The sequence below is a fragment of the Pristiophorus japonicus genome, chromosome 10 (assembly GCF_044704955.1).
Source record: "Pristiophorus japonicus isolate sPriJap1 chromosome 10, sPriJap1.hap1, whole genome shotgun sequence".
NCBI classification, from domain to species: domain Eukaryota; kingdom Metazoa; phylum Chordata; class Chondrichthyes; family Pristiophoridae; genus Pristiophorus; species Pristiophorus japonicus.
The window spans coordinates 131,774,000-131,895,928 of NC_091986.1; the positions used below are offsets into that span (position 1 = coordinate 131,774,000).

The 121,929-nt window shown below is 45.2% G+C and overlaps 1 protein-coding gene across 1 annotated transcript; it reads left to right on the forward strand.

Annotated features, from left to right (window-relative positions):
• Positions 1-20,416: 20,416 nt before the first annotated feature.
• LOC139274627 (interleukin-18 receptor accessory protein-like) lies at positions 20,417-105,155 on the forward strand. The gene is made up of 11 exons (XM_070891305.1): positions 20,417-20,439; positions 22,398-22,498; positions 25,014-25,269; positions 57,393-57,570; positions 60,847-61,021; positions 63,575-63,643; positions 67,969-68,095; positions 82,054-82,199; positions 82,898-83,047; positions 89,684-89,863; positions 104,797-105,155. The coding sequence occupies exons 1-11, from the start codon at positions 20,417-20,419 to the stop codon at positions 105,153-105,155; spliced, it is 1,764 nt and encodes a 587-aa protein (XP_070747406.1).
• Positions 105,156-121,929: the final 16,774 nt, after the last annotated feature.

Below are 121,929 nucleotides of genomic sequence, written 5' to 3' on the forward strand. Positions count from 1 at the left end.
CTTCACTTTTATTCCATTGGCTTCAACATTGCTTGCAGGCAGATTATGTGGCACTTTATCAAACGCACTTTGAAAATCCATGTACACCACATCAACCCTCTCTGTTAATTCATCAAAAAACTCAATCAAGTTAGTTAAACACAATTTGCCTTTAACAAATCAGTGCTGGCTTTCCTTAATTAATCCACACTTGTCCAAGTGACTGTTAATTTTTTCCTGGATTATTGTTTTCAAAGTTTCCCCAACATCGAGGTTAAACTGACTGGCCTGTAGGTGCTGGGTTTATCCTTGCATCCTTTTTTGAACACTGGTATAACATTTGCAATTTTCCAGTCCTCTGGCGCCACCCCCGGATCCTTACGCTCTCACTATAAATTGTTAAGGAAAGCTCAAGATCTTTATAGGCCACTTCTCACGCACACTGTCCTAGCTGAATTTTAATGACATGAAAAGTGTTATTGTGAACAAGACCCCGAGAAATTAGATATTTCCTTAACAACACCAGATGCCAGTTTGTTTACCATCCCATCTAGCAATTAACTAATGATCCTGAGCCCCATTGTCCCACTTCCCATCTCAAGTCTGTCTTGGCTATCTCGTTTCACAATTTGGCCACAAAAATAAGTCAACAGGCAGGAATAACACATCTTATACTCAGAATCTAAACAGCACAGTCAACTAAATTGTACTCTGACAAATTAAACCCTGGGAATGAACAACTTTAACTATTTCATCATTTCTAGCTACAGTACAAATCCACAGGCCATTTATGAGTAAAAATAAAGCAAAAACCTTAAACATATGAGATTATACCAAATCCTAACCCTCCATTTAAATGTATAGGCTATCTTACAGCCCTCTGGTGAGCCATCTCCTGGTCTGCCTTTCCACTAGTCCCTGCTCACTTCTGCTGGGGGCTTCACTGTGTGCAGACCCCTCTAGCTCACTATCTAACCTACCTGCTGTGCCAATCTCTGTGTTGGTGCTTAGGAAGAATGAAGCACATGACAGGGCATCGTCTGGAGGATTGTCTTCCTACAAGTCCTGCTCAAGAGTATCCAAATGCTGAGAAGGACTTAGAGAAAGGAGAAAGGGACATGAGTTAGCTTCGCACTGACAGGCTAGACAGTAGCAAATGATAGACATCACCATGCAGCATGATGTTGTCAAACTGGTTAAATGTGTGATTGATTGAGCTAAATTAAAGGGTACAAGTAATAGGCAGACACCCTGTTCAATTAAGACCCCAGCCTCGCCAACTCTGATAGCTGGTACTGTTGCTAAGCCAATGATGTTCAGGTCTACTTGCTCTATTTTGCCCAGGACCGAGATGTTCGGAGGTTTCCTGTGGTCTTGCTCCTCTCCCGACTGTTGTGAGCAGTTTTCTCCTGCAGACAGAGAGTGAGCCCCACTGATGCATCCCCTAAAATTCAAACTGGGGGGTCCTAACTATGACATTAGGACCTCGATTTGGATTGGAAAGAGGCCTAAAACTATTTTGAGTTGTATCTGTAAAACATAATCATTAAATCAAGTGACCCTTTGTTTTTTGGGGGATTTTCTTTTTTTTTAGGGCACCAGAAACACAAGTTATACAAGTGGCCCCTAGCTAAAAGGGTTGGGGGGGGGGGGAGGGGGGGTGGAGACACTAAACCCGACACAATAAACAAATTAAACTTTGGCAGTAACTTAAATCAAATCAAAATTTGGTTGCCGGGGGTGATGATGCACTCCATTCCCTCCGGCGCCCACCTCTCGTGGAAGGCCGCGAGCGTACCGGTAGACACTGCGTGCTCCATCTCCAGGGACACCCTGGCTCAGATGTAACTGCAAAAGAGAGGCAGGCAGTCGGGCTGAATGACCCCCTCGACCGTCCGCTGCCTGGACCGGTTAATGGCCACCTTGGCCATGCCCAGGAGCAGTCCTACGAGGAGGCCTTCCGACCTGCCCGCTCCCCTCTGCACTGGGTCCCCAAAGATCAGGAGTGTGGGACTGAAGTGCAACCAGAATTTGAGGAGCAGCCCCTTCAGATATTGGAAGAGGGGCTGCAACCTTGCACACTCAACATACACATGGAACACGGACTCCTCTAGACCGCAGAAATTACAGGCGGCCTGGGACCCCATGAACCGACTTAAAAATTTATTGCATGGGACTGCTCCGTGCAACACCCTCCAGGCCAAGTCCCCAATAAATAGAGCGAGGACTCCCACATAGAGAACACTCCATTGGGGACCCCCGCCTCCTCCGGACGCTACACACCTACATAACCACTTACCTCAGATAATGGAAATCTCTGCTCCAGTTACCCTGGACAACCACTTTGATGAAGCCCTTACATTAAGGAGATCAGGAACCCTCACTCTCTCGATTAGATTGGCCGAAGTGGAAATGAGGAAAACAGCTAAGATGTAAACAGGTAGGATTGTGAGAGGAGAGGGGTGGGGTAACTCTTAACGTAGAGAAAAAAATGAGTTATCACTGGCATTACTATTACACTGATCGGAAAACCTAGGTGTGAGAAAGACTGGGAGTGGAGATTTCATGAGGTGATTGTGGGTGGGTAAGGGAATTTCTCAGGCAGGTAGAGTTTGAGTAATCTGATCAGGCATTTTAAACAAATAAAGATGGTACTAATACCCGACTTCCTGTGAGAAAACAAACTTACAGCATGCATTGATGGCAGGTGCTGCAGGTACAAAATCCAAAATAACCATTAATAATTACAAAGCTATTTTCAGAGTAGTTTACTAAAGTTCTTTTTAAGGATAATAAATGGAAAACATCAACAAGATAAACAATGCAAAATTGGATCAGTAGCACTCATTGTATGGGTGCTACAGGTGCCAGTCGAAGTCCATAATGGTGTCCAAGATGCGTGCGCACACTTCTGGGGAGAGTTGTGCTGGACGCCATATTGGTAAGGGCGATAGCGCATGTGCAGTGAACAGCCGCGGGAATTATACAGAGTAGGGAGATCATGACGTTACGTTGATTTAACACCAGTGCTGTCATGTTGAAGCACAACGCTCCAGCTAATATTTTCTCTTAAGCACGCATGGCTGAACACACGTTTAGCAGCACGAAGGAGCCCCCCCAATGCTATTTAAAAGGGTCATCAAATACCGACATGTTAGTTGCTGTTGACTTCTTCTGGTTGTTGCTATGATTCTACAAATGTTTGGTACTTTCTATAGTTGTTTCAAATTGCAAAAGTCTACAGGGAGTTGTGTGGCAGGTGCTGCAGGTCTTTTTGCTGAATTCAGGCTTCTGCACAAACAAGTTGCTCTCAGACATGGGTGTATTAGTAAGCATTCCACTTGGAATACAGCATGACTTGAAGAATGAGAAGAGGGTATGCAGAGCAGGACAAGCTGCAGTAACAGGGAGGAGGAGGAGGGAGAGATGGGCTCTCAGCAGCAGGCCATATCTGCCCAGGGTGTTCAGGGAGCAATTCGCCTAACTTGAATCTCAGTGAGGAACAGTGTGTGAGACGTCTGCGCTTCCATAAGGGCATACTCACTGAGGGCTCAGGTAGAATAATGGTTATGTTACTGGATTAGTAATCCAGAGACCTGGACTAATGATTTGTAAACCTGAGTTCAAATCCCACTGTGGCAGCTGGGGAATTTAAAATTCAGTTAATTAAATAAATCTGGAATAAAAAACTAGCCATGGATTGTTTTAACAACCCTTTGGGTTCACTAATGTCCTTCAGGGAAGGAAATCTGCTGTCCTTACGCGGTCTGGCCTATATGTGATTCCAGAAACACAGTGATGTGGTTGACTCTTAACTGCCCTCTGAAATGGCCTAACAAGCCACTCAGTTGTATTCAAAAAGGCGGCTCACCACCACGTTTTTGAGGGCAGTTAGGGATGGGCAATAAATGCTGGCCTTGCCAGCGACATCCACATCTTGTAAATTATTTTTTTTTAAATTGCCACCTGCTACAACTGCAACTTCCAAGCAGGACAAGGACCACATTGGCAGTTGCTGTGAAAGTGACTCTGGCGATGAACTTTTATGTGTCTGGCTCCTTCCAGGCTGGGGCTGGAGATATTTAGAATATCTCGCAGTTTGCCATCCACTGTTGTGTAAGGGAGGTCAATGGCGCTCTCTATTTATTGAAACATAGAAACATAGAAAATAGGTGCAGGAGAAGGCCATTCGGCCCTTCGAGCCTGCACCGCCATTCAATAAGATCATGGCTGATCATTGCCTCAGTATCCCTTTCCTGCTTTCACTCCATACCCCTTGATCCCTGTAGCCGTAACGGCCATATCCAACTCCCTCTTGAATAAATCTAACGAACTGGCATCTCTGCAGAAGAGAATTCCACAGGTTAACAACTCTCTGAGTGAAGAAATTTCTCCTCATCTCGGTCCTAAATGGCTTATCCCTTATCCTTAGACTATGTCCCCTGGTTCTGGACTTTCCCAACATCGGGAACATTATTTCTGCATCTAACCTGTCCAATCCTGTCAGAATTTTATATGTTTCTATGAGATCCCCTCTCATTCGTCTAAACTCCAGTGAATACAGGCCCAGTCGATCCAGTCTCTCCTCATATGACAGTCCAGCCATCCCGGGAATCAGTCTGGTGAACCTTCGCTGCACTCCCTCAATAGCAAGAACGACCTTCCTCAGATTAGGACACCAAAACTGAACACAATATTCCAGGTGAGGCCTCAACAAGGCCTTGCACAACGGCAGTAAGACCTCCCTGCTCCTATACTCAAAACCCCTAGCTATGAAGGCAAACATACCATTTGCCTTCTTCACCGCCTGCTGTACCTGCATGCCAACTTTCAATGAATGATGTACCATGACCCCCAGGTCTCGTTGCACCTCCCTGTTTCCTAATCTGCCGCCATTCAGATAATATACTGCCTTCATGTTTTTGCCACCAAAATGGATAACCTCATATTTCTCCACATTATACTGCATCTGCCATGCATTTGCCCACTCACCTAACCTGTCCAAGTCACCCTGCAGCCTCTTAGCATCCTCCTCACAGCTCACACCACCACCCAGCTTACTGTCATCTGCAAACTTGGAGATATTGCACTCAATTCCTTCATCTAAATCGTTGATGTATATTGTAAATAGCTGGGGTCCCAGCACTGAACCCTGTGGCACCCCACTAGTCACTGCCTGCCATTCTGAGAAGGACCCGCTTATCCCTACTCTCTGCTTCCTGTCTGCCAACCAGTTTTCTATCCACGTCAATACATTACCCCCAATACCATGTGCTTTAATTTTGCACATTAATCTCTTGTGTGGAACCTTGTCAAAAGCCTTTTGAAAGTCCAAATACACCACATCCACTGGTTCTCCCTTGTCCACTCTACTAGTTACATCTTCAAAAAATTCTAGAAGATTTGTCAAGCATGATTTCCCTTTCATAAATCCAAGCTGGCTTGGACCGATCCTGTCACTGCTTTCCAAATGCGCTGCTATTTCATCCTTAATAATTGATTCCAACATTTTCCCCACTACCGATGTCAGGCTAACTGATCTATAATTCCCCGTTTTCTCTCTCCCTCCTTTTTTAAAAAGTGGTGTTACATTAGCTACCCTCCAGTCCATAGGAACTGATCCAGATTCGATAGACTGTTGGAAAATGATCACCAATGCATCCACTATTTCTCAGGCCACTTCCTTAAGTACTCTAGGATTCAGACTATCAGGCCCTGGGAATTTATCGGCCTTCAATCCCATCAATTTCCCTAACACAATTTCCTGACTAATAAGGAATTCCTTCAGTTACTCCTTCTCGCTAGACCCCCGGTCCCCTACTATTTCCGGAAGGTTATATGTGTCTTCCTTCGTGAAGGCAGAACCAAAGTATTTGTTCAATTGGTCTGCCATTTCTTTGTTCCCCATTATAAATTCACCTGATTCTGACTGCAAGGGACCTACGTTTGTCTTCACTAATCTTTTTCTCTTCACATATTTATAGAAGCGTTTGCAGTCAGTTTTTATGTTCCCTGCAAGCTTCCTCTCATACTCTATTTTCTCCCTCCTAATTAAACCCTTTGTCCTCCTCTGCTGAAGTCTAAATTTCTCCAATCCTCAGGTTTGCTGCTTTTTCTGGCCAATTTATATGCCTCTTCCTAGAAACATATGTTCGTGAAAATAAATTCACATAGACTCTAGTAAAGTAAGAGAGACAACTTTATTGCTAACAGAGCTCTGGGAGAAGAGTTGAGATCCCGCGATCTGCGAACACCTTCTCCCCGAGTGCCTTGTGCCGCGGGGTTATAAGCAGTTTACAGGGGCAGAATACAATCATTTAAATTCATTTACATACAACCAATCAATCCATATGGCAACGCAATTCATTTACATACAACTTTTTAGTCCTAGTGAAACCTGATAGCATGGCGCGAGTTTGGGGGCCCTTCCTCTGTATCTTCTTTTGTGGTTAGTTATTCTGTTGCAAAGCTTTCTATGAAACAGTGGCCTGCACCTGGCCAGGAGTCACTTGTTGCTGCAGAGTTCATATCAGGGACAGCAGATAGACTTCTTGGTACAAAGTTCATTTAGTGGTGGCTTACCCCATCCTGCTTTGCTATGTCCGAAAATCCACTCCAACACATAGAAACAAAGAAACATAGAAAATAGGTGCAGGAGTAGACCATTCAGCTCTTCGAGCCTGCACCGCCATTCAATGAGTTCATGGCTGAACATGCAATTTCAGTACCCCATTCCTGCTTTCTCGCCATAACCCTTGATCCCCCTAGTAGTAAGGACTACATCTAACTCCTTTTTGAATATATTTAGTGAATTGGCCTCAACAACTTTCTGTGGTAGAGAATTCCACAGGTTCACCACTCTCTGGGTGAAGAAGTTCCTCCTCAGCTCGGTCCTAAATAGCTTACCCCTTATCCTTAGACTGTGACCCCTGGTTCTGGACTTCCCAACATTGGGAACATTCTTCCTGCATCTAACCTGTCTAAACCCATCAGAATTTTAAACGTTTCTATGAGATCCCCTCGCATTCTTCTGAACTCCAGTGAATACAAGCCCAGTTGATCCAATCTTTCTTGATATGTCAGTCCTGCCATCCCGGGAATCAGTCTGGTGAACCTTCGCTGCACTCTCTCAATAGCAAGAATGTCCTTCCTCAAGTTAGGAGACCAAAACTGTACACAATACTCCAGGTGTGGCCTCACCAAGGCCCTGTACAACTGTAGCAACACCTCCCTGCCCCTGTACTCAAATCCCCTCGCTATGAAGGCCAACATGCCATTTGCTTTCTTAACTGCCTGCTGTACCTGCATGCCAACCTTCAATGACTGATGGACCATGACACCCAGGTCTCGTTGCACCTCCCCTTTTCCTAATCTGTCACCATTCAGATAATTGTCTGTCTCTCTGTTTTTACCACTAAAGTGGATAACCTCACATTTATCCACATTATACTTCATCTGCCATGCATTTGCCCACTCACCTAACCTATCCAAGTCACTCTGCAGCCTCATAGCATCCTCCTCGCAACTCACACTGCCACCCAACTTAGTGTCATCCGCAAATTTGGAGATACTACATTTAATCCCCTCGTCTAAATCATTAATTTAACTCTATCCCTAATTTCCCTTGTTAGCCACGGTTGAGCCACCTTCCCCGGTTTATTTTTACTTCATACAGGATGTACAATTGTTGAAGTTCATCCATGTGATCTTTAAATATTTGCCATTGCCTATGCACCATGAACCCTTTAAGTATCATTCGCCAGTCTATTCTAACCAATTCACGTCTCATACCATCGAAGTTACCTTTCCTTAAGTTCAGGACCCTTGTCTCTGAATTAACTGTGTCACTCTCCATCTTAATAAAGAATTCTACCATATTAAAGTCACTCTACCCCAAGAGGCCTCGCACAACAAGATTGCTAATTAGTCCTTTCTCATTACACATCACCCGGCCTAGGATGGCCAGCCCTCTAGTTGGTTCCATGAAATCTGACTACATTTCATTCTCTCTTGCCAGAAAGAAGCAGGCAGAGCAAGCTTACAGCTTTGCTACAATTGTAGGCTTCCCCATGGTGAAGGGTGCCATTGTCAGCCGTACATCACTTTGCAGATGCCTATGTCAGCTTTGCCCTATAGCACAACCGAAAGGGATTCCACTGCCTTAACGTCCAGCTGGTGTGCAACCAGTGTAGCAAATCATGCTCGTATCCTGGCAACAGTCACGATGCCTTCATTCTGTGGTGGTCCGCTGTACCAGCTGCATTTGAGCCACCACGGCAAACCAAATGGTGGCTATCTGCTGACCACATGGCTGATGACTCCGGTGTGCAAACCATACACACGTGGGCAGCATGCATACAATGAAAGCCATGCTGCCACACAAAATGCGACAGAGCAGACCATTGGCATGCTGAAGCAATGCTTCTGCTGGCTGGAAAGTTCTGGAGGAGCCCTGCAGTACTCGGCAGAGTGGGTATCAAGATTCATGGTGATCTGCTGCATGCTGCACAACCTCACCATCATGAGGGGACAGTCCTTGCCACCAGCTATATGGTGAGCATCTCTGGTGCAGGACGAGGTGCAGGAGGAGGAGAAGGAAGAGAGGGGGCAAATTAGACAGCTCCTTTCTGGCTGGGCTGTCCGTGAAAAACTCATCCGAGTGCGATACCAGTAACCGCAACCCCAACCCCAATCCCCCATTCATTAACAGTCCCACACCTTACCTTTCCACTGTCACTGACCATCACAGTGTCCACTTGGCCACAATGCAAAAATAAAAGCTAGCACAAAATAAACATTCGAGACTAAATTTATAAATCAAATCATTCGATATTACATACAAAATTCAAATGCTGCTTGACATTGATCACACGCTATCTGGCAGGCCTGCCAATGCACCAAGTATTTTGTTGTATATCCATCAGTGATCTTCTATTGGCTACACCCTCGATGTGCTCCTGTGAGTCCTCTGCTGCGGAACCCATGTGCGACCTCGCCCTCCACAGAGTTGGCATCTGAGCAATCCTTGCCCCTTGCCCTGGCTTCAACCCACTCGTGTCTCACCACATGCAAATCCCGCCTCTAATCTGTCCACTAAGAATTAGTGCCCGTCTCCCATGTGCCTTTGCCTGTCCTCGAGCTCCCACGAAGAGCTATCCCAGCGGCTGCAGCATGGCTGATGGAAGGCTGCTGATTTTCAGCGGGGGAGACTGCAGATGGCTTTGCCGGGTGACCTTGAGCAGCTCTAGGCTTAGAAGGCCCAGCTGCAGGATGACTTTAGCAGCTCTAGGCTAGAAGACCCATCTTGGCGTGGGCAGCAGCAGCCTTGGCTGGCTGGCTGACAGGCAACAGCAAGGGCATTGGCGGAGTGGCAGGGGTTAGGGAGGATAAACCCTGTTTTCATGAGAGAGGACAGCAGGTTCGTGCTCCATGGAGCCACTGCCACTACCCCGGGTGGTGCCTCAACAAACTTAGTAATTTGTTGGAGGGCAGCTTACTGGACTGCTGTGACACCCTGTAATGAATCGCCATGATAGCAGCAGTCTGAGCTTGCATGGCAGTAAGCTGAGCTTGTATGACATCAGTCTAAACTTCCACTGTAGCACTCACACCTTGAGTGGCTGCTGCTTATGCTGCAAAGAAAGCTGTGACATTGGCCATCAGATGCTGCATCATGATTGGGTCTACAAGGGTGTGAAGGGAGTTGGGCACCTATTCCTTGCTGGAAAAGGTGGGCTCCAAGCTTTACGCAAAGCCCTGTGCCAGGCTGGTGGTGGACTCCTCCATGCTCCTTGACATTGCTCACAGGCTATCTGGCAGGCCTGCCAATGCACCAAACATTTTGTTATATATCCATCAGTGATGTTCTGTAGGCTACACGCTTGATTATGCTCATCTGAGTCCACTCCTGCAAACCCCTGTGCCAACTCGTCCTCCGCGGAGCATCTGAGCGATCCTTGCCCCCTGCCCTGGCTTCAACCCAGATATTCAGTGTCTCACCACGTGCAAATCCCGTCTCTAATCTGTCCACTAAGATATGCGCAGTGTCAGTATCTGAGCTGCTGGTTGCAAGTGTTAAATCCAGTGATGGTGTTATGTATTCATCAGCACTGTCTTTTTCGTGTTCCTCCACTGCCTGGCCAGGTTGCATCGCTTAACAACCTGAAAGGAAAAAGGCACAAGGGTAAGGTTGCAGTGCGGGGAGGGAGGCAAGTAATTGGTGTATGCTTACAGCATTTGAAGCTTGTAGCTCAAAAGAGATTGTGGGATGAGGGGGAAGTGGGAGGTGAGGAGAATTAGGTATGAGGATACCGGCATTTTCGATAATTTCAACCCCGCCACTGGCCACGGGCTCAGCAATGGGCGTTCCAATAATGGCCAGCACCATCTTCTCCATAGGGGTTAAGACGTGTAGTCATACCTGTCCCTCTCCAGTTATTCCTGCTGTCAATGGTTGTGTACCACCTTGTCCTGCAAGAGAGAGGGAAGTATGTCAGTGAGTGTCGTGCAATCTGTTTGGGTGATGTGGTTGTCATGGTTGAATAGCTGGTAGCGTGCACAAGCTGTGAAATGTGGGTGTGAGGCTTTCAGCAGGGCTAGTTTCGATCGTCTGGATGGGTTAGAGAGGAATTTTCCCAGATTTTCTTTCTCCCTAAATTAGCTTGAGTTTTTAAATGATTTTTGCCTCTCCCAGGAGATAACATGGCTCCGGTTGGAGTGGAGTGTAGAATGTTTCAATATAAGTGGTGTCCCAGTTGTGGTGAGGCAGACTGGTTGGGCTGATTGCTCTTTGCTTTTCTGTCATAGTTCATAGGTTTGTATGTAACCTTCAGGGCTGCTGACCAAGAATAGTGAGGCTCTTTGTCAGCCGGCGTGGACACGATGGGCCGAAATGGCCTCCTTCTGCGCTGTAAATTTCTATATTTCTATGTTTCTAAGTGTGTGAGGTGAAGTTTATGAATGTTAGGTATGAGTCCTGATTGATAGAGATTGTTGGTCGGTGAGTGATATGGGGTACGATGATTTAAGCAGTGTCTAAGGCTAGTTGTGCATTTCGTGCGATATGGCATTTGAAGATGCATTCATTGACCTTGACCACTCATGTGAGCTCATTGAACTTCTTGCAGAACTGCATCCAGATTCTTGCGGTTTGACTCCTGGCATTAACGTCCACGGCTATCTGCTCCCACTGCCTTTTCAGCATGTGTCTGGAGGGCCTCCTGCCCCTCTGCAGATATATGGCATCTCTCCTACTTTCCATCTCCTCCACCAAGGCCTCCAGTGCAGCATCTAAAAACCTTTGGTGCCCACTCTCTCCCATGTTGTGCCATTTGCGTCACACAAGTGCCAGGCAATGACCATATCCAACAAGAGAGAGTCTAACCACCTCCCCTTATCATTCAACTGCATTGCCATCATCAAATGCTCCACCATCAAAATCCTGGGGGTCACCATTGACTAGAAACTTAACTGCACAGCCACATAAATACTGTGGCTACAAGAGCAGGTCAGAGGCTGGGTATTCTGCGGCGAGTGTCTCACCTCCTGACTCCCCAAAGCCTTTCCACCATCTACAAGGCACAAGTCAGGAGTGTGATGAAATACTCTTGCCTGGATGAGTGCAGCTCCAATATCACTCAAGAAGCTAGACACCATCCAAGACAAAGCAACCCGCTTGATTGGCACCCCATCACCACCTTAAACATTCACTCCCTCCACCACCGGTGCACTGTGGTTGCAGTGTGTAACATCTACAAGATGCACGGCAACAACTCAAATAGGCTTCTTTGACAGCACTTCCCATACCTACGACCTCTACCACCTAGAAGGACAAGGGGAGCAGGCACATGGGGGAATACCACCACATCCAAGTTCTGTTCCAAATCATATACCGTCTTGACTTGGAAATATATCGCCGTTCCTTCATCGTCGCTGGGTCAAAATCCTGGAACTCCCTACCTAACAGCACTGTGGGAGTACCTTCACGTCACAAGCTGCAGCATTTTAAGGCGGCAGCTCACCGCCACCTCTTCAAGGGCAATTAGTGGTTGCCAGTAATGTCCACATACCACGAATTAATTTAAAAAATATATTCACTGTTTTCCAGGTCAGATTCACTTCCTGCATGACTGCCAGCTCCTGTTCCAACCACAATGCATCTCCCTTTCAGAGGTGCAGGCTAGCTTTAAGCAATGTAGGTTAGCTTTAACTGATGCTAGCAAGTTAAGATTTTGGGCCCACTGCTGATGCGAACTGCCAATGAACAGTACGGTTAACACTCTCTGCATGGAGGGATCATGCAAATGAGCAGGCAGCAAAAAGTTGGTGGCTGCCTTCATTAGATTTAACGGTCGTGGGTTAATCTTGATTCAGTGAGCAGCACAGCGCATGTGCGGCCATCTTGGTACAGGAACAAAGTGAATGATGTCAGTGTCTGGAACTGAACCCAGCTAGCATCATCACCTTCAGGGGAGGGGAACCAGTGAATGTAGAACTGGACCCGGCTGGGGTCAGTACCTTCAGGGGAGGGGAACCAGTGGGTGTGGAGCTGGGCCCAGCCGGAGTCGGCGCCTTCGGGGGGGGGTGGGGGGAGCCAGTGGCCAGTGGGAGTGGGGCTGGGCCCGGCCAGAGTCGGTGCCTTCGGGGGGGGCACCAGTGGGTGTGGAGCTGGGCCTAGCCAGAGTTGGCGCCTTCGGCGGGGGGAACCAGTGGGTGTGGAGCTGGGCCTGACCGGAGTCGGCACCTTCAGGGGAGGGGAACCAGTGAGTGTGGAGCTGGACCCAGCCAGAGTCAGTGCCTTTGGGGAGAGAGGGAGGGGATAAAAGTTCACAAAGTTGGGCGTAGTATATTGGTATGGATGGAGGATTGGCTGGCAGACAGGGGGCGGAGGGTTGGGATGGGTGGTTCGTTCTCGGGTTGGCGGTCGGTGGCTGGTGGAGTGCCACGGGGATCAGTGCTGGGGCCCCAACTATTTGCGATCTATATTGATGACTTGGAATAGGGGACCAAGTGTAGCATAGCGGAGTTTGCTGATGATGCAGTGATGGGAGGAAAAGCAATGTGTGAGGACGTGGGGGGTCTGCAGGGGGACGTGGACGGACTAGGTGACTGGGTGGGGGTTTGGCAGATGGAGTATAATGTTGGAGAGTGTGAGGTCATGCACTTCGGCTGAAAAAAATCAACAGCGGGTTATTATTTAAATGTTGAAAGATTGCGGGGTGCTGCGGTGTGGTGGGACCTGGGGGTACTTGTGCATGAATCATGGTGGGTTAGTATGCAGGTGCAGCAGGTGATCGGGAGGGCCAATGGAATCTTGGCCTTTGTTGCAGGGGGGATGGAGTGTGGAGGCGGGGAGGTCTTGCTACAATTGTGCAGGGTATTGGTGAGGCCACACCTGGAATACTGCGTGAAGTTTTGGTTTCCATATTTACGAAAGGATATACTTGCTTTGGAGGCCATTCAGAGAAGGTTCACTCGGTTGATTCCAGAGATGAGGGGGTTGACTTATGAGAAAAGGTTCAGTAGGTTGGGCCTCTACTCATTGGAATTCAGAAGAATGAGAGGTGATCTTATCGAAACGTATAAGATTATGAGGGGGCTTGACAAGGTGGATGCAGAGAGGATGTTTCCACTGATGGGGGAGACTAGAACTAGAGGGCATAATCTTAGAATAAGGGGCTGCCCATTTAAAACTGAGATGAGCACAAATTTCTTCTCTCAGAGGGTTGTAAACCTGTGGAATTCGCTGCCTCACAGAGCTGTGGAAGCTGGGACATTGAATAAATTTAAGACAGAAATAGACAGATTCTTAAACGATAAGGGAATAAGGGATTATGGGGAGTGGGGGAGGGAAGTGGACCTGAGTCCATGATCGAATCAGCCATGATCGTATTAAATGGCGGAGCAGGCTCGAGGGACCGTATGGCCTACTCCTGCTCCTATTTCTTACGTTCTTACATAATCACGCATCGTGATCCCCATGCCCATTTTCCGGGCCTATCCAATTTAGCCCCCAAAGTGTCCTTAATAGACTTTTACTGCTATCACTGTAAACTTATTATTTTTCAGCTGAATTTTAATGGAAAGTTAAATGCAGAACGAGAGGTGACTGAGAGGTGAATAGGAAGAGAAAGATATATATCTACAGCTGTTATCAGCTTGACTTGTTATCTGATGTGATTTTCTCTTCTTTTTTCCTCATTCACTAAGCATGACTTATTGAAGAGTTACTGTCTCTAACTTCTTCAATTTTTCTTCCTTCTAAAATCTTCAGACTTTTAGAATTCAAGCTTTGTGTCATCTAATCACTACTTCTGGCCCAGAAGAGCCGAGGGTCCAGGGGCAGCACAGACCTGCCCACACTGTGATATGTGCGCGCACTAGGTCCATGCAGTAGAGCAGGTCTCCAGTCGTCCTGGTTAACCCTTGCCACTGGATAAAGGCCTAGCCCTGTGTGGTGGCTGATGTGCAACGGTCACCACACGTTAAAAAAAATTAGTGCACAGGCAGCTTCCACCCCTTCAATTGGAGTTCAGGACTGGAACATCGGGTCCTTCATCGAAACACCTGTGAACTCGTGGAAGCAAGTCATCTTCAATCGAGGGACCACCTATGATGATGATGATAATGACTTCTGGATTTATTTTGTATTTTCTTCCACTCTTTTCAACCTTAGTGGTTTCCTGCACAATATCCTTCACCTATGGCCTTCCAAGTAATAAAATATACGTGTGGCCTGTCCTCCATTTGAATAAATGACTGTTTTGTGGATGCGGTATGTAAATTCTGGTATGCCCCAGTGATAGACTCACATGCTGGAAATTTCCTCCGGGGTTCTCCCAATTGGCTGACATGAATTTGGTGGAAGATAAGTGGAAACCACAGACAGATTTGTAAATGAGCAAAAGCAACAGCAGTACAGCTAAACCTTTATAATGCACTCTGATTAAGAATATGTAAAGCTAACACAGGAAATCCTGCAAAAGGTTACTCGCTATTCAAACTCTCCACACTTTTAAGGCTCGCAAATTCCTCACTTCTGCCTGTCTCAGCGGATCCTGGCAACAGCTGCATCTTATAATTGTTATTTTAACTTATTCCCGAGTAATAGCAGGAAGCTTGGCACTGCAGCCACACTGGGTCGAACTGAAAACCAAAAAAGGGGCGATCACACTGCTGGGAGTGTACTACAGACTCCCAAACATAGAAACATAGAAACATAGAGAAACATAGAAAATAGGTGCAGGAGTGGGCCATTCAGCCCTTCGAGCCTGCACCGCCATTCAATGAGTTCATGACTGAACATGCAACTTCAGTACCCCATTCCTGCTTTCTCGCCATACCCCTTGATCCCCCTAGTAGTAAGGACTACATCTAACTCCTTTTTGAATATATTTACTGAATTGGCCTCAACAACAGTGAGAGGGAGATAGAAGAGCAAGTATGTAGGCAAAAACTATAGTAATAGTAGGGGATTTCAACTATTCTAATATTAACTGGGACAAAATTAATGTGAAGGGTATAGAGGGTACGGAATTCTTAAAATGCATTGAAGAGGAACTTTTTTAGCCAGTATGTAACAAGCCCAACACGAGAAAGGGCGGTTCTGGATTTAGTTTTAGGAAATGAAGCTGGGCAGGTGGAAGTGTAAGATTTCTGAATCTCTCTGGGCTTACATTTGACAGCGAGACGATTCTTTCAGAACAATTGGCACAGTTTATTAAAAACACAAACGTGCATTTAACAGCAGTCGTCAAATATCCTATAGATCTACCTTAGTTACAACAGAGATACAATGAGGTTATAATAAAAAACAATATACGTTACGCCCCTTTTTGTGGCTGGTTTGAACACACAGCATGCTGATTTGGCTGGTCTTCAACAGGAGGTCTTTTGCAGTGTGTCCAGCAGGGAGAGAAGAGAAAGAAAAGTTCCTGGCTTGCGTTTTTTATATTTCCCAAGGCCATTGTCCTCAGAAAAGCCTCCCGATTGGACTTTGGTTCCAGGACAGCTTCTTATTGGCTCCCCTCGCACATGGAGCTGTCTGGACTGGCTCAGCCATCTCTGATTAGTTTAAATGGCTTTCCAATACACAAAACCCATGCGGCAGCTCTGGGGACTTTCATTTTGTTTCTTACAAAACTTAGCCCATGCTGGCAATCTGTGGGCTTCCATTTTATCTCAACACAAACAGGCCTTTCCGTTAATCTACACTTTTAACATTTATACATACACATAATCAATTTTAATCATTAATAAACACTTTTATTCTTACAGAAGGGGTATCAGTGGGGAGCATTTAGGTGCTAGTGACCATAATTCAGTTAGATTTAAGGTAGTTATGGAAAAGGACAAGAATAGACCAGGAATAAAAGTTTTAAATTGGGGAAAAGCCAACTTTGCTAAGCTGAGGGTTGATTTGGCCATAGTGGATTGGAAAAAGCTACTTGAAGGTAAATCAGTGTCCAAGCAGTGGGAGGCATTCAAGGAGGAGATCTGTAGGGTTCAGGCCAAATATGTGCCCTTAAAGAAAAAGGGTGGGACTAATAAATCTAGAGCCCCCTGGATGTCGAGGGACATACAGGGTAGGATAAAGAAAAAAAGGGAATCTTATGACAGGTACCGAGGGTTAAATGCTGCAGAATCTCTAGAGGAGGAGAGAAAGTCCAGAGGTGAAATTAAAAAGGATATTAGGAAAGCAAAGAGAGAGAGCATGGAAAATTCTTGGCAAGTAAAATCAAGGAAAACCCAAAGATGTTTTATAAATATATTAAGAGCAAGAGGTTAACTAAAGAAAGGGTAGGGCCTATTAGAGCCTATGAGGATAATCTGTGTGTGGAGATGGAAGATATGAGTATGATTCTTCATGAATACTTTGCATCTATTTTCACAAAAGAGAGGGCGATGCGGACACTACTAGCGAGAAGGAGGGGTGTGAAATATTAGATGAAATAAACATAGTGAGAGAGGAGGTATTAAGGGATTTAGCAGCTTTGAAATTGGTGAGGTCCCCAGGCCCGGATGAAATGTATCCCAGGCTACTAAGCGAAGCAAAAGAGGAAATAGCAGAGGCTTTGACCATCTTTTTCCAATCCTCTCTGGCTTCAGGTGTGGTGCCGGAGAACTGGAGGACTGTTAATGTGGTACCTTTGTTTAAGAAGGGAGAAAGGGATAGGCCGAGTAATTACAGGTCAGTCAGCCTAACCTCAATGGTGGGAAAATTATTGGAAAAATTCCTGAAGGACATGATAAATCTTCACTTAAAAAATCACGGATTAATCAAGGACAGTCAGCATGGATTTGTTAAGGGAAGGTCGTGTCTGACTAACTTGATTGCATTTTTTGAGGAGGTAACCAGGAGGGTCAATAAGGGCAAAGCATATGATGTAGTGTATATGAATTTTAGCAAGACTTTTGATAAGGTCCCATATGGCAGACTGGTGACAAAAGTAAAAGCCCATGAGATCCAGGGCAAAGTGTCAAGTTGAATCCAAAATTGGCTCAGAGACAGGAAGCAAAGGGTAATGACTAACGGGTATTTTTGTGACTGGAAGGATGTTTCCAGGGTTCTGCAGGGCTCAGTACTGGGTCCCTTGCTTTTTGTGATATTCATCAATGATCTAGACTTGAATATAGGGGGTATGATTAAGAAGTTTGCAGATGATACAAAAATAGGCTGTGTGGTTGATAATGAATAAGAAAGCTGCGGACTGCAGGAAGATATCAATCAACTTGTCAGGTGGGCAGAACAGTGGCAAATGGAAATTAATCCAGAAAAGTGTGAGGTAATGCATTTTGGGAGGGCTAACAAGGAAAGGGAATACACATTAAGTGGTAGGATACTGAGAAGCGTAGAGGAACAAAGGGACCTTGGAGTGCATGTCCACCTATCCCTGAAAGTAGCAGGCCAGGTAGATAAGGTGATTAAGAAGGCATACGAAATGCTTGCCTTTATTAGCCGAGGATAGAATACAAGACCGGGGTGTTATGCTTGAACTGTATAAAACACTGGTTAGGCCACAGCTAGAGTACTGCGTGCAGTTCTGGTCACCGCATTACAGAAAGGATGTGATTACACTGGAGAGGGTACAGAGGAGATTTACGAGGATGTTGTTGGGAGTGGAGAATCATAGCTATGAGGACAGATTGGATAGGCTGGGTTTGTTTTTTATTGGAACAGAGGAGACTGAGGGGAGACCTCATTGAAGTGTATAAAATTATGAGGGGCCTAGATATAGTGGATAGAAAGGGCCTATTTCCCTTAGCAAAAGGGTCAACAACCACTGGGCATAAATTTAAAGTAATTGGTAGAAGGTTTAGAGGGGATTTGAGGGGAAATTGTTTCACACAGAGGGTTGTAGGGGCCTGGAACTCACTACCTGAAAAGGTGGTTGAGGCAGAAACCCTCACCACATTTAAAAAGTACTTGGATGTGCATCTGAAATGCTGTAGCCTGCGGGGTTGTGGACCTAGAACTGGAAAGTGGGATTAGGCTGGATAGCCTCTTGTTGGCCGGAATGGACACGATGGGCCGAAATGGCCTCCTTCCGTACTGTAAACTTCTATGATTCTATGATTCACTCAGGAATCCGTGGGGGAGTCGTGGGAAGGGCCAAAATGCATGAGGAAATTTGGGGGAACTTTGCTGCTGATTATATACTGAAGTTACACCAAAAATGGTGTGGACTTTCTGGGTCTCCAGCCCAACTGTACTGTGTCAGTCTCGATTATGTTACTCAAATCCTTGGATGGGAGACAAAAATAGAAAATGCTGGAGACACCCAGCAGGTCAGGCAGCATCCATCAAGAAAACATGAGTCAGTTGGCTTCTCAGGTATAAACCCTTCCTCAGAACTGGAAGATATTACAGAGGAATAGCTTTAAAGAAAGAATAGAACAAGGGAAAGGGAGAAGGAGAAAAACTCCCACACACAATGAAAGACCGAATGTCCTCTAAAGTGCTAAGATGGGAATCAGAAAGGGCAGAAGTGGTATGCACACAAAACAAAAGGAGGCATAATGAGAAAAATCAAATACACAAAAGACATTGTCTGAGTCACTGGGAGTGTATGAAGAGTTAAAGGGAGATAGATAAGTGGAATGGAAAGCATGAAAAACTGACAAAGTGGAGCAAGCTCCAAAGGCTTAGGAGCATGGTAGAAGAAGAAAATAGGTTAACACCACGGGTGCACACTACCCTATCAGCACAATGTTTTGATGGGGGTGGGGAAAATTCCAATACCTTGCACCAACTCGCTCACCTCCCCCGTCCTTGGAAACGATGATACACCTACCTGGAGTGGGACTTGGAGCCTTAACTTTTTGATTCAAAAACAAGGGTGCTCTCAAATTAGCTAAATTAGCACAGTTTATTGGGAGGCAATTGCGCTGCAGGATCTTGCCACGTCATTATGTTTTAAACTGTTCACTTGTAGCACAGTAGACATTTGGAAATTATGCTATTTAATTGAGCCCCTTAATCGTTTGTGGGAAACACTGCTTATTGGTCCAGATCAAATCTTTGATGCTGAAAGACAGACACCTTATGTTGCATGTTTGGTAACTGTTGCTAATTATCTGGCAAAGGGGACCTGCCCACATGCTAAACAGTGGCATTTACTCCTTAATATCAGTCACCTATTTGTCATTCTCAGCATCCTCTTCAGTCTAATTTGCAGTTAGAACATTCCAACCCGCCACCCCCCCCCAAATAGAATAGAAACTAAATCAAGAATATGTAAAGATAACAGAAAACATGGAGTTCCAAATTCTTCAAAAATAAAAGAGGATAAGTGATTTTCTACTTCTAAAACTTATGTTCACTTGGCTAACAGAGGAACAAAAGATAAATTAGGCTGCTGTCTGCCTGCTTCCTTTTCTTTTTTTTTTGTTGTTGTTAAAACTAAAGCTATAAAAAATGTTTTTTTAGAATGTGTAAAGTTACCACAGGAAACCATAAATATAAGGTTATAACTGTTGTTTTTTCCCTTTAGGAGTTATTTTGCTAAAAAAATGTCACACCTCACAGGTTATGTTATCTCAGGTCAGTGACTAGTTTCTCTGAAAAGGCAAGAAAATGACATACAGAAAATGTTTTACTTGTATTATTACTGATAGAAAAGAAAAACAAGCTGATAAATGTACATGATAAACTATGTTTATTTTTCATCCATTTTTCTTTTGATACTTTCTGACATTTCACTTGTTTGGAATAAATTTATAGTGTCACTATTGAGAGCAGGGATGATGCTTCTAATGCAGTGAAGCTTTTGTAGAAACCTTGGTTGCTTCTTGAAACCCGACTGTACTGATAAACTAGATAAAACAAACACAGCTATTTTAAAATGTTGTGGGCTAGAGGGTGGTTGTGCAGATCAAGATAAGTGTTCATGTGAAGGAAAAAGTCTTAGATGAACCTTTGAAAGTGTCAGTGCTTTTGATGGAAAAACAACAGAAAGGTAAGTAGTCTCCGTAATTTGAACATGCTTAAGATCTGTCGATATCTGCTTATTGATGATTGTTTCAATACAGGATGATCGATTGATTCTATATAAAAACCACAAGGCCTACAGATATTTTTCATAGGTCATATTTCGTTGTCAGTTGGATCAAGAAATAAACTGACCAGTATTGCTGTTGAATTTAGAAATATGCTTAGTTCAATATGCTTACTGTTACTTTTCTTGTTCGCAGAGCCATTTTAATAAAAGTCACACTTAAGTTAAAGATTTAAAGGGGTACTATCTTTCTGGGTAAAATTATTTGATGGATTTAATTTTGTTTAAATTAGCTTTTGGAAATAGCATTTGAATGCATTGTTGTGTTATTTATATATGAAAGCATTGTACAAAAATGGTACATGCTCTTCCAGCTCCCCTCTCTTCCCACAAAAGAGGTTGCCAGATATATTTTATTGTGATGACAATATCCCTTGAAATTAAAAGTTGCCATGAAAGTGATAATATTGCCATGGCCCAGTGTCGCTGGCTAAGCCTGCACCCCACAGAGGTGACCGTGTCTGAAAATGTGAGTTGAGTTAACTGTGCCATAGGTTACTGTGCCTGGGAGCACCTTGGAAATTATGGCTGGAACATCAGGCACCAGCACTATGGGGGGGGGAGCTGCAGGCTCCCCATAAAACACCATAGTTTTATTTTTAAGAGAACCTCCTTTGAAAAATTATCAATCAAACAGATGAAGCGGCATAAATGCCAAATGGTCCTGTTTCAAGGACAGTGCCACCCAGGTAAAAGTGTCATTTTGACATATGGGGGATGAAATTGTCTTCGGTGATTGTGCAAAACGAACAATATCGAAATGGCAGCCAGTTTTATACCCCGCCCGATTCTCTTTTCCACTGAAGAAAACAGTGAAGTGAAATTCCTGTCTTTGCTAACTTTAGTGAAGAAGTAAATTCAAAGAAAAAAAGCCAGAAACATATAATCAGATTTTAACTGAAAGCAACCTCATGGACAAGTGTCTCTAACCTCAAAGGATTCATTGTCACACATCCTTTAAGAGATGCATCTGCAGGTGCCTCAGTATCATTTTAAAAAGATTCTGGCGTGGGGTTTACTTTCTTATGACATATTTGATGAATCACACAAAATTTGGAGAGATTTCTAAAATTTCCAGTCGTTTGTTTATTACTGCAATTAACAGTTCATTGCAAGGTTTGAATTGTTTTGCAATCCTTAATTGGGAATATGTTTTACAGTTTACATTAACTGTGAGTGTATCTTAACCTTGATGAAATCTGCCTCAACATTTGTTGACAGTTGATTGTTCTGACTGTTTTTATGGAAGCAGTAATCAAATAAAAAAGATATTGAGATGTGATACTGATGTTTGATTCAGTGTCACTTGTTTCCACTTGCGGGTGAGTGCAAAACTAAAGGTCATAAATATAAGATAGTCACAAATAAATCCAATGGGGAATTTAGGAGAAACTTATTTACTCAGAGAGTGGTTAGAATGTGGAACTCGCTGGCACAAAGAGGCAACTAGCATAGATGCATTTAAGGGGCAGCTGCATAAGTACATGAGGGAGAAAGAGTTGGAAGGATTTGCTGAGATGGCTCGATAAAGATGGGTGGGAGGAGGCTTGTGTGGAGCATAAACACCAGCATAGGCTAATAGGGCTGAATAACCTGTTTATGTGCTGTCGATTCAATGTAACTTGATGTCACCTCGATGTATATACTGCATGCTGTAATCTGGTAGATTGTAGAAAGTTGAAATCCGTAATAGGCTGTAATTTAAATGGAGGAAAATGCACCACATTTTCTAGCATCTGAAGCATACAGTAAATATTTATGTGTGCTAAGTATTCTGTGTAATATATGATACATGTACAGGTACCAGTCTGACCGTTTACAATTGGTACCTGAGCTGCTGTTGTATTTTTATCTGAAATACAGGATGATTAGGAACTTTTGGATATTCTTTTTTACATTCACCATATCAGAATCGATGGGTGGAAACATCTTTTCATATCCTCTGGATTCTTCAAATTCTCCAGGTTAGATATCATTATTATTTCTTAACTATTCAAACACTCTTGAATTTAAGATAGAATTTATGAATTTGCACTCTTGGTTTGAAGCTTTGCTCATCGGGAGTATGTTCAAGCACAAAAGTCAGAACTGCTGAGAAAAAAGTCAACCAGGGCTCCTTCTCCAGATTACTAACCAATGACCTCATCTGAAAGTGCATACATGTAGATCTCAGGTGAGGACAGGATTGAAGCAGTCGTGATGCCTTTAATAGTCAAGTAGCTGGCTGATACTCACTGTGTGGACTCATATGTGAGGAATATTTGGTACTGGAGGATGGTTGACACTTATGGAACCATACTCCAGTGTCAGTCAATGTCTATGGAGCAGGATTTTAACCGACTGGTGTGGTTTTTCATCTGGCCAAATCAGTGCTACAGGGTGGTAACAGACTCAAAATGAGGTTAGTAGACTTATTGTCCTGGTAACACCAGTGCTCCGGCAACTACCACTTTTAAAAGGACCTTCCCTTGAGCGGGCGGAGCACCCATCTGTTACAGGTGGAAGTCCTCTTTATTATCCCTCCATGGCCTCGCCACTCCCTGTCTCTGTAACCTCCTCCAGCCCTACAAACCTCCACGATCTCTATGCTCCACCAATTCTGGCCTCTTGTGCATCCACGATTTTAATCGCTCCACCATTGGCGGCCGTGCCTTCAGCTGCCGAAGCCCTAAGCTCTGGAATTCTCTCCCTAAACTTCTCCATCTCTTTACCTCTCTCTACCTCCTGTAAGAGGCTCCTTGAAACCTACCTCTTTGACCAAGTCTGCCCTACTATCATCTTATGTGGTCAGTGTTAAATTTTGTTTGATAATGCTCCTGTAAAGTGCCTTGGGACGTTTTACCACGTTAAAGGCACTATATAAATACAAGTTGTTGTTGTTATGATGCAATTACAACTTTCCTTGATTTCCATATATGTCCTATGGTACTACTTCACAATAATATACTGGAGCTACATTGTGCAACAATGTGCAGACATCCTCCAGATAGTCAGAATAGTAGCCAGCAATGAATTCACATGCTGTGTAAGGGATTGCTTTGTTTGTTGTTTCTAGAGTATGTTTGGACCGAAGAGGTAATTTTTTTCTCCAGAATGTAGCTGAGAAGGAACTGCAGAGCCCAGTCAGTGAAACGGAATTAATGAATTTGCCGCTGAGCCATTATGCAGAAATATCGCATGATCCACAGCTGGACTCACAAACTTAAAAAAAATAATTTCTAATGATTTAAGTGGTTCATTAGCTGTTTAAAATGAAGGGTCATTGACTCGGGTGCATCATGATTGGACGTTTCTATTGTTTCCATTCATTAAATTGTTATTCACAAAGATTGCTCATTTAAAAACCACACAAACTCACAGGGTGTAAAATGCAACTTTGGCAGGGCAGTAAAAAGGCAGTGGTGGATCAACCGGCTGTTATACACCCGTCTGATTTTCCTTTCCTTGACGTCAATGTCCATTGTGCACCAGTTGAAATATTACCCCCAAAGAGTGAAGTTTAGCCCTTATGGCGTTGGATAGAAAAATTCTTGGGCCAATAGCCTTTTCCTATAACTAGAAATTATCACTGGAGATTCTGGGAAACACCGTGGAAATTCTACCTCCCGCCCGCCCTTCATTGGCAGCAACAAAAGGTGCATTGACCATGTTTTATTTAAGCAGAACAAATGAGCATTGACATTTCGATACAAGGTCCGAACAAAATAAAAGTTACATTTTCTGCATAGAATCAGAAAATCATAGAAATTTACAGCACTGAAGAAGGCCATTCGGCCCATTATGTCCGTGCCGGCCAACAAAGAGCCGTCCGGCCTGATCCCATTTTCCAGCTCTTAGTCCCTAGCCCTGTAGGTTACAGATCTTCAAGTGCACATCCAAGTATTTTTTAAATGTGGCAAAGGTTTCTGCCTCTACCACCCTTTCAGGCAGTGAATTCCAGATGCCCACCACCCTCTGGGTGAAAACATTTCCCCTCAAATCCCCTCTAACCCTCCTATTAATTACTTTAAACCTCCTACTAATTACTTTCTTGTATGGAAACAAAAAAAACAACAGTACGTGGTGACAGTGCCCCTCTTTCATGTGATTTATAAAACTGGGGGAGTTACTTTCCAGTAATATATATGAAATTGGTTAGAGTGATTCTTTGATACAATATATGTAAAGGTAGTTGGAGTGACTCTGCCGAAAATGCCAAAGGGTTTCAGTAACATTTCCAAAAGCTAGCTTGTGCTTAATAAATGTTAATCATTCTGCATAATTACATCCAATGGTTGTTATAAATGTATTAAGATTAGGGATCAAGGGGTATGGCGAGAAAGCAGGAATGGGTACTGAAGTTGCATGTTCAGCCATGAACTCATTGAATGGCGGTGCAGGCTCGAAGGGCCGAATAGCTTACTCCTGCACCTATTTTCTATGTTTCTCTATGTTTCTATTTATCTGAACAGTAAATCTTCAACATTATTTTCCATGCAGATTGTTTTGCAAAAGCACCAGAGCGGTACTACTATGCATTTGCAGGAGATTCTTTTGAATTGACATGTGAGCCAGATAATCTCAGAGATAATAATTCCATGAACTATGCGAATGAATCATTATGGTACAGACAAGACAAGGAAGAAAATTCCCCACAAGTTAATGGCTGGAATGAAGTTATCAGTCAGAGAGGAAAAAACTTCTTATTTCCATCGATCAGCATTGCTGATTCTGGCACTTACCTCTGTTTTCTCAGGTATGGGAAATAATCTTAAAGTTCTGATATCCAACTCACCAATAATCACCAATGGGTTTATTACTTTTGGTTCTAAATCATATTTTCTGAGGATTTCAAGACTATTGTAATTCATACAATACCAAGTGTGGCTTAAATATATATGTCAGGGGAATGAAATAAAATTAGTGAACTTTGCTGATTTTATCTGTAAGTGGTCAAGTAAGATAGTCAATCATAGGAACATAGCAACAGGAACAGGAGTAGGACATTCAGTCTCCCGAATCTGTTGTGTCATTTAATTAGATTATGGCTGATCTGTACCTTAACTCCATTTACCCGCCTTTTAACCATATCCCTTGACCCAGCATCCGCAGCTTTTAGCCACACAGCACTGCCCCCCAGTCATCAAGATCCACGGCCTGGCCCTGGACAATGTGGACAATTTCCCATACCTCGGGAGCCTCTTATCAACAAGAGCAGACATTGACAACGAGATTCAACACCGCCTCCAGTGCGCCAGTGCAGCCTTCGGCCGCCTGAGGAAAAGAGTATTCGAAGACCAGGACCTCAAATCTGCCACCAAGCTCATGGTCTACAGGGCTGTAGTAAGACCCACCCTCCTGTATGGCTCAGAGACATGGACCATATACAGTAAACACCTCAAGTCGCTGGAGAAATACCACCAATGATGTCTCCGCAAGATCCTACAAATCCCCTGGGAGGACAGACGCAACAACATTAGCATCCTTGACCAGGCCAACATCCCCAGCATTGAAGCACTGACTACACTTGATCAGCTCCACTGGGCAGGCCATATTGTCCGCATGCCAGACCAGAGACTCCCAAAGCAAGCGCTCTACTCGGAACTCCTTCACGGCAAAGGAGCCAAAGGTGGGCAGAGGAAACGTTACAACGACACCCTCAAAGCCTCCCTGATAAAATGCAACATCCCCACTGACACCTGGGAGTCCCTGGCCAAAGACCGCCCTAAGTGGAAGAAGTGCATCCGAGAGGGCGCTGAGCACCTCAAGTCTCATCACCGAGAGCATGCAGAAATCAGCTCAGGCAGCGAAAGGAGCGTGTGGCAAACCTGTCCCACCCTCCCTTACCCTCAACGACTATCTGTCCCACCTGTGACAGGGACTGTGGTTCTCGTATTGGACTGTTCAGCCACCCAAGGACTCATTTTAAGAGTGGAAACAAGTCTTCCTCGATTCCAAGGGACTGCCTATGATGATGATGACCCAGCATCCACAGTTTTTAGGGGGAGCGAGTTCCAGATTTCCACTACCTTTTGTGTGGAAAAAGTGCTTCCTGATTTCACTCTTGAATGGCCTAGCTCTAATTTTAAGATCGTTCTGGATTCCTCCGCCAGCAAATATAATTTATTTGTATCTAGCCTATTGAATCCTTTTATCATTTTAAACATCGCACTTAGATCACTCCTCAATCTTCTGTGTTCAAGGCAATACAAGCCACGTTTATACAACCCGTCCTCATAATTTAACCTTCTAAGCTGAGAATTGTTGGCTCACTATATCTGTATGCATTGTAATGGGTGGGGGAATTTTTGGTGAAATTCCCTTGCGTTTGGGCCAGCTTCACCCACAAATTTTATGTGCAAGTGGGGTGTGAACAGACAGCAGGCATTGAATTTCCTGTAAGAGAAAAGAAAGGCATAACCATGAGGCAATTCCTCTTCAAGCTGCACTGTTGTAAATTGTAAAACTTCTGTTGTCCTAGCTTGGTTCTGGCAGACATGTCAAACATCTACTCTTCACACACAAGTCAGCATTCCGAGGCCATTGTCTGCTTGCTTGTGTTACTGCTCCCCACTCCACCCCTTCTAACTGCAATCCTGACTCCAGTTTTCCACGCTGTCCCAGCTCCTACCAGATGCTGCTCCTGCTTCAGAGATGGAATGCTCTATAAATGGCAAACCTTGCAACAGTTCTGTTAACCCCTGAACTCTTCCCAGGAACAGTGATGATTTCGCAGGTGTGTTCCTGATTGCAGTCGACAAGAATCACTAAGTATAGGCAAAACATTCCCCAGACAGATGGGCATATGAAAGGAGAGAAAAAAGTCAATCATTACTCAGTAGTGAGCTAATGGGGAGTTTGAGATGAAAGGAGAGGCTGGAGGAATGTAAAAAGTTGAGCCAAGGACAGCTGGATTGGCAATAGAGGAGAAGGAATTTTGTTTCATCTGAATGAGGGTAGAGGTAGAATCATAGAGGGAGAAATTCGCATGACTTGCAAGGCGCTAATGGGACACAAACCATTTCTCACCCAGGGGGCACAGTGGGGGGGGGCAGTTGTGGGGCAGGGCACCCTCCTGCGCGGGAGTTAGCAGAGGTGCAAAACCGATAGTGCCCCGGGCCGCTGCACCTCCTGCAATGACCTCATTGCCGTGCGCAATGATTCATTTTCGCCTTGCGGCACAAATTGGCCAGTGCTCCATGAGGCCGCCGCAAGTGGAGTCATCACAGGATTGGGAGGAGTGGAGATGTCATGGTGTTGGGATAAACGGGGATGTCTTGGAATTTGTGGAGTGGAGATATCTTGGAGTTGGTGGAGTGGAGATATCTTGGAGTTGGGGGAGTGGAGATATCTTGGAGTTGGGGGAGTGGAGATATCTTGGAGTTGGGGGAGTGGAGATATCTTGGAGTTGGGGAAGTGGCGATATCTTGGAGTTGGGGGAGTGGCGATATCTTGGAGTTGGGGGAAGCAGAGACATTGCGGGGCTGGGAGGAGCGGAGACATCATTGAGTTAGGGGAGTTAATGCATTGTGGAGTTAGGCTGAGCAATGACATTGCTGGAGAGAGGTAGGGGTCAGATCGATTGGGGGTTGGGGGTGTTACAGGGTTTGCTTGTTGGGACTGAAAGTAATGAAACGTCCCAAAGCGCTTCACAGGAGTATTATGAGACAAAACATTTGAAATCAGGACACATAAGGAGCGTCTTGAAGGAGGAAAGAGAGGCAGAGAGGCGGAAAGGTTTAGACAGGGAATTACAGATCTTAGGGCGCTTAAGCAACAGAAGGCAAGGCCACCAATGGTTAAGTGATTATAATCAGGGATGCTCAAGAGGGCAGAATTAGAGGAGCGCAGACATCTCGGGGGGTTATGCAGCTGGAAAAGATTACAGAGGTAGGGAGGGGCGAGGCTATGGGGGGATTTGAAAACAATGATGAGAATTTTGAAATCGAGGAGTTGCTTAACTGGGAGCCTATGTAGGTCAGTGAGCACAGGGAGATGGGTGAGCGGGAATTGGTGCGAATTAGGACACGGGCAGCCAAGTTTTGGATCACCTCTAGTTTACATAGGGTAAAATGTGAGAGGCCAGCCAGGAGTGTGTTGGAATAGTCAAGTCTAGAGGTAACAAAGGCATGGATGAGGGCTTCAGCAGCGGATGAAGGGTTATAGGGGCGTGCAGGGAAGTGGACCTGAGTCCATGATCGGATCAGCCATGATCATATTAAATGGTGGAGCAGGCTCGAGGGGTCTTGTGGCCTATTCCTGCTCCTATTTTTTATGTTCTTATAAGTTTGGCCCAGTGGGCTCGGGGAAGGAAGGGAAGAGGCAGAGGTGGCCGAATGGATGGTCTCAATCTTAGAGACAAAAAAGTCCACGAGCTCCTCACACTTATTGTCGGAGGTGAGGGTGGAGACTGAACTGCCCTGCCTCTAGTTATTTGACCATGAACTAAACGATGAACTATTTGACTATGAAATAAACTTAAAAATAGAAGACAAAAACATTCACTGGCTACTCACCAATCAGCTGTTTCCCTTGAGCCAACGTCACACTTTTGATTTTTGCCTCTGTTGTAATACAAAGCACTACAAATAGTGTGGACAAAAAGTTGTAACTCCTTCCCCTCTTCTCCGAATTCCCACTCTTTCCAAATTCCCAAATAAACCACACTGTTTAAGTCCACTCCCTTTAAGACTGCTCTGTGCAGACTGGGTTTCGGAGCTTGAACGGCGGCTGGAGTCACTGTGGTGCAAGCGCGAGGCTGAGAATTTCGTGGATAGCATGTTTCTAGAGGTGGTCACCCTGCAGCTAAAGAGTGTGCAGGCGGAGAGGAAGTGGGTGACCACCAGACAAAAGAGGGGCACAAGGCAGGTAGGACAGGAATCCCCTGAGTGCATCTCGCTCTCCAAACAGTATTCTGTTCTGAGTACTGGTGAGGGCTATGGTGCCTCTGGGGAGTGCAACCAGAGCCAAGTCCCAGGTGGCTCAGCTGCACAGGGGAGTAGGAAGAAGAATCGAAGAGCAAGAATGGTAGGGGATTCGATAGTCAGGGGAGCAGACAGGTGTTTCTCCGGCTGCACACGTGACTCCAGGATGGGATGTTGCCTCCCTGGTGCCAGGGTCAACGATATCACCGAGCAGCTGCAAGACATTCTGGGGGGAGAGGGTGAACAGCCAAAGGTCGTGGTCCATATCGGTACCAATAACATAGGTAGAAAGAGGGATGAGGTCCTGCAGGCAGAGTTTAGGGAGCTAGGAGAGAGATTAAAAAGCAGGACTTCAAAGGTAATCTCATCTTTGGGTTACTGCAGGTGCCACGTGCTAGTGAGTACAGAAATATGAGGATAGAGAAGATGAATGCATGGCTGGAGAGATGGTGCAGACGGGAGGACTTTAAATTCCTGAGGCATTGGGAACGTTTCTGGGGGAGGTGGGACCTGTACAAGGTTACAACATTAGCAGTTCTCCAGTCTTCTGGCACCACACCACAGACAGAGAGAACTGAAAAATGATGGTCAGAGCCTCTGCTATTTCCTCTTTTGCTTCTCTTAACAGCATGGGAGACATTTCATCCAGGCTTGGGGATATATCTACTTTCATAGCTGCTAAGCCCCTTAATACTTCCTCTTTCACTATCTAATATTTCGCACTCCTCCTCCTTCATTGCAAAGTCTGCATCGCCACTCTCTTTTGTGCAAACAGATGCAAAGTATTCATTAAGAATCATACCCACATCTTCTGCCTCCATACACAGATTTCCTTTATGGTCTCTAATAGTTCCCACTCTTTCTCTAGTTATCCTCTTGCTCTTAATGTATTTATAAAACATCTTTGAGTTTTCCCTGATTTTACTCACCAACATTCTTTCATGCTCTCTCGTTGCTTTCCTGATATCTTTTTTAATTGCCCCCCTGCACTTTTTATACTCCGAAAGTCTGCAGTATTGAGTTCTCAGAATATGTCATAAACTCCCTTTGTTTTCTTTATCTTGCCCTATATGTTCCTTGACATCCAGGGGGCTCTAGCTTTATTAGCCCCACCCTTTTTTTTTAAGGGAACATACTTGCTCTGAACCCTCAGGATCTCCCACTGCTCTGACACTGATTTACCATGAAGTAGCCATATCTAGTCCACTTTGGCCAAATCCCATCTTAGCTCAGCAAAATTGGCTTTACCCCAATTGAGAACTTTTTTTTCCTGGTCCACCTTTGTCCTTTTCCATAGCTACCCTAAATCTTACTGAATTATGAGGCAAATACATTCTTCCTTTGATAAGAAGACCAAAACTGTGCACAGTACTCCAGGTGTGGTCTCACCAACACTTGTACAAGACTTCATACTCTTATAATCCAACCCCTTGTCATAAAGGCCAACATGCCATTTGCCTTCCTTATTCCTTGCTGTACCTGCATGCTAGCTTTCTGTGTTTCTTGCATGAGGACATCCAAATCTCTCTGAAAACCAACATTTAAAAGTTTCTCATCATTTAAAAAATATTCTGTTTTTCTATTCTTCCTACCAAAGTGAATAACCTCATATTTCTCCACATTATACTCGACCTGGCAGCTTACTGCCCACTCACTTAATCTATCTGTATCCCTTAGCAAACTCTTTATATTCTCTTCACAGCTTACTGTTCCACCTAGTTTTGTATCATCAGCAAACTTGGATACATTACAATCAAACCCTTCATCTAGGTCATTAATATAAATTGTAAATAGCTGAGGCCCCAGTACTGATCCTTATGGCACACCACAAGTTACAGCCTGCCAACTTGAATAAAAACCGTTTATCCCCACTCTCTTTTTTCTGTCCATTAACCAATCCTCTATCCATGCTACTATGTTACCCTCCAACCCCATGAGCCCTTATCTTGCGTAATAACCTTTTATGTGGCACCTAATCGAATACCTTTTGGAAATTCAAATATACTACATCCACTGGTTCCCCTTTATCTACCCTACTAGTTACATCCTCAAAAAACTCTAATAAGTTTGCCAAACACAATTTCCCTTTCATAAAACCATGCTGACTCTGCCTAATCATGTAATGATTTTCTAAGTGTCTTGACACCACTTTCTTAACAATGGATTCCAGCATTTTCCCGATGACTGATGTCAGGCAAACCGACCTGTAATTTCCTATTTTTTCTCTCTCTCCTTTCTTGAATAGCGGTGTTAGATTTGCTACCTTCCAATCTGCTGGGACCATTCTAGAATCTAGAGAATTTTGGAAGATCAAAACCACTATCCCCGCAACCACCTATTTTAGAACCCTACGATGTAGGCCATCAGATCTAGGGGATTTGTCCGCTTTTAGTCCCTTTAGTTTCTCTAGTACTTTTTCTCTACTTATATTAATTACGCAATATTCCTCACCCTCATTAGACCCTTGGTTCCTCGCCATTTTTGGTATGCTTTTTGTGTCTTCTACTGAGAAGACAGATACAAAATATTTGTGTAACGTTTCTGCCATTTCCTTATTGCCCATAAAAATTTCTCCTGTCTCAGCCTCTACGTGACTAACATTTACTTTTGCTACTCTCTTCCTTTTTACATACTTTTATAAGCTCTTACAATCTGTTTTTATATTTCTTGCTAGTTTTCTCTCAAATTCTATTTTTTCCCTTTTATCAATTGTTTGGTCATCCTTTGCAAGTTTCTGAAACTCTCCCAATCCTCAGGCTTATTACTATTCTTCGGAACATCATAAGCTTCTTCTTTCAATCGAATGCTATCCTTAACTTCTTTAGTTAACCATAGATGGATCACTTTTCCCATGAAGTTTTTATTTCTCAATGGAATGTATTTTTAAGAACATAAGAAATAGGAGCAGGAGTAGGCCCTACGGCCCTTAGAGCCTGCTCCGCCATTCAATAAGATCATGATTGATCGTCTCAAGGAGAAAGTTGAGCAACAACTCAAAAGGCTAGAGACTGAGAACATTATTTCTAAGGTAGATCTATTGTAATTGAGCTACACCCATTGTTGTTGTACCTAAGTCCGATGGTAAGATAAGATTGTGTGGTGATTATAAAGTAACCGTAAACCGGGTTCTAGAGGGTAATCTCCCCAATACATTGCCAAATGTAGAAGATTTGTTCACAACACTGACAGGTGGTCAGATCTTCTCAAAGTTGGATCTTACAAATGTATACTTGCAACTTGAACTAAATGAAGGGTCCAAGTCATGCTTCACGATAAATACTTATCTAGGCCTATATCGGTTTAAGTGGAGCCCGTCCCGATGGAACAGCTCCCTCTTTCCCCATATTGATGCCACATGAATTGAAACCCCTTCTTCCCACACAACTCTTTGAACCATGCATTTCGCCTCCTTTTACCTGCCAGCTTTCCCGAGTCCTGGGAAACCCAACCGACATGTGTTATCAATAGAAACATTGTTAAAATGGAGCCACACAGCTTCCTTAAATGGTTTCAATGACCCATCGCCCCTCGTCCTCCTTCTGTTAAAATCGGAAGTGGGTGGATACAAGGTGGCTTGGGTTTGGACTTGAAATGTTTGACATGTTAACTTCCCATCCAAACCAAACTCACCTATTTTTAGGGGTTAAAAATTATGCCCATAAATGAATACAGCACAGAAGGAGGCCATTCAATCCATCATGCCTGTGCTGGGTCTTTAATAGAGTTATTCAATTAGTCCCACTCCTCTGCCCTTTCCCCATAGCCCTGCAAATTTTTTCACTTCAAGTATTTATTTAACACCCTTTTGAAAGTTATTATTGAATCTGCTTGCACCGCCCTTTCAGACAGTGCGTTCCAGATCATAATAACTCGCTGTGTAAAAAATATTCTCCTCATCTCACGTCTGGTTCTTTTGCCAATCATCGTAAATCTGTGCCCTCTGGTTGGCAAACTTGCTGCCACTGAAAATAGTTTCTCCATACACTATCAAAACCCTTCATCATTTTGAACATCTCTATTAAATCTCTCAAAGCTTGCGGGAGTGTGGGGGGAGTCAAAGATAGGGGCAATCGGGCAGGGTGTATAACGAGGTTAACTTGTTGGGCCTGGAGGAAACACTCCTGCTCCTCCTGGTCCAAAAACAATGATGGAAATGTACTTACCTCATGCATCCGCCCCTTCCTGCCTCCTTTTGCCTGTCAGGTTTGCTGAGTGCTAGGAAACCCGACCTTCATGTGTTAAAAATTAAAAATCCAGTTTAAATGGAGGTAAACAGCTTCCTCAAAAGCTTTAACTGACCAACCCGCCTCCTGAGAGTAGATTGGTTGCCGCCCCCCAACCCCATCCAGCAAAACCGGAAGTATGCGGATTGGAGTCTGATTTGAGATTTAAATTTGAAGGTTAAAATTTCTTCCCACAGAGTACAAAAGAAGTTATGATAAACCTTTCTAAATCATTGGTTAGACCACAGCTAGAGTATTGTATCCAATTCTTGGGACTACACTTTAGAAAGGATGTCAAGACCATGAGACAATGCAGAAGAGATTTACTAGGAATTGTACCAGGGAAGTGGGAATTTAGTTATCAGGAGAGATTAGTGAAGCGAGGATTATTCTCCTTAGACCAAAGAAGGTTGTGGGGAGATTTAATAGCGGTGTTAAAAATTATGAAGGGTTTCAATAGAATAAATAAGGAGAAACTATTTGAACTGGCAGGAGGGTCAATAACCAGGGGACACAAATGTAAAATAATTGGCAAAAAAGCCAGGGGGATGCGGAGAAATCTACTTATGCAGTAAGTTGTTGTGATCTGAAAAGCACTGCCTGAAAGGGTAGTGGAAGCAGATTCAATAGTAACTTTCAAAAGGGAATTGGATATACACTTAAAAAAGAAAAAAATTCAGTGTTATGGAGAAAGAGCAGGGGAGTGGGACTTGTTAAATAGCTCTTTCAGAGAGCGGGCACAGCCATGATGGGCCGAATGACCTCCTTCTGTGATGTATGATTCTATGGGGGGAAATTTGGTACGGGGGCAGTAACACTCAGGCGCAGAAGCCTCGTCTCTCACAAGAAATTGGAGTTACCACCCCCGAAAGGAAGTGGAGCGCTCGGCGGACATGTCAGTAGCAGGCCACAGCGCTATGCACTGAGCTGTATAGTGCTGCCACGTAGGAGGGACTCTTCCCTTAATGAAAGGGAAGGGCCCAATCTGCAAACACTGCATTACAAAAAGTCATCGCTGGTGCAGCGGAAAGAGCGCTACGGGTTATCACCGCCACTAAACTCCCAACAAATTTAGCAGGAATCTTTAACGGCGCCGCACTCGTTTACAAAGTCGTTTGTGCCCCCCTAGAATTTCTAGGTTTATGATTCTAAAATAAAAAGTCTAGCATATGAAATGCAAAAGGTAAGGCTGAAACCAGAAGAGCCGAGTGAACAATCTATCTCGGCCTCTTCCTGAGATTCCCACCATCACAGAAGCTAATCTTCAGCCAATTCGATTCACTCTATGTGATATCAAGAAAAGACTGAGCGCACTGGACACAGCAAAGGCTATGGGCCCCGACAACATCCCAGTTGTCGTGCTGAAGACTTGTGCTCCAGAACTAACCGTGCCTCTAATCAAACTGTTCCAGTACAGCTGCAACACTGGCATCTACCCGACAAAGTGGAAAATTGCCCAGGTTGGTCCTGTTCACAAAAGCAGGACAAATCTAATCTAGCCAATTACCACTCCATCAGTCAACTTTCAATCATCAATAAAGTGATGAAAGGTGTCATCGACAGTGCTATCAAGCGGTACTTGCTCACCAATAACCTGTTCACCGATGTTCAGTTTGCTTTCCGCCAGAACCACTCAGCTCCAGACCATATTACAGTCTTGGTCCAATCATGGACAAGACATCTAAATTTCAGAGATGAGGTGAGAGTGACAGCCTTTGACGTCAAGGCAGCATTTGACCAAGTGTGGCATCAAAGAGCCTTAGTAAAATTGAAGTCAATGGGAATCAGGGGGAAAACTCTCCACTGGCTGAAGTCATATCTACCACAAAGGAAGATGGTTGTGGTTGATGGAGGCCAATTGTCACAACCCCAGGTCATTGCTGCAGGAGTTCCTCAGGGCAGTGTCCTAAGCCCAACCATGTTCAGCTGCTTTAATGACCTTCCCTGCATCATAAGGTCAGAAGTGGAGATGTTCGCTGATGACTGCACAGTGTTCAGTTCCATTCGCAACTCCTCAGATAATTAAGCAGTCCGTGCTCGCATGCAGCAAAAATCTGGTCAACATTCAGGCGTGGGCTGATAATTGGCAAGTAACATTCATGACACAATAGTGGCAGGCATTGACAATCTCCAATAGGTGAAAGTCTAATCACCTCCCCTTGACATTCAACAGCATTACTGTTGTGTATGCAATAACTCAATAGACTAAATACTGTAAACTCTGAACAGGTACAAACCTGGCTGTACTTAATAGGGCCCAAAGTGATTACATTCCAAGATGGCTGGCCTTTTATACTTGTGCCGCACACATGTGTGCACAGCCCAATGACCTCCGACAATGGCGCCACCTTGTGGTTAGTAAACCCAAGCATACATACATGACAATATCCCCTTTTAAGATATTAGTATATTAGTAACGGTATTTTTACAAATTGAGACAGTCCGGGGCTTTCCGCTCCCAAGTTCAACTCGAGCCTTGGGTGAGCATTCTGAGTCTGTTATGATTGGGGGCTGGGTAGCCGATCTGATGGGAGTGGCAATGACCACATCAGGGATTGAAAGTCCAGATTCAGTGACCATGTCAGTGATTGAAAGTCCAGATTCATTGATGACAGCGGAGTCCTCTGATGACTGAGGGTAGGTTGGTTGGTCACTGATTGTGTATTCCTCAGACTGTTCCGGTTCATCCGTGTGCCGCAGCTTTATCTGATCGACATGTTTCCTGTATGTCTGCCCAGTCTTGAACTTAATGATAAACACTCTGTTACCCTCCTTGGCCATAACAGTACCGGCGATCTATTTGGGATCGTGACCATAATTCAGTACATACACAGGATCAATGATAGAAATGTTGCGTGACACAGTAGTGCGATCATGATACCCTTGCTGACTTTGACGTCTGTATTCGACACGATTATTCAAGTCAGTGTGGACGAGAGAGAGCCTGGTCTTGAGACCTCTCTCCATCAATAGTTCAGCAGGGGAGACCCCGGTAAGCATATGGAGTCTTGTCCTGTAACTAAGCAATATGCGTGACAAGCGAGTTTGCAGTGAACCTTGAGTTACACGTTTCATACTCTGCTTGATGGTTTGGACTGCACTCTCTGCTTGTCCATTGCATGCGGGTTTGAATGGTGCTGACCTCACATGTTTGATGCCATTGAGCTTCATGAACTCTTGAAACTCCATGCTGGTGAAGCAAGATCAGTTGTCGCTTACAAAGATGTCAGGCAGATTTTGCCTAGCAAACATGACATGAAGGCTCTCAATGGTAGCTGTGAATGTGCTGGATGACATGATGGTACTCTCTATCCACTTGGAATAAGCATCAACCACAACTAAGAACATCTTTGCCAGGAAGGGACCTGCAAAGTTGATGTGGATCCTGGACCATGGTTTAGATGGCCACGGCCACAGACTCAGCAGCGATTCCGCTGGTGCTTTACTAAGCTGCATGCAAGTGTTGCACTAATGCATTCCAGATCAGAGTCAATTCCAGGCCACCATACATGAGACCTGGCAATGGCTTTCATCATGACAATACCAGGATGTGTGCAATGTAGATCAGGCACAAATTTCTCTCTGCCTTTCTTGGGCATAACAACATGATTACCCCACAGTATACAATCTGATTGATAGTTCGTCTTTGAGACGGATGTAAGATTTGGTCTCCTCACACATTTGTTTGGGTATGGCAGACCAATCACCACTAAGGATACAACGTTTCACAACTGATAATATCGGGTCCTGGCTGATCCAGGTCTTAGCTTGTTGGGTCGTGACAGGGGTTCCTTCACTTTCAAAAGCATCCATGGCTAACAGTAGGTCTGCCGGTTGTGGCGTTTTCACCTCCGATGTGGGCAACGGCAGACGGCTCAATGCATCGGCACAATTCTCAGTGCCAGGTCTATGGCGAATGACATAATCATAGGCAGATAATGGATGCGGGACGATGCATTGGTATTGATACCTTTGTTTTCTGAAAACAATTAAATGAGTAGCTTGTAATCTGTTTCCAGTTCAAACCGAAGACCAAACAGGTACTGATGCATCTTTTTAACCCCATACACACAGGCTAGTGCTTCTTTCCCGACTATGCTGTAAGTTATTTCCGCCTTTGACAAACTTTTTGAAGCATATTGAATAGGTTGTAATTTGCCCGACTCATTAGCTTTTGGAGCACGTAATCAACTCCATATGACGAAGCATCACAGGCCAATACTAGACACTTACACAGATCATAATGTACCAGCAGCTTGTTAGAACAATGCAGATTAGTAGCACCCCAAACCCAGTTGTCGCCTTTTCTTAGCAGCATGTGCAGTGGCTCTAATAAGGTGTTCAATCTAAGTAAGAAATTACCGAAGTAGTTGAGTAGACCAAGGAACGAATGCAGCTCCATCACATTCTGAGGCCTGGGTGCATTTTTGATGGCTTTGGTTTTCAAGTCCGTAGGCCTGATACCGTCAGCAGCAATTTTCCTCTCCAGGAATTCAACTTCCGGTGCCATGAAGATGCACTTTGAGCATTTCAGTCTGAGTCCCACTTTGTCCAGACGATGTAGAACCTCTTCCAGGTTGTTCAGATGTTCGGTGGAGTCACGACCTGTGACCAGTATGTCATTTTGGAACACAACGATTCTGGGGACAGACTTCAGTAGACTCTTCATGTTCCTCTGAAATATGGCTGCAGCCAATGAATTCCAAAGGGGCACCTGTTGTAGATATACAGTCCTTTATGAGTGTTGATGCAGGTAAGTTTCTTTGACGTGTCGACCAGCTCCTGTGTCATGTAGGCCGACATCAGATCCAGTTATGTGAATGACTTCCCCCCGGCTAGCATTGCAAACAGGCCATCAGCCTTCAGTAATGGGTATTTGATCCTGTTTCGAAACTCGGTTGATTGTAAGCTTGTAGTTTCCACAAATCCTGACAGTCCCATCACTTTTCAACACGGGAACAATGGGGCTGGCCCATTCATTAAATTTGACCAGTGATATGATACCTTCACGCTGGAGTCTGTCCAGTTTGATTTCGACCTTCTCCCTCATCATGTATGGAACTGCCCAAGCTTTATGATGGATGGGTCTTGCATCTGAGTCCAGGTGGATCTGCACCTTGGCTCCCGTGAAATTGCCGATGCCTGGTTCAAACAGCGAGGTGAACTTGCTCAGCACTTGAGCACATGGAGTATCCTCCGACGACGACAGTGCTTTGATCTCATTCCAGATCCATTTGATTTTTTCTAACCAGTTCTTGCCGAACAGCATTGGACCATTGTCTGGAACAATCCATAATGGTAAATCGTGAACCGCACCATCAAACGACACCTTGATTACTGCACTGCCAATCACCGTTATGAGTTCTTTAGTGTACGTACGCAACTTGGCATTGACTGGACTCAGCTTAGGCATCACAGCGTTAGTATCCCACAGCCGAATGTCCTCTGGCTCATTATTGATTGACTCGCTCCCGTGTCCAATTCCATCGATACCAGCACACCATTAAGTTTTACATTAATCATTATCGGTTGGCTCTTTGTTAGGAACGAATACAGTCCATACACTTCAACCTCTGGTATCTCGAATTGCATATCCGGATCCGCGCTAGACTGGTCATCATCCTCCATGTCGTGTGTCGCAGCACGCTTGCTCAGTTGCGGACACATGTGCTAGAGATGCCCCACTCTCGAGCAACCTTTACAAATATACTGTTTAAACCAACACTGATGATGCTGATGATTTCCCCCACAATTCCAACGCGGTGATATCAGATTCATTCCCGTTGGTGGACTTTGAGCAGCCACAGGTTTTGCGTACGCAGTCGGGTAGGCCCTGCCATATGCAGCTCTGCCAAACGATGATACTATCTTGTTTACACACTCGCCAAGTTCCAATTTTTCAATGATATCTGCTTTAAGCTTTTGTCCGTCGTCATGCACGATTGGGCAATCATAATGGCCTTGCTCAAATCCAGCGTCTCTGCTGCCAGTAGCTTATGCAGGATCACCTCGTGGTTGATGTCGATTACAAAGAAGTCCTGCAGCATGTCTGCCAATGCAGTTTCAAACTTACAAGGTCCAGCCAGACGTCTTAGGTCGGCAACAAATTCCGATACATCCTGGCCCTCAGAACGAATGTGCATATAGAATCGATATCTTGAGATGATGATGCCTTCATCTGGTTTGAGATGGTCACATACCGGAGCACACAATGTTTCATAGTCCTTGTCCGTTGGACTGAAGGGCAAGAGGAGATTCTTTATGAGTCCATAGATTTTTGGATCGCAAACTGTGAGGAGGACTGCCTGGCGCCGAACTGCGTCTGCCTCTTTCTTTTTGTTGGCCATGAAGTACTGGTTCAAGCGGGCTACAAAGTCTGTCCACTCTTCTCCCTCCATGATTCGCTCCAGAATTCCAATTGTGCTAATTTTTGTATGCAAAGGTTCTTGTTACCTCGTCGCCAAATGTTGTGTATGTAATAACTCAATAGACTGAATACTGTAAACTAACACAGATACAAATCTGGCTCTATGTTATTAGGGCCCAAATTGATTACATTACAAGATGGCTGGCCTTTTATACCTGGGCCGCACACACGTGCACACAGCCCAATGACCTCCAACAGTGGCGCCACCTAGATGATACTATCTTGTTTACACACTCGCCAAGTTCCAATTTTTCAACCCTCTGAGAGAAGAAATTTCTCCTCATCTCAGTTTTAAATGGGCGGTCCATTATTCTAAGATTATGCCCCCTGGTTCTTATCTCCCCTATCAGTGGAAAATCCTTTCTATATCCACCCTGTCAAGTCCCCTCATAATCTGATACGTTTCGATAAGGTCACCTCTCATTCTTCTGAATTCCAATGAATAGAGGCCCAACCTCCTCAACCTTTTCTCATAAGTCAACCCCCTCATGTTTGGAATCAACCTAGTGAACCTTCTCTGAATTGCCTCCAAAGCAAGTGTATCCTTTCGTAAATATGGAAACCAAAACTGCACGCAGTATTCCAGGTGTGGCCTCCCTGTATAACTGTAGCAAGACATCCCTGCATATATACTCCATCCCCTTTGCAATAAAGGCTAGAATTCCATGGTTGAGTCTGCCCCAGTACAGGTGCAGGTGGAGCAGTCTTTGCCTGGGCCCTCATCGGCTCCAAAACCCAGAGGACGACAGCCAAGGGCATCTCTGCAGTCAAAGCAGGGATCTGAGCAAACTGCCTCTACCTCTGCTGAAGCCACACAGGTTGCACCATGTAGATGTAGCAGAAAAAGTAAGAGTAAAGCAAGAATAGTTCCATAAGGGTATGCACATGGGTGTCTGAGAAAATGTTGTTTTGATTCGTTTTTGTTCTTTATGTAGCTCACATAGATGTTTTTTTTCACCACTTTCTCTCTTGTCCTTACTTGGGTGCTTGGTGGTAAGTGGCCATCCAAATTGTTTGATGATGAATGTGAGGACATAAATTGATGGGGCCCAATGGGGGATTGTTGAAGGGGTGATTGGTTTGTAGGACTGCTTTGTGTCAGTGGCAGGGGTGGGGTGGGGGGGAGGGTGGTATTTTCTGATGACATGGGTGCACTATGTTAACCTTGCATTAATAAGGGCATGCCTGGCATTCCGGGCAGAAATATGAGCAGCTAGGGGTACATTTCGCTCATCACTCTCCTCCTCTTTTTCTTCCTCCTCCCCTTTTGAATCATCCGTGGAAGATCTGAGCTCTTTGCCTTGTTTCTCCTGCAGGTCCAAGCCTAGCTGTTGTGCAATGTTGTGCAGAGCATAACAAACCACAACCATTCTGGAGACCTTGGCTGTGCATACTGAAGGGCGCCTCAAGATCTGTCCAGGCATCTGTAGCACATCTTCAGCATGCTGATGGCCTGTTCAATCACACAACTTCAGTGTTGGGGTTTCTGATGGGTGTCATGAACCAAGCTTGCAGTGGGTATCATCTGTCACCTGGCAGCCACGCCTTATGTCGGTTTTTGGGTCTGAAGAGATCAGGGAGCTTGGACTGACGCAGGACAAAGGCATTATGGCAGCTGCCTGGGAACCTTACGCACACGTACATAAACATCTTTTTGTGGTTACACATCAGCTGCACATTAATGGAGTGGAAGCCCTTGTGGTTAACAACCACTCCTGGTTGTTCAGGTGGTTCCCTAGATTGCCATGTGTGTGCAGTCGATGGCACTCTGCATCTGTGAGAAGCCAGCCAGAGCCATAAGGCCGAGCGCCCACTCATTCTGACTGACATCATTGATCGCAAAGTTGACACAGTGGCCGCCCCCCTGGCAAACAACGCATCAGTCACCTATCTTATGTGTTGTGTATCTGTAAAGCATGCACTCCCATGTTCCGCCACCAGGGAGCGTATCCCCTGAAGTCCCACGGGATCCCAGCATCCCTTGGGAGCACTGTATATAAGCCGGCCCCGAAGGCCTGTTCCTCACTCTGGAGTGTCTTAATAAAGACTGAGGTCACTGTTACTTTAACCTCCCTGCGTGCAGTCTCATCTGTGTTAGGAACACAATAACTGGCGACGAGTATACGAATCCAATACAAAGATGCAGCAAACTCTGGGCATCCTGGAGAAGTTCTCGGAGGGTGAGGACTGGGACACCTATGTTGAACGGCTAGACCAGTACTTTGTAGCCAACGAGCTGGACGGAGAAGGAAGCGCTGCAAAAAGGAGAGCAGTCCTCCTCACCGTCTGCGGGGCACCGACCGACAGCCTCATGAAGAATCTTCTGGCTCCGGTGAAACCCACAGATAAGTCGTATGAGGAGCTGTGTACACTGGTTCAGGAGCATCTTAACCCGAGGGAGAGCGTGCTGATGGCGAGGTATCGGTTCTACGCATGCCAGCGATCTGAAGATCAGGAAGTGGCGAGCCTATCTTATGTGTTGTGTATTGAGCTAAGGCGACTTGCAGGACAATGTGAGTTTGATGGCTACCTGGAGCAGATGCTCAGAGACTTTTTTGTACTGGCCATTGGGCATGAGACCATCCTACGAAAACTTTTGAATGTAGAGACACCAACCCTCAGCAAGGCCATTGTGATAGCACAGGTGTTTATGTCTACCAGCGATAACACCAAACAAACCTCTCAGCACACAAGTGCTAGCAATGTTCATAAATTAACTGGAACTGTGTTTGCGAGCAGAAATATACCACAAGTCTGCAACTGCCAACAGGCCTCAGGTGACCCAGATGACTCAGAGTCCCCAACAAAGGATGAATACAAGACAATTCACACCTTGTTGGTGTTGTGGAGGCTTCCATTCAGCCTATTCATGCCGCTTCAAAGGGTATGTTTGCAAGAGCTGTGGAACAATGGGGCACCTCCAAAGAGCTTGCAGACGAGCTGCAAGCTCTGCAAAACCTGCTAACCACCACGTGGCAGAGGAAGATCGGTCCACGGTGGATGAAAGCAATTTCGAGCCTTAGAGAGAGGAGGCAGATGCTGAAGTACACGAGGTGCACACATTTTCGACGAAATGTCCACCTATAATGCTAAATGTAAAATTGAATGGCTTACCCGAAGCCATGGAACTGGACACTGGCACTAGCCAATCCATCATGAGTAAAAAGATGTTTGAGAGACTGTGGTGCAACAAGGCACTCAGACCAGCCCTGAGCCCCATCCACACAAAACTGAGAATGTACACCAAAGAGCTTATCACTGTCCTGGGCAGCGCCATGGTCAAGGTCACCTGTGAGGGCACGGTGCATGAACTGCCACTCTCGATTGTCCCAGGCGATGGCCCCACACTGCTTGGAAGGAGCTGGCTGGGCAAAATCCGCTGGAACTGGGATGACATCCGAGCGCTATCACATGTCGATGAGGCCTCATTACCCATGTTCTCAACAAATTTCCTTTCCCTTTTGAGCCAGGCATTGGAAACTTTTCCGGGGCGAAGGTGCAGATCCACTTGGTCCCAGAGGCACGACCCATTCACCACAAGGTGTGAGCGGGACCTCACATGATGAGGGAGAGAGTGGAAATCGAGCTGGACAGGCTGCAACGCGAGGGCATCATCTCCCCAGTAGAATTCAGCGAGTGGGCCAGCCCGATTGTTCCAATACACAAAAGTGATGGCACGGTCAGGATTTACGGCGATTATAAAGTAACTATTAATCGTTTCTCGTTACAGGACCAATACCCTCTACCTAAGGCAGACAACCTATTTGCGACGCTTGCAGAAGGCAAGACGTTCACCAAGCTCGACGTGACTTCGGCCTACATGACGCAGGAGCTGGAGGAGTCTTCGAAGGGCCTCACCTGCATCAACAGACACAAGGAACTGTTCATCTACAACAGATGCCCGTTTGGAATTCGGTTGGCTGCAGCGATCTTCCAGAGAAACATGGAGAGCCTACTCAAGTTGGTACCACGCACGGTGGTTTTTCAGGACGACATATTGGTCACTGGTCTGGACACCGTCGAGCACCTACAAAACCTGGAGGAGGTCTTCCAGCGACTAGATCGCATAGGGCTGCGGCTGAAGAGGTCGAAATGCGTCTTCATGGCAACAGAAGTGGAGTTTTTGGGGAGAACAATCGCGGTGGACAGCATTCGGCCCAAAGACGCCAAGACAGAGGCTATCGGGAACGCGCCCAGGCCATAGAACGTCACAGAGCTGTGGTCGTTCTTGGGACTCCTCAACTATTTTGGTAACTTCCTACCGGGGTTATGCACCCTCTTAGAGCCCCTACATGTGTTATTGCGTAAAGGTGAGAACTGGGGAGAGGGAAAAAACCAAGTAATTGCTTTTGAGGAAGCCAGAAACATTTTATGCTCCAACAAGCTGCTTGTATTGTATAACCCATGTAAAAGACTCGTGCTAGCATGTGATGCATCATCGTACGGAGTCGGGTGTGTATTACAACAAGCTAACATTGCGGGGAAGTTGCAATCTGTTGCCGATGCTTCCAGGAGCTTGTTTAAGGCCGAGAGGGCCTCCAGCATGATTGAGAAAGAGGCATTAGCGTGTGTGTTCAGGGTAAAGAAAATGCATCAGTACCTGTTTGGCCTCAAATACTAATGCCTCAGCCCGCGTACAAAGGTGGGCACTTGCGCTATCAGCGTATAACTATACCATCTGTCACAGGCCAGGCACCGAGGACTGTGCAAATGCTCTCAGTCGGCTACCATTGCCCACCACAGGGGTGGAAATGGCGCAGCCTGCAAACTTGTTGATGGTGGCGCAGCCCGCAGACTTGTTGATGGTCATGAAAGCATTTGAAAATGATAAATCACCTGTCACGGCCCGCCAGATTAGGACTTGGACCAGCCAAGATCCTCTGCTGTCCTGGTAAAAAACTGTGTACTGCATGGGAGCTGGGCCAGCATCCCCGTTGAAATGCAAGAGCTAATCAAGCCGTTCCAACAGCGTAAGGACGAGCTGTCCATTCAGGGAGACTGCCTGTTGTGGGGTAACCGCGTAGTGCTACCAAAAAAGTGCAGGGAGACGTTCATCTCGGATCTCCACAGCACACACTCGGGTATAGTAATGATGAAAGCGATAGCCAGATCCCACGTGTGGTGGCCCGGTATCAACTCTGACTTGGAGTCCTTTGTACTGCAATGCAGCGTGTGTGCTCAGTTGAGCAACGTGCCCAGAGAGGCACCACTAAGTTTGTGGTCCTGGCCCTCCAGACCATGGTCGAGGATCCATGTCGACTATGCGGGCCCTTTTCTCGGTAAAATGTTCCTGGTGGTGGTGGATGCTTTTTCCAAATGGATTGAATGTGAAATAATGTCTGAAAGCACCGCTATTGCCACCATTGAAAGCCTGAGGGCCATGTTTGCCACCCACGGCCTGCCTGACATGCTGGTCAGTGACAACGGACCATGTTTCACCAGTGCCGAATTTAAAGAATTCATGACCCGCAATGGGATCAAACATGTCACATCGGCCCCGTTTGAACCAGCCTCCAATGGGCAGGCAAAACGGGCAGTACAAACAATCAAACAGGGCCTTAAACGAGTCACAGAAGGCTCACTCCAAACTCGCCTGTCCCGAGTACTGTTCAGCTACCGCACGAGACCCCACTCACTCACAGGGTTGCCCCCGGCTGAGCTACTCATGAAAAGGACACTTAAAACCAGACTCTTGCTGGTTCACCACAACCTGCATGATCAGGTAGAGAGCAGGCGACAGCAACAAAATGTAAACGATGGTCGCGCCACTGTGTCACGGGAAATTGATCTGAATGACCCTGTGTATGTGCTAAACTATGGACATGGTCCCAAGTGGTTCGCAGGCACGGTGATAGCTAAAGAAGGGAGTAGGGTGTTTGTAGTCAAACTAGACAATGGACAAATTTGCAGAAAGCACCTGGACCAAATGAGGCTGCGGTTCACAGACTGCCCTGAACAACCCACAGCAGACACCACCTTTTTCGAGCCCAGAACACACACCCAAAGGATCAACGACACCACGCCGGACCAGAAAATCGAACCCATCATGCCCAACAGCCCAGCAAGGCCAGGCTCACCCAGCAGCCCTGCAGGGCCAACAACACGCCAGCCCAGCGAAGGCACAGCCAACACATCAGAACAGACATTTGTACCGAGGTGGTCCATCAGGGAAAGAAAAGCTCATGACCGCCTCACCTTGTAAATAGTTTTCACTTTGTGCGGGGGAGTGATGTTGTGTATCTGTAAAGCATGCACTCCCATGTTCCGCCACCAGGGAGCGTATCCCCTGACGTCCCAGGGATCCCAGCATTCCTTGGGAGCACTGTATATAAGCCGGCCCCTAAGGCCTGTTACTCACTCTGGAGTATCTTAATAAAGACTGACATCACTGTTACTTTAACCTCCCTGTGTGCAGCCTCATCTGTGTTAGAAACACAATATTATGCATCTGTGCGTGGCCGATTGGAAGGCGCTGGATAAGTCTGTGGCAGAGCCCTGCAAAGATCTGCTGACAAAAAAGTTGAGAGCGATGGTGACTTTCACAGCTACTGGTAATGCATGGCCAGCAGTTTCAGCAGACAGCAAGTCTTCTTCTAGGAGACTGCCAATGTCTGACATCACCTGACGTAACATCCTGAGCTTCCAGAGACACTGATGTACAGACATGTTAAGGAGACTGATCCTCCGCCTGTACACTGTTTCGTGGGTAGTGCCTTCTGTGAGTTGCACCTCTCTGCTGCTCCCCTCTCTGCTGCTCCCCTTTCTGCTGCTCCCCTCTCTGCTGGTCCCCTTTCTGCTGGACCCCTCTCTGCTGGTCACCTCTCTGCTGGTCACCTCTCTCCTGGTCACCTCTCTGCTGATCCCCCTCTCTGCTGGTCACCTCTCTCCTGGTCACCTCTCTCCTGGTCACCTCTCTCCTGGTCCCCTCTCTGCTGGACCCCTCTCTGATGGTCCCTTCTCCGCTGGCCCCTTCTCAATCTGTGAGCAGCAGGCTGCTGAGGGTGTTGTTGCTGGTCATCTTGGTTCTCATCTGAGGTCCAATCTAAAGCAGCATAAGCAGCACCCATCCTGATGTGATAAAGCAAACCTGCAAAGTGTAGAAAGTAACCTCTCAGCAAAAGTACTGTTTAAAAACCCTTTCCCACTAGTAGGTAAGAAAGCAGCTGTGAGTACTGAGTACTTTGGCATCTTTGCTTGAGATTGCTTCAGCCCCCTCAATTGCCACTGTATAATCTCCTTGCTTTCACTGGCGAGTTTCAAGAAGACTGGGAAACCCATGGACCCAACATTAAAGTGAAAACAGTGTGTCAATATCGCTCTAATTGCACGATTAATATATGGAAATTGATAACCTGCCTCTCCCGAGAGGGTTGTTCACACACAGCGTAACCTGCTGCAGACAAATGGGGAAGTTGACGGGTTGGAGACGGCTTCCTAATGCACTGTCAATTTCGCCAGTTTTAACCCCCTACCCATACCCAAAGCCACACCTTACTTTAAAATTCAGACCATTATTCCTGGGATAATAAAAATGTACTGCTCACTGATAAACAATGTCTCACACAACAGGACCTGCTTTCCATTTCACAAAAAGTTGTAGCTATTTAAATACTCATATTTAGGATTGTGTAGGTTTTGTGAGATTTCTCGTAAATGTATACAGTTCTACACTTTCCATATTTTGTATGGTGCTACTATCCTGGTTGCAAATGTTCAGGGTACTGGGGGCAAAAGACTTTTTAATAATAATGTCAATTAGTTTAATAACTTGAACCCAGTATAGCCACATTTCAGGGAGCAGGAATTAGTGACAAATAATTAATTTAAAGAGGAAGTCATGTGCTTAAAAGCTCAGTGAGTGGGTGCCGAAAATAAATTACTTGGCAATTTAATATAAAGCAGATTTCTCATTACGCATTTGTCTGTTGAAAGTGACGTGAAGCTGAACATAAAATGTACCTTATAAAGAACAAGTTTGTGTACAGGATTTGTACAGGTTTTGCTAGCCAACAAATCCTAATCATTGGTTTAATCTCTGTGTGCTAATATGTTAAACTCTTGGGGCAAAATGGAAATTTGCAGTAATTATTTTTAAAAGTAGGATTTACTGCCAAAACAGAGATATCTCAGGCAAGATGATTGCACCATTGTCCATTAAAGTATAACAGTGAACACTGTAAGGAAATTTGTTCAGAGCTGATTAAAGGAAAACTGATTCATGCTTCCTGAATCTCTGGGATTGAAAATCTGCGGGTTGTGATTCCGGCAGTTACCGTAGGATTGCGCTGCTGCTGCCCTCCAGCGCTGACTCTCTGCACCAGTTTGTAGGTTCAGTTGGAGGATGCCTAATTAACATGGGACAGGCAGGCACAAGTGACACTTTGGGCACATATCCAGTGCCCACCTGCTTATGGCTGCCAAAAACTCGGCTACCCGCCCTCCTGACCCTGCCCCAAAGATTAGTGGGAAAGCGGATTGTGTAGAGGACACAGAGAGGCTGCAAAGAGATTTAGATAGGTTAAGCGAATGGGCTAAGGTTTGGCAGATGGAATACAATGTTGGAAAATGTGAGGTCATCCACCTTGGGAAAAAAAAACAGTAAAAGGGAATATTATTTGAATGGGGAGAAATTACAACATGCTGCGGTGCAGAGGGACCTGGGGGTCCTTGTGCATGAATCCCAAAAAGTTAGTTTGCAGGTGCAGCAGGTAATCAGGAAGGCGAATGGAATGTTGGCCTTCATTGCGAGAGGGATGGGGTACAAAAGTAGGGAGGACCTGCTGCAACTGTATAAGGTATTGGTGAGGCCGCACCTGGAGTACTGCGTGCAGTTTTGGTCACTTTACTTAAGGAAGGATATACTAGCCTTGGAGGGGGCACAGGGACGATTCACTAGGCTGATTCCGGAGATGAGGGGGTTACCTTATGATGATAGATTGAGTAGACTGGGTCTTTACTCGTTGAAGTTCAGAAGGATGAGGGGTGATCTTATAGAAACATTTAAAATAATGAAAGGGATAGACAAGATGGAGGCAGAGAGGTTGTTTCCACTGGTCGGGGAGACTAGAACTAGGGGGCACAGCCTCAAAATACGGGGGAGTCAATTTAAAACCGAGTTGAGAAGGAATTTCTTCTCCCAGAGGGTTGTGAATCTGTGGAATTCTCTGCCCAAGGAAGCAGTTGAGGCTAGCTCATTGAATGTATTCAAATCACAGATAGATAGATTTTAATCAATAAGGGAATTAAGGGTTACGGGGAGCGGGCGGTTAAGTGGAGCTGAGTCCACGGCCAGATCGGCCATGATCTTTTTGAATGGCGGAGCAGGCTCGAGGGGCTAGATGGCCTACTCCTGTTCCTAATTCTTATGTTCTTATGTTCCCTCAGCCCTCTTGATAAGGGGGCATATATACATTGTCCTCTGCTCAGGAGGTGCAAGCTGCGATTCCGTCGGTGGGGCACACTGTGCCCTAATAAAAGCGGATGCACCTCAGCTTACTCAGCAGACTGGCCTCTAGTAATGCATTGAATCCCAGTCCAGACTAAGGAGCAAGAACCCTGATGTAGGGGGTTCATTCTCTGGGTTCACCCTTGGCTAACGTTTGTCTCATAAGAGGTGGACAGAGGATCCTCCTCTTACAAGACAAGCAGGAAACTTCCAGGAAACGTGGACACCATCCACAACCAGGTCTCCAACCTTTTTTTGGGAGGTTTGACCAAAGTTACAGTGGGAAACCAGAGGAGCACCTAAGGAATTTCAGGGCATTTTTAGAATAGAAATTATTTAGTACTATGGGGCTCAACTTTGCCCAAAGCCATTTTTTGGCGTACTGCCAGAGTTACGCCCCTTTTTCTAGGCCTCAACTGCTCCAAAAATAAATGTACCAAGTTTCCCCGCTCTATTTTTTAAAATTGGCGCCATGCAGCCTGTCTTGTAGTCTCGGGGTGTGGAGCCTAATTTCTGCGCCGAAAAAACGATGCTGCCCCTTCTGCGCGTGCACTGAATAAAAAAGGACGTTTTTGACGTGATTCCTAAGGGCGCGCATGCGCAGTACAGCTCCCGGTCTGCAATCAGCCATTGTTAAAGAGCCAGTTGTGTGTGTAAGAACTTTGAGTGCTGTGTGAGAACTTTAATTATCATTGGAAAAATCAGAACTGTAATACAAGATTCAACGCAGCGCAAGGACCAAGAATTTCTTACAGGATGAAGTGGAGGCACTAGTTACTGTGATTGAGACCAGATGGCAGGAGCTGGACACCAGCAGAGGTCACATAAAAGTTCCACCCAAAGAAATGAAGAAACACTGGAACCAACTTGCAGAAGATTACTGTGCAATGATGACCACCCAGAGGTCTGGAGGCCAATTAAAAAAGGATTGGCAGGACCTTGGTCAAGTAGTTAGTGTAAGTAATATTTTCATTTTTCAGTGGAATTGCAATTGTAAATGTGACCATTTCTGTGTGTCCCACCCAGCAGAAAGACACCCTCTCTAAAAAGTTACATTTTCATCTTTGCAGAGGAAGGTGGCACACAACAAAACGGAAAGAACTCGAACAAGAGGAGGCCCGGCAAATTGTGATCCACTGACACCATTGGAAGAGAGGGTCGCTGCTTTGATGGGTCCTGCCTGGAGAAAAGCAACCACCACTGCACAACCTGGGCCCACACTCAAAGGAGAGAGTAAGTCCTGCAAATTCTACAGTCTGGCTTTCCTAAATATTAAGTACTGTGTGGGCTAGCCATACTTATGTTAATGGGGATGTCTCCATCAGCTACGCTTCGGTTGATCATGGTCCTTCAAATCAGCCTGCTGCCTGTGCTGTGTGAGCCTACTCATGCCACCCACCCTGCCCCCTCCTCTGCTGCTAACCATTTGTCTGTGCTGTTATATTTTGAAGAACTTGAGGCCAACCCCGACGATGCAAAAGAAGATTCAGATGAGGACGAGCCTGAAGAGGCGAACATCTTCCAATCCCGCCTTCCAAACCAAGAGCATGGGGATGAGGGGGAGGGGGATGGGGAGGGGCTGGATGAAGCCCCCACTGTTGTACTCACTTTTGAGGAGGTGCAGGTGCTGCCCATTGAGGTGCTAGCCCCTTCCCTGAGTCGTGGTTTAACTGTTGGTGGAACATTCCATGGTTTCCCACTGTCCGAAGCTGGGGATTGCAGTGGGGTGCAGCGAGCCACACCCAGGGACCCACCGTCCGAGGTGCAGGTCCCACTGGGATGCAGCGAGGCACACCCAGGGTGAGGAGGGGAAGGAGAGTTCGACCGTGCTCTCCTGAGGTGCAAGATCTAACAGATGTGGTGCAAATGATGGCAATAAGTGTGGAGAGCATTGACCTTACACGATCAGTCCTGGATACCATCAGTGGGGTGGGTAATGAGGTATCAGGACTGTCTTACGAGAAATGGGACGCTGTCCGGGAACATGAGAGAGGGAATATCTCAGTCAGCAGAAACAATGTCGGTGCACATGAGGGAGGGAATGTCGCAGGTAGCTGATGGTCTGTCAGCGAACATGGGGGAGGGAATGTCGCAAGTAATTCAAATACTGTCAGTGAACATGAGGGAGGGAATGTTGCATGTAGTTGAGACACTGTTGATGAACACAAGGGAGGGAATGTGGCAGGTAGCTGATCCACTGTCGGCAAACATGACAGAGGGAATGTCGCAGGTACTTGAGAGCACATGAGGGAGGGAATGTTGGAGTTAGCTGCTGCAATAACGGAACACGCCCAGATCCCGCGCCCATTGACAGAATCAACTGCCACTCCCATTCCAATCCCCATTACTGGATGCCCCCACCACCCCCCGCCGCCTCCCCCCCTCCCCTCCCCCGAGCCCCCCATCAAGAAGTGCGCATTATCCGAGATGTTCGAAAGAATAAGCTTGATACCAACCCGAGAAACGCTGCAGGGCACCTGTGGGCAGGGGAGGTGTAGTCACCAAGACCAAGGGCAGTGGGCAGTCTGAGAATAAGATGGAGGAGAGATGGATATGGCCTTTCTTTGCTGCATTTGTTGTTGTTGTTGGTGTTATTATTATTGTTGTTACTGTTGTAACTGTTCTCAACTTAAAAGTTTTTTGTAAGTTATGAAAATTTACAAGTTTAAAAGTTAGTCAGTAATCTGAAAGTTTTTAAATGATCTTTACTGAAAACTTTAAAGTTTGATACAAGAATATGTTTATTAAAGTTAAGTACAAACAATTGTTTGTTAAACTTTTGAATAAAATATATTTTAAATTATAACTGAATCATTTACATTAGTTGTTCGATTTTTGATTTACACAACTTTTTGAAGTAAAGAAGAATCATTTCCATTATTTGTTCCATTAACACAACACAACATTATGGAACAGGTCCAAACAGTAAACATGGTCCATGTGGAATAGTTGCCGCTGAGCCTTCAGGCAGCAAAGTGTTTATCGATGAACTGCTGGAGCAAGGCTCAAGCAATCGTTAAAGGGGCATGACGGTCCACCCACCTCCGCCGTCGTGCTCCAGGCTCAGGTAGTTGCATGGCTTCCTCGTCCTCATCCTCATCCTCCTCCTCCTCCTCCTCCTCCTCAACATCATCTGCATCTTCCTCATCATTATTATCAGCCACTCTCACCTCAGGTGGGTCTTCTGCTATCAGCTGCTGCTGCCTCATGATGGCTAAGTTATGCAGCATGCAGCACACAACAATGAACTGACCGACAATCTCAGGAGAGTATTGCAAGTAGCTTCCGGAATGGTCCAGGCATCGGAAATGCTGTTTCAAGATGCCAGTGGTCCTCTCTATTATGCTGCGCATTGCAATGTGCGACATGTTTTATTCTTGGTCAGCTTCCGTCTGGATTACGCGTAGGGGCATCATAAGCCAGGTGGCGAGGCCATACCCTTTGTCTCACAATAGCCAGCTCTGCCCTTCTGGCTGCTGCTGAAACATGGCAGACATAATGCTCTCGCGTAGGATGAACGCATTATGGGTGCTCCCAAGGTATCTTGCATCAACTGACATGATGCAGTGCATGTCATCATACACGAGCTGCACATTAACAGAGTGCAAGCCTTTTCTGTTCCTGTACATCTTGGAATCCTCCAAAGGTGCTTGCAAGACGATGTGGGTACAATCAATGCAGCCTTGTATCTTTGGAAAGCCAGCAATCCTGGAGAAGCCCACAGCCCTGTCAAGCATTGCATGGAGAACTTTATGTCATCTTTCCTCTGGGCATGTAGTGCAGCAGTCACCTACTGAATGCAAACATGTGTTGCATGTTGAGAATTGGCGCACATGTCCCCAGTTGTAGCTTGGAATGATCCAAATGCATAGAATGAAAGTGCAACTGTAACCTTCACTTCAACTGACAAAGCAGTCCTCCTGCCGCTTCTAGGTTGCAGGTCTGCTTTTACTAACTCACAGATCTCAGTTACAACTTCTTTGCGGAAACGCAGCCTTCTGATATCACTCAGGTGCAGGTACGAACACCTGTCTCGATATACCTGACGTGGGTAAGGCCTCCTACCTATCATCCTACAGGCTCTGAGGTTTCTCATGCGATGACATCGAATCAATTGTCTTCTCTGCAGCACCATCATGCAAAAGGCTCACACAAGGTATGGCATTGTCAGTATTGTCCCCATGCTTAAATGTTACCTTTGCAAGAAGTTCAAACTGGCAGGCAGGCAGGGCAAGGTTCTTTGTTCTCTCTTCCACAAGGTCTGTATGGACCACACCCAGGTTTGAACAGATGCAGTGATCGGGAACCCCCCACTCCGCCCCCCCTCCCCCAACTCCCCGGACTACATTTGATGCGTAGTGCAGGCTTCTGATGTCTTCCGTATGCCTTCCATAGCTCCCACCAACCCGGGCTTGATGTGTTGGGTGCTGCAGGCTTCTGATGTCTTCCGTATACCTCCCACAGCCCCCACCACCCGGGCTTCTGTTGCAGCAGAGCCCCGAGCTCTTGTTTCCGGGCGTGGGACCGATTCTGCCGGCCGACGCTCCGACCCTCGAGTCCTGTTTGCAGACGTTCAGTGGTGGCGTGTCAATTGAAAAAAAGGAAAACTTACAGAATTCCATCAAACTTCCTTTACTGCGTTATAAGGTAAAAAATGTAATCTTTGTTATGCATATTTAAGTGTTCTTGACTCCCACCAAAACTTCGCTGAGAAACAATGGCGTCTTTCTGCGCCGATTTTTCAATGTGCGCTGGTTATTCTTAACTCACTAGAAAGTTTTTCGGGAGTGGTCACATACGCTGACCTAGGAGAATTTTTGGGGGGCGGGCAAACTTCCATAATTGACAAAAACTGGCGCAGACATCAGGTTACGCCCCATATGATGCAAAAAAATACTAACCTAAAAAAATCGTAACTGAGTTATGCTGGGGAAACTTTAATTTTTTAATTTATGCCAAAAAGCAGTGCACGCCAAAAAAACAGAGCAAATCACTGGGGAAAATTGAGCCCTATATTTGATGACTTAGTTAATGTAAAATTTGTTACTGCACTACATTAACAAAATTGTTAGTCCATTTAAAATAAATGGGTGAGCAGCTTTATGAGATTAGTGCACATAAGAATTTTCTATAAATTGTTGACTGATTTGTTAGAAATAGTGCTCAAATTAATCCCTACCTCTTTGTGAGTGGATATCACTTTAGACATATACGGCGCAAAATTCAGATCCGTAACAGCCATTTGTCTTGGCACTACGAATGCCCTTAGAGGTCCAAAATAGTGTCTGCGCGCGCACCTACAAACATGGGATGAATCGCGCTGGACACCATATTAGTGAGGTCATTAGCGCATGCGCAGTGAATGCTTGCTGGAAGTATGCAGAACAGGCAGATCATGATGTCAATCATTTGACGCCAGCGCTGCCATTTTGGAACACTGCCATTTTGGAGCTCAACGCAAGTGTTTGGCACTTTCTATAGTTGTTTCAAGTTGCCAATGTCTACAGGGAGTGGTGTGGTAGATGCAAGCTCCAAGTTCTGCGCAAAGCCCTGTACCAAGTTGGTGCCGTGCTCTTCCATGCTCATTGACGCTGGACGGTGGCTTTCGGGCAGGCTTTCCAAAGCACCAGACATTTTGTTGTGCATATCCATCAGCCTTCTTCTGTAGCCTGCCCCATCGAAGTACTCATCTGAGTCTTCAGCAGCAGAACTTGTGTGTGACCTCACACTCCGGAGAGCTGGCACCTGCGTTATCTTTGCCCCTGATCTGTCTGCAGGCCACTTGTGCCCAGTGTCTCACATGCAGATCCCACCTCTATGTTATCCTCTAAATTATGCACAGTGTCAGTATCTGAGCTGGTGGCTGTGAATGTAAAATTAGGTGGCGGTGTGCCTTCATCTTCACTATCTTCCTGCTCTTCCACCACTTCTTGGCCAGGTTGCAGTTCTTTGGTAGCTGAAAGTCATCATCATAGGCAGTCCCTCGGAATCGAGGAAGACTTGCTTCCACTTTTAACATGAGTTCTTAAGTGGCTGTACAGTCCAATATGAGAACCACAGTCCCTGAGGGAAGGGGTGGGTGGGACAGGTTTGCCGCACACTCTTTCCGCAGCCTGAGCTTGATTTCTGCATGCTCTCGGCGATGAGACTTTGAGGTGCTCAGCGCCCTCCCGGATGCACTTCCTCCACTTAGGGCGGTCTTTGGCTGAAAGTAGAAAGGCACTGGATACAGAAAAACCAGTCAAGGTTCTTGCTCTGAATCATTATACAATGACCCCTGTTGAAAAAGTTCACAGTGGACATTGGGTGAGGATGGGAGAGGCCATTTGAATATTCTGCCTGCACACGCTGTCCAATTTCACACATGAAGTGTAGCCATTTGGCCATGGTATCAAAGAGCTAACAGTGCCCGTATAACTGCTCCGCTCTATGAGTGACTACTTTTCGGAGAGGGAGAAAATAGCAGGGAAAAGTGGCATATATCTATGTTCAAGTAGATCTCCTTCATGGTTCGGCGCACCTTATACACATAATTGTAGAGCCTCCTTCAGACTTTGTATGAGATCTAAGACCAAAACATTACGTAGTTTTGTGCTGAAAAAGGGAAATGTTTTCAGGGAAGGTTCCGGCTTACAACAACATGTTAGACAGCACTGTGGAAGGTGGAGTCAGCTACAGGGTGGGCAATTTGTTTCTTAAAGCTTCTTAGGATTCTCAGTGACCCCCGAGACTGGCAACGGAAAGTAAATAATTTTTTTAAAATCCTTTCCGTAAAGCTAGGTATCGCGGTCAACTTATTTCCTCCCGCCCAACCCCGTAGCTCTCTCCAACAATTTCTCTTGCTCTTCAGGCCAATTGGTTTGGGCAGGCATTAACAGGTACAGATTCATTTCTATCCCAAACTCATGAATCCAGGGCTCCGTGCCTATTTTGATTGAGTTGGAGATAAGAAAGCAGTTGCTGCTGAAGCTCCACACCACTAAATGGTGGAAGCGCCCTTTGATGGGGTAACTTGTATGTCCATGCTGTGGCCAGGTAGTTGAATTACACTGTTTATCGTTGTATACTTGTGTTGTACTGTTCACCATGCCATGCAGGATGACATCCTCATTGCTGCTGTCTACCATGGGAAGGCTCAAACAATTGTCATCTGTCTAATAACCAAGTAGCTGACTATCCGCTTTGGGTAGCAAGTAAGCAGGCAAGTGGGGTTTCTTTGGTATTAAGCAGGTTTCAATATGACATATCTAATAATGGGAGATTGGAAACAAATCAATCCTTTCTGGCAGACTCAATCATCCACTAGCTGCGTTAGATCGGTGTGCGGTACTCCACGGCACTGGTAATAATGTGCCAGCTAATCTGATTTATTGATGAAACCTGAAAGGCTAAACATGCCAGTGGGAACTGGGATCCTTCACATTTCACTCCAGATAACTGTGCAAGCCAGGGTCCTAATTGGTAGGTTGGTCCTGGCTGGATAAACAGTAGGAAGCTTACCATCTCAGGTAAGCTGTGCAGCCTCTTCTGGTGAAACTCTAGTAGTAGCCTTACACACACTCTTGGCTACTGCTAACCTGCGTCTAATTTCTCTGGGTGTAGGGAAGCAGGGTGTGTCCCTACAGAGGGACTCTGATCCCCAAATCAAACAGTTGGAAAGACTACATATGTGATTTCTCAACAGTTTGATTTAAAAATTCTTACGCATGGTGATGGATTTCCACGTGTGTCAGACACCTAGCTGATCCGGGAAAAATAAGCAGTTGTTTATACCTGATTAAGAAACTAAAACATTCCAATAAACAGCATAATCTTTTGTCTTTTACAGTATGCTTAAATTTATTTGTGTTTAAAAAACAGAAATGCTGGCCTTTGTCCTAAGGTGGCAGTATTCGTTGTACAGATGCAGAACCAAACAGGTTGTCAAGATGCTGGAAATTGTGACGTTCTCCTAATTCGGAATACAGCAGATATCATATCATGTCCAGGAATTCAGCATTTCAATGCTTCTCTAAGGTCTCCTGTAAAGTGGTACCAGGTAAGCATTGGCAGTTTGAATATGTGAACATGTAACATATTTCAATTATAGATGCCTATGTCTTGTGAGAAGATCGGAGGATGAATTCAGATTTTGGAGGCAGGAATTCAAGTTAAAATTCAAGCCAAATTAAGCAAAATTAAAATGTAGGGGTTGGAACACTGAATACGCTAGAAAACAGAAATTAATGCACAAAATTCAAAACAGAATATTAGTTACGCTGATTGATTAGTTAGGCAAAAAGAGATCTGTGGTGTTAGGCATTCTCAGCTAGATTAAAAATGCAGCAGTATAATTGACCTCAGGTTTCCTGGGTTAAAGAGGAACAAAAGTCAGCCAGAGTTCAAGTTTAACTGCTATCCAATGATTTCTGCTGAAAAGTACCATACAAGATCAGAGGATGGAGAAAAATAAGATGGAAAGCATGTTTCAACACAGAGGATTCAACTGCACATAAACAAAATATATGCCATGGTGCTACATACTGTTATAATTTCAACTACCATCTGCCCTGCTGATGCTGGAAATTACAGCAGTGGGTAGCTGAAAATTGAAAAAAAAGTCCCACCAATTGGCTGGCTGAGGTCCACCGGTCTTGATTTACAAGCAGGCCTCGAAGCAGGGTTGGCATTTTTTTAAAATTCAGTCTTAGCTAAGCTGTACTAAAAACCACATGGCAAATGGTGTGAGGTAGTACTTGAGTGCAATATAACTAGAAGGTCAATTTTAAACTAAAATAAAAATCTAAATGACTATTTTGGAATTAATAGTATTGGAAGAAAAAGAAAGTCAGAAGCTGGATCTGACCATCATTTTCCAATCCTCTTTGGCTACAGGTGTAGTGCCGGAGGACTGGAGGACTGCTAACATTGTACAGTTGGTTAAAATGGGAGAAAGGGACAGACCGAATAATTACAGGCCAGTCAGCTTAACCTCAGTGGTGGGCAAATTATTGGAACAGTGGACATTGGGTGAGGAGGGACAGTATTAATCGTAATTTAGAAAGGCACAGATTAATCAAGGACAATCAGCATGGATTTGTTAAGGAACGGTCATGTCTGACTAACATGATTGAAATTTTTCAGCAGGTAACCAGGAGGGTCAATGAGGGCAATAATGCGTTCGATGTAGTCTACATAGATCTTAGCAAGGCTTTTGACAAGGTCCCACATGGCAGACTGTTCTGAAAAAGTAAAAGCCCATAGGATCCAAGGGAAAGTGGCAATATGGAACCACAATTGGCTCAGTGGCAGGAAGTCGACAGGTATTCTTGTGACTGGAAGGTTGTTTCCAGTGGAGTTCCGCAGAGCTCAGTACTAGGTCTCTTGTTTTTTGTGGCATATATCAATGATTTAGACTTCAATGTAGGGGGCTTGATTACGGTGTTTGCAAATGATACAAAAATTGGCCGTGTGGCTGATAGTAAGGAAGAAAGCTGTAGACTGCAGAAAGATATCAATGGACTGGCTAGGTGAGCAGAAAAGTGGCAAATGGAATTCAATCCAGATAAGTGTGAGGTAATGCATTTGAGGAGGGCTAACAAGGCAAGGGAATACAAAATAAATGAACAGAGGGACCTTGGAGTGCATGTCCATAGATCCCTGAAGGTATCAGGATAGGTAGATGAGGTGGTTAAGAAGGTATATGGAATACTTTCTTTTATTAGTCGAGGCATAGAATATAAGAGCAGGGAGATTATGCTTGAAATATATAAAACACTAGTCAGGCCACAGCTAGAGGACTGCATACAGGTCTTGTCACCACATCACAGGAAAGATGTGATTGCACTAGAGAGGGTATGGAGGAGATTTATGAGGTTGTTACCAGGCCTGGAGCATTTTAGCTATGAGGAAAGATTGGATAGGCTGGGATTGTTTTCTTTGGAACAAAGGAGGCTGAGGGAAAACTTGATTGAGGTGTATAAGATTAGAGGGGCCTAGATAGAGTGGATAGGAAGGAACTATTTCCCTTAGCAGAGAGGTCAATAATCAAGGGGCATAGATTTAAAGTAATTGGTAGAAGGATTAGCAGGGAGTTGAGGAGAACTTTTTTCACCCACTGTCTGAAAGGGTGGTAAAGGCTGGTGTGCAACGGCCACCATACGTTAAAAGAATTCATGTACAGGCATCTTCCACCATTTAAAATGAATTCATCAGTCACCTGAGTACTCATTTTTAGTGTGGAAGCAAGTCATCCTCAACCCTGAGGGACTGCCTATGATGATGATGATGGTACAGGCAAAAGCCCTCATTGCATTTAAAAAGTGCTTGGATGTGCACTTGAAGTGGCGTTACCAACAGACGGAAAGTGAGATTAGGCTGGATAGCTCTTTTTCTGCCAACACAGACACGATGGGCTGAATGGCCTTGTTCTGTGCCATGAATGTATATGATTCTATGATTCTATGATTAGCCCTGTGCAATATTTCAGGCCCCTCACCAGTCTGAGCAGCAAGATACATGGGCCTGAAAACCTCCCCCAAACCTGAATGCTGACTCACCCGTGGCCCCCCAGCCCTGATAGTGTCTCTGTTCTCAGCCCTTCCCCTTACCTCCCAACTGCTGCTCCAATCCCCAAACCCCATTAACTGACTGGAACCATCCCTGCTGCATGCTCGTGCTCCCGCCCACCGGCCAGACTGTCCATCTGGTCAGCTGTCAGGCGGAAGACTGCAGGATTTTATTTAACTCCACGATCCCGGTCTTGTCGGGTTTTCCACTCGTATCCGCACTCCTCCACACCTTCCCTGCCTTCCCATTAATATCGGGGACCTGGAATCAGTGATCAATCCAATAATTGCAACAAGAAAAGATCTAGAAGTAAATGTTGGTTGGGAAACTTCCAACTGTTGTGGGCAGCAGTTCTGCCAGTTGTTTATAGTCATAGGTTGCACGTAATGAGCAATTCTGCAATAATATCCCAGTCAGTGTGCTTAAACATCAGTGTCAAAGTATCCATCCATACCGGCTTATGCTTCACTCGAGCCTTAACAGGTGCCAAGTGGAGGAGATTAGAATCTTCTACATTACAACAGTGACTATACTTCAAAAGTGCTTAATTGTCTGTAAAGCAGTTTGGGGCATTCTGAGTCGTAACGGTGCTATATAATTTCAATCTCTTCTTTCTTTCTGAGTTGATTTAAACAGGTAAAAGGACAGTACTATAACTTACTGCACTACCCAATTTCTGAGGATTTACAAAATCCTGATTAGATACTGTATTAAAATCTGATACTGTAGCCTCCTGCAATTTATTATTGGCTTTAATTTCTTTCAGAATGGGGAAATAGTTGAAGAATATTCTGAACGAATTTCTCTCAAAATAAAAAGTGATCAAATCCATTTAAATACAATATATGAATTAGATTCTGGCAATTACACGTGTACCTTTGAGTTCTTTGAAAATAAAATCCAGTGGCTTGTGAAAAGAACATTTGCAGTGAGAGTTATAGGTAAGTGGAGAAATGTACTAATAATATTGAATTGCTTTGATAAGTACCTATTCTGTTCACCTGAATAATTTTTCATCTTAATGCACCCTACAATTAAATAGCTCAGACTCATAGTCTGTACTTGCACACTAGATGAACAGAATGCAGGAATGAGACAGTCTGTCAAGCCCATGGAACCCTATCCCAGTGTGAGTCACACTTTGAGGACGAGACAGAAAGGGAGGAACTGAATCATAATTTTTTTAAACCTGAAGAAAAGTTCAAAATATGACGAAAATCTTTCCGGTTCTCCACAACTCCTCCAACGTTCATTGGGCACAGTGGAGTTTCAATTGTGATGCTGTTTTCTCATGTAATAAGTACAGTGTAGAGTTTTTAATTGTCCCTGCCTCAATTAATCCTGAAGGCTGTTTTATGTGCAGCACAACATGCGCTTCTTCATTCTTCGAGTAGGAATCATGAAGGATATTGGAAAGGAGAGGAAACCAAGGCCTTTGAGCTACACTTTCTCTCATCAGGAGCCCTCACAATGATGAGAAGTAGACCTTCTTGTTCTTGAGAGAAAAGCTTGACATACCAGATAGTCTGTTTGCCTGATAACCCAGAGCACAGTTAAATCACTTCTGACCACTCGACAGGACACATTTGAGAGCCAAGGTCAAGAAAAGCTTTGTAACAACAGAATGAGCATTAATGTTTGGGATATAAAATAACATGTAGACTGAGACCGGCCCAAAGAAGTTTCATCATCCAATCATTGCATCATCAACTACGAGGTATAGGTTTTAATAAATTAGAATAGTAATTTCAGACACATTTTTTGAGGCTCTTCTTCAGGTATAGATTCTCATTTGACAGAAAATTGAATCTGGGATTTGGGCATGGAAGGCATGCTCCCGATTTTCTGATGATTAATTTTAGTTATTACCTGCACATCCAATTCTCACCTATGCTCCGATCAAGTCAGACTCTGCACCAGGAGCAGAGCCTTCCCAAATTGACCCCCTTTCCCATGTGATTTGGATAGGAATTAGCAGCAAAAAGCACGAATGGTACACAGGATGAAAAATCGTACCAGGACATGTGTCTGAATTATTGAACCCCGTAAAGACCAAAATTTACCCTTTAGTGTATACAGTTTGCCAAACTCCAAACCCCTCTCGATGGGTCTCCTACAGAAAGGCCATGCTAGGCGAGAGGGTTTTTCCCACATTATCAGTCCTGCTTCTCCTGGCCCACAAGGAGTGCTCCATGAGGATGCCCTCGCCTCCCTGCAGCTGCCGAGTTCCATGAAACCCGGCCAGCCACAGTAAAACCTGCAAAGCAGGTTAAATCTGAGGCTTCCAGCCTGATCAACATATTTAAAATGCCAACCCGTCTCCTGGGAGCGGGTTGGCTGCCCGCCCCTTGTTCCACCTCAGTAAAACCCAGAAGTCGGTGGGTTGCAGTTGGCTTCCTGACACGCTTGGAATTTTTGCACATTTAACCCCCACCTGCATCCATTCATACTTGCTCACCCATGTTAAAATCCCCCTCTGATACACTCAACTAAGATAAATGCAATAACTTTTGCAAACAATGGAGAAATGTCATGTGGTCAAATGTCATGTGATTAAGCATCACTTGAGCAGTGTAACGTGATTGAATGTCAAGTAATCAATGGTCACATATCAAATCTCCAGGAATACATCAAACCAGAGTTGGCAACCCTAGGTGAAGGAGAAACATGTGAAAGTTAAATGATTGAGCACTAGAGTTCGTGGGAGGCATTGAAACCTTCTAATCCTATCCCCTCTAATGGAAGGAGGATGAATGATCAGTTCATAGAAAGTGGCATAAGTGCACCATAGCACCCTCAGAAAGAAAAGTAATGATAATGGTTGAGATGAAATTACAAATTAGTTAATCAAGAATGAAGAAAAAAGGGTGCTGAAAGGAATTGAAGTTAAAACTGCATCATTTTCTGCCAAATGCTGAAAAATAGCTGCCCAAAGTGGGTGACATATTCACTCTCAGAGCTTTCCATCACACCAGAAAGTTGTCAATTTTTTCTGCCAGTGCTGTTTAGATCCTTATCAAATAGATTGTTTATTAGAATCAAATATATATTGTCCTCACAATCGTGGCTCTGTAGTGCATACATTGGACCTTATATTAACTTACGTTAATTTACTATGAAAGCCTGGCAAGAGAAGCTTGAATATTTGCCCTAATAGTTTCTGCCCACCTAAAATACAGTGGGACTCTGGAGAACTCTCTATAGCTTGATTTACATTGGCCTGCAGGATAGAGGGTAAAACTTGGAAAATCAGAACCAATGTCCCTACCTAGCAACGCTAAAAGTAGATTAACATTTTGTTTTTGGAGATAATCTCAGCGCTGACTGATTCCATTTCCTTTGGTTTCTGCTACGTGACATATTGTGGTATTGCTCTGATAAAATAAGATTAGTTATCTTAAATTGTATAAAAAGCGTTAAACCTAAAAGAAACAAAACAAACTGACATCACAGCACTCTGGGTGTGACAATTTTACAAATGTTTTTTATTTCAGTTGGTGACACAAGGAATACTCCAACCGTCATTGACCCTCATGGAGTAAAAACAATTGAAGTAGAGCTTGGTAAGTCAGGACAAGTTTTCATTTGTATGGCATAAATGTGCATAATTTTTTAGATTCTGCAATCCGACACTGCCAGAGGGGAATAGCACATCTCGGGAAATCAATGACTACCCACTGAGAGGAGCTCCCTATGAGTGCTACTCCCCACTGGGAGTGTCAGATCATAAATTCACCCTCTATATTATAAGCCTCAATACTAAGGAATTGTGTGGGCTGATTACATTGTTGTCCCATGTTTCCACAGCTCCGCGTCAGGGATCAGATCCCAATTCACAGTTCCATTTTCAAACTGGCAATTTTTTAGGCAAGAGTTAGGCTTTGTTACTGGTATGTGCAAGCTTTATGCAAACGTGCCTCCTCTCTGGAAATCTGAGAAGGTCCCGACTGCGGATAAGAGACCTTCCACTGCATACTGCTCAGCCATTTCCTATGGATGCATTTGAGATCCTGAGGCATAGCTTGCTCAAACCGGCTTCTTAATGGTGGATGCATATTATGGCCAGTGGCGAAGCTATTTTTAACTAGGCAGCGTTGCTATATTTTGCCCAATGCATTAGTTGTTCTTGCTGGAAACTCTTATCTTTGCATTTTTGTTTTTTTTTGCTGCCAATGCTTTCCTTCAGTACTTGCTGTGAGCATTTAAATGGCACTGAAAAGCTGCTGAGCATGGGTATTCCTAGCTAGGTTCTGAAAGTGCGGGATTCTTTAAACAAGGAAGAGTTTTTGAGGAGCTCTAAAATGCCACACATGCATCAAGCAAATGATAGATGCTGTTGTTGCATGCAGCAATGTCATCATTGCTGTTCCTGTGGAAAGGAGACATTAACTGGACAAGATATTTAGCTGTCACTGGGTGGTAGAGTTCCCTCGAGTTCAAAGTACTGCAGTTGGTACCAACTTGGGCATGACATAATGCACATCAGCGGCTGTTATCCAGGAAGCAGACACGATGCCTTTGTTGTGTGGTGGCTGTTGTATATGCAAGCACTCTAATAACGACTCCACGAGATAAGGGTATAGTACTTGAACAGTAGTGACCGTAGTCCTTTATTGCAGCTCCTGGAGTGAGGACACCAAGAGGTGAGCTCCCTTTTATACTTGGTTACCTGCAGTGTACAGGTGACCCTTAGGTCTCCAGCAGCAGCACCCTCTGGTGGTATAGGTATAGTGTATACAGAGTGAAGGTACATTCAGTAGTCAGGTGTTACAGTACATACATTAACATGCATACATAACAACACTCCCTCCTAAGCCTTTCCCAAGTCCTTATTGCCATGACATGGGGAGTTGATCAGTAGTGGATGGTGGGGGGTTGTGGTGAGGGTTATGTGGGTGCCAGATGTGATCCATGTGTTCGTGGCTGCACACTTCCATTTTCCCCCCCATACATAGACCACGTGGGTGTCACTGTTGGAGGATTCCGCAGTGGTGGAGCAAGTACATGTTGTTATGGATAAGGTACATACATTGTTGAATGGGTAGGTGGTGGCATTTAGTGGCGGGCCAGGCCACAGGGTGGTGTGGCCTCCTTGTTCTCCATTAGTGGTGGAAGTCTGGTCATTCTAGGTTCCGTCGGGGAAGCTGGAGGATACTGGCCTCTTGCTCCCGGTGCTGGTCCTCGTGGCCAGGTGGGGTAGGGCCGATCTGGGGCAGATTGCCAGTGATGGTGACTATGCTGCACATTGACCGCTGTCCCTACAGTGGGTATGATCCCACTGGGTGTGTGTGAACCCTTCCTGGGGCATCACATTGGTCCCAGAAGCGCAGGTTACATAATCAGGTAGCCCGCTGGACCTGGGTGTTTCCCACGGGGGGTTATCTTTGGCATTGTTAGCACACATGTAGAACCCGGCATCATTTCTCATTCTATCATTAGCATACATGATACATTGGCTCCGATCGCAACTAGCCGACTCGACATTGTTATATCTCTTTACACTTTCACATTTGTCACTTACAATGTTTTCTTGTGTATTATCAGTATCTCTATACAAGGTTACATTTGGATACCTGCCTTTGTTGGTTACATTTGACACGTTAGCATTACTGGCATCACTGTTCAACAGTACAAACTTGTCACGTACATCACTTTTTGAAGCATGCGTTACATTTCTCCCATTAGCATTGCTGGCATCACCATTCAACAGTACATTTATATATCTGCATTCATTTATTACACTTTTATCTTTAATATCACCGGCATCGCCGTGCCAAGAGTGGAACTGTCCCTTTAATTGTTTTGGGTTGCCGGTCTCCTTTAAGAGGGCCTTGCAATCTTACCCCAATCCGGTTCGCCGCTCGGTAACATGTGTTGCTCCCTCAACGCTGCCCCTCGTGGTCTGGTCACGGCCATCTTGATTCCAGGTGCTTCGCCTTGTGGTGCGAGCGCCATCTTCTTCCTTTCCATGAGGTAGGCTGCGGTGATCCTTCTCTCCCCAGGTTCTGCCATGGACGCCGGGAATCTACTTTCTGCGCCGATCTTCTTCCCTCGGAGTCCTGCCGCTGAAGTCCGGAAGGTGAGGTCTGGTCGTTCAGGTTGGATCATCTCGCCGTTGGGTTGTGCAGTCTGTGTCGTTGCCGCGCAGTCGAGTCAGACGATAGGATTTTCAGGTGCCGCGATGGATCCAAGTTTGGGGCTGCGTAGGATGTCGATTACCGGGGCCCGGAGGCCTTCATCGCTCCAACAGATTTGGACTTACTTCATCCATCTTCTTCCCAGCAGCGTTGGACCATCACCGGCAACGATCTACAAAGGAAGCTTGTGCATCGCGCCGCCATGGAATACTTGGACCTCCACGCTGCTAACGACTGGAATGGTGCCTTTTGTGTAGGTGAGCAGCTTTGCCTGGATTGGGGACATTTTGGGTCATTTAGCAGGATTGTCCCAGAGTTTCTCAAAGGCTGTCTGATTCATCAACGACTGGCTCGCGCGTGTCGATCTCCATCGAGACTGGAATCCCGTTGATTTCTACTTCCATTTCCCATGGGGAACCCTCGGTGGAACAGGTATATTTTCCGTATTCCTCTTCCAGGGGCTGAGCAGCTTTGTCTTCATCAGCGCTGGAGTCCGGGTGATCGGCCAACTCTTCAGCGACTCAGTGAGTAAAACTTCTTCTACACATTTGCTGAAGGTGACCTTTAGTGTTACAGCCTTTGCAGGTATAGTCTTTATATCGGCACTGGTGGGCCCTGTGGTTTCCTCCACAGCGCCAGCAATGGGCTAGCCGGTTGGCCCCATGTGGCGGACTCAGGGTTGTGGAACTCGGGGCAGCAGTCTTGCCTCTGAAAGTCGCCATTCAGTTCACTGTACTCGTTGGGTTGGCGTTCTGGGTGTGAGTCATCATCTGTTTGGAGTCGCAGACCAAAATCATGAATGCCTAGCTCACTTTGATTGCCTTCTGCAGGGTGACCGCAGAGAACAGTTTATGGAGGAGGCCCTCGTGGCCGATTCCAATAACGAAGATGTCCCTTAGTGCTTCGGTGAGGTGGTCGCCAAAATCACATGGTGCAGCCATCTTCTCAGATCTGCAGCATATTTAGCTATTTCTTGGCCTTCATGCATCCATGGTTACTGACCCGACTGAGAAAGTCTCTAATTACAGAGGAGCACCTTGGCCAGCAAACCTCATCTTCTCTTTGCTGTCCCAGGTCAACCACCTGGACCTGAGAAGAGTGTCATACAGTTTTGAGGACAAAAATGATGTACAATGCTTGAAATGGTACCATGCAGAGGGTGTGTTAGTTTCCAATTTATATATATGCCATCACTGACAGTGCAAAGTACAGTTACCTTTGCCTTCTTTCTAATAGCAGCAAATGTTTTCCTCATTTACAGCCAGACACAAGGGACCTGGGTGACTACAGAGGCTCGATCAGCATCCTTCATCGATGCAGCCTATACCTGTGCTTTTAACAGACAGTGATATCCAACTTCAAATTGGGACACCCTCCTTTGTTGCACCTCTTGCAAGAGGACCTCTAACCATTCAGCACTAAGGAGCAATTTTCTGCCCCCATCACAACTTCCTTTTAATGGCTGGCGAGTAGCCCTTTAAGAGCAGCCGCTTGTCAAATTTTGCATTCCTCAGCTAAGTGTGCTTCAGGTCAAGCTCGCTCGGCAAGCGTTTCCTAAGCCTATAGTTTATTCAAATCAGGAGACAGCCTCTTATTGGAAAATTGAGGTAGTCCAGCACTCTGCATTACATGTGCAAGCAAGCCCATGCAGTGAACCAGTTCAACACCCATGATTGAAAAAAACGCCGCTTGTGTGAGGTGACAGGTGCACTATATACACCATTTCTAACAGTTTACACATTTTATTCCAGGAAATTCTGTACAGTTAGTGTGCAAAGTTTATTTTGGTTATGAAAGAAAATTTCACCCTGTAATCAAATGGTTAACAAATGGCAAAGATGAGACAGAAAATATGAGACTCCAGCAGGATGACGTTCAGTAAGTACTAAGCCACTGAGACTCAGACTGTGTGTTTTTGTTATCTATATTGTAAGCTAACTGGGTTAAAACATCTAAGAAAATTATTCTTCGCTCCCTCCATTCAGATTTAGCTATTAATAGCCCCGAGACACAGGGCTCAATTTTCCCCAGTTATCTGCGCCTTTTTTTTGGCATGTGCCGCTTTTTTTGGCCTTAATTAAAATATACAAGTTTCCCCAAAGATTGTGCGCCAGCGTAACTCAGTTAGTTAGGATTTTTTTCAGGTTAGTTTTTTTTTGCGTCACAGTAACCTGATGTCTGCGTCAGTTTTTCACTTTTATGCAAGTTTCGGCCAACTTACAGTTTTCCTAGGATGGCGTATGTGACCACTCCCAAAAAACTTCTGGGCGCTTAAGAAAATCAAACCCACATTTAAAAATCAATGTTTGCCGAGCCCCAGTGTCCAGGCAAGGGAGCGATTCTGCCGGCCGACACTCGAGCCCGGTGAGAAGACTTTTGGTCGGTGGTGGGTTGGTACTTTGAAAAAAATCTAAAATTAAACAATTGCATTAGACTTCAGTGCCCGAAATGTCCTCATTTGAATGTCTAGCTTCCCGTTCGAAGCAAGCCTATTGCACAAGCACAGACCTGGGTGTTGCCCATATTAGGGCATCGACCTTGGGGAGAGAGAGAAGAAAAAAGCTTCTCATGCTGCTTTGAGCTTCTTGCAAAGGTAAAATTTAATCATGGGTGCAGTACTGACAATGCCATACCTTGTGCATGTGGAGGAGACGATTGATTCAACGTTATCGCATGAGGAACCTCAGAGTCTGTAGGATGAAGGGCAGGAGGCCTTACCCACATCGGTTATATAGAGACAGGTGTTCGTACCTGCACCTGAGTGATGTAGACTGTGTGAGAAGGCTGGGTTTCCGCAAAGATGTTGTAACCGAGATCTGTGAGTTGGTAAAACCTAGAAGTGTCAGGAGGACTGCTTTGTCAGTTAAAGTGAAGGTTACAGCTGCACTTTCATTCTATGCATCTGGATCATTCCAGGCCACAACTGGGGATGTTTGCACCATTTCTCAACATGCAACACATATCTCCATTCGGCAGGTGACTGCTGCACTATATGCCCAGAGGAATGATTACATAAAGTTCCTCATGACCGTCCAGGCAATGCATGACAGGGCTGTGGGCTTCTCCAGGACTGCTGGCTTCCCAAAGGTACAGGGCTGCAATGATTGTACCCACATCACCTTGCGAGCACCTTTGGAGGATTCCGAGATGTACAGGAACAGAAAAGTCTCTGTTAATGTGCAGCTCGTGTGTGACGACATGCATTGCATCATGTCAGCTGATGCAAGATACCTTGGGAGCACCCATGATGCATTCATCCTATGTGAGAGTGTTATATCTGCCATGTTTCAGCAGCAGCCAGAAGGGCTGGCAGCTGTGAGACAAAGGGTACAGCCTCGCCACCTGGCTTATGATGCCCCTACGCATAATCCAGATGGAAGCTGACCAGGAATAAAACATGCCGCACATTGCAATGCGCAGCATAATAGAGAAGACCACTGGCATCTTGAAACAGCATTTCCGATGCCTGGACCATTCCGGAGGCTACTTGCAATACTCTCCTGAGATTGTCGGTCAGTTCACTGTTGTGTGCTGCATGCTGCATAACTTAACCATCATGAGGCAGCAGCAGCTGATAGCAGAAGACCCACCTGAGGTGAGAGTGGCTGATGATAATGATGAAGAAGATGCAGATCACGAGGAGGAGGAGGACGAGGAAGCCATGCAACTACCTGAGCCTGGAGCACGACGGCGGAGGAGGGTGGACCGTCATGCCCCTTTAACGATTGCTCGAGCCTTGCGCCAGCAGTTCATCGATAAACACTTTGCTGCCTGAAGGCTCAGCGGCACCTATTCCACATGGACCATGTTTACTGTTTGGACCTGTTCCATAATGTTGTGTTGTGTTAATGGAACAAATAATGGAAATGATTCTTCTTTACTTCAAAAAGTTGTGTAAATCAAAAATCGAACAACTAATGTAAATGATTCAGTTATAATTTAAAATATATTTTATTCAAAAGTTTAACAAACAATTGGTTGTACTTAACTTTAATAAACATATTCTTGTATCAAACTTTAAAATTTTCAGTAAAGATCACTTACAAACTTTAAGATCACTTACAAACTCTAAGATCACTTGCAAACTTTAAGATCACTTACTAAGTTTTAAACTTGTAAATTTACATAACTTACAAAAAACATTTAAGTTGAGAACAGTTATAATAGTAACAACAATAATAACACCACCACCAACAACAACAGCAAAGAAAGGCCGCACCCACCTCTCCTCCAGCTTATTCTAAGACCGCCCGCTGCGCTTGGTCTTGGTGACTCCACTTCCGCTGACCACAGGTGCCCTGCAGCCTCTCTCGGGTTGGTACCAAGCTTATTCTTTTGAACATCTTGAGTAATGCGCACTGCTTGATGGGGGGCACAGGGGAGGGGGGGGGGGCAGCCGGTAATGGGGATTGGAATGGGACTAGCAGTTGATACTGTCAATGGGCGTGGGGTCTGGGTGTGTTCCCTTATTGCAGCAGCTAACTCCAACATTCCCTCCCTCATGTGCCCTGACAGTATCTCAAGTACCTGCAAAATTCCCACTCTCATGTTTGCCGACAGTGTATCAGCTACTTGCCACATTCCCTCCCTTGTGTTCACCAACAGTGTCTCAACTACATGCAACATTCCCTCCCTCATGTCCACTGACAGTGTTTGAATTACCTGCGACATTCCCACCCCCATGTTCGCTGATAGTGCATCAGCTATCTGCGACATTCCCTCCTTCATGTGCACCAACATTGTTTCTCTGGACTGAGATATTCCCTCTCTCCTGTTCCCAGACAGCGTCCTATTTCTCATAAGACACCCCAATCACCCACCCCATTGATGGTATCCAGGAGTGATCGGGTAAGGTCAATGCTCTCAGCACTCATTGCCATCATTTCCACCACATCTGTTAGATCCTGCACCTCAGAAGAGCGCGGTCGAGCTCTCCTTCCCCTCCTCACCCTGGGTGTGGCTCGCTGCATCCCAGTGGGACCTACAGCCTCGGACGGTGGGGCCCTAGGTGTGCCTTGCTGCATCCCATTGAGACCCGCAGCCTCAGATGGTGGGGCCCTGGTTGTGCCTTGCTGCATCACACTGGGACCCGCAGCCTGGGACGGTGGGCCCTGGGTGTACCTTGCTGCCTCCCACTGGGATCTGCAGCCTCAGACAGTGGGAAACCATGGAATGTCCCACCAACACTCAAGCTGACTGGGAATAAAACATGTCACAAATTGCGACGCGCAGCATAATAGAGAGGACCATTGGCATCTTGAAACAGCGTTTCCGATGCCTGGACAATTCCGGAGGCTACTTGCAATACTCTCCTGCGATTGTCAGTCAGTTCACTGTTGTGTGCTGCATGCTGCATAACTTAACCATCATGAGGCAGCAGCAGCTGATAGTAGAAGGCTCACCTGAGGTGAGAGTGGCTCATGATGAGGAGGAAGATGCAGATGACGAGGAAGAGGAGGAGGACGAGGAAGTCATGCAACTACCTGAACCCAGAGCACGATGGCGGAGCAGGGCAGGCGTTATGCCCCTTTAATGATTGCTCGAGCCTTGTGCCAGCAGTTCATCCGTGAACGCTTTGCTGCCTGAAGGCTCAGCGGCAACTATTCCAAATGGACCATGTTTACTGTTTTGATCTGTTCCATAATGTTGTGTTGTGTTAATGGAACGAACAATGGAAATTATTATTCTTTACTTCAAAAATTTGTGTTAATAATGGAACAAATAATGGAAATGATTCAGTTATAATTTAAAATATATTTTATTCAAAAGTTTAACAAACACTTGTTTGTACTTAATTTTAATAAACATATTCTTACATCAGTTAAGATCATTTACAAACTTAAAGATCACTTACAAATTTTTAAACTTGGAAATTTACATAACTTACAAAAAACTATTAATTTGAGAACAGTTAGAAACATAGAAACATAGAAAATAGGCGCAGGAGTAGGCCATTCGGCCCTTCGAGCCTACACCGCCATTCAATAAGATCATGGCTGATCATTCCCTCAGTACCCCTTTCCTGCTTTCTCTTCATACCCCTTGATCCACTTAGCCGTAAGGGCCATATCTAAGTGGCCCTCTTGAACATATCCAAAGAACTGGCATTAACAACTCTCTGCGGCAGGGAATTCCACAAGATAACAACTCTGAGTGAAGAGGTTTCTACTCATCTCAGTCCTAAATGGCTTACCCCTTATCCTAAGACTATGTCCCCTGGTTCTGGACTTCCCCAACATCGGGAACATTCTTCCCACATCTAACCTGTCCAGTTCCGTCAGAATCTTATACGTTTCTATGAGATCCCCTCGCATCCTTCTAAACTCCAGTGAATAAAGGCCCAGTTGATCCAGTTGCTCCTCATATGACAGTCCAGCCATCCCTGAAATCAGTCTGGTGAACGTTCGCTGCAATCCCTCAATAACAAGAACGTGCTTCATCAGATTAGGAGACCAAAACTGAACACAATATTCCAGGTGAGGCCTCACTAAGGCCTTGTACAACTGCAGTAAGACCTCCCTGCTCCTATACTCAAACCCCCTAGCTATGATGGCCAAAATAACATTTGCCTTCTTCACCGCCTGCTGTACCTGCATGCCAACTTTCAATGACTGATGAACCATGACACCCGGGTCTTGTTGCACCTCCCCTTTTCCTAATCTGCCGCCATTCAGATAATATTCTGCTATCGTGTTTTTGCTCCCAAAATGGATAACCTCACATTTATCCACATTATACTGCATCTGCCATGCTAACCTGTCCAAGTCACCCTGCAGCCTCTTAGCGTCCTGCTCACAGCTCACACCGCCACCCAGTTTAGTGTCATCTGCAAACTTGGAGATATTACACTCAATTCCTTCATCTAAATCGTTAATGTATATTGTAAAGAGCTGGGGTCCCAGCACTGAGCCCTGCGGCACTCCACTAGTCACTGCATGCCATTCTGAAAAGGACCCGTTTATCCCGACTCTCTGCTTCCTGTCTGCCAACCAGTTCTCTATCCACGTCAGTACATTACCCCCAATACCACGTGCTTTGATTTTGCACACCAATCTCTTGTGCGGGACCTTGTCAAAATCCTTTTGAAAATCCAAATACACCACATCCACTGGTTCTCCCTTGTCCACTCTGCGAGTTACACCCTCAAAAAATTCCAGAAGATTCGTCAAGCATGATTTCCCTTTCATAAATCCATGCTGACTTGGACCGATCTTGTCACTGCTTTCCAAATGCGCTGCTATTTCATCCTTAATGATTGATTCCAACATTTTCCCCACTACTGATGTCAGGTTAACCGGTCTATAATTACCCGTTTTCTCTCGCCCTCCTTTTTTAAAAAGTGGTGTTACATTAGCTACCCTCCAGTCCATAGGAACTGATCCAGATCGATAGACTGTTGGAAAATGATCACCAATGCATCCACTATTTCTAGGGCCACTTCCTGAAGTACTCTGGGATGCATACTATCAGGCCCTGGGGATTTATCGGCTTCAATCCCATCAATTTCCCGAACACAATTTCCCACCTAATAAGGATATCCTTCAGTTCCTCTTTCTCACTAGACTTACTGTCCCCTAGTACATGCGAAAGGTTATTTGAGTCTTCCTTCGTGAAGTCAGAACCAAAGTATTTGTTCAATTGGTCTGCCATTTTTTTGTTCCCCATTATAAATTCACCTGAACCCAACTCAAGGGACCTACTTTTGTCTTCACTAAGCTTTTTCTCTTCACATATTTATAGAAGCGTTTGCAGTCAGTTTTTATGTTCCCTGCAAGCTTCCTCTCGTATTCTATTTTCCCCCTCTTAATTTATCCCTTGGTCCTCCTCTGTTGAATTCTAAATTTCTCCCAGTCCTCAGGTTTGTTGCCTTTTCTAGTCAATTTATATGCCTCTTTCTTGGTTTTAACACTATCCTTAATTTCCCTTGTTAGCCACGGTTGAGCCACCTTCCCCGTTTTATTTATACTCCAGACAGGGATGTACAATTGCTGAAGTTCATCCATGTGATCTTTAAATGTTTGCCATTGCTTATCCACCTTCAACCCTTTAAATAGCCTTTGCCCGTCTATTCTAGCCAATTCACGCCTCATACCGTCAAAGTTACCTTTCCTTAAGAAAAAGCCCTAGTTTCCGAATTAACTGTGTCACTCTCCATCTTAATAAAGAATTCTACCATATTATGGTCACTCTTCCCCAAGGAGCCTCGCACAACAAGATTGCTAATTAGTTCCTTCTCATTACTCATCACCCAGTCTAGGATGGCAGCTCTCTAGTTGGTTCCTCGATATATTGGTCTAGAAAACGATCCTTAATACACTCCAGGAAATCCTTCTCCACCGCATTGCTACCAGTTTGGTTAGCCCAATCAATATGTAGATTAAAGTCACCCATGATAACTGCTGTACCTTTATTGCACACATCCCTTATTTCTTGTTTGATGCTGTCCCCAACCTCACTACTACTGTTTGGTGGTCTGGACACAACTCCCACTAGCGTTTTCTGCCCTTTGGTATTCCGCAGCTCCACCCATACAGATTCCAGATCATCCAGGCTAATGTTCCTCCTTACTATTGCATTAATTTCCTCTTTAACCAGCAACCTACCTCCTTTTCCTCTCTGCCAGTCTTCCTAAATGTTGAATACCCCCGGATGTTGAGATCCCAGCCTTGGACACTCTGGAGCCATGTCTCCGTGGTGCCAATTATATCATATCTGTTAACTGCTGTCTGCACAGTTAATTTGTCCACCTTATTCCGAATATTCCTCGCATTGAATCACAGAGCCTTCAGGCTTATCTTTTTAACACATTTTGCTCCTTTAGAATTTTGCTGTAATGTGGCCCTTTTTGTTTTTTGCCTTGGGTTTCTCTGCCATCCACTTTTACTATTCTCCTTTCTATCTTTTGCTTCTGCCTCTATTTTATTTCCCTCTGTCTCCCTACATAGGTTTCCAACCCCTACCATGTTAGTTTAACTCCTCCCCAACAGCACTAGCAAACACTCCCCCTCGGACATTGGTTCTGGTCCTGCCCAGGTGCTGACCGTCCAGTTTGTACTGGTCCCACCTCCCCCAGAACCAGTTCAAATGTCCCAGGAATTTGAATCTCTCCCTTCTGCACAACTCCTCAAGCCACATATTCACCTGAGCTATCCTGCGAATCCTACTCTGACTAGCACGTGGCACTGGTAGCAATCCTGAGATTACTACTTTTGAGGTCCTACTTTTTAATTTAGCTCCTAGCTCTCTAAATTCGTCTCATAGGACCTCATCCCGTTTTTTACCTATATCGTTGGTACCTATATGCACCATGAAAACTGGCTGTTCATCCTCCCTTTTCAGAATGTCCTGCACCCGCTCCAAGACATCCTTGACCCTTGCACCAGGGAGGCAACATACCATCCTGGAGTCTCGTTTGCGGCCGCAGAAATGCCTATCTATTCCCCTTACAATCGAATCCCCTATCACTTTCACTCTCCCACTCTTTTTCCTGCCCTCCTGTGCAGCAGAGCCAACCACGGTGCCATAAACTTAGCTGCTGCACCCCCCTGATGAGTCATCCCCCTCAACAGTACTCAAAGTGGTGTATCTGTTTTGCAGGGGGATGACCGCAGGGGACCCTGCATTACCTTCCTTGCACTGCTCTTCCTGTTGGTCACCCATTTACTATCTGGCTGTGTACCCTTTACCTGTGGCAAGACCAACTCGCTAAACATGCTATTCACATAATTCTCAGCATCGTGGATGCTCCAGAGTGAATCCACCCGCAGCTCCAGTGCCGCAATGCAGTCCATCAGGAGCTGCAGCCGGACACACTTCCCACACACGTAGTCGTCAGGGACACCGGAAGCACCCTGACTTCCCACATAGTACAGGAGGAGCATAACACGTGTCCGAGCTGTCCTGCCATGATTTAACCCTTAGATAAACTTAATTTGGCAACAAAAATGCAAAATGTTACTTACTGATAAAGAAAAGAAAAAAGAACAGCTACTTACCAATCACCAGCCAATCACTTGCCCCCTTGGCCATGACGTCACCTTTCGATTTCTTTCTACTTCTTTTTTGCCCTCTCTCCCCGCTGCAGCTGCACCGGCTGGCCTTTATAGGCCTCACCAATGCCCTGAACTCCCGCCTCTCCTCTACCGCTGCCTCTCGACTGCCGCTGGCCTTTATAGGCCTCTCCGATGTCCCCAAACTCCCACAACAGTAATAATAATAACAACATGAACAACAGCAAAGAAAGGCTTCGCCCATCTCTTCTCCACTTTATTCGAATCCCACCCGCTGCACTTGCTTTTGTGGACACCATCCCTGCCCGCAGGTGGTGGCACAGTGTTTCTCGGGTTGGTACCAAGCTTATTCTTTCGAACATCTCGTGTAATGCGCACTTCCTGATGGGGAGGGGGGGTGCGGGGGCGGGGGCAGGCGGTAATGTGGAAAGCCCATCTTGGGCCTCTTTCAGAGGCTGGTCTGGGGATTGGAGTGGGAGTGGCAGTCGATTTCGTCAATGGGCACGGGGTCTGGGCATGTTCCCTTATTACAGCAACAAACTCCCACATTCCCTCCCTCATGTTCACTGACAATGTCTCAACCAGCTCCAACATTCCCTCCCTCATGTTCGCCGACAGTGTCTCAACTACCTGCAACATTCCCTCCCTCATGTTCATTGACAGCTCATCAGCTACCTGCGACATTCCCTCCCTCATGCAGTTTTGGTTTCCATATTTACAATAGGATATACTTGCTTTGAGGCAGTTCAGAGAAGGTTCACTCGGTTGATTCTGGAGATGAGGGGGTTGACTTATGAGGAAAGGTTGAGTAGGTTGGGCCTCTACTCATTGGAATTCAGAAGAATTAGAGGTGATCTTATCGAAACATATAAGGTTATGAGGGGGCTTGACAGGGTGGATGCAGAGAGGATGCTTCCACTGATGGGGGAGACTAGAACTAGAGGGGCCGCCCATTTAAAACAGAGTTGAGGAGAATTTTCTTCTCTCAGAGGGTTCTAAATCTGCCTTAGAGAGCTGTGGAAGTTGGGACATTGAATAAATTTTAGCCAGAAATAGCCAATTTCTTAAATGATAACGTGATAAGGGGTCATGGGGAGCGGGCGGGGAAGTGGAGCTGAGTCCCTGATCAGATCAGCCATGATCTTATTGAATGGCGGAGCAGGCTCGAGGGGCCGTATGGTCTACTCCTGTTCCTATTTCTTATGTTCTTATGATGTTTCGGGACATTGTTCCCATTTCTGGTGAGAGTGTTGTTACTTGTCCTGACAGTCCCGATACCTCATCACCCACCCCACTGATGGTGTCCAGGAGTGATCGTGTAAGGTCAATGCTCTCCACACTTATTGCCATCATTTGCACCACATCTGTTAGATCCTGCACCTCAGGAGAGCGCAGTCGAGCTCTCCTTCCCCTCCTCACCCTGGGTGTGGCTCGCTGCATCCCAGTGGGACCTGCAGCCTGGGACGGTGGGGCCCTGGGTGTGCCTCGCTGCACTCCACTGCAATCCCCAGTCTCGGACGGTGGGAAACCATGGAATGCCCCACCAACACTCAAACCACTACTCAGGGAAGGGGCCAGCACCTCAAAGGGTGGCACCTGCATCTCTTCAAAAGTGAATAGAACAGTGGGGACTTCATCCATCCCCTCTCCCACCCCCTCCCCCTCCCCTCACCCACATGCTCTTGGTCTGGAAGGTGGAATTGGAAGATGTTTTCGTCAGGTTCGTCCTCGTCTGAATCTTCTTTTGCAACGCCAGGGTTGGCCTCAAGTTCTGTAAAATATAACAGAACAGACCAATAGTTAGCGGCAGAGGAGGGAGCAGGGTGGTGGCATGAGTCGGCTCACACAGCGCAGGCAGCAGGCTGATTTGAAAGACCATGACGAATTATAGCACATTGCATCAACCGAAGCGTAACTGACAGAGACATCCCCAGGAACCAAAGCATGGCTAGCCCGTGCAATATTTTACATTTTTCAAAGCCAGATTGTGGAATTTGCAGGACTTACCCTCTCCCTCGAGTGTGGGCCCAGCTTTTGCAGTGTTGGTTGCTTTTCTCCAGGCAGGACCCATCAAAGCAGCAACCCCCTCTTCTAAGGTTGTCAGTGGGTGCAGATTTGCCGGGCCTCCTCCTATTCAAGTTCTTTCCCTTTTGTTGTGTGCCACCTTCCTCTGCAAAGATGAAAATATATCTATTTAGAGAGGATATCTTTCTGCTGGGTGGGACATACAAATGGTCACATTTACAATTGCAATTCCATTGAATAAATAAAAATATTACTTACACTAACTACTTGACTAAGGTCCTGCCAATTCTTTTTGAATTGGCCTCCAAACCTCGGGGTGGTCACCATTGCACAGTAATCTTCTGCAAGTTGGTTCCAGCGTTTCTTCATTTCTTTGGGTGGAACTTTTATGTGAGCTCGGCTCGTGTCCAGCTCCTGCCATCTGGCCTCAATTACAGTAACCAGTGCTTCCACTTCATCCTGTAAGAAATTCTTGGTCCTTGAGCCACGTTGCATCTTGTATTGCCACTCCGATTTTTCCAATGAGAATTAAAGTTCTCACATGCAACTGACTCTTTAAAAATGGCCGAATGCAGATTGGGGGCTGTACTGGGCATGCGCGCCCATAGTAATCATGTCAAAAACATAATTGTTTTTCCCACTCATGAAGGGGGGGCATCGTTTTTTTCGGCGCAGAGATTAGCCTCCACCCCCCGAAGCTAAAGGAGAGGCTGCGCGGTGCTAATTTAAAAAAAATAGAATGGGGAAACTTGCTACTTACTTTTTTGGTGTAGTCGGGGCCAAAAAAAATGGGCGTAACTTTTGCAGTACACCATAAAACGGCATTGGGGAAAATTGAGCCCATTATCTTTTGAGATATCTCAAATGGATAAAATTGTCACACAAGTATATCGGCCAACTATACAATATCCCTCAAATGCTAGGGTTACACCAGTCTCGAATAGAACTTATTTAAAAAAGGAGGCAGACAAAAAGCAGGAAACTACAGACCAGTTAACCTAACGTCTGTGATTGGGAAAATGTTGGGGTCCATTATTAAAGAAGCAATAGCAGGACATTGAAAAAGCAAAATTCGGTCAGGCAGCGTCAACATGGATTTATGAAGGGGAAGTCATGTTTGACAAATTTGCTGGAGTTCTTTGAGGATGTAACGAACAGGATGGATAAAGGGGAACCTATGGATGTGGTGTATTTGGACTTCCAGAAGGCATTTGACAAGGTGCCACATAAAAGGTTACTGCACAGATAAAAATTCATGGAGTTGGGGGTAATATATTAGCATGGATAGAGGATTGGCTAACTGACAGAGAATAGAGAGTCAGGATAAATGATTCATTCTCTGGTTGGCAACCAGTAACTAGTGGGGTGCCGCAGGGATCAGTGCTGGGACCCCAACTATTTAGAATCTATAGTAACGACTTGGAAGAAGGGACTGAGTGTAACGTAGCCAAGTTTGCTGATGATACAAAGATGGGAGAAAAAGCAACGTGTGAGGAGGACACAAAAAATCTGCAAAAGAAAATAGACAGGCTAAGTGAGTGGGCAAAGATTTGTCAGATGGAGTATAATGTTGGAAAGTGTGAGGTCATGCACTTTGGCAGGAAAAATCTAAGAGCAAGTTGGATAAAGATTGCAAAGTGCTGCAGTACAGCGGAACCTGGGGGTACTTGTGCATGAAACACAAAAGGATAGTATGCAGGTACAGCAAGTGATCAGGAAGGCCAATGGTATCTTGGCCTTATTGCAAAGGGAATGGAGTATAAAAGCTGGGAAGTCTTGCTACAGCTATATAAGGTATTGGTGAGGCTACACCTGGAATGCTGCATGCAGGTTGATTCCGGGGATGACTTATGAGGAAAGGTTGAGTCAGTTGGGCCTCTACTCATGAGAATTCAGAAGAATGAGAGGTGATCTTATCGAAACGTATAAGATTATGAGGGGGCTTGACAAGGTGGATGCAGAGAGGATGTTTCCACCGATGGGAGAGACTAGAACTAGAGGGCACGATCTTAGAATAAGATACCATCCATTTAAAACAGCGATGAGGAGAAATGTCTTCTCTCAGAGGGTTGTAAATCTCTGGAATTCACTGCCTCAGAGAGCTGTGGAAGCTGGGACATTGAATAAATTTAAGACAGAAATAGACAGTTTCTTAAACGATAAGGGGATAAGGGGTTTTGGGGAGCGGGTGGGGAAGTGGAGCTGAATCCTTGATCAGATCAGTCATGATCTTATTGAATGGCGGAGCAGGCTCGAGGGGCCGTAAGGCCTACTCCTGTTCCTATTTCTTATGTTCTTATGTTCTCATGTAACTTAAAACCATTCACTTGAGTTAATGATGAAATCAGACTTCTACTTTTTCCCACATTTGTTTCTACTTAAGTGGCTTTCTAAATGTCTCATTTATAACATCATTTAACTATACTGAAGAGAATAAAAATTAATATAATGTTACTTGTTACTTGATAAAATATATTGGGGCCGAAATTGCCCCTTCCTATAAGGCCTCTGGCCACCTGAAAGGGTGGCTACGGGGTGGCGTTGAATGGCCGCCGACTCTCCGCAGAGGGGCCGCCATTGGAAATTATTCTTCATGAGTTTTGGAGTGGTGTCCGGGAGCGCTCCCCCTGTTTTCCGTCGCGGTGTGCATGTGCCGCCCCCTTACCGAGTGGCGGGGATCCCCTCATGAAATTGCCTCTCTGGAAATTGCCCTTTTCCCATTATTGCCCCGCTGGAGCAGCCCTGCCTCCGTTCAGTGCACCTCACAGCTTTTGTTGTTCGTACACTCTCTGTGTCATAGTGGCCCGGCCACCCTTAAAGGGGAGGGCGCACTGCTGCAGCCGCCATGCTATTTCTTTTGTTGGCCGACTGCCAGGTCGGTCCGACAATTATGGCTGCGGGTTCTGCTGGGCCACCAACAGGCAGCCTGGTTCCCCCCTCGAGTGCCAGGCTGCTGGCCCGGCCAAAACCGCCTAATGTTTGCCACTAAATTCTGCAGAGTTCGCAACGGCCCTCCCCTTTAACTGAAGCAGAGAGGCGTTGTGACCTGCCAGCTTGATGATGTCATCAGCGCGGCGCTGATGACTGATAGCCAAGGCATGGCCACGGCCAGTCCCCAGTACTACTGCATGCAGTGCCTGCAGCCTATCTCAACCTACCTCCAGCTTTTGTACTTAATCATGGAATTCAAGCCCGAAAATATCATTAGCACTCCTATAATATTCATTTTTTTTAAATTACTTATCACTGTGTCCATACTAAAATATTGGGGCAGATTCTCCTATTATTGCGTTCAGGCATGGTAGATCATATATTTAAACGAATGGACACACAATCACTTTGTTGCAGCCAGGTGACACGATATAGCCAAAGACAATAACAGGATAATCTGCTCCATTTTGTGTTACATGTAATAAAACCTTGTATTCCCTTACTCACTGTGAGCAAGGCCGCAGAAGATCTTATTTAAAATTAATAGTATTAAAATATGCTGTGCTTTATTATTATTGAACATATTAATGCATTCATATAAATTCCTGTGTCTGCTATTTTAACAAAGGCATTAATCTATTTAAAATAATGGATTGACTAAAATAGTTGCCAAAGCAACTTGATACAAACATTGTACAGTGTGATTTCAGCATAACTTGTTTAAGCTAATTAACCATGCATAATTTATAGAATGTTTGTGTAAAAATAAAAATAAAAAGAACTCCACTGGACAGTGTAATTGGTTCTGCCATATTTGGGAAAACATTTTATGTTAAATAAATTAAAATTGTTCTTAATTATCCTCTTTAGGTGTACAAACATAATCGATGGATTTACATTAATTCTGAAATCAAACCTGAGTAAAGTTACTGAAGAAGACTTCGGTACCAACTTCACATGCTTCTCCCAGAATTCCCAGGGAAATTCATCTGGTGTGCTTAGACTCAAAGAGAAAGGTGAGAACAAACAGTGAAAGCTTCCACTGACATGTGCTTCAGAAAACTGCAAAATAAGAATCTGTTGTAGTCTCGGAGAAATCCGTCATTTACTGAAATGTGACAAGACAAATTAGGTCACTGGTTTACAGTTGTCCTGACCCGAGTCAGAAATGAGCTAGATTCATGGGAGGAAAGTTATATGTCTGCAGTCTCGGTCCAGTTCGTTAGCCCCAATTTTAAACGAGAGTAGCGAGCAGGGAACAGGGAGAGGGAATCAGCCTCAGAAGTGCAAGGCTGGGACGATTTTAACTCCTGGGCATCATGTGCATGCCATCGGCCAGCTGCATGCCTGAAACCGGTGGGAAGCAGTAACTGGCCAGCGGGTGGCAATGGAATTTTAGGCTGCACCAAATGTACGTTGTGGGAAGGGTGTGTGCAGAGAGCCACAGCTCATACATGTAGGAAAATCTACACACATTGACCAACTGGCTCTGAAATGGCTTGAGGATTTTGGCCTCCATACATTTCCCAGATGATTAATATGCATAATGAAGAACTCTGTCTTTGGTACTGATTTTAACTTTCACTCATCTGTTTAAGCAAGCTGAGATATAATAACCAGTTGCATTCAAATGTAAAGACTGAAAAAATGTTTGTTTTATGAAACTGAATTCCTATGTGCTAATATATATTTGTCATATCTGATACTCTTTCAGAGTCCAACAGCTTTCAAATAAAAGTGATAACCATATCTACATCACTAGTATTTGTGACGATTGTCTGTGGATGTGTTGGAGTCTATAAATTTTGGATTGAAATTGTTCTGCTTTACCGGCACTATTTCTCAAAGGATGAAACCATAGGAGGTGAGAGAAATTCTGGATTACAAAATATTGCTAGAATTCACTTCCACATGGGTGTAATCATAACTGTGGAGGCATTTCTGAATTGAAAACCATATATATATATTTTTTAGTCCTGTTACTAATCTATAAATAAACAGAACAATTATCTTTTAGGGCCATAGTATTCTAGCTCTATCATATCTTGTTTTAGTTTATTCCAAACAATTTATTTTAAAAATTTAGGTTTCTATGTTTCTTCAACTGAATTTTATCAGATTTGAGAAATTAATAGAATAGAATTTTTGAATAACTTTTCTTCCGCTATCTTTTGTATCATACTATGCTTGTGACATGTTACTTGTATTCTCCAAAAGTTACCATAAGTATTTTAATTACCCTTGTCATCTTATAGCATATAATTTTTTTTTAACATCTGGGTTTATTGTTTGTGTTTGAAATATTTATTGGGTAATAAATGGGAAAAAGACTTAAAACTCTGACAAAATAAGAATCCAGCAAGAAAGTGAGGATTGAAAAAATAATTAAGAAAGTTTTGATTCAAAAATGAAGGATAAAAAATGAAGGATAGGATGGCGTTCCTTAACAGAAGATGTCTGCCTTTTAGCCTTCTTTGGGCAACTCTTCAAACAGCTAGTGAGTGATGAATATGCAACCTCAAGTAATTTGAATATGATTTAAATATGAATTTCTCCAAATTGCATTAATTCAAAAATGCACATTAGAACCCATTGCACCTAATGTTGTGCTTGTAACTACTGAAGGGGCCAAAGAAAAAGCTGTAGGGCTAAAAATCCAGGGGCCTAACACTACCTGTTACAGACAAAACATGGTGAAAGCTAGTGGAGGATCCTATGGTGTCCTCCATTTTGCTCCTCTCCATAGTGCTGCCAGTAAGTATTCATGCCCTGCAAAAAAAAAGGCGGATTGGTTATGTCAGTCGGCGTGCTACGCCAACTTAATGTCACCATGGCCAACTTTGACCCAAGCACTGGGTCATAACTATGCCAGGGAAACATTCCAGCATGTAAAGAGACTGACGGAGGTGCTGTCAGCACCTCTTAAAGAGACACACACATATTTTCAGGTAAGTTTGCATTTAAGCTTTTGGACTGTTTTTAAAAACATTTTATTGAAGTAGTGGCTTGCTGCACTAGATATTAAAAGTTTTTAAAGTGTGTAGGGAGTGCTGCAGGGTGCTTTCAAGACCTTGGATGGTAAAGGAAGGCCTCTGAGAAAACCGAAAATGCTGCAAATACTCAACAGGTCAGGCAACATCCATGGAGTGAGAAACAGAGTTCACATCTCAGGTCGAGATGCTGCCTGACCTGGTGAGTATTTCCATCATTTTATGCTGGCATTTCAGATTTACAGCATCCACTCACAGAGGGAAGAGGAAGAAGCCGAAGAGGAACAAGCCGAACAGAAGAAAGCCGACAGAAAGATATCCTGGATGGAATCATCCATCTGCGGTCCCAGTGACCACAACCCCACTTCCCCTTTCAACATTAGTCCCACACTTTACCTTCCCACTATTACTGACCATCACAGTGTCCTCTTGGCCACAATGCTGAAATAAAAGCCACCACAAAGCAAACTTTCCAATCCAACTTTATACATCTATCCATCCAATAAGACATCAAGAAATCTGCTCATCACCCTTATGCATTCTCTTAGTGATTGTCTTATGTGTGCCTTTACTTGCCCTACTGATATCATGCAGTGCAGCCCCAGTAGCTGCAGCATGGCTGGTGGAAGGCTGCTGACTTTCATTAGGGAACACTGCAAATGGCCTTGCTGATTGATCTTGAGGAGCTGGTGGCTGTGAGTGTCAAATAAATCTTCTTCTTCTTCTTCTTCTTCACTCTCCTCTCCCTCTTCTTGGTCACCCACTAACTAGGCAGGTTGCATTTCTTGGGAGTGTGAAATGAGGAAGACGCAAAGGTGCAGTTGTGGTGAAGGGAGGGCGGGAAAGCATGCGAGAAAGAGGATAACGTATGAGGATACCCGCATCTTGTATCTTTTCAGCCCCGCAGCTGGCCAAAGGCTCAGCCATGCCCTAGCCAAGAATGGCCTGCACCATCTCTTCGAAGGGAATGAGTTGAGGCTAGGAATAGGAGATGTGACTCGTGATTAATACAGATTGTTGTTAGGTGAGTGATTGGTAGGGTTGTGGGGGGGGGGGCGAAGTAGTCGTGCATTGAGCAATGTGTGAGGCTAGTGATGCAGTTGGTAGGAAATGGCTTTTGAAGAGACATTCACTGACCTTGACCAGTCTTCTGAGGTCATGAAGCTTCTTTGGGCACTGGAGCCAGGCAATGAGGGTGACACTGCTAACAGTGACAGCCTCAGTGATGTGGTCCAACATCATTCTTTCTGGAGGGCTTCCTGGCCCTATGGGTAGAGGACTTCAGTGTACATAGCTGGACTGCCTGTGTGGGGCCTTGGGTGCCCCTTCCCCGGTTTGCTAAGCTATTTAGTGTTGAAGCACTAATTTATTTTTTTAATTTTACCTCTACACTTTCTATTCTCTTCTAGGCTTTCTGCAGTATTGAGCTCTCGATGTCTGATATAAGCTTTCTTTTTTTGCCTTATTTTAACCTGTATGCTCCTTGTCATTTATGGGGCTCTAAATTTGGTAGCTCTACCCTTTTTCTTTGTGGGAACATGTTTACCCTGAACCCCTTGTATCTCCCCCTTGAATGCCTCCCACTGCTCCGACACTGATTTACCTTCAAGTAGCTATTTCGAGTCCACTTTGGCTAAATCACTTCTCAACCTAGTCAAATTGGCCTTTCCCCAATTTAAAATCTTTACTCATGTTTTATCATTGTCTTTATCAATAACTATGCTAAAACTAACTGAATTATGATCACTGCCAAAAAAATGCTCTCCCACTGACACACCTTCCACCTACCCAGCTTCATTCCCTAAAACTAAATCCAGAACTGCCCTCCCCCCACCCCTGTTGGACTTGTTATAATTAATTGCCCAGAGTGAGGCTGTGGAGAGTACGAGAACTTCGGGTCGGAGGCCTGTATTAACGCCACCAGGAGGGTGTTGCATGGTAAGTTAGTGCTGCGCTCCACATCGCCAACCTCCAGAGCTAATTTTTCAATGGAAGCACTGCAGCCATTTTCGACAGCAGTTAACTCGAGTTGCCGGTGACGCCGGCAATTCTGTTGGCACTCACAAATTCCCCCCACCAGCCCCCCAGACATTGCTTTTACATACTATAGGGGTGAAATTGGATATGGGGTGAGGATGAAAAACAGGTTGAATCACATTTGCCGACCATTATACCTGATATTCAGTTATATTGAAGTTAATGGAAGCGAATGTCGAGCAGTGCCTTTAACAGGTGATTAATGCGATACTGCCTGATTTACATCTCTGTCTATGTCTAATTTTACCACTAATACGACTTGTCATGTATCCTATATGGCTACTGTTTGTACTATCACAAGGTGTGCCACCAGAGTGCACAGCAGTGGGAGACTTGTAGGTTACCTGTACAGGTGTGCCTGGCCTAGTATAAAAGACAGGCCACCAGGTATGATCCTCACTCTGGAGTTATCAATAAAGGACTACGGTCACTACAGTTCAAGTATAACACATTGCCTCGTGGATTCATTATCAGAGCATCCTAGGACATAACAATTGGCGACGAGATTATGGACTTTCACGCGAAAATGGCTACTCTTGGTATGTTGCAGCAAATCGCCGATGGTGATGATTGGGACGCCTTTGTGGAGAGGCTCGACCATTTCTTCACAGCAAACGACCTGGCAGGAGACAACCCGGCCACACTGGCTGGCAAGCGCAGAGCTATCCTGCCAACCAGTTGTGGGCGCACCGTATAATCCCTCATCAGGGACTTGCTGGCACCAGCAAAGACAACGACCAATACGTATGAGGAGCTCGTAACACTGATCCATGAGCAACTCAAGCCCAAGGAGAGCATCCTCACAGCCAGACACCGGTTCTACACCCACTGACAGCCTGAAGACCAGGAAATCGCGAAATACGCTGCAGACCTCAGGAGGCTGGCGGCACCGTGTGATTTTGCCGGCCACCTCCCCGAAGCGCTGCGGGACATTTTTGTCATTGGAATTGGCCATGAGGGCCTTCTTCATAAGCTACTGTCGGCGGATACCACAGTCACACTGCAGAAGGCCATCTCTGTGAGCCAGGCATTCATGACCTCGACCTGCAGCTCTAGGCAGATGACTCTTCCTCAGGAAGCAAACCCAGCAAGTACTGTGCACAGAGTGGCGCTTTTAGAGGCTGGACTGTACAATGTGAACCTTCTCAGGGAAGAGAGAACAGGCCCCCGGGTCCCTTAACTCAGAGTCCACCGAGGGGGCTAATCGAGTAGCCCCATGCTGGCGTTGTGTAGGGAATCACAGGGCTCACCAGTGCTGTTTTAAAGACTATGTTTGCAAAGGCTGCAGCACAAAGGGCCACCTCCAGCGAATGTGTAAGAGAAACATGACTCACTGTGTCGATGAAGACTCTGCAGATGGCCATGAATCCAGCGCGGATTATGAAATGATAGGAAGAGAGGCAGCTCAGTCCCACGAGTTATATGGCATGTTTACCTGCACCACCGAATGTTCCCCGTTGAGGATGGAAGTCGAGATAGATGGCGTTCCAGTCTTCATGGAAGTGGACACGGGGGCAAGCCAGTCAGTAATGAATCAAGAAGCCTTTGAGAGGCTGTGGGACAATCAAGCTGACCGCTCAGCACGACTGCATGGAGATGATCCAGCTGGGACGACCTGAGCGCACCTTCCAGGCTCCAGTGGCAGGACTCCAGAGGAAGAAAATCGGATCCACAGGCGACTCCCCAGCTTCGGTGGCAGAACCCAGAGAGAAGAGGATCACTGCAGTCGACATCGTGGATGGAGGAAAGATGGCGCACGAACCACGAGGTGATGCGCTGAAGAAAAAGATGGCGGTGGTCAGCCACGAGGTGCAGCGCTGATGGAGCAACATGTGGCACCAAACGGAGAAGAGGATTGGGGTAAAGAAAGCAAGGCTCTCCTAAAGGAGGCCCGCAACCCACCATACTTAAAGAGACAGTTCCACATACTCAAGCGATGTAATAGCAACTGTGAGTTAGAGGTAAAATGTGTAACTGATGATTAGAGTTGTGTACATGCAACAAGCAAGGAAAAGTCATTCGATCACGATCGGAGCTACACGGTATTCACAATAAGTAATGAAACATTGTGCGATGAAGGATTTCAACTGCATACAGCCAATGCAGCGGGCAAACACCCATCAGGAGCACACAGGTCCAGCGAGCTACACAACGCTGTGGCCTATGTTCCTGGGACCAGAGTTATGCACCATGGAGTGTGGCCACAAGCAGCCTATACACATGAACTGCAGAGCAAGCGATCTCAGGAGGGCAATGGCACTGGTATCGATATCCTGCCCCTGATCGGCTTCACTTCTCAGGCACCCGATGGCACCAACCGCCACGAGCCTGAAAGAGCAAACTGTGCTAAGGCACAGCCTCCAGACCCTATCACCACCAAGGCTACACCCGGGAACGAGGGGTCACCCGCAACTGTTCTCCCAAATGGGACCGGGACCAGCCAGGATCCCAAACCAAACAATGCCCAAGCTAGCGAGTCAGCAGTTCCCTGTGCACTGCTAGACGACAGCTCCTCAGGGAGCAGCAGCGACCCAGGGTGCAAAGAAAGGACAGGGAAGTCACAGGTATCTGTGAACCTGCCCGATGCTAGGAGCAACGATAACAGCCCTGAGAGCAGGCAACTTGAGCCAACCAGGTTCCCACTGCCAGCACTGGGCACCGCGCCGCCACCAGACTACCTGGGCACCATCCAGCAGTTCTGGAACTAGCTTGTCCTTATGCATGGTTACCAATCCCCAGTACGCATCGATAATGTACCTCACCAGTCTATTGTACTTGTCTCACAACTGAACCACAAATGTAATGCAAACTTGTTTTTCTGGACTTGAATGTATATGAATGCAATGAGCCTCCAGCATAATCTATATGTGGGGTGGGGGTTGGGGGGCAGGGGGGAGAATGGAGTGGTCAGGGACACACACAAACAGCAACCACCAGCACTCTACTGCCAACGAAACAACAACCACTCACCGAAGATTGAAATGACCCGCCCAGAGCACAGTCAATGCAGAGGTGATTTGCACTAAAGGCTTGGGGGAGAGTGATGTCATGTATCCTATATGGCTACTGTTTGTATTATCACAAGGTGTGCGACAGCAGTGGGAGACTTGTAGGTTACCTGTAGAGGTGTGTTTGGCCTAGTTTTTTTTTTGTGCCTGGCCTAGTATAAAAGGCAGGCCACCAGGTGTGATCCTCACTCTGGAGTTATCAATAAAGGACTAAGGTCGCTACAGTTCAAGTACAACACATTGTCTCGTGGAATCATTATCAGAGCATCCAAGGACATAATAGATCTAAAATTTCAAATGGGATTTAAAAAAATTAATGTATCCAAATTTACTTTCTTTTCTGTCTGTTACATAAAACTTTGGAATGTATTGAAAATGGCTCAAAGACAGTAATCTCCATTCTTTTTGCTTTTTTCTCTTGCCCCCACCCTCCCCACCACTACACCACTGATTCCTTGTGACTAGATGGGAAAGAATTTGATGCCTTTGTTTCGTATGCAAAGGTTTCTTCCTCGGGAGAGGACGATGAGAGTGATAATTATATTACAGAGGAGAGGTTTGCTCTGGAGCTTCTTCCATCCGTGCTAGAGAAGCAGCATGGATATAAGCTGTGCCTCTTTGAGAGGGATGTACTGCCTGGAGGGGGTGAGTGTTCTTTTGTATTTGTTTAATTTGTTTTAATTTACACTATTTATTTTACACAGCCTATATTGAGGGGATTGCCACAGGAATGCCTCTTTACTGTATCGATGCTACCCTCCCATCCTCCTTTATTTCCACACTACATACCCTCCCACACAAAATAGTGAATCATTAGCATCACTTTAATGAATGTTAAGATCTCTACACATCTGACAGCTCCAAAGGGTGAGATGTGTAATTCCTAGATATCCCAACCTTTAAAATCCTCACAGAAAATTCACTTCCCTACTCACAGATATGTTAGTACTGAAGAATAAACAATGTTGAACATTTCCAACAGGAAAACTTTCAGATTGCTTTAGTTTACCAGGGGTCCCCACAGCTTTAAGACCATAATCACTCAGATCCAGATACCAAATTCATCTGAATTGCTGGCATGATTGAGTGAAATAAAAGCAGTTTATTAAGATACAGATTTATTTTTGATTCATTCCTGGGATGTGGGCGTTGCTGGCAAGGCCAATATTTATTGTCCATTTCTAATTGCCCTTGAGGAGGTAGTAGTGAGCTGCCTCCTTGCAGTCTGTGTGGTGAAGGTACTCCCACAGTGCAGTTAGGGAGGAAATTCCAGGATTATGACCCAGCAATGATGAAGCAATGGCGATATATTTCCAAGTCAGGATGGTGTGTAACTTGGAAGGGAACTTGCAGGTGGTGGTGTTCCCATGCGCCTGCTGCCCTTGTCCTTCTAGGTGGTAGAGATCGCGGGTTTGGGAGGTGCTGCCGAAGAAATCTTGCGAGTTATTGCAGTGCATCTTGTAGATAGTACATACTGCAGCCACGCTGCACTGGTAGTGGAGGGAGTGAAAGTTTAAGTGGTGGATGGGGTGCCAATCAAGGGGGCTGCTTTCTCCTGGATGGTGTCGAGCTTCTTGAGTGTTGTTGGAGCTGCACTGATCCAGTAAGTGGAGAGAACATAAGAACATAAGAATTAGGAGCAGGAGTAGGCCATTCAACCCCTCGAGCCTGCTCCATAATTCAATAAGATCATGGCTGATCTTTTACCTCAACTCCATTTTCCAGTACTGTCCCCATATCCCTTGATTCCCTTAATATTCAAAAATCTATTGATCTCCATCTTGAATATACTCAAAGACTGAGCCTGCATAACCCTCTGGGGTAGAGAATTCCAAGGATTCACCACCCTCTGATTGAAGAAGCTTCTCCTCATCTCAGTCCTAAATGTCCGACGCCCTATTCTGAGAGTGTGATACCCAGCTAGAGGAAACACCCTTCCTGCATCTACCCTGTCAAGCCCTGTAAGAATTTTCTATGTTTCAATGAGATTACCTCTCATTCTTCTAAACTGTAGAGAATACAGGCTCAAACTCTCCTCATAGGACAATCCCCCATCCCAGGAATCAGTCTGGTAAACCATCGTTGCATTCCCTCTATGACAAGTATAACCTTCCTTAGGTAAGGGGACCAAAACTGTACAAAATACTCCAGGTACGGTCTCACCCGGGCCCTATGTAATTGCAAAAAGATATTTTTATTATTATACTCAAACCCTCTTGTAATAAAGAGTATTCCATCATATGCCTGACTTGTGCCTTATAGATGGTGGAAAGGCTTTGGGGTGTCAGGAGGTGAGACACTCGCCGCAGAATATCCAGCCTCTGACCCGCTCTTGATGCCACAATATTTATGTGGCTGGGCCAGTTAAGTTTCTGGTCAATGGTGACCCCCAGAATATTGATGGTGGGGGATTCACCGATGGTAATGCCGTTGAATATCAAGGCGCTGTGGTTAGACTCTCGCTTGTTGGAGATAGTCATTGCCTGGCACTTGTGTGGCGCAAGTGTTACTTGCCACTTATCAGCCCAAGCCTGAATGTCGTCCAGGTCTTGCTGCATGCGGGCATGGATTTCTTTATTTTCTGAGAAGTTGAGAATGGAACTGAATACTGTGCAATCATCAGTGATCATCCCCAGTTCTGACCTTATGATGGGGCACAAAGCAATCCATGCAGCAACGTCCTGGGGCTGAGATGATTGACCTTCAACAACCACCATCTTCCTTTGTGCTAGGTATGACTCCAGCCAGTGGAGAGTTTTCCCTTGCATTTCCATTGACTTTAATTTTTCAAGCTCTCCTTAATGCCGCACACAGTCACATGCTGCCTTGCTGTCAAGGACAGTCACTTTCACCTCACCTCTGGAATTCAGCTCTTTTGTCCATGTTTGGATCAAGGCTGTAATGAGAGCTGGAGCTGAATGGTCCTGGCGGTACCCAAACTGGGCATCAGTGAGCAGGTTATTGGTGAGTAAGAACCGCTTGATAGCACTGTCGACAATATCTTCAATCACTTTGCTGATGATTGAGAATAGACTGATGGGGCAGTAATTGGCCAGATTGGATTTGTTCTGCTCTTCGTGGACAAGGACTTATCTGAGCAGTTTCCCACATTATTGGTTATATGCCACTGTTGTAGCTGTATTGGAACAGGTTGGCTAGAGGCGCGGCTAGTTCTGGAACACAAGTCTTCAGCATGATAGCCGGCATGTTGTCGGGGCTCATAGCCTTTGCTGTGTCCAGTGCGCTCAGCCATTTCTTAATATCACTTGGCGTGAAATGAATTGGCTAAAGACTTGCTTTAATGATGGTGGGGACCTCAGGACAAAGCTGCTATAGATCATCCACTCGGCACTTCTGGCTGAAGATGGTTGCAAACGCTTCAGCATTGAATTTTACTCTCACATACTGGGCTCCGCCATCATTGAGGATGGAGATATTCATGGAGCTTCCTTCTCCCATTAATTTTTTAATGGACCACCATCACGGCTGGATGTGGCAAGACTGCACAGCTTTGATTTGTTCTGTTGATTATGGGATCGTTTAGCTCTATCTATAGCATGCTGCTTCCGCTGTTTAGTATGCATGTCGTCTTGTGTTGCAGCTTCCCCAGGTTGGCACCTCCTTTTTAGGTATGCCTGGTGCTGCTCCTGGCATGCTCTTCTGCACTCCTCGTTGAACCAGGGTTGGCCTCCTGGCTTGAGGGTAATGGTAGAGTGAGGGATATGCCAGGATAAAGATTGTGGCGGAATACAATTCTGCTGCTGCTGATGGCTCACTGCACCTCATGATAATATAGTAGTCAATAGAGAGGGCCACATGTTATGCCAGAACGTCTCTGTTTTAACAGGCTTCAATATTGATATAGCTGTGCAAAGCTTTAGTAAATTATGTCAAATAAAATTAAAATACTTTAACATTTTTCATTATACTATACCATACAGATACAACATTCAAAATCCAGAATCCTCAGGAAGCATTCCATGCCGGTTTTTGGGTTTTTCTGGATTTCAGACAATAAAATCAATAATTTGAAATCCGGAATTCTCAACCAAATCCGTGCCGGGTTTTGAGCGGTGAGGTCCGAAATCTGGCAAAACCCGAAATCCAGCACAGATTCAGTCGAGGATTTCAGATTTCAGACTATTGCTTTTTTTGTCTGAAATCCAGAATCCTCGACTGAATCCGTGCCGGATTTCAGGTTTTGCCAGATTTCGGACCTCGCTGCCTACCGATTCCCGCCACCAGCGGCCCTCCAGCGGCGCGGCGTAGCCTCCTTATTCCTCCTACCAAACTGAATCATTCCATGGTTGGGCACCTCAAAAATGTCCAGTTTTAGGTCAATAATTGCAGATCCTGAACGACTTCATCTGGGTTGCGCAAAATATCCGGTTTTCGGACAATTCCGGTTTTTGGAGTTCTGGATTCAGGGCATTTATTATATAAATTCCATGCTGAGCCATGTAATGTAATCGAGTAATCTCATTATGGCAGATAACAGTACACATTATTTAGCTACCTGCATAGCTACAGAGAGAGAAAGAGGGAGAGCCTGACTTTAAGTCCTGAGAAATAAAGATACTTTTATACATGGGCTTGTTCAGTTCAGGTTCCAGAAGACGAGTATTCATGAGCCAGTCCCCTGCATTTACAGTACTGAATCTGACTCCCTTATCTCAGTGATAGAATCAAAGACCCAGATCTTTGTGGATCTATGATTCTTCTGCCAGTCTTCAGGAATCCAAACTAAACAAGCCCCACTGTTAGAGCAGCTTTATTTCTTACCACCTGAAGGCAGACTCTGTCCCTCTCTCTCTAGCTATACTGGGAGTAAAAGAAGGTGCGGAGAAGAAAGCATTGGGCAGAGCTTGCATCTGCAATTAAAATTCAGGCTGTGGTCTTCGCCACAGGTTTTTAATTGTCTTTCTATTCCCAGTGTGGAGTGTTGGATGACTACTTTGTCTGCATAATAATCTTTGAGGCCTAAATGCCTTCGTGCCCCAAACCAGGTATGTTTCTGGTGGAGTGCAGTGATGGCAGACCAGAATGGAGAGGCCCAAGGACCAAAATAAATTCAACGTCAGGCCTCATCAGATTAAATCAGGCAAGCTGCAGGCCCCCGACACAGCTCGCCTGCTGAGGCCTTAAGAATTGTGGCCTGCAACATGGCCCGGAGACAGGTCCAGGGGGGAGGGGTGGTGGCTAGTAGCGGCCCGGAGTTCTTTTGCGGTGCTTTGAGGAGCATTCTTGAGGCTTATTTTGAGCAACCCCTTTAAGGACTGCTGGTTAGGCTTCTGCTTGTGCATCACAACCTCCAACTAGGGCAAAGAAGTTTAGGAGACCGGTTCTGAAATTGTAGTACAATATTAAAATGAGGCTTCTGCTCATTTTGTGCGATGCCAGGGATGCCTAAAAAAGGCCCCGACCAAGTTAGCAGAGGCCTGATCTCCTGTAACGATCAGGCACGGACGGGCCTCTAAACTGCAAAATTGGTTATTGTAGCACTCATTTTAGGCTCCGTTGTAGGTTTCTGTTTCAAGTTCTGCCCCTACTGAAATAGAAAGCTGCTTTTATATTGTTTTGTGTCATGTTGGTGTCATCTGTGTTCCTGAGGTATCAGGCAACTGTGACTCTACAGGAAACTAAGAGGTACACATCCAAAATGTCAATAACCTATCTTTTCTCTTTACTGATGTTGGTTGGCCTGTTAAGTATTGCATTTTCGTTTCTTGTTTCAGGTTTCCAGCATTTGCAGCTTTTTCTTTTATTCTAAAATAAACCTGAAAGATTTGTTTTTTACTGCTTTAGCAAATCTGGCAAGAGTTGCCAGCTGACAACACTAGTACAACAACAACTTAAATTTATATCATGCCTTTAATGCAGTAAAATGACCCAAGGTGCTTCACAGGAGCATAATAAAACAAAATTTGACACCGAACCACTTAAAGAGAAATAGAAGTGATGGGCTCGAGTCGAGAGTGGCAGCCAGAATGCACATGCGAATAGACACATACAGCATAAAAACAATATAAATGCAGCTTAAAATTGCCTAGTTTCTTATAAACGATTAGGCTAATGAGGTAAAGGTAAGTCTTAGCCTTGTACCATAACATATCTCATCTTTAAACACTGAATATAAAGTTATATAGTGTCAGTGGCTATGGTCGATTATGGTTTTTAGATAGCACAGTGTAGTTTCACACTTTTTACTCATATTTCCTGTTCCTATTTATGTGAAGTAATGTCGAATGCCCTTCTGCACATAAAATTAAGTGTTTTGATAAAGGTCTAATATTTAGAGAAGTCTGCTGAATCACTTTTTATTATTTATATGCATGTATGTTTTAAAGTATACAACATTTTAAACATGCTACAATATGTGCTGCAGTTTTTGTACCAGACCAAACATACAGGTCAACAATGAAATAGGGCATACATTTATCAAATAAAATGTATATGTCTAGTTTGTGGGTTAGGCTGGACTTTCATATTGTGGACATGAATTTCAACCCATACCGAAGAGGTGAGATGAGTATTTCCTCCATAACACTTGCTTTAAAGTGCTTTTAATTTACACTTCACCAAGACATCCTGTTTTGGAAGAGTGAACTTGATACACTGTTCTGGAGTGGGGAGCTGGTCTCTGTAGGCATGCTCAACTCTGCTGTTCATATGGAGACAATAAACAATAAATCACATGATTAATCCTGAAGTAGAACTGTAGAATGTTCATGAATTTATGATTCTGTCAGCTCCTGGATTCTGGGCGTGGAGAGAGACCAGGACATCTGCAGCTGGCTGCACTCGTATAGTGGCTAAAAGGACTGTCAAATTTAATTAATTTTAATTCAAAATTTTGGATTTCAAAGCGGGAACAGTTCCATTTCTAATCATTACTGATTTTATTTGGAAGATGTAGCTACCAGTTCCTAAAATGGAATTGCAATTCCACCAGGAATACTGTCAGGCATGTTTTATATATAAGCAAAATATAAAAACAAAATTGCAAGTGCTGGAGATCAGGTTGGAGAGGCACTCTGGTGACCTGCAATAAAAGACTACGGTCACACTTTACTTTGAGCTCACAGTGTTCAGTCTGACTCTTTCTGCATACATAACAACTGGCGATGAGATACAGATAGCGAACCCAAAGATGCAGAGAACAGTGGGCATCCTGGAGAAATTCTCGGAGGGAGATGATTGGGAAACTTTTGTGGAGCGACTCGACCAATACTTCGTAGCCAATGAGCTAGATGGGGAAGGGAGCGCTGCCAAACGAAGGGCGATCCTCCTCACTGTCTGTGGGGCACTGACATATGGCCTCATGAAGAATCTGCTCACTCCAGCGAAACCCACGGAGAAATCGTACGACGATTTGTGCACACTGGTGCGAGAGCATTTGAACCCGAAGGGAAGCGTTCTGATGGTGAGGTACTGGTTCTACACCTACAAAAGGTCTGAAGGCCAGGAAGTGGCGAGTTATGTCGCCGAGCTAAGACGCCTTGCAGGACATTACGAATTTGAAGGACACTTGGAGCACATGCTCAGAGACTTTTTCGTACTTGGCGTTGGCCATGAAACCATACTTAGCAAACTTTTGACTGTAGAGACCCCAACCTTGAGTAAGGCCATAGCGATAGACCAGGCATTCATTGCCACCAGTGACAATACGAAGCAAATCTCTCAGCACACAAGTGCTGCTACAAGTACTGTGAACAAAGTGATGTTGTTTATGAATCGTAATGTACAATGCAGGTCACACATATCTGCAGCTACACGTCCGCAGATGTCTCAGAGTCCACCATCAAGGGTGATGAATGCAAGCCTATTAACACCTCGTTGGCGTTGCGGGGGAGATCATCGTTTCCATTCATGCCGAATCAAAGGGTATGTTTGCAAGGGCTGTGGAACAATGGGACACCTCCAACAAGTGTGCAGGCAAGCTGCAAATCCTGTTAAACCTGCAACCCACCATGTTGCAGAGGAGGGCAGATCCACGGAGGATCAGGATGAACCAGAGCCTCAGACCGAGGAGGCAAAGGTACATGGGGTGCACACATTCACCATGAATTGTCCCCCGATAATGCTGAATGTTGAACTAAATGGACTCCCGGTGTCAATGGAGCTGGACAATGGAGCGAGCCAGTCCATTATGGGCAAAAAGACTTTCGAAAGATTGTGGTGCAACAAGGCCTCAAGGCCAGTGTCAACTCCAGTCCGCATAAAACTAAGAACTTGCACAAAAGAACTGATTCCTGTAATCAGCAGTACTACCGTAAAGGTCTCCTACGATGGAATGGTGCACAAGCTATCACTCTGGGTGGTACCGGGCGATGGTCCCACGCTGCTCAGCAGGAGCTGGCTGGGAAAGATATGCTGGAACTGGGACGACGTCTGAACACTATCGCCCGCTGACGAACTTCGTGCGCCCAGGTCTTAAATAAATTTCCCTCGCTGTTCAAACCAGGTATCAGGAAATTCCAAGGAGCAAAAGTGTAGATCCACCTAATTCCGGGGGCGTGACCCATCCATCATAAGGTGAGAGCAGTCCCGTACATGATGAGAGAAAGGGTAGAGATCGAGCTAGATCGGCTGCAAAGGGAGGGCATCATTTCACCAATCGAGTTCAACGAGTGGGCTAGTCCCAGTCCTCAGGATTTCTCCCTGCAGGACCAATACCCACTACCAAAGGCTGATGACCTCATTGCAACGCTGGCGGGAGGAAAGATGTTCACGAAGCTGAATCTGACTTCAGCTACATGACGCAGGAGCTGGAGGAATCATCAAAGGCCCTCACCTGCATCAACACGCACAAAGGTCTTTTTGTTTATAACAGATGCCCGTTTGGAATCCGATCAGTGGCGGCGATATTCCAGAGAAACATGGAAAGCTTACTGAAGTTGGTCCCGCACACCGTGGTCTTCCAGGACAATGTCTTGCTCACACAGTCGAGCATCTGCAGAACCTGGAGGAGGTACTTAGTCGACTAAACCGCGTGGGGCTCAGGTTAAAATGCTCGAAGTGCATTTTCCTGGTGCCTGAAGTGGAGTTCCTGGGAAGGAGGATTGCGGCGGACGGCATGAGGCCCACAAACGCGAAGACAGAGGCAATCGAGAACGCACTGAGGCCACAGAACGTGACGGAGCTGCGGTCGTTTCTGGAACTCTTGAACTACTTTGGTAACTTCTTATCGGGTCTCAGCATCCTGCTCGAACCACTGCATGTCTCACTATGAAATGGGAACAAATGGGTTTGGGGCAAAAGCCTAGAAAATGCCTTTGTAAAAGCAAGAAAATTGTTATGCTCAAACAAATTGCTTGTGTTGTATGATCCATGTAAGCATTTGGTACTAGCATGTGATGCGCGTCATATGGCGTCGGGCGTGTATTGCAACAAGCTAATGATTTTGGGAAAATGCAATCGGTTGCTTATGCATCAACAGTCTGTCTAAGGCTGAGAGAGCCTACAGCATGGTTGAGAAAGAAGCATTAGCATGTGTCTATGGGATAAAGAAAATGCATCAATACCTGTTTGGGCTAAAATTCGAATTGAAAACTGACCATAAGCCATTTGTATTCCTATTTTCCGAGAGTAAAGAGATAAATACCAACACATCAGTCCACATCTAGAGATAGGCGCTCACGTTGTTCACATACAACTACGCCATCTGCCACAGGCCAGGCACAGAAAACTGCGCCAATGCTCTCAGTAGGGTTCCATTGCCCACCACGGGGATGGAAATAGCGCAGCCCGCAGATCTAGCCATGGTTATGGAAGCATTTGAGAATGAGCAATAACCTGTCATTCCCAGCAGATCAAAACCTAAACAAGCCAGGACCCCTTATTATCTCTCATCAAAAGCTGTGTGCTTCATCGGAACTGGTCCATTGTCCCAGTGGAAATGCAGAAAGAGATAAAGCCGTTCCAATGGCGCAAAGATTAAATGTCTATAAAAGCAGACTGACTTCTGTGGGGCAATCGAGTAGTGGTCCCCATGAAGGGCAGAGACACCTTCATCAATGACCTCCACAGTACCCACCCAGGCATCATAATGATGAAAGCGATAGCCAGATCCCACTTGTGGTGGCCCGGTATCGATGCGGACTTAGAGTCCTGCGTTCACAGATGTAATACATGCTCGCAGTTAAGCAATATACCCAGGGAGGCACCGCTACGTTTATGCTCTTGGCCCTCCAAACTGTGGTCTAGGGTACACGTCGACTATGCAGGCCCACTCTTGGGTAAAATTTTCCTTGTGGTTGTAGACGCGTATTCCAAGTGGATTGAATGTGAGATAATGTCGGCTGGCACGTCCGTTGCTACTACTGAAAGCCTGCGGGCCATGTTTGCCACTCACAGCTTACCTGATGTCCTGGTGAGCGACAACGGGCCATGTTTTACCAGTGCTGAGTTCAAAGAATTTATGACCCGTAACAGGATCAAACATGTCACACCTGCCTCATTTAAACCAGCGTCCAATGGTCAGGCAGAGAGAGCAGTGCAAACCATCAAGCAAGGCTTGAAGAGGATAACTGAAGGCTCACTGCAGATTCTCCTATCCCGAGTTCTGCTTAGCCACTGCACGAGACCCCACTCATTCACTGGGATCCCACCTGCTGAACTGCTCAAGAAAAGAGCACTTAAGACAAGGCTCTCGTTAGTTCACACTGATCTACATGAACAGGTAGAGAGCAGGCGGCTTCAACAAAGTGCATACCATGATAGCGCAAATGTGTCATGTGAGATTGAAATCAATGATCCTGTATTTGTATTGAATTATGGACAAGGTCCCAAGTGGCTTCCCAGCACTGTCATGGCCAAAGAGGGGAGCAGAGTGTTTCGGTCAAACTTTCAAAATTAATTCATTCACCGGAAACACTTGAACCAAATCAAACTCAGATTCACGGACTATCCTGAGAAACCCAACTTGGACCCTACCTTTTTTGATACCCCAACATACAGACCAATGGCAACCGGCACCACGATTGACCACGAAGAAGAACCAATCATCCACAGCAGCCCAACACACCAGGCAGCTCAGCAAGGCCAGCTGCACAGCAGCCCAGCGAGGGCCCAACAAATTATTCAACAATACCAGCTTTCACACCGAGACGATCAACCAGTGTAAGAAGAGCCCCAGATTGACTCACATTGTAAATAGTTACACTATTGACTTTTGGGGGGGTGGGGAGTGTTGTTATATATGTAAACTTGTATTTACTTTGTACAGCCATCAGTGAGCTCATCCCCTGGAGTCCCAAGGGATCCCATAATCCCTTGGGAGCACAGGTATTTAAGGAGGCCTCACAGGTTGGAGAGGCACTCTGGAGACCTGCAATAAAGGACTAAGCTCACACTTTACTTTGAGCTCACGGTGTTCAGTCTGACTCTTTCTGCATACAAAGCAGAAATCATACTTGATAAATCTTCTAGAGTTTTTTGAGGATGTAACTAATAGAATGGATAAGGGAGAACCAGTGGATGTACTGTATTTGGACTTTCAAAAGGCTTTTGACAAGGTCCCACACCAGAGATTAGTGTGCAAAATTAAGGCACATGGTATTGGGGGTAATGTATTGACGTAGATAGAGATCTGGTTGGCAGACAGAAAGCAAAGAGTGGGAATAAACGGGTCCTTTTCAGAATGTCAGGCAGTGACTAGTGGGGTGTCGCAGGTTTCAGTGCTGAGACCCCAGCTATTTACAATATACATTAATGATTTAGACGAAGGAATTGAATGTAATATCTCAAAGATTGCATATGACACTAAGCTGGGTGGCAGTGCGAGCTGTGAGGAGGATGCTAAGAGGCTGCAGGGGGACTTGGACAGGTTCGGTGAATGGGCAAATGCATGGTAGATGCAGTATAATGTGGATAAGTGTGAGGTTATCCATTTTGGTGGCAAAAACAGGAAGGCAGGTTATTATCTGAATGATGACAGATTAGTAAAAGGGGAGGTGCAACGAGACCTGGGTGTCATGGCACATCAGTCATTGAAGGTAAGCATGCAGGTACAGTAAAGAAAGCAAATGGCATGCTGGCCTTCATAGCGAGGGGATTTGAGTATAGGAGCAGTGAGGACTTACTGCAGTTGTACAGGGCCTTGGTGAGACCACACCTTGAGTATTGTTTGCAGTTTTGGTCACCTAATCTGAGGAAGGACATTCTTGCTCTTGAGGGAGTACAGCGAAGGTTCACCAGACTGATTCCCGAGATGGCAGGACTGACAAATGAAGAAAGACTGGATCGACTAGGCCTATATTCACTAAAATTTAGAAGAATGAGAGGGGATTTCATAGAAACATATAAAATTCTGATGGGATTGGACAGGTTAGATGCAGGAAGAATGTTCCTGAAGTTGGGGAAGTCCAGAACCAGGGGTCACAGTCTAAGGATAAGGAGTAAACATATAAACATAGAAAATAAGTGCAGGAGTAGGCCATTCGACCCTTCGAGCCTACACCGCCATTCAATAAGATCATGGCTGATCATTCCCTCACTACCCCTTTCCTGCTTTCTCTCCATACCCCTTGATCTCTTTAGCCCTAAGGGTCATATCTAACTCCCTCTTGAATATGGCATCAACAACTCTCTGCGGCAGGGAATTCCACAGGTTAACAACTCTCTGAGTGAAGAAGTTTCTCATCATCTCAGTCCTAAATGGCCTACCCCTTATTCTAAGACTAGGTCCCCTGGCTCTGGACTTCCCCAACATCGGGAACATTCGACCCGCATCTAACCTGTCCAGTCCCGTCAGAATCTTATACGTTTCTATGAGATCCCCTCTCATTCTTCTAAACTCCAGTGAATAAAGGCCCAGTTGATCCAGTCTCTCCTCATATGTCAGTTCAGCCATCCCTGGAATCAGTCTGGTGAACCTTCGCTGCACTCCCTCAATAGCAAGAACGTCCTTCCTCAGATTGGGAGACCAAAACTGAACACAATATTCCACGTGAGGTCTCATCAAGGCCCTGTACAAGTGCAGTAAGACCTCCCTGCTCCTATACTCAAATACCCTAGCTATGAAGGTCAACATACCATTTGCCTTCTTCACCGCCTGTTGTACCTGTATGCCAACTTTCAATGACTGATGAACCATGACACCCAGGTCTCGTTGCACCTCCCCTTTTCCTAATCTGCCGCCATTCAGATAATACTCTGCCTTTGTGTTTTTGCCCCCAAAATGGATAAACTCACATTTATGCACATTATACTGCATCTGCCATGCATTTGCCCACTCACCTAACCTGTCCAAGTCACCCTGCAGCCTCTTAGCGTCCTCCTCACAGCTCACACCGCCACCCAGTTTAGTGTCATCTGCAAACTTGGAGATATTACACTCAATTCCTTCATCTGAATCGTTAATGTATTTTGTAAAGAGCTGGGGTCCCAGCACTGAGTCCTGCGGCACTCCACTAGTCACTGCATGCCATTTTGAAAAGGACCCGTTTATCCCGACTCTCTGCTTCCTGTCTGTCAACCAGTTCTCTATCCACGTCAGTACATTACCCCCAATACCATGTGCCTTAATTTTGCACACCAATCTCTTGTGCGGGACCTTGTCAAAAGCCTTTTGAAAGTCCAAATACACCACATCCACTGGTTCTCCCTTGTCCACTCTGCTAGTTACATCCTCAAAAAATTCCAGAAGATTCGTCAAGCATGATTTTCCTTTCATAAATCCATGCTGACTTGGACCGATCCTGTCACTGCTTTCCAAATGCGCTGCTATTTCATCCTTAATGATTGATTCCAACATTTTCCCCACTACTGATATCAGGCTAACTGGTCTATAATTACCCGTTTTCTCTCTCCCTCCTTTTTTAAAAACTGGTGTTACATTCGCTACCCTCCAGTCCATAGGAACTGATCCAGATCAATAGACTGTTGGAAAATGATCACCAATGCATCCATTATTTCTAGGCCCACTTCCTTAAGTACTCTTGGATGCAGACTATCAGGCCCCGGGGATTTATCGGCTTTCAATCCCATCAATTTCCCTAACACAATTTCCCACCTAATAAGGATATCCTTCAGTTCCTCCTTCTCACTCGACCCACTGTCCCCTAGTACACCCAGAAGATAAGCCATTTAGGATCGAGATGAGGAAAAACTTCTTCACTCAGAGAATTGTGAACCTGTGGAATTCTCTATCACAGAAATTTGTTGAGACCAGTTCGTTAGATATATTGAAAAAGGAGTTAGATGTGGCCCTTATGGCTAAAGGCATGAAGGGGTATGGAGAGAAAGCAGGAATGGGGTAGTGAAGTTGCATAATCAGCCATGATCATATTGAACAGTGGTGTAGGCTCGAAGGGCTGAATGGCCTGCTCCTGCACCTATTTTCTATGTTTCTATGTCTCTCTCTCTCTCTCTCTCTCTGCTCCAGTCTCTTTCTCTCTCTCTCTCTGCCCCAGTCTCTCTCTCTCTTTGCTCCAGTCTCTCTCTCTCTCTCTCTCTTTGCTCCAGTCTCTCTCTCTCTCTCTGCTCCAGTCTCTCTCTCTCTGCCCTAGTGTCTCTTTCTACCCTCTTCTCACTCTCTCTCACCCACCTCTAATTTCCTCTCTCTCTTCGGTCACAAAAATGTTGGTGTGGATAATCACAGCGATAATTTAAACAAAAGTCCTAGCGGCTCCTTTAGTATAGTCATTGATTGTTGAAAGATAACCCAAAAGCTTGAGCAGCAGCTCCAGACTCAGACGGCAACGTGGATCGGCCCCACTTCCGGCTCCCTCACATATCATACTGCGCATGCCCCGCACGGGTCAAGCGCGCATGCACAAAAATGGGCGGGGTCCACCGCACATATGCACAGAAGGACACAAAAATTTTCGTGCAGATAATCACTTTGATAAAAACAGTCCTTAAGGTGAATCAGTACTCTGTAATTTGAATTTGTGCTCGTTATCTGTCATCGGTTCATCAATTTTGAATGGGTGATTTAAATCTCTTCTGTTTTTATAAGTGTTCATACTACTACTTTTGTAATGTTTTCATTTTCTTCTGTGTATATTTAATGTTGTAACAAATGTGTCCTATAGTTTTTATGGACTGACAGTGTGGTATTTTTACATCTAATGGTGAGAACAAGTGTGCAAGGTAGTATCCCCTGTTACTTCTTATGTAAATTATCCCAGTAGAAAGGCAATTATTAGTTCTGAGGCATATTATTCCTATTCATGGGACATCTAAGATTGAACATTATAGGTCAGAAGGCACACAGATTCACTTATAGAAACTGAAGTTCACTGTGAACATAATGGAAATAAGATGGGAGAAAATCTGAATGGTAACACCTTCTTGGTTCTTCAATTAAAAAAAAATCAATGATAGAACTTAACTGTCCAGTTACCTTCTTTAATATGTATAAACATAACATAGAAAGTGGCATCATTGTGAGGATTACACAGACTCTCAGTTTTGTGAGCTCCACCAGAATGCAATTGTGTACCTCACAGTTATGACTTGACAAAATGAAAACGTGAGTTTCTGGATTCAACTCAAAAATTTGTAAACGATATAAACCACTAGTCATACAACAAATAGTCGTATGTAATTGTTCTATTTTTTTTTTTGTCCAGTTTACACTGAAGATGTTATTTCATGTATAAAGAGAAGCAGAAGAGTAATAATTGTCCTTAGCCCAAATTACATTGCACCGACTGAATCGAGGATCTTTGAACTGCAGACAGGAGTCAACAGTATGCTTGATAATTTCAAAACAAAGGTAATTTTGATCAAATTCAGATCTCTGCCTGACATAACTGACCTTCCACACAATGTTAAAAAGGCCATCACAGTGCTGCCAGAGATACCATGGAAAGGAAACAAGTCTTCTCCCCCATCCTCACAATTCTGGAAGATGCTCAGGTACTATATGCCGGTGAAGAAGAATGAGTTATGTGAGAAGTGGGAGCTTCTGTCAAAAGTTGCTGTCTAATGGACAAACTATGACCGTTTAGCATTGTAAACTATTATATACCATTTAATTATCCATTTAATTGTACTCTGTGCAATATATTGTCTAAAGTATACGGAAATCACAAACTCAGTCCTGTTCTTATTATTGGTTGAGGTACTGCACTGTTTTTAGTTTATATTAAGTGAAAGAATAGCATGTTCCTGCATTAATTCTAAACTTATCATGTTTCAGAATTTTTCTTCACAGTAAGGATTTTCAGATTGAATTTTCTTTAAGCTTTGTGTTTTAAAACAAAGTGAATTTACATAGGTTTAAAAAGAAAAGCCACAGGCTGTGGGCATTGGAGAATGTGTATTAAAGTGTATGATAGGGTTAGATGAAGTGGGGTAGGAGGAGGATCACATGGAGCAGTTGGGTAAAATGGCCTGTTTTTGTGCTGTACATTCTATGTAATTCTATGTAAAGCCAGATGAGCCTGAATGAGCAGGAATGGTAAGCAATTCACCACTTTATCTCAGATGGGCAAACAAATATTCACACCGTTTGTGCTATTTATGCTGACAAAGCATCATATCATAGGCGACCCCTCGAACGAGGATGATTTGCTTCCACATGAGTTTGCAGATGTTTTAATGAAGGACCCGATGTTCCAGTCCTGAACTCCAGTTGCGTGGGTGGAAGATGCCTGTGCGTTGCACATCAGCTACCACACGGGCTTGACAGAGCTCGGCCTTTATCCAGTGGCAAGTATTAACCAGGACGACTGGAGACCTGCTCTGCTGCAACTACTGCAGTTAGAGTAACTACTGCGTATAGAATTGCACCCGAGCAAGAGAAGATGGGGAAAAATATGTTCTAAAACCAGCAAGTTAAATTTTGTTCAGAGCACTGAACTCACATGTTTAATTGCGGAGTACCAGGTTTTAACTGTTTCACTGGAAAGCTGCTGTGGACAGTTGTTCTCACCGCCCATCTATTGTACACCAGTACGGCCATGGTGGTTGTCGGAGGCAAGATGCACAGGTCCAGATCAACATGCTTTACACCTGGAGGAACCTTGCTGACACAAAGCAGCTCATTCAGAAGCATATTCAGCACTGGCACAGTCAAACTTGAGAGCGAGGAGCTTTAATGTGCGATTCCTCTTGTTGTCAGTTGGTGGTTGCACTTGGTTCTGTTCATTTACAGAGGGTTTGGAGGCCTGTTCCAAAAAAAAAACACAGCATAAGGTGTCTGTGGAGGATATGTAACCAGTTTGGTTGACAGGCATGCTGATGTATTCCCCGCTCAGAACATGTTAGGAACTCCACCCCTCTACATCGAGAATTAAGCGAGAGAAGAGGGATACAGTGCAATGAGATTTTAATCACAAGTTTGTGACAGTTCTTGGCCTGAAACTGGAAGCTAAAATTTCAATAGGTCAGTTTTTGTAGCTAGAAGTCATCTGAAAAAAAGGTAATGCCTAAAACAAGTAAGTCAGCCCATAAAAGAACAAGGTGCGTGGTTTATTACTTTTTACCATTCTTTTAAGGCAAGAAGTAAGATTGAACTAAATGTGTATAATTTATTTTGACTGTTACTCTGTATGTTCACTTGACGCCTGTGAAATAAAGCAGCTTAACAATTTGTATCTGGCCTTGTATCACTAAGCGTTTGAGTCCAATTTTGAGAAGATTGGAGAAATGCATGGGAGGGCACATATGAAAGATGCAGTATTCAATTCAGATAATCAAGAGAGTCCTACTGTTACACTCCTAGGTTGTGCTATTGTATAATTAGATATCAGGCAGTTCTGACACACTGAATTTAAGATGCTCAGATTGCAATGGGAGAGTCCAACATCTAAGGAAAGTTCAAACTTGCAACACTTACATTGCGACAATTTAAAATAGCTACAATTTAAAGAAGAGTTATAATAATACACTATAGTTATGAGATATTACAACTTGTAAATAGAAAATTTGAAAAAATGTTAGGGACATATTAAAAGGAATAAAATGGACTATATTTTGCAAATCAAATTGGAGGAGTTGTACTATAAGGTGAAGGGTAAGATCTTCACTGATCAGTGAGAACCACCTGATTAAATGTCAAAATGTGAACTTGTTCATTTTAAATTAACAAATCAAAACTTAATTCAGTCTGTGGTTCAGCTTCATGTTAATTGCAGTGTCTGATTTGCTAAAAGCACATTGGGGATCTGTGGCGGTGTTTTCATGAAAAAAAAATTGGTAAATCTTTTTATTGTTTGGGGAGGGAAAAGAGACAGAAGTGGGTGTATAATTTTTGTCACAAAAATGCCAGAGTTACAATCATGTTTTGACATAATTGATTGTACTGTGCGCTTGTAAACAAATGAAGGAAGGTGTACAGAGCATTTCTCAATGAAAACCATGTAAAGGTATTGGCATTGACTGGGCAGATTAGGTAATAGTTCACTAAAGTCTGGAATGCAAATGCTGCAACTGCAACAAACCAGCTGTACTTGCACACAGACACACAGTGAATCAGCAAACCACAGACTTATCCAAGGACGTCTGGAATGTGAAGGTATAATATCCTCTGTGAACCAGTAAAAACAGAAAATAATCATTAGACAGGGAAACTCAATGTATAAAAGTATTTTAAATGGCATCCTTTTAAAGCATGCACAATTATATACAAGTACAGCGTCGAGAATTCGGAGTTACGGAATCCATAATGTTCCGGAATCCGGAAACCCTGCCAAACCGCTTACCGCCGCCAGCCAGGCCCAGGGAAAATCCAAAACTCTAACTTACAGAACACTCACAGAAAGGAAAAAGCAAAAACTCCAACCCTACCTCTTCTTCCAGGGCCTCACAGGCATACCTGCTCCTGGCTCCACACGCAGGGCCCCTTCCCTCGGCCAGAACACGGGTGCACCTAAAATGCAGACCTTGGCACCTCCAGCCTTGCACGCCGGCGGTCAGCCTAAAACTGCCGGTGCAAGACCCCGGTGAAACTCTGTAAACGGCAGTTCCAAAACGAGCCGTCCGAAAACCAGACACGCACATTGCAAATCGCGCAAATCGGGAGCTGCGATCGGATCCACCCCATGACCCCAAACGGAGCTGACCCGCCCTCACCTGACCCGATTGCGATTTTCAGTTTTCATGATTGTACCTGTAACTGTAATGAAAAATACCCGCACCTGTACATGCACTTTTAAAGTCAGCATTTTTGTAAATATTTTAGTAGCATTGAAAGGAGTGGAAGATGCCTGTGTGTGAGTTCTTTGGGGTGGTCGTTGCACACCTGCTACCACACGGGCTTAGCTGAGCAAGGTCTTTGTCCAGTGGCAAGTGGGTCCAAGATGACTGGAGACCAGGCACTGCTGTATGGGCCTAGTTGCCTACGGCGAGATGTTAGCCACAAGCTTGGCGCTGAATAGCGCCCTTGATGGTAGGTGGTCCGAGGCTTGGTTGAGGGCAGGCATTGAGGGGGTCAGTGGTGCGCTGGAGTTCAGTGTGGGAGGTCAGGGTGATCACAGCCATGGTACTCACCACGCGCTGGAGGAGGAGAAGAGGACAGGTCTCCAGTGGAGAAGGAGAGGTCCAGTCGTCGCTGAAGGAGGAGGAGAGACCAGTCGCTATCGTGGAAGAGGAGACCCGGTCACTGTTGAGGAGGAAATTTACCTGTGGGAAAAGAAAGGTCCAGTATTAAACATTATAGGGCTACCCCACCTGACCCACCGACATCCCATGATGAGACCCCACCTGAACCACCTACATCCCATGATCAGACCCCACCCAACCTGACTCAATCGCTGTGGTGTTTTTTTTTCTGATTTAAAGGTTTGCATTGTGAATTTGTGTTGTTTGTCATTGCAACTATATCAAAAAGGCCAACAGATACCCCAATGGGTACAGGTAAAGCAAAGAGGAAGCATAGTTCATTGTCAATTGCCAAGAAAGTTGAGTTACTCCAGAGATTAGGTAGAGGTGCTTCAGTGAGAAGATTGAGTGAGGAGTATGGTGTTGAAATCTCCTCCATTTACGATATCAGAAAACAGAAATAACAGATCATGAAGTTTTATGCAGAAAGTGATGTTCAAAAGGAAATTAGTAAGAGAAAAAGTATGCATAAGCCGAAATGTGATGATGTGGATCGAGCAGTGATGGAGTGGTGGCGACAGAGGCGAAGTGAAAAGGTTCCTTTGTCTGGCCCAATGGTGGTGCAACAAGCTAAAATATTCCATGCACAACTGTGGATTGAAATGCCTTGCGAGTATTCTTCTGATTGGCTAGCCAAATGTAAAAGGCGTCATGGTATCAGACAATTGAAAGTTTGTGGTGAGAAAACCTCAGCAGATCATCAGGCAGCTGAAAATTGTATCGATGAGTTCGTCACACTAATTGCTGACGAAAACCTTTCGGCTGAGCAAATGTACAATGCCGATGAGACAGTATTGTTTTAGCGCTACATACCGAGAAAGACATTAGCAACAGCAGAAGAATCGCAGCCAGCAGGTGCAAAAGACACCAAGGATGGGTTGACTGTGCTTGCTGCTGCAAATGCGTCTGGGACACATACCGTATATACTCGCGTATCATGCGACTTTTGAAGACCTAAATTGTAACCTAAATTTGGGGGGTCGCATGATACGCGAGATACAAAATTTGCGGGTGTGAAGTGCTGGCCAAGATTAGGCTGTTAGGCTGTTAAGCAGACCGTATCCACGCTGAATCTCGGCAGGTATCTCCTGGGCTGATTGCAGCCTCTATTGTCGCTTGTACTGTATCTTTGCTGTGGTCTAGAGATCGCCACCCACAACTCCCTCTGAAGTTTGCTGCATTATTAGAGGCTCCATCTATCTCAGCCCATGCTTCTTTTACCCGCAAACACAGTAGAGGCTGTGGCTGAACGACGCTAGTCAAGCCAGCTGGAATGATTGCTGTATCGGTGTTCGATTCGCGAACAGCTTTCACAACAGAATCCACTTGATGTTTCATGTTAAGGTCTGTATTCGATCTCAAAAAAGTGACTCGCATGATACATGAGATATATGGTAAAATCATGTTTTGGGGATGAAAATTTAGGGGTCGCATGATACGCGAGATCGCAGGATACGCGAGTATATACGGTAAGTATAAGCTTATGGTCATTGGGAGAAGCCAGCGTCCAAGATGTTTCAAGGGCTTGAGAGTATTGCCAGTGCATTAATATGTCAATAAGAAAGCATGGGTAACCAGGGTAATCTTTCTTAACTGGTTTGACAAGTATTTTGTTCCCCAGATGTGTGCTCATTGCATGGAAGCTGGCCTTGAAGAAAACTGAAAAATATACTTGCTGCTAGACAATTGCTCAGCACATCCCAATGCTGAGCTTTTGGTAAAGGATAATGTCCATGTAATCTATTTACCTCTTAATGTAACATCACTGGTACAGCCAATGGACCAAGGAATTTTGAGATCAATGAAGTGTCTCTACAAAAACGAGTTTGAGGTGTTGCTTAGTGCTGTAAACAGCGGCATGGGAATAACAGCATTATCAAATGGTTTCTCTGTCAAGGATGCCATATGGGCAGCTGCGGATACATGGAACTTGATAACTACAGACACTTTGGTCATGATGTGACATAACATCTGGCCATCAATTATGTTTGCTGAAGACGACGCTGATGATGCCCCTCAGGACTTTCAAGGCCTTTGTGTGTCTAGCGAGAAGGCAATGATTGCTCGACTTTTAGAATATGCAAGAGGGCTGACTTGTGAAGCTGCGCAGGAATTGAATGAAGACGATGTCGACGAAGTCATGGACATAGACCATGATGCTCCTGTTGTGCATGCAGTGACAGCTGAAGAAATTATGCAGATGGTTTTGCATCCAGAAGAAAAGGATGAAAGCAGTGAGGATGACAATGCTGATGTTGATGCCTGTGATCAAGTCGAAAAAGTGCCCATTGACAAAGCAATCAATCTTTGTTAAGAATTAATTAATGCCTTAGAGCAACGAAGCTGCATAAGAAGTGAAGAGGAAATATTGCAGGTCTATAGAATTCGGGAAAAATTAGTCAAACAAAAGCCCAAATTATTTAAACAAATGACATGAGACAATATCTTTCAAAAGATGTCGCAGCAGAAGGCCCAAGACCTACAGCATTCAATTACAGCAGCCCAAGACCGAGAGCATGCAACTACCCTAGCCCAAGACCGAGAGCATGCAACTATCCTAGCCCAAGACCGAGAGCATGCAACTACCCTAGCCCAAGACCGAGAGCATGCAACTACCCTAGCCCAAGACTTACAACATGCAACTACCCTAGCCCAAGACTTACAACATGCAACTACCCTAGCCCAAGACTTACAACATGCAAGTACCCTAGCCCAAGACCGAGAGCATGCAACTACCCTAGCCCAAGACCTACAACATGCAACTACCCTAGCCCAAGACTGAGAGCATGCAACTACCCTAGCCCAATACCCACAACATGCAACTACCCTAGCCCAATACCCACAACATGCAACTACCCTAGCCCAATACCTACAACATGAAACTACCCTAGCCCAATACCCACAACATGCAACTACCCTAGCCCAAGACCTACAACATGCAACTACCCTAGCCCAATACCCACAACATGCAACTACCCTAGCCCAATACCCACAACATGCAACTACCCTAGCCCAATACCTACAACATGCAACTACCCTAGCCCAATACCTACAACATGCAACTACCCTAGCCCAATACCCACAACATGCAACTACCCTAGCCCAAGACCTACAACATGCAACTACCCTAGCCCAATACCCACAACATGCAACTACCCTAGCCCAATACCTACAACATGCAACTACCCTAGCCCAATACCCACAACATGCAACTACCCTAGCCCAATACCTACAACATGCAACTACCCTAGCCCAATACCCACAACATGCAACTACCCTAGCCCAATACCCACAACATGCAACTACCCTAGCCCAATACCTACAACATGCAACTACCCTAGCCCAATACCCACAACATGCAACTACCCTAGCCCAATACCCACAACATGCAACTACCCTAGACCAATACCTACAACATGCAACTACCCTAGCCCAATACCCACAACATGCAACTACCCTAGACCAATACCTACAACATGCAACTACCCTAGCCCAAGACCTAGAGCATGCAACTACCCTAGCCCAATACCTACAACATGCAACTACCCTAGCCCAAGACCTAGAGCATGCAACTACCCTAGCCCAAGACTTACGGCATGCAATTACATGTCGGGAGCCAGCAGGGAGTCGAGGAGGCGGAGCGGCAGCATGGTGAGGCCTACAAGAGGCCCAACAGTTGTGGAGCAGTATCGGGAGCCAGTAGGGAGCCGAGGAGTTGCAGCGGCAGTGTGGTGAGGCCTACAGGAGGCCCAACAGTCAGTGAGCAGCATCGGGAGCCAGTAGGGAGCCGAGGAGTTGGAGCAGCAGTGTGGTGAAGCCTACAGGAGGCCCAACAGTCAGTGAGCAGCGTCGGGAGCCAGCAGGGAGTCGAGGAGGCGGAGTGGCAGCATGGTGAGGCCTACAAGAGGCCCAACAGTCGGAGCGCAGCGTCGGGAGCCAGTAGGGAGTCGAGGAGACCAGCTGATGCAGCTGCAGCAGGGAGGCAAAAAAGAAGAAAGAAATCGAAAGGTGACGTCACAGCCAAGGGGGTAAGTGATTGGCTGGTGATTGGTGAGCACTTTTTCTTTTTCTTTTCTTTATCAGTAAGTAACCTTTAACATTATTGTTGCCAAATTAAGTAAATCTAAGGGTTAAGTCATGGCAGGAGAGCTCGGACACGTATTATGCTCCTCCTGTGCTATGTGGGAAGTCAGGTACACTTCCAGTGTTCCTGACGACTACACGTGCGGGAAGTGCATCCACCTGCAGCATCTGACAGACCACGTTGCGGCACTGGAGTTGTGGGTGGATTTACTCTGGAGCATTCACGATGCTGAGAATGACGTGAATAGCACTTTTAGTGAGTTGGCCACACTGCAGGTAAACGGTACACAGCCAGATAAGGGATGGGTGACCAACAGGAAGAGCAGTGGAAGGAAGGTGGTGCAGGGGTCCACTGCGGTCATCCCCCTGAAAAACAGATACACCGCTTTGGGCACTGCTGAGGGGATGACTCATCAGGGGAGAGCAGCAGCAGCCAAGTTCATGGCACCGTGGGTGGCTCTGCTGCACAGGAGGGCAGTAAAAAGAGTGGGAGAGCTATAGTCATAGGGGATTCTATTGGAAGGGGAATAGATAGAAGTTTCTGCGGCCGCAACCGAGACTCCAGGATAGTATGTTGCCTCCCTGGTGCAAGGGTCAAGGATGTCTCGGAGCGGGTGCAGGAAATTTTGAAGAGGGAGGGTGAACAGCCAGTTGTCGTGGTGCATATAGGTACCAACGATATAGGTAAACAACGGGATGAGGTCCTACAAGACGAATTTAGGGAGCTAGGAGCTAAATTAAAAAGTAGGACCGCAAAAGCAGTAATCTCAGGATTGCTACCAGTGCCACGTGCTAGTCAGAGTAGGAATCGCAGGATAGCTCAGATGAATACGTGGCTTGAGGAATGGTGCAGAAGGGAGGGATTCAAATTCCTGGGACATTGAAACCAGTTCTAGGGGAGGTGGGACCAGTACAAAGCGGACGGTCTGCACCTGGGCAGGACCGGAACCAATATCCTCAGGGGAGTGTTTGTTAGTGCCGTTGGGGAGGAGTTAAACTAATATGGCAGGGGGGTGGGAACCTATGCAGGGAGACAGAGGGAAGTAGAATGGGGACAGAGGCAAGAGATAGAAACAAGAAAAGTAAAAGTGGAGGGCAGAGAAACCCAAGACAAAAAGCAAAAAGGGCCAAATTACAGCAAAATTCTAAAGGGGCAAAGTGTGTTAAAAAGACAAGCCTGAAGGTTCTGTGCCTCAATGCGAGGAGTATTCGGAATAAGGTGGACGAATTAACTGCGTAGATAGCAGTTAATGGATATGATGTAATTGGCATCACGGAGACATGGCTCCAGGGTGACCAAGGCTGGGAACTCAACTTCCAGAGGTATTTAACATTTAGGAAGGATAGACAGAAAGGAAAAGCAGGTGGGGTGGCGTTGCTGGTTAAAGAGGAAATTAATGCAATAGTAAGGAAGGACATCAGCTTGGATGATGTGGAATCGGTATGGGTGGAGCTACGGAATATCAAAGGGCAGAAAACGCTAGTGGGAGTTGTGTACAGACCACCAAACAGTAGTCGTGAGTTTGGGGACAGCATCAAACAAGAAATTAGGGATGCGTGCAATAAAGGTACAGTAGTTATCATGAGCGACTTTAATCTACATTTTGATTGGGCTAACCAAACTGGTAGCAATGCGGTGAAGGAGGATTTCCTGGAGTGTATAAGGGATCGTTTTCTAGACCAATATTTCGAGGAACCAACTAGAGGGCTGGCCATTCTAGACTGGGTGATGTGTAATGTGAAAGGACTAATTAGCAATCTTGTTGTGCGAAGCCCCTTGGGGAAGTGTGACCATAATATGGTACAATTCTTTATTAAGGTGGAGAGAGACACAGTTAATTCAGAGACTAGAGTCCTGAACTTAAGGAAAGGTAACTTTGATGGTATGAGTCTTGAATTGGATAGAACAGACTGGCGAGTGATACTTAAAGGATTGACGGTGGATAGGCAATGGCAAACATTTAAAGATCACATGGATGAACTTCAACAATTGTACATCCCTGTCTGGAGTAAAAATAAAATGGAGAAGGTGGCTCAACCGTGGCTAACAAGGGAAATTAAGGATAGTGTTAAATCCAAGCAAGAGGCATATTAATTGGCCAGAAAAAGCAGCAAACCTGCAGACTGGGAGAATTTTATAATACAGCAGAGGAGGACAAAGGGTTTAATTAGGAGAGGGAAAATAGAGTATGAGAGGAAGCTTGCTGGGAACATAAAAACTGACTGCAAAAGCTTTTATAGATATATGAAGCGAAAAGGATTAGTGAAAAAAAATGTAGGTCCCTTGCAGTCAGATTCAGGTGAATTTATAATGGGGAACAAAGAAATGGCGGACCAGTTAAACAAGTACTTTGCTTCTGTCTTCACGAAGGAAGACACAAATAACCTTACGGAAATACTAGGGGACCGACGGTCTAGTGAGAAGGAGGAACTGAAGGAAATTCTTATTAGGCGGGAAATGGTGTTAGGGAAATTGATGGGATTGAAGGCCAATAAATCTCCGGGGCCTGATAGTCTGCATCTCAGAGTATTAAGGAAGCAGCCCTAGAAATAGTGGATGCCTTGGTGATCATTTTCCAACAGTCTATCGACTCTGGATCGGTTCCTATGGACTGGAGGGTAGCTAATGTAACACCACTTTTTAAGAAAGGAGGGAGAAAATGTGTAATTATAGACCAGTTAGCCTGACATCAGTGGTGGGGAAAATGTTGGAATCAATTATTAAAGATGAAATAGCAGCACATTTGGAAAGCAGTGACGGGATTGGCTCAAGTCACCATGGATTTATGAAAAGGAAATCCTGCTTGACAAATCTTCTAGAATTTTTGGAGGATGTAATTGGTAGAGTGGACAAGGGAGAACCAGTGGATGTGGTGTATTTGGACATTCAAAAGGCTTTTGACAAGGTCCCACACAAGAGATTGGTGAGCAAAATTAAAGCACATGGTATTGGGGGTAATGTACTGACGTGGATAGAGAACTGGTTGGCAGACAGGAAGCAGAGAGTTGGGATAAACGAGTCCTTTTCAGAATGGCAGGCAGTGACTACTGGGGTATCACAGGGCTCACTGCTGTGACTTCTGCTATTTACAATATACATTAATGATTTAGATGAGGGAATTGAGTGTAATATCTCCAAGTTTGCAGGTGACACTAAGCTGGGTGGCAGTGTGAGCTGTGAGGAGGACGCTAAAAGACTGCAGGGCGACTTGGACAGGTTAGGTGAGTGGGCAAATGCATGGCAGATGCAGTATAATGTGGATAAATGTGAGGTTATCCACTTTAGTGACAAAAACACGAAGGCAGAATATTATCTGAATGGTGGCCGATTAGGAAAAGGGGAGGTGCAATGAGACCTGGGTGTCATGGTACATCAGTCATTGAAAGTTGGCATGCAGGTTCAGCAGGCGATGAAGAAGGCAAATGGCATGTTGGCCTTCATAGCTAGGGGATTTGAGTATAGGAACAGGGAGGTCTTACTGCAGTTATACAGGGCCTTAGTGAGGCCTCACCTGGAATATTGTGTTCAGTTTTGGTCCCCTAATCTGAGGAAGGACATTCTTGCTATTGAGGGAGTGCAGCGAAGGCTCATCAGACTGATTTCCGGGATGGCAGGACTGACATATGAGGAGTGACTGGATCGACTGGGCCTGTATTCACTGGAGTTTAGAAGGATGAGAGGGGATCTCATAGAAACATATAAAATTCTGATGGGACTGGACAGGTTAGATGCAGGAAGAATGCTCCCAATGTTGGGGAAGTCGAGAACCAGGGCATATCGTCGAAGGATAAGGGGTAAGCCATTTAGGACTGAGATGAGGAGAAACTTCTTCACTCAGAGAGTTGTTAACCTGTGGAATTCCCTACCGCAGAGAGTTGTTGATGCCAGTTCATTGGATATATTCAAGGGGGGGGGGGGGTTAAAGGGATCAAGGGGTATGGAGAGAAAGCAGGAAAGGGGTACTGAGCTGAATGATCAGCCATGATCTTATTGAATGGTGATGCAGGCTCAAAGGGCCGAATGGCCTACTCCTGCACCTATTTTCTATGTTTCTATGTTTCTACCAGCCCAAGACTGACAGCGTGCAATTTTATCAGCAATTTCCACATTTGATAATCCTATTGTTGGTCCATCATCAGCCCCAGACATCATAGCTGAGCCCTCTACCTCAAGCACAACCCAGGCACCCCACCCACACATCCTTCCAACCACCGTCTGCCCCACTTATGTCACAAGTGGCAAGCAATGACCATCTGCAACAAGAGAGTGTCTAGCCACTCAACATGACATTCAACGGGATTACCATCAATGAATCGCTTACCATCATCATCCTAGGCAGTCCCTCGGAATCAAGGAAGACTTGCTTCCACTTTAAAAATGAGTCCTTAGGTGGCTGAACAGTCCAATATGAGAACCACAGTCCCTGTCACAGGTGGGACAGATAGTCGTTGAGGGAACGGATGGGTGAGAAAGATTTGCCGCACGCTCTTTCCGCTGCCTGCGCTTGATTTCTGCATGCTCTTGAAGATGAGACATACCATCAACATCCTGGGGATTACCATTGACCAGAAGTTTAACTAGACCAACCACATAAATACTGTGGCTACAAGTACAGGTCAGAGGCTGGGTATTCTGCGGCAAGTGTCTCACCTCCTGACTCCACAAATTCTTTCCACCATCTGCAAGGCACAAGTCAGGAGTGTGATGAAATATTCCGCACTTGCCTGGATAATTGCAGCTCCAACAACACTCAATAATTTTGACACCATCCAAGACATAAGAACATAAGAATTAGGAACAGGAGTAGGCCATCTCGCCCCTCGAGCCTGCTCCACCATTCAACAAGATCATGGCTGATCTGGCCATTGGACTCAGCTCCACTTACCCGCCCGCTCCCCATAACCCTTAATTCCCTTATTGGTTAAAAATCTATCTATCTGTGATTTGAATACATTCAATGAGCTAGCCTCAACTGCTTCCTTGGGCAGAGAATTCCACAGATTCACAACCCTCTGGGAGAATAAATTCCTTCTCAACTCAGTTTTAAGTTGGCTCCCCCGTATTTTGAGGCTGTGCCCCCTAGTTCTAGTCTCCCTGACCAGTGGAAACAACCTCTCTGCCTCTATCTTGTCTATCCCTTTCATTATTTTAAATGTTTCCTTAAGATCACCCCTCATCCTTCCGAGCTCCAATGAGTAAAGACCCAGTCTACTCAATCTATCATCATAAGGGAACCCCCTCATCTCCGGAATCAGCCTAGTGAATCGTCTCTGTACCCCCTCCAAGGCTAGTATATCCTTCCTTAAGTAAGGTGACCAAAACTGCACGCAGTACTCCAGGTGCGGCCTCACCAATACCCTGTACAGTTGCAGCAGGACCTCCCTGCTTTTGTACTCCATCCCTCTCGCAATGAAGGCCAACATTACATTTGCCTTCCTGATTACCTGCTGCACCTGCAAACTAACTTTTTGGGATTCATGCACAAGAACCCCCAGGTCCCTCTGCACCGCAGCATGTTGTAATTTCTCCCCATTCAAATAATATTCCCTTTTACTGTTTCTTTTCCAAGGTGGATGACCTCACATTTTCCGACATTGTATTCCATGTGCCAAACCTTAGCCCATTCGCTTAACCTATCTAAATCTCTTTGCAGCCTCTCTGTGTCCTCTACACAACCCGCTTTCCCACTAATCTTTGTGTCATCTGCAAAATTTGTTACACTACACTCTGTCCCCTCTTCCAGGTCATCTATGCATATTGTAAACAGTTGTGGTCCCAGCACCGATCCCTGTGGCACACCACTAACCACCGATTTCCAACCCGAAAAGGACCCATTTATCCCGACTCTCTGCTTTCTGTTAGCCAGCCAATTCTCGATCCATGCTAATACATTTCCTCTGACTCCGCGTACCTTTATCTTCTGCAGTAACCTTTTGTGTGGCACCTTATCGAATGCCTTTTGGAAATCTAATTACACCACATCCATCGGTACACCTCTATCCACCATGCTCATTATATCCTCAAAGAATTCCAGTAAATTAGTTAAACATGATTTCCCCTTCATGAATCCATGTTGCATCTGCTTGATTGCACTATTCCTATCTAGATGTCCCGCTATTTCTTCCTTCATGATAGCTTCAAGCATTTTCCCCACTACAGATGTTAAACGAACCGGCCTATAGTTACCTGCCTTTTGTCTGCCCCCTTTTTTAAACAGAGGCGTTACATTAGCTGCTTTCCAATCCGCTGGTACCTCCCAGAGTCCAGAGAATTTTGGTAGATTATAACGAATGCATCTGCTATAACTTCCGCCATCTCTTTTAATACCCTGGAATGCATTTCATCAGGACCAGAGGGACTTGTCTTCCTTGAGTCCCATTAGCCTGTCCAGCACTTCCTCCCTAGTGATAATGATTGTCTCAAGGTCCTCCCTTCCCACATTCCCGTGACCAGCAATTTTTGGCATGGTTTTAGTGCCTTCCACTGTGAAGACCGAAGCAAAATAATTGTTTAAGGTCTCAGCCATTTCCACATTTCCCATTATTAAATCCCCCTTCTCATCTTCTAAGGGACCAACATTTACTTTAGTCACTCTCTTCTGTTTTATATATCGGTAAAAGCTTTTACTATCTGTTTTTATGTTCATATAAAAATTTGTACAGTATATTCAGAAGCAGTTCAGTACATTTAGCTGCGGTCAGCAATCCCATACACTACATTTGGGTGCTGACAGCAGTTCCGTTCGATACATTTCCTTGCTTTTCAGTTCAAGTACAATTTGGTACAATACGGGATACATTGTAGTATATTCAACAAATTACATTACATGTGTCACTATACAGTACACGGAATGGGTGACGGTACATTTACATTTTTCTTTTCAACATGCATTACGAAACAGACCTTGCATTGTACATGGCACTACATAGGTGTTTACAGATCATGGTGCTCCATGTATACAAAAAAAAAGGAATTACAAGTATAGCCCGAGGGGAGTTTTGTACTGATTCCTGACCCCGGGTTTTCCGTGGCAGAAGGGCTTTAAACTGTGGCCCTTCCCCACCGTGCCTTTGCGGCGACTGCACCAATTTTAAGTGCATCCCTCAGACAAGGCAGCCTGCTTAATTGACACCTCATCCACCACCTTAAAAATTCACTCCTTCCATCACTGGCGCACTGTGGCTGCAGTGTGTACCATCTGCAAAATGCACTTCAGCAACTCGCCAAGGCTTATTCAACGGCACCTCCCAAACCTGCGACCTCTACCACCAAGAAGGACAAGGGCAGCAGGCGCATGGGAACACCATCAAGTTCTCCTCCAAGTCACACATCATCCTGAGCTGGAAATATATCACAGTTCCATCATCATCCTGGCACTTCCTCCCTAACAGCACTGTGGGAGTACCTTTACCTCACGGACTGCTGTGGTTCAAGAAGACAGCTTATCACCATCTTCTCAAGTTCAGTTAGTGATGGGCAATAAATGCTGGCCTTGCCTGCAACACCTGCAACCCATGAATGAATAAATATATATTTTTATTAGTTCACTCTATTCATTTACATTTCTCACCTACTAGTGCTAAGGTTTTTTTTGCTGCTGATTCTTATTTCTGTTGTCTGTGGACTTTCTTGCCTCTTTCCTCATACCTATGGTTGCAACTCCATCCCTCCTTTTACGCTATAGCAAGGCAACACTTGAAAGTGCTACCAGTCACTTGACTTGTGCAATCCAATTAAAGTGATAGATCCAAAATGACACCCCTGATAATGGCAGATTGGAATATCTAGGGAAATCAGGGATAGTATTAAAGCCAAGGAAGTGGCATACAAATTGGCCAGAAATAGCAGCGAACCTGGGGACTGGGAGAAATTTAGAACTCAGCAGAGGAGGACAAAGGGTTTGATTAGGACAGGGAAAATGGAGTACGAGAAGAAGCTTGCAGGGAACATTAAGGCGGATTGCAAAAGTTTCTATAGGTATGTAAAGAGAAAAAGGTTGGTGAAGACAAACGTAGGTCCCCTGCAGTCAGAATCAGGGGAAGTCATAACGGGGAACAAAGAAATGGCGGATCAATTGAACAAGTACTTTGGTTCGGTATTCACTAAGGAGGATACAAACAACCTTCCGGATATAAAAGGGGTCAGAGGGTCTAGTAAGGAAGAGGAACTGAGGGAAATCTTTATTAGTCGGGAAATTGTGTTGGGGAAATTGATGGGATTGAAGGCCGATAAATCCCCAGGGCCTGATGGACTGCATCCTAGAGTACTTAAGGAGGTGGCCTTGGAAATAGCGGATGCATTGACAGTCATTTTCCAACATTCCATTGACTCTGGATCAGTTCCTATGGAGTGGAGGGTAGCCAATGTAACCCCACTTTTTAAAAAAGGAGGGAGAGAGAAAACAGGGAATTATAGACCGGTCAGCCTGACCTCAGTAGTGGGTAAAGTGATGGAATCAATTATTAAGGATGTCATAGCAGTGCATCTGGAAAATGGTGACATGATAGGTCCAAGTCAGCATGGATTTGTGAAAGGGAAATCATGCTTGACAAATCTTCTGGAATTTTTTGAGGATGTTTCCAGTAAAGTGGACAAGGGAGAACCAGTTGATGTGGTATATTTGGACTTTCAGAAGGCTTTCGACAAGGTCCCACACAAGAGATTAATGTGCAAAGTTAAAGCACATGGGATTGGGGGTAGTGTGCTGACGTGGATTGAGAACTGGTTGTCAGACAGGAAGCAAAGAGTAGGAGTAAACGGGTACTTTTCAGAATGGCAGGCAGTGACTAGTGGAGTGCCGCAAGGTTCTGTGCTGGGGCCCCAGCTGTTTACATTGTACATTAATGATTTAGACGAGGGGATTAAATGCAGTATCTCCAAATTTGCGGATGATACTAAGTTGGGTGGCAGTGTGAGCTGCGAGGAGGATGCTATTAGGCTGCAGAGTGACTTGGATAGGTTAGGTGAGTGGGCAAATGCATGGCAGATGAAGTATAATGTGGATAAATGTGAGGTTATCCACTTTGGTGGTAAAAACAGAGAGACAGACTATTATCTGAATGGTGACAGATTA

Bases quoted from the DNA above. Each gene is read 5' to 3' on its own strand.
- LOC139274627 (XM_070891305.1), top strand. From the start codon at position 20,417: ATGGAAAAACAACAGAAAGGTAA. The intron at 22,499-25,013 runs GTTAGATATCAT...TTTTCCATGCAG, and splicing joins GGATTCTTCAAATTCTCCAG to ATTGTTTTGCAAAAGCACCA. The intron at 25,270-57,392 runs GTATGGGAAATA...TTTAAAAAACAG, and splicing joins ACTTACCTCTGTTTTCTCAG to AAATGCTGGCCTTTGTCCTA.